This window comes from Sus scrofa, chromosome 15, assembly GCF_000003025.6.
Source record: "Sus scrofa isolate TJ Tabasco breed Duroc chromosome 15, Sscrofa11.1, whole genome shotgun sequence".
Taxonomy (NCBI): Eukaryota; Metazoa; Chordata; class Mammalia; order Artiodactyla; family Suidae; genus Sus; species Sus scrofa.
The window spans coordinates 40,125,298-40,269,476 of NC_010457.5; positions in this window are offsets into that span (position 1 = coordinate 40,125,298).

The following is a 144,179-nucleotide window of genomic DNA, read 5'->3' on the forward strand; positions in this document are numbered from 1 at the left end:
CTGAGGAGATGTTCATTTGTGCTGGATATTAGATTCCAGTTATAAGTGACATCATGTGGTATTTGTCTTTGTCTTTCTGGCTCATTTCACTCAGGATGAGATTCTCTAGTTCCATCCATGTTGCTTCAAATGGCATTATGTCATTATTTTTTATGGCTGAGTAGTATTCCATTGTGTATATATACCACATCTTCCGAATCCAATCATCTGTTGATGGATATTTGGGTTGTTTCCATGTCCTGGCTATTGTGAATAGTGCTGCAATGAACATGCAGGTGCATGTGTCTCTTGTAAGTAGAGTTTTGTGCGGATAGATGCCCAAGAGTGGGATTGTGGGGTCATATGGAAGTTCTATGTATAGATTTCTAAGGTATCTCCAAACTGTTCTCCATAGTGGCTGTACTAGTTTACATTCCCACCAGCAGTGCAAGAGGGTTCTCTTTTCTCCACAACCCCTCCAGCACTAAAACAAGAGTCTCTGACACTGACAGAGAACATTTTCCTCAGAGTATCAGGTTGTGAGAAAAAAGGCACTTCAAAATTTTAAGAAATAAATATTTCATAGTATTTTTGCCTTTTTTGCTTGGATTTAATGATGACTCATTTTATGGATATAAATGTTTCCATCATATTTCTCATAATTTTCTTAAAGATATAATACATGTGCTTCCCCCCCACAATTTTGTATATAAATAACTATTATTTTGTACCTCTGAAACTAATAATGTAAAATATGCAATAAATTAGATTCATTTTTGTGTTTTGCTTAAAATGAAAGTCCATTTTACATGTAAAAGTAAACCATGCCTTTGTTGTAAAGGCAGAGGAATCTCCCAAGACTAATGCTATCTTTAAAATTATGACAAAAGGAAGGACAAATATGCCTTTAGCATCAGTAGTGAGTACCCAGAAAGACAAACATTAGAGAGAAAAATAATTTCTAAAGATTTACAGATTATTATTACTTTGAGAGATTTAGAACTGAATAGCCGTACACATTTTTCCTTGAATGTCGCAGATACAGAGTTTAATCACTGTCTCTATATGATTTGAAGAGTTATTTGAGTTTTATTTTACAATGGCTGCAAAAAGGTCAGAACAAATCCGACTGAGTTTGATAAATATGTGAAATGAAAAACATTAATCCAGTGCTGCTGTGGGCCATAGAAGTGCTTAAATGGAGCAGTGCAGAGAAAGAAGACCAAAAATCAGATAAGCAGAAAGCTCTAATTAAAGATGTAAAGCAAGAGGACATAGGTCATGGCACTGGGGCAGCATATTAGTATCTCCAGGAACAAAGCCAGGGTCAAGGGATAGGAAGGAAGGTGAGTCACTGGTGTCCCACAGGCTACTCTAATTAACTAGTCGTCCCAAAATACAGTGGTGAAATAACTCTTATATTAAGCCCACCGATTGTGTGGGTCGGGAGTTCAGACTGGGCACAAAACAGATTTGTTTCTGATGCACATGTGTGTTCTGAGAACACAGGACTTTCAGTATGAAAACTAGGTAAACCCCAGGCACACCAGTACCAACTGTGCAGGAGAAGAGCCCATGAGACTGGAAATTTTTCTGTTACCATTATTATAAAATAAAAGCAACCGCAGCTAGAAACTAGGGCAAAGAAGCTCCGCCAGATTACCTGGCTGAATGGAATATTGTTGTCCTTTCCAGTAGCGATGCATTTTAACAGGCTTATAAATACATATGGCTTGCTAAAATTATCTTCCAACAGTTTACTTGTGTTTGATTACCAGGTTATTACATCCTCAATTAAGGAATAACAGTTTCTAAAAATGCTAATATAAATTAGGCATAACACTAAAGCTGGCCTGAGCAAATTGTTTTGTTCAGATATGATAACATAACATTCACCCATGTAAAATACACAATTTAGAAGTTTTAAACATAGTTACAAATGTGTGCAACCATCACCACTACTGTGTAATTCCAGATTATTTTCATCACCCCAAAAGGTAACCTCATACTCCTAATAAGTCACTACTCATTTTTCCTCTACCTCCAATTTCTGGAAACCACTAATCTCCTTTCTGTCATTGTAGATTTTCTTATTTGGGACTCTTAAATTATCTAATATGTGGGCTGTGCATCTGGCTTTTTAAATTAACACGTTTTTACTATCATCTTGTTATGTTGTAGCATGGATTGGTACTTCACTAATTTTTATAACTGTAATCCAACTGAATAGATAGATTTCATTTTGTTTTTCATATAGTTTTATGATTTTTAAAATACATTCTACAAATCTCTATTTTGATTAATTAATTTACATTTAATGTAATTACCAGTAAAGTAGTATCTACACCTTTCATTTTGCTATTTGTATGCTATGTCTTTTTTTGTTCCTCTATCCCTCTGCTATTGTGTTCTTTTATGTTAAATAGATATTTTCTATGGTACACTTTTCCATATTATTATAAAAATTGCATCATTATGTGTGATTACCAATAAATACAGCTTAATAGTTACTGCTTTTTGCAGCTGTATCTTAAATCTGATAGAATGTGTGTGTATGTATATATATACATATGTATATACATACGCACACACATATATATAATGTAAATATATATCTGTACATATGTATATAATGTGTGTGTGTATATACACACACATACATATATTCGGGTTAGCCTTCTTGGAGTTGTTGAATTTTTGGATAGGTAGATTAATGCTTTTCTTCAAATATGGAAAGTTTTTGAATATGATTTATTCAAATATTATTTGTGCCCACTTTCCTCTCCTCTGTTTCTGGGACTTTGATTTTGTGTATGTTGAAACACTTGATTGCTTCCCGGCAGCTCTCTAAGTCTCTGTTCATTACTCCTTTTTGTAATTTCTCAGCCACTTTCCACTAATTGTTTTCAACAAATGCCCTAAGAAGAAGCTCTTTGCAGTGAAGAAGTCTTGGGTAAGGTCAAATAGAGACAAGCCTTGTGTGTGAAGGTGTCCAGGAGCTGTTAGATGATCATAAGTCTCTACACATGGGCCTTTTGAGTAGCTCCCATCCAGGTCTTCCCCACCCCCTCCAGGAGCTGCAAGGCTGCTGGTTTCACAATTACTCTATTTGTGGGGCTGTTGATTTTCAAGTCTGCCACCAAGGTGCTATATAGGAATGGGTCAAATTAAAACACTGCAGTGCTCATGGTGCAGCCACTTTTTTTCTGAATAAATACTACAAGATTATTGAAAGATTTTGGTTAATTTCAGAGCTGTGATAAAGTTGATTCTGAAAATTTTATAGTGGTCTCATTGCTCTTATAGAGGAATAGATTTTGGAAGTCCTTATTCTGCCCTTCCAGCTTGCATCACTGCACTGATCAATTTTAGCTTTTATTTATGTTTTAATGATTTACTTGGCATACAATTTTGCGATGCTTTAGCATTGTCATTAACAATATCAGTGCTCAGTTTCTGATTAAACTTTTAAATGTGATTTTGGTTATTGAAAAGCTATATGAAACAAAGTATCCTATGAAACTTCCTTTATTGAAAACAAAGAACAGTTTTTAGTAACACAGAAGCAAAGTTAACTTCTTTTATAGAGATTTTTATGATTACCATTTCTTTAAAAAAAGGGCATTATAATTCCCCCATTCATCTTTGAAACCAGTGATAACAAAGGACAGTTTACATTTACATAAATGGAAAATATTCACTTTATGCTATTTTTTTTTCAAACAGAAGTCATGTAAACTTTCATTACTGAGTAAGGAGTTTTAACATCGGTAATAACAAGCATATTATGAGCATTGTTGCGCTTGAAGTGTTTTTCATAAAGACAGTCTGGGGATTAAAAATGGAAAGATTAAAGCAGTTTCGGTAATTTAATTTAAATATATTTATGATGGTATTATATCAAACAGATTGTTTACTCAGCACAGTGCTAAAGTTGTTTCTTGTTTGAGAGAAAGAATTTACTCACAGTCCCAAATAAAGTAAAAAATAGAGGAAAAGGAACTCAGAAAAGATCTTAACATCTTGGATGCAATGCAGGGATCAAAATCTAATTTGACTGACCACAATGCCTAATTTTCTGAGACGTTTCTGCTTCTGAGGTGTATTGCTTCATCTCAGGACTAAAAACAAGAGATGGAATTAGCTTGAAGAATTCTCACATTTCAGGAGTTCCTGATGTAGCACAGTGGGTTAAGAATCTGACTGCAGCAGGTCAGGTTTCTGTGGAGACACAGGTTTAATCTTCAGCCTTTTACAGTGGGTTAAAGGATCAGACATAGGTTGCAGCTGCAACTCAGATTCAGTCCTTGGCCTGGGAACTTTCACATGCTGTGGGTGCGGCCATACCAGAAAAAAAAAAAAAAAAAAAAAAAAAAAAAAAAACCTCACATTTCATAAATGCTTTCCAATAGAAGAGTAAAGGGGTGGGAAGTAGTGGAGAAGGCCATACAGTGCAAAGTGCACTGAACTTGAATCAAAAGATCCAAAATATTCTAGAATTTGGCTCCTAGCTCTTCTATGATTATTAATTTGCTTTTAAGAATGACAGGTGTCAATTCTCAAGAAAGGATATCAATAATATAATGGTGAACATGCAAATGAAATGAGAATATATAGCAAAGGTGGAATATTATGTACCTTATTAAAGGTATAACTTAGCTCTCCTTATGTCATCACAATTAGTGTTTTCACAAGGAAGCTTCCATCCATTAACTATGTGTTTGATTTTGTTTCCTCACTCCTCCCAACGCTCAGATGATGATTATGTACTTCAATTTCCACACAAAGGAAATTCTCTTATAAGGGTTTAGCACATTAAAATGAATGTCTTCATGTATCTTAAAGTATTTGCATTGCCACACAAAGCTCAGATCAGAGAGTCTCTTATGTATAGGACAGCTCCTGTAGAATATTTTGGATCCTACTAGGGTAATTGGATGCTTCCTGAGAAAACTTAGGTGATGGATTTGCATTATAAAGAAAACATTCTCTTTCAGTGTCCTTAGCTGCCCTTTTGTGGCTTGGTGGGAAGAAAGAGGGTGTTAGGGAAGATCTCAGTAACTTAACTTGGAACCTGCTGTTATGGACCTGACAGCTGAATAGATGCTATTTCTCTGTGGGAGATTGTTAACCTATTACCAGCAAGTCTGATTTCCACTGAACCTGGTACAATATTAATTGAAAGCCACAGGAGGAAGAGGAGAGGTATGTCCCAGGCCATGCTAGGCTGCCACTGCTACAGTTAATCACCTGCTTCCCAATGTATGTTAGATGTTTCCCCCTCCTGCCTCTTTGAGTTAAACAAAATTGATTTGAACAGGATGTGATTATGGGAAAATACTTTGGAAATGGGAGGTGGTGGACCAAACAAAGTTACCTGTTCATTTTCAAAAAATTAACTTGTAGATAACTTAGATGATACTCTCAATGATTAATCAGAGAATGTCTGAACATCTGAAGACAAAATGCTTGATAAAAATACATTTCATTACTTTAAATTTTAAATTAACATTGTAAAATTTAAAATTTAATTAGAGGCCAATATAAGGCTGTAATTCATTATTTACCTTTGTGAAGAAATGTTTCATAAAGTAAACTTAAATGAGAATTTATTTTGTTTTTAAAACTTTCCAGTGTTCAGTTCTATAAACTTTCACTCTAGATCTGAATTTCTCTTTTTGTCAGGTTTGTTTACTCTATTTCTCTCATTTCTCTCTGCTGCCATTCTTTCGTCTTTTCCAAATATGCCAGGTGGTATGCTAGAAGCTAAGGATGCAATAGTGAGCCATAAAACATGGTCCCCACTCCTGGGAACTTACTGCACAGTGGGGGCCTCAGGCATGAATCAATTGTATGATGAAAAGTGGAATTTTACCTGTGACCACTGAGACCAAAGTTAGTGAGCTTCTCCAAGAGGCTGTTGACATAAGGTACTGACACTGTGAATCAGCCCTCCAACTAATGAGAAAACAGGTATCCTAGACCTTCCTTCCTCACATCCAACAATGTTGCTCTCCATCAGACTGCAAGCTGTGAGAAGATAAGGGATTTTGTACCACACTATCCTAGGTACCACATATAAACACAGAGTCAATTCTTGACACCATTTTCCATTATTTTATTTGGGCTTTTATATTTTAGAGTATTGTTAGAAGAATTTACAAATTTCTTAAATTTTGTATAGTGAGGTTAATAATTAGATGACCCAACTGCTTATTAGAGGAAGGCCTAGTTTTGCTAGTTTAGCAACGATTTCTCAGGTGACTGTATCAATTTATAAAAACACATTCTATGAGTGATTTTTTAATAAACTCTTGGCAGAGTCCCTGACACATGATTTATCCACTGTTCCAAAAGTATGAGAGAAAAGAAAAGATTTTTCTAGACTGAATATGAATTGCATATTGTAAGTTAAAAGTTGGTAAACTCATTATTATTTTTATTATTATATGATTTAGTTAAAATGGTCATTGGGAAGGGCATTCTCTTTAAAAAATGTAGAGGAAAATTAATGTAAAAATGTTCAAATGGACTTTCCACTTTAGAACAGCAGGTTAAATCCAGGTTTGCCACAGATGTGGCATAGGTCAGAGCTTCAGCAAGGATTCTGTCCCCCACCTGGGAACTTCCATATGCTGCGAATGCAGCCAAAAAGAAAAAAAAAAGTTCAAAATGAGAAATGAGCCAAGAGAGAAAATTATAGCAGGTTTTATAATCAAAGTGTACCTACAATCTCTTTGCCTGGAATGCTAATTAAAATTGGTAGCAAGGAAATGAACATGCTTCTGTATATTCACAACTGCTTAAGTGATGTTCAAATTGTGCATATTATCTCTGGCCTCTTGTTGACTGCTCATGTACTTTTTAAAAATTATTGCCGCTTCGTTAGATAGTGCATTTGCAAAACAGGGTATGGTATCAAGTTCCCTTGGTACAATATATTTAGTGACTGTTTAGTAGTATAAGGTGAGTACTTGGAGAGAAACTTGTTTTTATTGAAGAAGAGCATGTAAAAGACATATTTTAAGAAACTTTCTTGTTACTGAGAACCATTCGTGACTCCTAAAGACGTTGTGGCTACACAATTGAGCACCTGCCACACGGTTGAAACACAAGAACACATAATCTACAAGAAAATGTTCATACCCTTTGGTGAGACTATTATCTAATTGTATTTCATAAAATTCTACTTAGTAACAATTTAGCTTTTCACCCATTCTCAATATTCTCCCTGCTATATTTAATTTCAAAATATTTTTGTATTTCAGTCATAACCATTGTAGGTTATACAATGAGAAACTGGACATATTTGGAGAAGGTTATTCTAGTTTAATCCATACAATTTAGTTCTTCTTTTATGTGAGTATTTCTAATCATTTTGATTTCACAGAATCTTTGAAAGTTTTCTGTCCTTTTACTGTGACCATTATCTGGTGGTGGTTTACACAATTCTCCTTAAAAATAATTGATTTATCCTCTCTGTTGTAATGTTTGCTCTTCTGTTCTATACAATAAGAGACTAAACTATATTGAGGCTTTTTTTCTGTTTAGTTTTATTTTTTCCCTTGTAGGTTATGGGAAGAATATGGAGAAAGAATATCTTGCACCTCTAAATGTTTTGTGAAAAATTTGTACTAGGTTAATTCAGACAACTTAGCTCTGATCCATTTATATGCACCTTTTAAAATCTTTTTGTGATTACAGAAATGTTTTAAAAACCAATGAAACTATTAACCTTTCCCCCAGAAAATATACACAAGACAAATCAGATAATTTTTCTGCATTTACAGAGGTCATTGACTTGATCACTTAAGACATTCTATAGAGGTGTGTTTTGTGTATGTGTCTGTGTACCCACACACATGGAGATACATGAATTATTTAAGAAGACATTCAAGGTATACAAGTGTGCTATCTTAAAAAATAGGGTCTCAGTAAATGTAAAAGCAGCAGGAATGTTTCACCATGGACACCTCGAGTTTTTGGAGAACATGACATGGAGGATGGTGACCAGAGGATAGTTAAATGAGGTAGAGGATTTTGGATGATTTACCTAAGAGACCTAGAGATTATTTTTAAAAATCCAGTTTGTGCCTAGATTATGCATTATAGAGGAAATCTATTTATGTCAAGTCCTATACTACTCATTTATGAGTTATTTTAGGGAAATTCCTGAATTCTATTTAGGATAAACATAAGTTGTGAAATTTAGCAGCTGAAATTGCCATATTTGCATATACAGAAATATTTGAATTTTATTTTGAAAGTATATGTCTTAAAAATGAAAATGAGAAGATTTTCTTATGTGCTTACAAAAAAGTCATTTCTTCCAAATCTAGCCAGATTTCTGAATCTCTTGGTGATGGGAATGAATGTTTTTAGTTTTGTATTTCCAAGGTGCCTATCTTTTACAACCCCAAGGTAGCTATTCAGTGGTGGTCTCTGGATCAACATAATCCAGATGTCAATTTTAAATCCTAAACTATTTAGGGAATCATTGTTTGAATGTTGAATGGTTCAGTTACTAGGCAAAGTCCATCAAGATTTGAAAATTAATGATAGTTTGTATTTTAAGTCTCTAGAGGTATATACCACTAGGGCATGAGCTCATTTAGTTATTCTGTATCATTTTTGAGTTCTGTCAGGCAAATCTATATTTAGATTTCATTACTTTAATAACTTCCTTGATCAATAATGGGTGTTTAGAATCCATTCCTAAACAAGGTAGCTCTTGATCAATTGTGATCAATAATTAAAAAAAATATTATGACAGAGGGGAGGTAATATATTTGCATATATCTATTTTATACACTAAATACAATTTTAACTTTTTGTTGGAATTTCAGACCAGAAAGTAGTGAAAATACTATAACAAACCCCTATCCATACATAATCTAGCTTTCACAGCTACTAACAGTTTGCTCTACTGGGTACATTAATTTTTGTTTTTGAGCATTAAACATTCAGAACCACTTGAACACACAAAAATAATTGAATAAAACAAAGTATGCTGCTCAGTGATTCAGCCCACACTGAAACCTGTGTAATCACCACCAGATTGACAACCTACAACATTGTTAACATCCAGAAAACTCTTGCTCCTCCTGGTAATTATACCCTACCTGTCTCCCAAATGCAACCAGTATCCTCAATTTTGTGGTAATCACTTCTTTGTTTTTGTTGATACTTTTATCCCTAAAAAATCCATTCTTAAATAGTAAAGTTTCCTTTTGTCTATTTCTTAAACAGTTGTAAGTGAAATGATGGCATAGGTATTCTTTTGCTTTGTATGGTGTTTGGAATATTCGTCCACATTATTGCATGTAACACTTTTTCATTAATGTTCACGGTGTATAGTAGAATGTACCACAATTTAATTTTCCGCTCCACTGATAATAGGCATTTTGAGTGAGTGCTAGTTTTGGAATATTATAAATAATGCTGCATAAAAATTTTATATGTATCCCATTGTACACATGTAGGCATTCATTCATTTCCCATTTCTGCTGAGTGAAGTTGTAAGGTCAAGAGATTCACAGATCTATATTGAGGAGATACAGTCAACTAAGGCAAGTTAAATCAAGTTTTTGTTAATTATGTTACAAAGTTTATTGATTTCTCTTTTTGTCTATCAGTTACTGAGAGAAATACGAAAAAAATTGATTTTCCCAACATGGTTGCAGAGGGGTCTTTTTTATGTTCTCCTTTCTTTGGTTTTTTTCAATTTGATGCCCTGCTCCTGAATTTTTTTCTGAGTAGTGATTGATGGTTGCTGAAGATGTCCTTGTGAGTAGGGTGTAAACACCCCTGATGGTAGTGGTCAGGGATTCTAAATTCTCACACTGGTCCAGATTTGGCCTTTAGTGGTTGATAATCAGTATTCAGCTGAAAGTATTATTTTTTTTAATTTTTTTTTTTTTGTCTTTTTAGGGCCACACCTACAGCATATGGAGGTTCCCAGGCTAGGGGTCTAATTGAAGCTGTTACTGCTGGCCTACGCCAGAGCCACAGCAACACCAGATCCAAGCCACATCTATGACCTACACCACAGTTCACTGCAACACCAGATCCTTAACCCACTGAGCAAGGTCGGGGATCAAACCCGCAACCTCATGGTTCCTAGTCAAAGTCGTTTCCGGTGCACCATGGCGGGAATTCCTCAGCTGAAATTATAAATTAGTTTATTGGGAGGCCTGGCTTCCTCCCACTTCCTTCTGCTTCCCACAATTGAAGCAGGGCTTGTCTGCTGTTTGTCTTTGGAGATACACATTCCTAAACATCTTTTCTGACCCTCTTTTTTCCTTAGTTTTCCCAAAGGTTATCTCTCCTCACCCCCATCTCTGTCTCTCTCACTGTCTCACACACACTTGATTTTTGTTTTTGAATTTATGTATCCTTATTCTATTTGTGATTTTATTTCTTGTCAAAAAAATTTTTTTAGAATTTACCTTACTTTAAAAATTTGTCAGTTTCCCAATTTTTTATGATTCTTAAATTTCTCTTCATACTTTTCTTCTATAATTAAGATAATTCAGTGTATACAGTCCTTTTAAAGTAAGGATTAAACTCTAATCTGTGGCTTTCAATGCAAAGATTATTTTAGATGTATGAATTTAAGTTCCATTTAGATTAAATTTGTAGATCATCTTAATTTTCATTCATATTAAATTATTATATCAGACATTATATACAAATATGGGACTAATTTTTCTTTGTTTCATGGATATATAAATTCTCATTTTGAACTATGCATCTAATAAGAGAGTTTGCTGTTTGCATTCAAATTCTAGATGATTTTATATTTTTCTTACTCTTGACTATATAATTATGAAAAATTTCAATTAGTATTTCTGTATATAATTTTATTGTCAGTGTATTTTTATATTTGAATTTTTAGTAATTATTTGACATATACAGGATTTTTACTCAATCTTTTTCATAAATCGTGAATTTTATCACTATATATTGTCCTTCTTAGTACACTCAAATAATGAAGACCTCTAAGATTGAAATTTCCTTAGGTCATAGTGAAAATTATATCCAATCTGTTTTGATCTAAAATTTAAGAATACTCTACTGCTAAATGGTTTTAATATTAAATCCCACCATGTCTGATAACAGCACTTCCACTCTTATTTTGAAGATTTTTATTACAATTTTTCAAATATATGTATTTTAAAATTGGGTTTTTTTTACTTAATGGAATAATTGAGTCCATCTTCATTTAGTAAAACAATAGTTGTATTTAACTTTAACATCAATTTTTTTTGCATTTTCTTTAATTTTTCTTTGTGTTCCTTTTCCTTCTGCTGGTATATTTTTTGTTTTTTTAAATTCGTCCAAGTGTATGTAGCATTTTATTTCTTTTAATTAAAAAAAATTTTTTTTCTACTGTACCCCGTGGTGACCCAGTTACACATACATGTATATATTCTTTTTTCTCACATTATCATGCTCCATCATAAGTGACTAGACATAGTTCCCAGTGCTACATAGCAGGATCTCATTGCTAATCCATTCCAAAGGCAATAGTCTGCATCTATTAACCCCAAGCTCCAAATCCATCCCACTCCCTCCTCCTCCATTAATAAGTCCACATATAACAAATGCTGGAGGTGGTATGGAAAAAAGGGAATCCTCCTGCACTGTTGGTGGGAATGTAAGCTGGGACAACCACTGTGGAGAACAGAATGGAGGTTCCTTAGAAAACTATACGTAGGACTACCACATGACCCAGCCATCCCACTCCTGGGCATATATCCAGAAAAAAAAATTCCTTAAAAAAGACATATGCAGCTGCATGTTCATTGCAGCACTATTCACAATAGCCAAGACATGGGAACAACCTAAATGTCCATCAACAGATAATTGGATTAAGAAGATGTGGCAAATATACACAATGGAATACTACTCAGCCATAAAAAAGAACAAAATAATGCCATTTGCAGCCACATGGATGGAACTAGAGACTCATATTAAGTGAAGTAAGCCAGAAAGAGAAAGACACCATATGATATCACTTATATCTGGAATCTAATATATGGCAAAAATGAACCTTTCCACAGAAAAGAAAATCATGGACTTGGAGAATAGACTTGTGGTTACTGATATAATTGAGTGTTTGTGTTTGTTTTTAATTTGGAATGTCTCAAGAATTCTTTCATTCTACCAGTGATCACTTCTCTTTCCTAATACTTATAACCCACAATGTTTCTCTGTTATCTTATAAAATTTTCTAATTCTCTGCTTCTTTCTTTCTATATTCTAAAGATGATGGGACAAGGTTAATCCTGTGACTTATCTATTCTTTCAGGCTCCTCCACTTAAACTAAGACATCTTTACTATTACTTTTGTTTTTTTTTAAATTAAAATATAGTTGATTTACAATACTAGCTTTGGGTGTATAACAGTGATCCACATTTTTAAAGATTATACTCCATTTGTTGTTATAAAGTATTGGCTATATTCCCTATGCTGTATAATATATCCTTGTAGCTTATTTATAATAGTTTGTACTGAATCCTCTACTGTTATCTTGATCCTCCCCTCTTGCCCCTCCTCTCCGGTAACCACTAATTTGTTCTTTGTATCTGTGCATCTATTACTTTTTTTGGGTACATTTAGTAGTTATTTTTTTTCTTTTTTTTTTTTTTTTAGATTTCACATGTAAGTGACAACATGCAGTATTTGTCTTTCTCTGTCTGGCATTTCACTAAGCATAATACCCTCCAGATCCATCCATATAAATGGAAAAATTTCATGCTTTTTATAGCTGAGTAGTACTCCACTGTGTGTGTGTATGTGTGTAATATTATTTATGTATTCATCTGTTGATGAACACTTAGTTTGCTGCCATATCTCGGCTATGGCAAATAATGCTGCTGTGAACATGGGGGGGCGTATATCTTTTCAAATTAATGTTCTCCTTTTCTTAAGAAATATCCCAGGAGTGGAATTGCTGGATCATCTGGTAGTTCCATTTTTAGTTTTTTTTGAGAAACCTCCATATCATTTTCCACAGTGGCTACATCAATTTACATTCCTACCAACAGTGTATAAGGGTTCTCTTTTCTCCATATGCTCACATTTTTTAGTTATTTTAAGTCTTTTTGATGATAGCCATTCTGACAGGTGTGAGGTGATATCTAATTGTAGTTTGGATTTGCATTTCTCTGATTAGCTATTTGAGCATTTTTTCACATTCCTGTTGGCTGTTTGTATGTTTTCTTTGGGAAAAATGTCTATTCAGGTCTTCTGAATGAGGATTTTTTTTTTTTGAGGATTTTATTTTTTTTAATATTGAGTTATAAGAACTGTTTACATATTTTTGATATTAACCCCGTATCAGCCATATCATTTGCAAATATAATCTCCCATTCAGTTAGTTGTCTTTTTGATTAGTCAGCGGTTTCCTTTTTCTATAAAAAAGATTTGAAGTTTAAGTAGAACTTATTTGTTTATTTTCACTTTTGTTTCTTTTGCTTTAGGAAATGGATCCAAAAAGGTATTGCTATAAGTTTATGTCAAAGAGTGTTCTGCCTTTGCTTTCTTCTAGGAAGTTTATAGTTTTTGGTCTTAAATTTTGAACTTTAATCGATATTGAGTTTAGTTTTATAGATGTCTGAGGTAATCTTCTAATTCCTTTATTTTACGTGGTAGCTGTCCAATTTTCTGAGCACCACTTATTAAAAAGAGCTTCTTTTCCTCATTGCATATTTCCATCATTTGTTCTATATTAATTTAACCATAAATGTGTAGGTTTATTTCTGAGCTCACTATACTGATCCATTGGTCTCTATGCCAGTATCACACCATTTTGTTTACTGTAGCTTTGTAGTATAGTCTGAAGTAAAGGAGTGTGATAAGTTCCAGCTCTGCTCTTTTATTTTTTTTCCAAGATTGCTTAGACTAGTCAGGGTCTTTTGGGTTTCCACACACATTTCAAAATTATTTGCTCCAATTCTGTGAAAAATACCATTTTGATAGTAATTACAATGAATTTGTAGATTGCCTTGGGGGTGTGGTCACTTTAACAATATTAATTCTTTCAATCCATGACATTGGTATATCTTTCTATCTGTGCCATCTTCAATTTCTTTCATTAGTGTCTTACAGTTTTCTGAGTACAGTTCTTTTTTGGTAATATGAAAGACCACTTATATGCCTAGTTTTTTCCTGAGATGACTATTACTTTGACTTCTGTTATTAATGAGGTCTTTTTTCCTGTAGTGTATTTCTTCAAAAATTCTTATTTATATTGATGCTGTGCATTGCCATGTATTTTGTATGTATGCACACATCTCAAGGCTTAATGACTTACTAGTATGAGTTCTGACTTTGTTGTATGTTTAGAATTATTTCTGGAATACTTTTCTTACATGTTGTACATAGATTAAACATTTTTTAACTGTGGCATTTCAAAAAGTATCTTTCATTTCACTCTGATAGTTGAATGATATTTTGACCTGAAACTATTCTTATAACCTGTCATCGTTGTAACTCTGAAGTCTATAAATAGAATAGTGTTCTAATATCTTTTGGTTTGCTGGTCATGTGTATGCAATGGTTACTTGGACTCTTTTGTCTTTGTAGTACTTTAATCTGTCATTTCCTTGTTTTGTTTAGTTTTGTAATAACTTATAAATTTAGGATTACAAATCCTGTCCTTTGAGATCCAGAAATTAGTGTGTGTGTCTCTGTGTGTGTGAATGCATGTGTACATGCACCCTTGCATTCCTTCTTAGGTCTCTGTGTTGTTACTCTAGTGGTGTTGAAATTGTGTCTGATCTTTCAAACCTTTTTAAAAATTTAGATTCTGCCTTCTCTATGCATTTTGCTTGTTCTTATCTAAGCTGTTATGTCCATTTGAGACTGTTACTCTTATAGAATTCCTCATTGTTTTCCATTTCCCCATTGAGTGGCTGGAATTCTGTGAGAAGTTGGGGGGGGGTAGCAGTAATTTCTTCTGTCCTTGATTAGGGATCATCTAGCAGCAAGTTCTCAGTTCCCCATTCAGGTACCAGGTTGAAATGCTATGGTCTCTTCATCTGCAAGCTTTAGCTATTCTCTAAGCCACAGAACCTAGCAAGTCCTCCAGGGATCAGCTGCACAGTCAGAATCAGTTTTCACTTCAAGAGGGAGAAAAGGAAGTGAGAGGCAAAGCAGAGCTCTTACAAATTCTTCAATTTTATTTAAATTAAAGTTCAGTTTGAAAAAAAACTGTGATTTATGTACAACTTCTTAGGCATCTGTTGAGTAAAATGAAATATTTCTGTAATCTACTTAGTACATTATATTTATCAATATATTATACTTATTACTTGGTAGAAACACTGTTAAGTTCATTCTCATTTTATGTTCTTAAATATTTATAGGATGTACTGTTCCTATACCAATCTATGATTATATATAAAAGGAAATTGCTTAATATTAGTCATTTAATACAATTTAGACCTACAGATGAAGTAAATACAAAAATACCATATTAGATTGGAAAATTATCTGTTATTATGCTACAGTTAGAGAATTAAAATAAGAACTAAGCTTAGGATTTCTGTGTTATAATGACATATTTTAGTCTTCATACTTTAGTCTCTCTCTATTACAGAGACATAGTTTTGAATTATTCTGTACTCTTGCATTATATTATATAGTGAGGAACTTATTTAATAAGACACAATAACAATCAAATATATTGCTAGACAAATAATTGAAAAATGTTTCATTTATTGGTATCATTTGTATAGATTAAAAATAAGGTTTATATAGACAAAATTTTGAATTAATAATCCTATTTTACTTCTGTGTCTTTTGGTGAGAATGATTCTTAGATTTCTTCTAGGAATTTTTTAAAGCATAAGTTCTATTTGCAAATAAAAAATATAGGAATTCCCGCTGTGATGCAGTAGGACTGGGAGCACTGGGTTGCAGGTTTGAGCCCCTGCCTGGCACAGTGGGTTAAGAATCTGGCATTGCTGCAACTGTGGCTTAGGTCACAACTGCAGTTCAGATCTGATCCCCGCCCTGGGAACTCTACATACCGCAGGGCAGCCAAAAATGGAAAAAAAAAAAAAAAAAAAGACAAGACATTATGTAGATGTTAGTTTAACACTAATTCATAATACAACCTTGTAAAAATACTGTAAGGGGAATCATAAAAACTAGTGTTGATAATCTTCAGGAAAATCATATTTTAAATGCTAATTACATGACAAAATTTATAAAAAGGCATTCTCATGAGAAATATATAGATACTTGTGTGGTTCTTAAGTAAATTCTGATGTAATATCTTATTTTTTGGCTAAAAACAGCTTTCTATGGTAAATACCTTTGCAATTGATGGTTTGTCAGGTTTATATTAAATTATTTCATTATTTTCATCACTTATATTGACTATTTCTTAAATGAATTCCATTTTACCAAAAAAATTACCACCTATGTGCAATGGATAATTTCCCAAATTGCTTCCCATGCATACTTAATAGATGATACATTTAACAAAAACAAACTACCTTGGGAAGATAGTAAAGGGAAAGTATTAGTATTATAAAATAGAAAGGAAAATCCTGTTTTTTATAATTCAGAGATCTCTTGTATTGATTTACCAAACACTTGTATAGTGTCTTAACAATAATATTACTATCATTATTTGTTTTTTCAGGGCTGCACCTGGGGCATATGGAGGTTTCCAGGCTAGGGGTCAGTCAGAGTGTAGCTGCTGGCCTACACCACAGCCACATCAATGAGGATCCAAGCCACATCTGCAATCTACACCACAGCTCACAGCAATGATGCTGGATCCTTAACCCACTAAGCAAGGGATCAAACTCGCAACCTCATGCTTCCTAGTTGGATTCATTTCTGTCGCACTATGACAGGAACTCCAAACAATATTAGTGAAATATTTAGGATAACCCTTTAAAGCCATTACTCTAATTTGCTCAGAGAGGAAGTTGAGGCAAAACTAAGACAAACTTGACAGAAACTCTACAGGCGGCAAGTTGCAGAAATGGTCCCCCAGGTTCTCCAAGGCCATGCTCTGTGCCTTTTACCACAGTGCCTCCCTTATCAGGTAACTAGCTCTTGATTTACTGGTTGTGGGAGTGAATGCATGTTGTTTAACTGCTCTGTGCTGTGGCCACCTCAACTATAAAAGAGAGGTGATTTCTCATGAAGTGTTTCCCATGAAATGAAATGATAGATGTAAGTCACTTAGCGGGGTACTTTCCTTTCTTCCTTATTATCAATTAATTAATTTTGTTCAATTGCAAGTTAAAAAGAAATAAAATCTTTGAAAATATTTAAGTAGATTTGGCCATGGGAATAGTTTTAAATACTAAAGGTCTGAAGGTATTTTGGAAAAATAGACCAACTGTATCATATAAATGGCATTCCATTTTCTACTCATTTTTGAATATTAGGCTTTCCCAAAACAGTCAAGAATAAATCCTGGAAACTCTACTAGTCCATCTTAATGGCCTTCATTAAATCTATTGTTGGATTTTTCTTTTTTAAATATATGGGTCAATATCAATTTCAATATTCAGACAAGAGATGCATTTAAAAGCTTTTGAGCTATTTCTAACAAACCCCCTCTCCTATCGTGTCACTGTATAGTGCTGAATGGAAGGCTTTGTAATTGTGTTCATTCCATTAGCCCCTTTAATTCTGCTGCTAGTAGTTAAAGTAAGTAGTGAAAAAATGTAAGAGATGCTCTGATCTCCAGTTATGAACTAGAGGGAATTCCAAACTGAGATTTAAAACTATGTATTTTATCAAGCTTTTGTCCCATGAAAAATCCTCAATTACGTTAAGAGCTTGCCTTTCCACACATTTACATTTACAGGGCTTTCTTCTGGTACAAAATTTGAGCTTCTATAGTGCCAAGATGATTTAAGCAATTATTTATGATGGCATTACCTCATACTCATTTTCTCCTCAGCAAAGTTGCATCTACGTCAAGACCATGTGTGCGAGCCATTGAACTTACTCCTGTTTCTTTGTGATAATCAATAAAATGCATTCCCTTGAGATCATACTTATTTTTCTCCTTGGATTGGATGAAATATTCTTTTACCCTGCAGATAGCAAAAGACAAAACAAAACAAAAACAAAAGAAAAGCCAAATTGCATTCCAGGATTCTGTTTCCATGTTACAAGGTTTTACATTACTGGATCAAGATAAATCAGCTAACGGTAATTAAAGACATAAATCTTCAGAAAATAGGTTAATCAGTGAGTTTTGACAATGGGGTATTCATAACTCAGTATGAATTCTACCAATATGGGAATACTGCAAAATACCCTACCTAGCACTTCCATTTCAACACTGAGTTATTATTTACTCATAAGCTATTTTTGTAGGAAGTTGCTAATCTCCCATTTTGTGGTTCATCTACTCAGAGGCCACCACATTGATTTTGTGTGTGTGTGAGGGAGTGACATGAATATCATGTGAAGCAAAAGTTGAAACTCTCAATTCTACTATATGTAAGAAATTCTATGGCTTTTGGATAATAAATTCTAGTACGGCTAAAATTCTTTTCTTTGTAGTACATTTCCTTTAGAAGTCACAAATGATGAGAACAATTTAATAACAATGAATAGTTCAATACTCTGCTTAGAATATTTTATTGGAATATTGTGGTTGAGCATCAAGCTTCAAGTATTCATGTTCATTACTAGCAAGAGTAGACATGTTAATATTGTTCACTGTGGCTTTCAGTACAGTTATCAGTGAGTGAAATATCCTTACTCTTTTAAAAAAGCAACTTTTTGAAATCCCTAGTCTAGGTGGTTTAGCTTCCTACCTTTTCTTCTTTTCTCATATTAAAGTTTATCACAAGCTTTGGAGGATGGTAAAACATTGCAGGAGAAATAAAACCAGAAATCTAAAAGTTTTATGGAAGTTCTAAACTTGCTAGGAATATGATATACTGTTAAAGCCTTATAGTTACCAAGCTGACCTGTATACTTGTAACATCTCCATCCCCTTGAACTGTTGAGTCACATTCTCAAAAGGAAAACTGATTAGATGTCTAAGCTCCCTGAAGAAACCTAGGAAGAGACTGTAAATTTATACAGGGTTATAAAAACAGTAGAATTGTGTAGCTAAAAGTCATTCCAGAGGCTATGAAGTTGAATTGTTACCTGATATACTTCATTATAATGTATAATATTTAGAATACCTAGGCATTAAATGGAGTTGAATCACTATAAAATAATTAACTCAAAAAGGTAAATACTTATTTACTCAGCATTTCTATTTAGAAGTCAAAGTGAAAAGAAACGCAGAGATTAAGATCTGAAATGTAGAGTTCACTATTGTGGCTCAATGGGTTAAGAACCTGACATAATATCTGTGAGGATGTGGGTTCCATCAATCCCTGTCCTTCCTAAGGTTAAGGATCCAGCAATGCCACAAGCTGCAGTGAAGTTTGCAGATTCAGCTCACTCAGATATAGTGTTGCTGTGGTGTAATAACCATAGCACCGGCAGCTCGGATTCGACCCCTAGCTGGGGAACTTCCTTATGCCACAGGTGCAGCCTTAAAATAAAGAGAAAAAAAAAAGATGTGACAAATACAAGTTATATTCCATTTTTTTCTGTCTACTTTGGAATAATATTTAAAGATCACTTAGTGTAATCTAGTAATATCATCACAGAGATTCTCTTAAAATCTCTCCAGTGAAGATTGTTGAATGAATATGCACATAATATGTTAAAAAACACAAGGTAGAATTTTCTAGATTGCTCTTCTTCATTGATCAAATGTACTAAAAAAGCTGTATAACTTTGCACTCATTATTCTTGTCTAGGTACAAAATACACCGATTTGTCAATACTTCCAAATGTAGACCACGTAGTCATCTATATAGAATACCAGAAAGTGATAGCTGGGTCAACTTTTTTTTTTTTCCTCTAATAGTTACTAAATGGCTTCCACACAATGAATCTTATCCATGTATAAGATTTTCCACTTCTGAAATATTCTTTGTTTTTTCTCTTTCATTTTCTTGCTCTCATAATCTCTAGAAGAAATAAAATAGGATGCTGTTTTCTAATTGTCTACAAGATAGGCTTTGGTAATAAGATGGCTTTTAAGTCCTATTTGACATCAGGAAGATACTCATGATTTAAGAAGAGGATGAAGAACTCTTTGCCTAATAGGCTGGTCATTTTACATCTTTGGTTACCTCTGCATCCTTCTTTCTCCCCTCCTCCCATTGGCACTGCAGCCCCTCTTTCCAGACTGTTGTACTAACATTTTCCTGGAAGTTGTAGCCTCAGAAGTAAGAACTGCTGGAAAACAAGGATCCAGATCCATGTTCCTGAGGTAGTGTGTGCCATCGAATATACATAAAATAGCAGACTCAGACATCCAAAGTGAAGTTCCTGTAGAACTTTATATATATATATGTATGTATTTGTACTCCAACTCTAACTCTATGCATTCTAACATACTATTTGCCCTCTCCTTCCTGTTAAAAGGTGATTTCCACACATCCGGAGTTTTCCTATCACTTTGGCATTTTTATCACATTGCATATGTGCTTGACCAAGCAGGATAATCATGGCTTGAATAATCTTTATTAGCAATATTGATGAGTGCATGAGTAAACAAATCAATAAATGAATAGCTGTTCTATTTTGCTTTTAGGAAGATCAGGCATTAATGCATATATGTGGATAGGACTTCCAGTGATAAAGTTTATAGCTGCTCCTTTAAACAACTTTCCCAGTGAGAAAGACAGGAATTTAGGGTCTGCAAGCTTGCTAAAACAATAAGGACATTAAGCGGATGTGCCTCCAGGAAACCATTCTGTCTGATTGACATATTGGTTCTTCAGGGTTAGCCTAAAAGCAGTCTCTTGATTTGTTGTAGACTGTGATTATCAGAAATGTTAAATGTTTTGTGGGTCTTCCCTCTGATGTGATAACAAGTCTTGAGTTCTTGAGTTCCCCCGCACCCTCCCCCCAAAAAATCAATGATTCTTAAGTAAATTGTGAGCAAGGTTAAGGTGACTTATTTTCTGCTCCCATCACCTCTCTTGCCTCACCTAATATGTTGCCCTTAAAGAAACCAGTGCCTTCCCTAATACTACAGATCTCATCCAACTAGTACTGAATAACCAACCTAATTTTCTCTTTGTTATCTGGGCATACTCAGCTCCGGCTTTAGCATACTGCTTTTCTTAGTTACTACTAATGAGACTACATTTAGTCTGAACAAAACTAAAATTAAAGATGATCAGTCTTGCCAGTTTAATTGGTGGTGGAGCAAAGGTTAAAGAGTAATGATCACTAATATGTGAGAATTGCAATGTGTTAAAAACACACAACAAAATATTATTTTTCAGATAATATAAGTATATTCAGTGTTCATTAGCTGTTTGTCTTGGTCACCTTCTTCTCCACCAGTTATTTTCCTGGAAAATATCTACTCCCTTTCAATTAAAAGTACTACAAATCTTCAAGATAAAGGTGTTGTAGATATCCTATCTCTATTCTTTCCTGAGAATGTATCTAAAATAATGAGCTAATTAATCTTCTACAACCCTGCTTCCTACATATATACAATCTCATGATCTAGTTCATTAGTAGTAATAACACAAATGCCTTGCTGTACATTGCTTCCTTTTGCCTTTAGAAAGGGTGATCAACAAATTGACCTGCCTTACAAACATGTACACAGACACACACTTACACTTGCAAAAACACACATTTTTCAATTTACCCTGTCTTAAATGTGGACTGCATGCTACTGTCCTTGGAACTTTTTTAAATCTCTTAAAATTCTGGCTAGACTTTGCATCAACAAAGGAATTCACTTGTTTTTGTGGCTATGTAGATTTTCTTTTTGCTCTTGGGTGAATGTGAATTGTTAGAAATGTACTGGTTAAAAACTTCTCATTCAAGGGAGTTACTGTCTTGGCTCAGCGGAAACAAATCTGACTAACATCTATGAGGACACAGGTTCAATCCATGGCCTTGCTCAGTGGGTTAAGGCCTGGCATTGCCATGAGCTGTGGTGTAGGTTGCAGACATGGCTTGGATCTGGTGTTGCTGTGGATGTGGTATAGGCTGGCAGCTAGAGCTCTGATTCGACTCCTGGCCTGGGAACCTCCATATGCCAAGGGTGCCACCCTAAAAAAAAGAAAAAAAAAAAAAACCTCTCTAAACATCTAAATATAGATGTTTTAGGTGATCTATTTTTGTGTATATATATGTATTCATGTATATATATACATTTACATATCATATATATGTAAAAGTAATTGTTTTTCATGGGGTTGCGCTGTGCTAGATTAAGCATTCTATGCTCTGTATTTCACTGGAAATGTTGTTCAGTCTTCCATGCACTTTGTGTGTTAATATTCTCCAAAGAGCTCAGCTATACTATTCAACTGAAAAATCACTTTGGTCTAGTCAGTTTAGTAGTGAGGATGAGGATAATTTCACTCTGGAGGATTCTTTCCACTTGACTAGTAGACAGGGCCTCAGATGTCAACTCTACCTTAAAGAAAAACATCCTACTCACCTATGCTACCAATTGGACAACTGACAAAATAGTATGGGACTTAACAGCAGAATAATAAGAGATCCCTACCTCTGCTGCAGCAATAATGTGTGTAGTACATGAAAATGAATGATTTATTAGAATGAAGCCCTGAAAAGAGATATGGTCCTATAAGGTTATGTGCAGAGTCAACTGGAACATCCTGATGCCTGGACTCTAAAACCAGGTAGTTTATTCTTCAAGACATTTCCTTTTCATCTTTTTATTATTGTAACATAAAATTTAAGGCCAATTGCTGAGATCAAGAGTGAGGTAGAAAAGTATCAAAACACAAGTATTTATACTCTGATTAAGGATTCATTGCAAAATGCTCAGGAAAGGAGAATTATAGCTAATGTTTTCAAAGATCAATGTCAGCCCATGCAATTCTTTGACTGAATTGGATTTTTGACATCACACTTGAGCCTGTGTGATTTTTTATGTATTTATCTGTGTTCTTGTTTTTTGGTCTGTTTTTCCCCAGAAGAATGTTAGCCCTCAAGGGCAAGAACCAGGCCCTTTTTGTTTACTGCTGTATGAACAGTAACTAAAATAGTACCTGTATTTTGCATGCACTCAAGAAAGACTTGTTGAATGGGTAATTCAGCTGGGTGGGGCATTTGGCCCCCAAGTAGTTTTTGAAACAGAAGGGGTTTTGAGTAGAGAGTCTTCAGAAGGAAGGTGGACAAAAAGCCAGATCTTCCTCCTTCTCCCAGTGCTTTGTCATCTTGTAGAAATGTTGTGACTAGATCTTTGGTAAGACCTGAGGTGACTTCTATCTAGAGTGAAACATTTTCCAAAGACAAAAGTACAATATGATTAAAAAAATTCCTGTCTCTGCCTCATTTTGTGTGTGTGTGTGTGTGCGCACGCGCAGTTGAGGAAATTTGAGTGTAATGTGAAATTCTTATTCTGTTTTTCGTAATGCACACATGTACATTCATGGGGCATATTAATTTAAAGAGGATTTCATGCTTGGAGGAAATACCTGAATTTAGAAGGAGCTGTAACAAAGCTGAGTTCTTGAGGCTTCAGGGTCTCCTTTTATGTCAGATTTTAGGGCAAAGGTTAACATGGTATATTTAAGAAGAAAGGCTAATGCTGAAATTTGCCGCTGTTTTCTAAGACAGTTAAAATTTCGGGAAGGATTAGCAGGAATTTACCAAGTGCCAATTAATGATGTGAGGCAATTTTAAAAGCATTCTCTTAACAATGCTTAATATCAGAACACTTTAACCTTATTTTACATGCTGAGAAAAAGGCAATATTGAAGGGCTATGTTAGATATTTGGCATTTAACAATTTTAAACTAATTAACCTATACATGTCCAGTAGCTATTTACTTACTTTGACTGTGTAGTTTACAACATATTTATATCAAAACACAATTTTATTTACTTTAGTCTAGAAAACTAACATAGTTTTGAGACAGTATTACTGAGAGAAAGGAAAAACCTATTTATAACCTGTTAATCTACACATGAAAATCAGTTTGGCAAAATCAAAACAACTTTATTTTCTAACCAGCACTGGTTATACTGAATGTTTACCAAATGTGTTTGATTTTTAATGAGATTCTTTTGGCCTCACTCTTTATGTGCCAGAGGGTGGAGCTATGCAGCTAGGGTTGAGCAGTGATGATGTCCAAAGAATCATTTAAGCCAATTAAGTCATGCAGAATTTTTGGCCTACATTAGTTGCTAGTGCCTGTCTGGAATCATAGAGTAATTGCACATTTTATTTATTTATTTTTTAATAATTTTTTTTATTTTCCCACTGTACAGCGAGGGGGTCAGGTTATCCTTACATGTATGCATTACAATTACATTTTTTCCCCCACCCTTTCTTCTGTCGCAACATGAGTATCTAGACAAAGTTCTCAATGCTATTCAGCAGGATCTCCTTGTAAATCTATTCTAGGTTGTGTCTGATAACCCCAAGCTCCCGATCCCTCCCACTCCCTCCCTCTCCCATCAGGCAGCCACAAGTCTCTTCTCCAAGTCCATGATTTTCTTTTCTGAGGAGATGTTCATTTGTGCTGGATATTAGATTCCAGTTATAAGTGACATCATGTGGTATTTGTCTTTGTCTTTCTGGCTCATTTCACTCAGGATGAGATTCTCTAGTTCCATCCATGTTGCTGCAAATGGCATTATGTCATTCTTTTTTATGGCTGAGTAGTATTCCATTGTGTATATATACCACTTCTTCCGAATCCAATCATCTGTCAATGGACATTTAGGTTGTTTCCATGTCCTGGCTAATGTGAATAGAGCTGCAATGAACATGCGGGTGCATGTGTCTCTTGTAAGTAGAGTTTTGTCTGGATAGATGCCCAAGAGTGGGATTGTGGGGTCATATGGAAGTTCTATGTATAGATTTCTAAGGTATCTCCAAACTGTTCTCCATAGTGGCTGTACTAGTTTACATTCCCACCAACAGTGCAGGAGGGTTCCCTTTTCTCCACAGCCCCTCCAGCACTTGTTATTTGTGGATTTATTAGTGATGGCCATTCTGACTGGTGTGAGGTGATATCTCATGGTAGTTTTGATTTGCATTTTTCTTATAATCAGTGATGTTGAGCATTTTTTCATGTGTTTGTTGGCCATCTGTATATCTTTGGAGAAATGTCTATTCAGGTCTTTTGCCCATTTTTCCATTGATTGATTGGTTTTTTTGCTGCTGGGTTGTATAAGTTTTAAAATTTGCTTTTTGGGAGTTCCCATTGTGGCTCAGCGGGTTAAATACCTGACATAGTCTCCATGAGGATGTGGGTTTGATTCTTGGCCTCACTCAGGGGGTTATGGATCCAGTGTTGCCACAAGCTATGACATGGGTTACAGAGGCAGCTTGGATCTGGAGTTTCTGTGGCTGTGGCATAGGCCTCAACTGCAGCTCCAACTAGACCCCTAGCCTGGGAACTTTCATATGTTGCAGGTGCAGATATAAAAAAGAAAAATTTTATTTCTCTACTTTTAATTGAAATATAATTGATATAAAATGTTGCTTCAGTGTACAGCTAAGCAATTCAGTTATACATATATATCTATTTTTTTCAGATTCTTTCCCCTTACAGGTTATTACAAAATGCTGAGTGTAGTTCCTTGTACTATACAGTAGGTCTTTGTTGGTTATATATGTTATGTATAGTGGTATGTGCATGTTAACACCCAAATGCTACTTTATCTCCCTCCCCACAAATTTACTTTTCTGTAAGGCATTTGCTTTTAAATATATTTTGAAGTTCTTCTTTTATCCTTCTATAACAACAAAAATATTTAGAAATTGTCTGGCCTAAATCTACATTTAGATTGAATTTGAAATAATCCAGCTGGTGATCTGTATTATTTTGGTAGAGTTTATATCTTTAGCATTATTTAGTATTTACTGGTTGATTCAAAATTTAATCACAATGAAATGGTTAATGTCAGACATAGTTTAAATGTGTTGTATCTCCCCATATCATATTTTTTTTTTTAGCTTTATTACCTCTCCCTCTGTGTTTGGGAAAAATCCCTTCAATTTTCTGGATCTTAATTTCTATAAAAGATGGAGGTTGATTTGGGACGCTGAAAGGTCATAGACATAGGTCTTGCGTATCAGATCCAGGTTTAATCATGTTATAGAGATTTCAATAATTTTTAACCAACACTAAAAAGTCATTAGATATCAGGTCAAAATCCCAATCCCCTGGCTCATCTGGAAAATTGGAAGAGCTCCAAACTTGAAGCCAACATTCTGATTTGGCCATGATTGTCTAGGGCTGATCACTGGCTGCTCTGTACTTGACCCCAGTTCCCATGATGGCTTCTTGCTTCCTCCTTTTGACACTGCAGTTGAACAATATCTCTATTTGTCATTATGCTTACAAATTTTTTAAAAATATGTAATATTCTTCTGTATAAGCATTTCTAACAAAAGTAAATTTATAAAAATTAAACTAAGAGGATGAGTGTTTCAGGCAAACGGAGAACATATTATTTAGTGGAACTGAAAAATATTTGTATGTATTTAACATTCAAACCAACTGTATCTATGTTAAAAGACTGCAGTTTAAGGTCCTGTTTTTAAATGGTGATAACTACATGAAGAAATGATGTGTTAGGAAAAACAAGGAACTGAAAGGGAAAGACTCAGATTTTAAGAGGGTTTATTTTTTTAGTATAATTATATCATGAATGACAACAGTTGTCATATGTCAATCCTTTTTTAAAGTGGTAAGTTTAGAGGTGCTCTTATTAAATAAAGAGAAAGAGTACCTAAAAAATATAACAAACATTGGCAAATATAAGGCTAACTGAAATAATTGTTGCCCAGAAGATTAAAATATAAAATATGGGTGAGCACACCCAGTTCCTATTAAGTAAAAAAAAAAAAAAAAAAAAAGTCGTCACTGATTTCTGTTGTTTTCACCTGCTACTATTATATATTTGTGATGTGTTATCAGTGGGATTATGATGTGACTTAGAGCTTGTAGACATGAAGTTCATGACTGGGACAGAGTCACGAAATAATTTTGTGAGTGAGTGTGTTTATATATGTGCATACATGTGGGATTATTCTGGAAAAGTTTAATATAAAATTGCCAAGGTAAATGATTAAAGGCAATATTTCAAAAATGGTCAGTTAATTTTGGACCTCATATAACTCTGAAATCCTATTTAGAAATATTTGGCAGTGACACAGTATTTACCCTCATTCAGTTCATCCTTTCACCTTGATTTGTTTTAACTAAGAATTTCAAATGGAACTCCTGCTGTATAGGAGGATTACTATAGGAGACATAGTCATTTGCATATGTCTCTGTCTTCAACCATTGTCTACTGAACTGATTGGTCACTTGATACTGAACAGATTCTTCAATGTGTAACTTGCAATGAGTTTGTACCATCTTAGGTAAAAATTCATCTTAGTTCAGGAGTAAAGATGAGATCAATGGGAGTGTCTCTTTGCTATTATTATTCATCATCTAAATCCCTTATAGAATAAAGACAGTAATGGTACATGATTCGCTTACTCAATCTCTTGTGAAATTAGGTCTTTCAGAAACCTCTGTCAGGGATTGATCTGGCTTATACTGCTTGTCAGAAATCACTTTCTGGATCTTAACAGGATTATCTAAATGACCATGAACAGGTTAAAAAAAAAGACAGTTTCAGACTTAAACAAGTGACCATGACCTCATGGTTTTTAATCATACACTGTGGTTAAGTGAGTCAAGAGCTAGAACTAGAAGGTATTTTATCATGGTGCAATCCAGTTCCAAACATTAAAGTCATCAATATTGAAATGTCTGCCTTTTACAGAAAACTTTGTGGTAGCTATTCTAACTATAAAAGCTGTGATGTAAAAATTCTGTGTATGGAAGTACCTTAGTTTGATAGAAGTGTGTTTTCCAGTCAGAACTTGAATGAAATTAAATATTGCTGCTAGTAAGAGATTGAAAGACAAGTTCCACACATTGCAAAAGCACAGAACAATGCAAAGCATAAGACCTGAGCTTGATAATGGATGCAGCAGAAAGGGCTCCAGGTTTACTTGACAAATATAATAATGACAGAAGGAAATTCTATGTTTTGTTTTTTTTTTTTGAGATTTGATTTCAAATTTAAAATATATTTACCAGTAACATACTTGTTTTGTTTCAATATAATTACAGCATACTTTATTACATACAAAGTTTTGATATATTTTGGTTGACTTTAACAACCAATCTATTTCACTCATTGTATTATATGGCCCTCGCCTCTCCCTTTGCCCCTAGATCTAAAGTTAAATCAGTGGATTACTCCCAAGCTAATAATCAGAAGGATTTGGAGAGATTGTATTAACACACCCCGAACATAATGATGCATATCTTAGGCTTAATGTTACCTAGAAATGGGCTTTTACAGTTCTATTAGAAATGAAGTAATTTTGTTTTGCTATACATAAATATATCACTAGTCTTTTATGCTTCGTCAAAGTGAGATAGACACCATATTATATGCCATACTAACACTATAGTATAAGAAAAATGTACATAAAAAACAAGGCTCTTTTCAAAAAAAAAATCCTAAAATAAGGCATTGACTTTCCACTAAAATTTTTATTTACTCATTCTGAATGCCTTTACTCACTTGGGAAGAGACCAAGTAGTAACAAAAAAATAGAGGTTATGAAATTGTACTTCTTACAATTATTTTAAGGAGTTTGACACAATATTTACCATATGAAGAAATAATTTAATATTCACTTAGACATTTCTAAATGTATGGAACATATTTGCATATGACATTCATTTAATTAAAATATTTATAGTTTCCTTGAATGACTTTGTATAACCTGACTTCAGTAGATAATTGCCAATTCTGTGCATCCGTTTATAAAACTGCCTCCTAAATGTAATTAATTAGTAAGCTTTGAAAAAACTACGTCTCAAGGATATTTTTTAAAAAGGCAAAGTTAATGATTTCAAATCTTAATTTCTATTAAATCAAACTATTCCCACTCGGTGAAAAGAGAATTAGCTTGCTTGAAAATTTGAAGCAACACAAAATATAGTTAGATAGTAAACTTCACCACTGACCTTTATGCTGAATGATATATTGCAGCATTTAGGGTCATGATCCCTTACTTCATTCTTAGATAAGATGTCCATTGCTCTTGTATCTGCAACGATCTATTTAGAGGCAGAAGCTATCCAAATACAGTTCTGCAGAAATAGAAATGTACAATGTCATGGTTTTTGGCAGTGAACTGATGATGCACTGCACGAGCATATAGACACATCATTCCCATAAAACTAGTAACATTATAGTTCAGGGACTATTTAACCTTTAATACAAATCATTTTTATTGTCCCAATAGAACTCAAAACATTTTATTCTCTATTTCTCTTTGACACTGTGTACCAACTACAGTGTTACTCTGTTGGGGAGAAAGAAAATGCATGCTAAATCTCATCCATGTGAACTATGTCTCAAAAACTTCTTTAGAAATATACACATCTTCACCAAATAGAGCAACAGAAAGATTTAAAATTTGTCATTGATATTCGATTATTTATGAAATTAAAGTATCTGACTTTTCCCTTTCTCTTATTTTCAAGATCAGTTAGAGATTATTATCTTCTCTTTACACACTGTCAGTGATGTAGCTTCAAGTAATCTAAGAACATTCTACAACATTGAATAGGAAATATATGAGGATAAAATTTACTATGTTGCCAGCATACTTATTTTTTTAATATTGTCTATTGTTTACTCCTAGGTTTATCTGGCAGAAATAACTCATCATGAAAAAACTGGAACCAATTTATTTCTAATATTTAAAAATCTTTTGCTGGCATCGACTTCCATGAAAAATATATCTTCTTTGGAAATTTGTTCTCCGTCTTTTCCCAGTTTGCCTTGCCATTATGTTCCTCATTCTTTCCATCTTTACAATTTTCAGTGGGTAGAGCTCAGGGGAAATTGAGAAACAAAAAGATATGCAATATAACAGTATAAAGTGCTTTAAATTCCAGCAGAAAAATAAAAATGATTTGTGTTAAAGGTTAAATAGTCCTTAAACCATGATGTTACAAGTTTTGTAGGAATGATGTGTCTGTATTCTTGTACAATACATCATGAATCTACAGCCAAATACCACTGACATTGTATATTTTTTATCTCTGCAGAACAATATTTGGATACCACTTACCTCTAAGGCAGTTCTTTTGGAAATTATAAATATATTTCTTTCAAAAGAATGATCATCAGAATGAAAGATGAATTGTGGAATCTGAATTCACAGCTGCTTTTTGCAATCTGGAAGGAATGCAGGATTTCTCATTTTAGTTTACTTCACAAAGCTTTGTAGATAGAAGCCTAAAATGATATATTTGAATTTTTTAATATTCTTCTCTTCTCTGGCTGTGTAAATGATTGCAATCAATCAGATTTTCTTTGTTCAAGAAGAACCATGAAATTACAATATGAAATTTTTTCACATGTAATTTTAGTTATACAGGGGCAATGACTGACAGCTTAACAGTGTCTCACTGTGGCAAGGATATGATGTTATTTTTGGATAAATATTTTAATGAAAGAAAAGTTAGCTTACAAAAAGTTGATCTTTAAAATCTTTGAGAATAGTTTTGAAGGACAAAAATGTATAATTTGAAACTATTATTTGATATTTATATGAACTATGTAATTATTTAATGAAACTATTAAGATATACTAAAACCTCCCCAATAACAAAAAGAAATCTGAAGCAAAAATAACCTATTTCATGCTAGTTTGTAATATATAACCAGTTTGGGGAAGTATTTTTGTTTATTCCTAAAGTGCTATATTAGTTACAAAATGGTGTTAAATACTGGCAAAATAATTCTGTTATTAAAAAGAAACGTCATTGGTACAATAGGTTATAACCAAACTCTGATAACATTTTCTGGCATTTAGACAGAAAAGCTGACTATGGTCACTGGGGGTTTGGCAAATATACTGTCTCTGTAAAGTCAACCTAAGCATATACTGGATTTGCTTGAAGATTTAAAAATGAATCCAATCCTAAATTTTAAATGTATAATATTCAATATAATATTCCCCTTAGAATTGTCTATTACACTGAAAACATTTATCCTCATAAAAAATTTAGTACAAAACTCAGTGTGACCAAATATGGATGTTGGATATTTTTCTCCCCTGCTTTTCTCTCTGGATCATAAGTAAATTTTATGTCAAAGATAAACATAAAGTGACATATTGCTTAGGGACATTTACCGAAACAGAATATTTTTGGAGCTTTTTCTGCTATTTGCTAATTAGTTTTCTTACACGTAAAAGTGTCTATTTCACAAGGTTGGAAAGGGTGCTGGCATTTGAATACATTCATTTATCTGAAATATCCTGGTTTGACTCCCAAGGGCCAGATATGTATTATGTGCTGCATGGTAAGTGGGAACCATAGCCCTTGTGCCCTCTGTGGCTTACATATATTTCTGTGTGGAGGGAAGAAAAACAGACAGTAAACCTGAATTATACATAATCAAAAGTGGGCTAAATGTGACATAGGAAATAAAAAGTGAAGAGATGGGGAATAATGGAAGAGACTGAATTTAATGATGTTTTCTCTGAAGAGGTGACTTTTAATGAGAATTGAGTCATGAGAAGAGACCAGCCAAGTAAAGAGAATAGAGAAGAGGGTTCTAGGTAAGAGAGCAAGCAGCATCTGTGTTCCCTGTTGGTCTTCAGGTATCTGGAAGGAAGTCAACCAACCTACAATGTTACATAAGTAAAAGGAGGCTCGTGAGACATGGCCCAGGTCAGACTGAGGGCATTTTAGGTTCAGATATGGAGTTAGGATTTTCTCTCATGTACATTGGGGAGCTATTTAAAGGTTTAAAGTAAATGCTTATATTTGTGTTTTACAGATATATTCTGGTTGTTTAATTGAAATTTAACTTATAATTTATAGACATAAATATATATATATGTATAATTTATGGAGAAGTGAAGGCTTAGAAGCATAAATTCTAATAAATTGGAAACTACAGGTTTGACATAAAAGCTTGATTGTTTTTGTTTGTTTGTTTCTTGTTTTAGAGCTGCACCCACAGCACATGGAAGTTCCTGGGCTAAGGGTCGAATTGGAGCTGTAGGTGCCAGCCTATGCCACAGTCACATCAAGACAGAATCCAGCCCAGTTGGCAAACTACACCACAGCTCATGGCAATGCTGGATCCTTAACGACCGAGCAAGGCCAGAGATCGAACCCACATCCTCATGGATACTAGTTGGGTTTATTACCACTGGGCCACAATGGGAACTCCATTTTTTTGTTTATTTGTTGTTTTTAACATTAAATGTGAGGCACCTCTGAGACAATGAATATCCTTTGGATTTTGGAGTCTAGAGTTTAGAGCAGTATACTTGGACTCATTAAAGTACAGTTGATTTACAGTATCATGTCAATTTCTGCTGCCCAGCATAGTGACCCAGGCATGAAAAAAAAATATATATATATATTCCTTTTTTCATACTACTTTCCTTCATGTTCTATCCAAAGGGATTGGACATAGTTCCCTTTACTGTACAATAGGACTTTATTGCTTCACCATCCCTAAATGGGATAGTTTGCATCTACCAACTGTAATGTTTTAATGATTCTTGGATGATCATCTGCTCCTCTCTAAGGAGAAAGTACGTGGAAAGAAGGGTCTCTATAACCCAGAAAATGTTAAAATGTAGAGCACACATAAGAGGAACAAAACTAGGTTTGGCATATTCTAACTTGAGAGGGACAAAAATAGCCATATGGGTATGTAGGAAGCAATCATATTTCTTACAAGCATTTAAGATGTTCAGGGATAGAAATGAGTTGCCAGATAATCACATAGTGTTTGCTGTAATATTTGTAATATTTGAATGTGACAGAGCAGTGTGGAGCGTAGAGGAAAAACAGAAGAGTACAGTGTCACAGAAGCCAATGGGGGAGGGTTTCAAGAGGCAGTTGAAAGACTCACAAAGTGAGAACTGGAAGCGGTCCTGTGGACTTGGCTACATAGTCATCACTCATGATTTTAGAAGAGCATTTCCATGGAGCATGGGGCCAATAGTGGAAACACACTAAGGAGTTAACAGGAGGTGGGGAGGGGAAACTTGCCCCTGTGTAGGAACAGATGCAACCAACCAGAAACACCAAAATGCTTTAAACAACCCTCCTTGTCTTCTAATTCACCCTTGTGAGTTAAAACCAAAAGGACTTAGATCACTGTGCTTATGTATAGAGTATATATAGGGTAAATCAAAGGAAATGATGGATGACTCAAAGCAGAAGTTATAGTGAGCATATTATTTGGAGGGAAGGTGAATGGATGCACAGTGGTATCAACAGGTAGAAAAAATATAAAAATAGGTTAGCTCCCTTCCCGTCAGTTTTCCATATTTACTCATGAGACCTCCTGACATTATTCTTGATCTTTCAAGACTTCTGTACATGAACATCTCCCAAATCTCTCCTAATTCTTGGCCATCTCAACTCTGATCATTTATATTTATTCTATTTAAGAATATATTCTCATAGCAATGGTGGCAGTAATGATGATTATCAGTTCTAAACTATCTACACTTTATCAACAATAATAAATTTAGTTTATCTAATTTAGTACCCATGCATAATGAATTAAGATCTATCTCAGTTGTGCAAACAAGAAACATGGTATTCCCAAAGTTAAAAAAATTGCATAAGCTCACACAGTTCCTAAACCAAATATTTATTCTTACCTATAAAATTCTTACCTATAATATTTATTCTTACCTAAAAACAATCAAGCTTTTATGTCAATAACTATAAAATATTTATTCTTACCTTACCATATTTATTCTTACCTGGGGTTCACGTCCAGATTCCATGAGTCTTCAAATTTGCATCAACCCTCAAGACTGCATCTTCCTTCATATGCCAGGCTGCAAGTAAAACTGACAAAGATCACACAGCTGACTAGATTAATATGTAATTTGTTCCATATGCTATGGACTACAATGTGTTCTTGGAAATTTCACCTGGGTGCTCTTTTTTCCAGGTCATGTTCTCACTCTCTTCTGCTAGGATTCAAAACATTCTCTTTTTGTCAAGACTTTTGCTCAAATATTCATCATAATCTCCCACCTCAACAGCTGACCTCATCATCTATGTTACAGAGATAGTGGAGGACAGAAGACTTAAAACTTGCTTTGATCACAGTCTGTAGAAAGAAATGTGTTACCTACTTCCATCCTTCTGTTCTCCATCCCAGGCTCAGAAGGCGTGGGCTATTTAGAGTTTAAGACTTTTCCTCTTGAGATTTCTGTTTGAAGTCTACCTCTCTGGATCCATTATTCATTCAGTAGCAACAATTTGTGGCCCTTCTTATATTTTTTTTAATCTTGTGAGATACTCTGACACAAGCATTTTCTGCACACTTCCCAAATGCATTCATTTTTTATGGTGATGAGACTGTGTCTTATATATACACCCATTATACCAATCATTGCATGGCATATGAGATGGTTTGAAAACCTAGTTGAATATCCAAAATAGTAATTTCCTGATACCCTTTCCCAGATGGTCTGATTCTGTAGAATTGCAGCAGGACTCGGAAATCTGTTTTGTAAATATTGCTATGCATTATGATAATTGTTCTGGGTTGGAAACCACTGAGTAGTAGAAAGAACAGGCACTTGAGGGCAGAGAGAAGTAGGTTTAATTTCAGATATGAAACTTCCTAGAGGAATGGCTTTCCACAAAACTCTATTATCTGACCCCAGTAATAAATATTTTTGTCTGTCTTTGAAATATATCCAGACTTCAGCCAGGTCTTACCACGTCATCCAGTAACTCAAGCCATCATCTGTCATAAGGTCTTTAGCAACCCCCTGACTACTCTGTTTGACAGTTGCAAACCATGTTCTATATATTTTCTACCCAGAGCCTGTAGAGATTCCTTTATGGAAAAGTCATAGGATAATGTTCCTATCCTTTAAATTTCCCAGTGGTTTCCTTTGACATGCAGAAGTTGATGCACATTCTTCACAGTGGCTAGTGTGACTTCAGATGATCTGCTTATACAAATGTCTCTTTTCCATTTCCCATTCTCTCTTTGAATTCTTCTTCTGCCTCCCTTTTCCTTGTTCCTTCTATTGCAGACACGTTGGGCCCTTAGCCACTCCTTAAACCCACCAAATAAGGTCAGGCCACAGCATCCTTGGACTGTTACTCTGCCTAGAATGTTTTCCTTTCAGATAATCCAGTGGCTTCTCTTCCCTTCATTAAGATTTCTTATCATATAGCACCTCTTCAGAGAGATCTGTCCAGGCAGTCCTAAATAAAAGAGGGCATGCACATCACACTTGCTCTTACTGATCACTATCTGGCATATTACATATTTTTTTGTTCTTTTTATTGTCTTTTTAAGGCTATACCAGCTGCATATGTAGGTTTCCAGGCTAGGGGTCGAATCAGAGATACAGCTGCTGGCCTACACCACAGCAATGTGAGATCTGAGCCGCGTCTGCCACCTACAACATAGCTCATGGCAATGTCAGATCCTTAACTTACTGAGCAAGGCCAGGGATCAAACTCACATCCTCATGGTTACTAGTGGAGTTTGTTAACCACTGAGCCACAACAGGAACTCCTATTACACATTTATTTAAATGTAACTCTTCCCATCAGTTTCCCTGACTGGATAGACAGAGGGACATGGAGTAAATTCATGAAGCCAGATATTCCTGGGCAAGAGATGCGTGAGTGATTTCCATTGCTTGCTGGGGGACAATCTGGAAAAAAACAATGATAGTCAATGGGGATGACATGGGAGAAAACCATGATGGGATTGTATTATGTCCTGACCAAAGGTCACTCACTACAGCACTGAGACCTTAGCAGCCAAAAAGCCAGAACTGCCCCCTTTACTTAGTGTCCATGGAGGTCATGCCAGGAAAGAGATGCCATCTTCCTGAATCAGCAAGGCACAATGTTTGCTTTTCTCTATCTTTATTTATAAAACATCCAGAGCTTTACTAACATGAGAACAGTTATTACTGGGAGCAGAAGGAAATTGAACCATTTTTCTCCATAATTAAATTATTTCTCTGTATAGTCTAGTTCATTCCACATTGATAAGCACTGTAATTAGCTGGGGCACATTTCCTTGAATGTCACCTGGCCATAGTTAACCTGAAGTATTATTGTGAAAAGTTATGTACTCTTTCTGATTCCATTTCTAGTCTCTAAAACCCTCTGGTCTCTGATATAGCTTGTCTCCCCCTCCCTTTTTAGGGCAGCACCTACAGCATGTGCAAGTTCTCAGGCTAGGGGTCAAACCAGATTATCGGCTGCTGGCCTAGACCACAGCCACAGCAATGCCAGATCTGAGCCATGTCTGTGACCTACACCATGGATCATGGAAATGCTGGATCCTTAACTCAATGAGCGAAGCTGATACTGTCAGTTTCCTGGGTCCCTGTCTCATCGTAACAAAGTATTGGATGGCGGATGTTTTACAAATTTATTAAAGCAAAGTACATTTTTAGAGAGGGAGAGAGGACTCATGTGCAAGCCCATTAAAAAGAGAGGGCCTGACTCACTCTGCGATATCCCACAATGTGACCTGAGTGGAGACCCAATTTGATCTTCTGATTGGTCTTAGGCAGGAAACCTTATTTGCATGGGGAACAGGTTATATGCTGGCCAGGTAAGGAATGGGTGACATTCTTTCTCTAGCAGGAAGTGAGCAGCCTAAGCATCAAGGTGGGGGAAGGGGCATTACATTGTCTCCTTGTAATGAGGCTTTGGGGTTTAATCTCCTTGAAGGGGACTTGAAGCCTCTAGCAAAGCCAGGGATTGAACCCACATCCTCATGGATACTAGTTGGGTTTGTAACTGCTGACCACAATGGAAACTCCTGATACAGCTTGTCTTAAAAGCAGAAAAAGAGTGTTTTTGAACATGGTACCAGTAAGCTCACAACAATAACATGCATTATTTTGATCAGAGAAAAAGGCCATAGTTCATTTTCTCATTAGATTTTGTCAGTTATAGTATAACTGCAAATCTATTATATTTTCCCCCACATAAAAATGGGATCTATTATGGTTATTATTATTATTTTTTACTGTTGAACAGAAAGAGTGTGTTAGAAGTCTTGTTATTAGTTTCCCACTGTAGTTTCTCTTGGTTAATTAGAGTTTGTGTTCGTTTATAAATATTTCATTGGAAATTTAATAAATAAACTTTAAGCCTTGTCACTGAGGTGAATGGTGATTATCTCACTGAAGCCTGGATTTTTATCTGTAACAATGCCTTTGTCTGGTGACACTATTCATAGGAACATAATGAGAGTGAGTTTAGCTTATTCTATTGTCCCTTTGTTGCATTGTCCTGACAGTGTTTCACACACAATTCTTTTTTCTTTTCTTTCACTCTTCACCACTGCTTAAATGACTTGTCCGTTAATTTGCACAGTGATCTATTGTGCACTAAAGTATTGCCACTGTAGCACTACAAAATCCAAAAGTAGGGTTTATTTTTAGTTTCTGTATATCTATGTTTTGTTCTTCTTTGCTTTCAAAATAGAATATTTAGGTGAAGTTCATGGCAACTGGAACTTCCAGGAGTTCAAAAAATACGACATCATAAGTGTACTGAGAGATATTATTACATAGAAATAAATCTTTGAATATTTTAATGTCCCCAAATTCACTCCTGCACTTTAGCACGTATTATATTGCTTATTTTTCAAGTTTTGTTGAAGTAACATACATTTTTTTCCCCTCTCTATTCAGTGCATTATATGTAGCATGCTGTGTGATGAAAGAAATAGCATCTTTGGAGGCAAATGAGTCTGGATTCTTTCTAGCCCTAGCTTAAGCACTCCCTTTCAGTAAGGCTTTATTAATGCCATTTTAACCCAGAGGTTCTCAGCTTTCTTCCTTTAGAAGAGAGGTTGAGAGTTTGAGTGTTCTGTAATTGTATGTAAATTTTTATAGGTGGTCCATTCTTGAGAGTAAAATAACTGAGAATGGAGTGTCGTAAATCAGTTTCTTAAAGGACATTAAGTTATTACTTCATATATTGCCTTTTGTTTATACACCCCTGTGTTCCTCTCTTTTTCAGAATGTGCACACACACACATACGCACACACAAACAGAACTTCGAACTCTTATTCATACTTATGTTAGGAATTAATGTTAAGGAAGTAGACAGTATATACAGTACCTGTACAAACCATGGCTGTTTGCTGAACTGACATAGGATTTAACTTGATATCATTTAAGGAAATAGAGTTTGGAGAGGGAAATATGCCTTTAAAAGAAAGGAAATTCTATTTTCTGTTCTTCTCTAATTTGAAATCATTTGTCCAATAAGACAGTATCCTTTGAAATATTTCTTATTGAATATTTTCAGCAACTTCTCTATTAAAATAATCTCTCAAAATGTAATAGTGGCTTTCTTGATCAAAAGCGGGTTGCAATCATCATGGTAGATTATTAAGTCTGTACCCATTTAATTCCCTTTGACTGTTTTCATTCTAATTTCTAGAATAATCACTCCTATGATAACAGAAACAACAATGTCCTCAAGAGCAGGTCCCTAGTTGCAAGGGATCCTGACAATTCCATTTCTATTACAAAAGAGTTAAGAAAATCTACATCTAATTTATTTTTCAGATAAAAACTTAATTATTGTTAGCATATCAGGAAATTTTGTAATATGATCTTAAGATTACTATAAGGTCATTAAAATTAGGACCAGGTTTATCCAGTTTGATTCAAAATATATTCAAGACACTCTCTCTTCCTACTAAGATGGGGATTGTCAATATTTAATAAACTAAAGCTTTTTATAAAACAATAATAGATTATCCTAAGATTATTTCCTTATAGTTGCATATCAAATAAATAAAATACATTGCAGCAGAAAGCCTGTCCTTTGTAATGACATTCAAGTTCTCTGAGAGTGATAGTAGATGCTTGTCCCTGCTAAATTTGGATTAGGGTTAGCAACACTTCTCTGCTTATTGGGTGACAGTAGAGTCTTAGGACTGAGATACAGTCTTTTAAATTGTCAATAAAATATGAGTTTATGAAAGAAATTCTGTGTTTTCCAAACTTTGTGTCACATTTGGGTGGACCATACATAGACGACATTTGAAGAGTCCTGATAGCCATAAAGAAACAAAATCATTTATTATTAAACACTCCTCTGTTGTATCAACTCTTTCCCACTGGGATTTAATAAGTTATTTTATATTGAATTACTGTGAATTCTTTAAAATGATAAATAAAAATAAAGTTTATTAGAATTCCATTGCAAACCAAAAATTTTTGTATGCCAGCTGATTTTTAAACCACTAGTTCTCATGGTGGTAGCAGGTGAAGGGCAATTTTATTACCTGGGGGATATTTGGTGATGTCTGGAGATATGTTTACTTTCACAACTGGGATGAGGAGCCAGAATCCAGTGGATAAAGGCCAGGGATGTTGCAGAACAGCCTACAATGTACACAGCCCCATGGAACAGAGTATTACCTGGCCCAAAATGTCGTTAGTGCCAAGGAACAGAGACCGTGCTTTAGACAAGTCACAGAAGGTACAAGGTACACAGAAGGAGAGAATGATAGAAATCTGTTGTTTGCCTTGTGAAACTTTTAGAGAAAAGAAATAGCACTCTACCCAACCATTCTGCATTTCTGACATCTGTGTGTTGCATCTGATTGGAGCTTCTCTTTATTCTAAATATCTATTGTGTGTTTCAATGACTACTGGGATAAGAGCCACTTGTTTCTACAGTAATTGTCATAGGATAACTGCCAGATGGTGATACTGACAAGGGCAGCTTAAAAAAAAAAAATAGAAATTCTATAGCGATTTCTTTCCATTTCACTTTCTGTCTTTATTGGCTAAGTTGATCTAATGTGTGAAATATATTCTATCCTTCTTTGAGTAGAAGAAATGATTCACTTATGCAAAAAGCACCCAGATATTGAGCAGACATGATTTGCAAGATTCTTTTAAGATACCTGCTAATTATTTGTCCCTACACTCTCTTTAGTCCTGTTAAAAGAGCGGGGTTTATTCTTTTGCCACCAAATGACAGTTTTGGTGGTAGCTGTAACTCTTCTGTTCACTTTGGGGAGTGCCGTGGTGATTTTAATATAAAGTCAGCAGTTAAAATGCTCATTCTTCTATAATATTCCTAACCATGAACTTGATTTAAATCTCCACAGTGACAGTGGAACTGTCTTCAGGCACATTGCTTGCTGCCTGGGAACAGGAATGGTGTACTTCTCTGCTCTCTCTTAGCTTTCTCCCAGAGGCCTCCAAGTCAGACTACAGAGGGAGTGGCAAGGGGTAGAGTTTTTATTGCTGTGTTTTTTTTAATTGAAGTATAGTTGATTTACAGTATCATGTTAATTTCTGCTGCCCAGCATAGTGACCCAGGCATGAAAAAAAAATATATATATATATACATTCCTTTTCTCATACTACTTTCCTTCATGTTCTATCCAAAGGGATTGGACATAGTTCCCTTTACGGTACAATAGGACTTTATTGCTTCACCATCCCTAAATGGGATAGTTTGCATCTACCAACACAATTCCCCATCCACCCCACTCCCTCTCCCCTCCCCCTTGGCAACCACAAGTCTCTTGTATATGTCTGTGAATCTGTTTCTGTTCTGCAGATAGGTTTGTTTGTATCATATTTTATATTCCACATATGGGTGATATCACATGGTATTTGTCTTTCTGACTTATTTCACTTAGTATGAGAATCTGGTTGCTTCCATGTTACTGAAAATGCTATTATTTTGTTCTTTTTATGGGTGAGTATTATTCCATTGTGTACATGTACCACATTTTTTAATCCATTCCTCTGTTGATGGACATTTAAATTGCTTCCACGTCTTGGCTATTGTGAATAGTGCTGCAGTGAACATAGCGGTGCATGTATCTTTTCGAATTGTAGTTCTGTCCAGCTATTTGCCCAGAAGTGGAATTGCTGGATCATATGATAGTTCTATATTTAGACATATACACATTTTTTCTTGATGGTACTGTTCTAAGATGAATTTGTGCTAAGTCTGGCAGAATGTTACTAGTTACTAAACTAAGCTTTCATGAGAGGGACAGGTGAGCACTTCGAATCTGTAAACTGTGATTGGATAATCTATTTCCTAATCCTCATGTAACTCAGAATTTTACCCCCAAAGTTATACTTTCTCCCTCTCCATTGTGAGCACAAGTATGCATGGAGATAGAATTGAGTAAGCCATGTATTCTCAAAAAGATGATAGTGTTGTGTTGATAACATCCTTTCAGATAGCTGGGGGCCACATTCCCTTCCCTAAAAAAGATTGGTTATTTCACAGTTTAAAATGGTTCAGAAGGGTGGTCTCTGGCCTGATCAGCTCTAAGTTTCCCATTTTGTAGCCCTTTAATTCATTATATTGAAAAATTCTCATAATTGTCACCCCATGATTGTACCTAGTGATGGACTGACTATACTTCTATGGCATCTTCAAAAAACTCCTTGTCATTTTGGGAAAAAAATTGTGTCTTTGGGGATCCCCCCCACACACTTGCACTCTGTTCTGGCAGAGGTTGTGGACACTTTTCCCTTGGGTGCTGCTCCCTTGGTTTTTCAGGGCTCTGCTCCACAGAAAAACTTTTTCCTTGAGTCTCCTTATTACCTAGGCAATACTCTTGAGCACAAGTCACATGGACCCCAGGCTGCACCCCCTCCTCCCATGTAACAGAACATCTGGTCCTATTGATTACCTCACTTATCATTGACCTTGACTAATTCTCCAATGAAAACTAAGTTCACTAGCAAAGAATTTCTGCATCACATCCCTCTTTCCTTTTCAACCTCCTGAGTGAGAATCCAGACAGAAATCTGCCTCCTCTTCCAAACTCGATGGAACACAAGTAGCTAAAGGGTCATCCTAGAGAGTCACTTTTTTCCAGGCTTCAGGAGGAGGGATCGCTTCTAGAATTGTCCACCTTTGGTAGGAAGTGTTGGGACTCTTGGCACAATAGCAATTTTCTCTAAAGGAATCTCTCTGTACCTTCTCTCCAAGTTACTGATAGGCCTGCACATTTTAGGCTCAACTTTTATTTGGTTGACTGACATTTATTGTCAGTTTGAAACTGTGTCAAATCTTCTAAGTTACTAATTTGATTACCAGAGAATTAAAATCATAATTTTTTTCTGACCTCAATTTTCATAATATGTGGAAAAATAAATAAAACCATATCTATCCCATTTTACTCATGTCTTTCTAATAATTAAAAATATAAACAATGTAGAAAAAATTCTGACACTGTTAAAACTTATTCACATTTTAGATTATGTTTTTGTCTCAATAGCAATGTGATGCCTCAAATAAAACAACATGCAGGACAAAAATTTATGTTTTTAACATGCTACAGATGACATAAAGGAGGGGTTTTATGATTTCTGATGATTGTTTACGTAACTTGATATATATGTACCTAAAAATAGAGTGCTATTAACTTGGTTTTTGTGCAATTTTAAATTTTGGTTTGGAATATTAAGTAACTGTTGATAAAATGAAGAAATCCATGAAGGCTATTTCGAACAGAAATATTTTGACAATGTCAAGCTTTCTAGCAATACTGCCCAAACAATACACAGCTTGTTCTGTTCATATTTATCCTGCTGATCTGAAAGATAAAACTGATACTTCACTCCAGGGGCTGCACTAGCTGGAATGAGACATTGTGTTTGTAGGACCTATGATCTTCTTTGCAGAGAAAAGTAATTCATAAAGACAGAAAAGGGCATCACAAAAAAGCATCCACCTCAGAGGCTGCAAAGATAGTGTGAGGATGGTAAGCCAGACTTGAGTAACTGGAACATCAGAACCAAAAATAAAATCTATTCTCCCTAGATTATTCTTGAGAATGTGAATTGGAGAAAATATGTCTGATAAATCTTAGTATGTCTTGAGGGACAGTTTTATAGTTTTATATGTTTATTTTTTTTTAAATTGGCATTTTTTCCTTGTACTGAATGCATATATCTTTACTTTAAAAAATTATTTTACTGTTGCAGCTTATTTTGCATTATTCCTTTAGAGACAATACTTGCAGTGGACTATTACTATTTTTGTTTTGCTTTTTTTTTTTTGGTTTGTTTGTTTGTTTTAGGGCCACACCTGGGGTATATGGAAGTTCCAAGGCTAGGGGGTTCAAATCCGACCCACAGCTGCCAGCCTATTCCACAGGCACTACAATGCAGAATCTGAGCCATGTCTGTAACCTGCTCCACAGCAATGCCGGAACCTTAACCAACTGAGTGAGGCCAGGGATTGAACCTGCATCCTCATGGATACTAGTCAGGTTCATTACCACTGAGCCACAATGAGAATTCCTGTGGTAGACTACTGTGATCTTGTATTTTAGTTTCATCTTTTTCTTAATTCCACAGAGGAGTATTATGATATAGGAAAACTATTTTAGATTTGCCTGTATGTTCACCAGTTTCTTTGTTTACCATTGCTTCTTGTATTTCACCCTCTTTTTGAGATCATTTTCCTTCTCTCTGAAGTTAGGTCTTATGGGCTCTTTCAGTAGACATGTGTTTGTGGTGGTTAAAAAAAAAAAATCAATGTTCATGTGAAAGTTCATTTGTTTCTTTTTCAGTCTGGAACAATTGCTTGGCTGGATAAAAATCCTATTTGATTTCAATATGCATAAATGAGGGTCTATTTGGAGGTATTCTCTTATAGAGGATTTTTTTCTTGCTTTACCTGGGATGATGAAGTTCTGTCACCCCCAAGCCACTCTGGTCTCTTTTGAGAGACCTGGTTATTGTGAGGACTATGGTCAGTTCCTTCCAAAGACGTGAATGTTAATGTAAGTGACCCCTTCCACTTTAGGGAGAGAATTACTGTGGTTTTCCCAAAGAGTATTTTATTTGATCTGGTTTTTGAGATAAATTTAGAAATATTCATTGGTATCCTGTGAAAGATTTTCCAAATGGTAAACCATTGCAAAATGATAACCTTAACTTACTAAAAATAACTGATAATTTTGATAATGTTTTTGCAGATGATCAAAATATCTTCTTTCTTGCCTCCCTGGTGCATATGTTTAAGATGGTGGCTTTGCTAAATGTAGAATGAGCTATTTCCAAATTTTGTGCTTAAAGTGTAATGGACTAATGAATCAAAATGTAAAACAAATGTTACCCTCCTAATTGTTGCTTGGTAATATCATGAATGATTAAGCTAATGTAACAATGCAAAACTGATTTCCAGTGTGGGAAGCAAGGGTGAAATTGATATCTAGTAGGGCAACTATAGGTTTGTTATTTATTAGTGAAATGTATCCTTTTCCCACTCAAAGTTGAATTTTCAAATCACAAGTTCATAATCATTATTTTGCTCAGATTTTAATTATTCCCTCCAGTTTTTTAAAATGTAAATAAACTCTTTTAGATGTTACATAATGTGCCTCTCAGTATATTTTGTTTGTCTAAAATGCAGTGTATGTTTAGATACATATCATCATAACACTGATTTCATGGGTGGATCAGCTGGGCCTGATCTTTTGTGCAGAGCTCCAGGCTCTGCAATTGGTATTGGCCTTCCTGGAGATATTCTTTATTTTCTTTTTCAGTATTGATGGAACACCTCCAGTAAACAATTCTTGCTTAGATGACAAGAATTTCTACCAATTCAGCAAGCCAAACTTGATGTTAGTGGTTCTTTTGGCAAGATTTCCACTGACCCCAGTGATGTTACAAAGAGAAATTTACATTTGTCTAAAATGGTATCATAACATGGGTAAAACTCTGAATATTTAATGTAAAATTAATATTTCTAAGTATGTTTAAAATATGACTCAGAAAGTAAGCTTCTACATAATGCGTATTAATTGTCGTGTCTATATATGTACATATCTATGTCAATATCTTTTTTTCCTTCTTGCTATTTATGATGGCTGTCTTGGTCTGAAATATAAAATATATAAACATCATAAAAGACCTAGCATCATCTTACATCTTAGAAAGAAAGGGAAATCACTTTTCTCTCTCACAGAGAAATCAAAATGATTCAGTTCTACAGCATTTTCAAAAACAATGTTAAAGTATATTGCACATAAACATTCAAGAAAACTTAACACAATCTCTTTAAAATGTTAAAATACTAGTAACCTCCTTGATATACAGTAAGGGAGCTAAATTTTAGGTATCAAGCTGAAATTATTTGGAAAATGCTGAAATAACTTTGTTTTGAGAGATTTATATTTATAAGTTCACCAACAGAGAATTCCTTCAATTTTCAATCACTGTGCTTTGTAAATAAAAAATCACCATAAAGTAAATTTCTTCTAAAATTAAAAAAAGAAGAAAATAAAAAAAAAATAAAAAAAAGAACAATAAAAAAAATAAATAAAAATAAAGCAGAATTATTTTTTTCTCTTTTTAGGGCTGCACCTGCAGCGTGAATCAGAGCTATAGCTGCCAGCCTACACTGCAGCCACAGTAGTGCCAACTCCGATTAGTATCTGCAACCTATGCTGTAGCTTGTGGCAACGCCAGATCCTTAACCCACTGCGTGAGGCCATGGATCAAATCCTTATCCTCATGAATACCAGTTGGATTCTGAGCCACAGAGGGAACTCCTGAAGCAGAATTCTTGAATACAAGTGGAAGTACACACAGGGTCTGTCCTTAGAAACAGTAGAAGGCATGGTTCTATCACATGTGAGTCAGGAAACCTGATTTCCTCATGCTCTGTATTATTCATCAAGGTAGGCAATAAAAGCCTTTTGGGATAGTATGCATTTCTAGTGGAGAAAATATATGCTGTTAAATTTTGTCTTTTTAGGAAAGGAAACATTGAGGTTAGTTCAAATGATATGTTGTCATCCTTGGAGCTCCAGTAGTGAGGTGGGCAAGGCAATGTGTATTTTTCCAGAGTACAGAAAATTTTTTCAATTCTGAAGTATGTTTTTAAATAAATACCAGATGAGTGTGATATACATGTCAGACACTGATAATTTCCATTATCATTAGCAATATTAACATGTCTATACTCCCCCACATGCTAAACATTGTGATAAATGCTTTAAAATACTAGGTCAATTTAATCCACTGTAGGATTTGATGTGAACATCAATAGTTTACGTATGGGGAGGATGAAATGGAAGCAGATAAAACAACTTGTTATCCTGTGGACTCTGCATTCATAGAAAAGGAGACAACATTTTTTTTAAAGGAATGTGTAACAAAAAGGAACTTTGGATTAAAAGGAGTGGAAAATATCAGGACTCAGGATAGATTAAACAATATATTAAATATGTATGAAAAATTTTAAATATATTATCTAAGTATTTTTGGTTCCTAAGTCTATTAAGGTGTCCCAGGGTATGAGTGCCCCAATATATGTTGTGTGTGTGTATGCATACATATATTTTTTCTAAATATATACTACTTCCCATTTCTCCATCACTAGGCATATTTTAAAATTATTTAGAAATACACCCCACCATGTTTTATTACAAAGTAGCAAAGATTTAAATTACATCACTCCATTCCATCATTAAGGAAGCCACAAAGGCCATTTAAACTATACTGTATGTGCATTTACAGTGGAGGGCATTTTGAATGTAAAGCCTTCAAAGTTTAATATATTTAATTTGGCACAGTTGGTCATGTTCTTTGTGAACTGTTAATCTTTCCAACCAATACAGCAAAATGTCAGTGTCTTCATTTGCTGAGTATAATAGGCTTATATCCTGAAACAATAAAGTCATAATAGCTTGTCTGTTGCTAGATGGAACTATACAAATTGAGCCTGAGCACATGGTGGCATGCCCTCCTTTTTCTCAAGGTTCTCTGCACACGCCCTTCCTGTCTTATTAGGGATGTTAGCCGTACTTAAACTTTTTTAAAAAAATTAAAATCAATGTATGGTTTAGACTAATTTTCCATTGCAGTATAATTCACTTTAATTTTCCTTTATCTATATAATTAGCAACTAAAAACATTTATATTTGTAATGCAGAGAGAAAATGAGCCTGGTATTTAATACTACTTTGATTTTTACATTGAAACAAAACTAACCACTGGGAAAGGCTCATGGTTGCAGTGAAAACAGACAGGTGAAGGAAAAATTGTATTTAACAGAGGTTACTGCTTTCTACAAATGGTCATGTTCAACTTTATTCTTCCCTGGGAAGTGAGAGTTTGTTCTATTTGGCTACAGTAGAATGCACATTATTTAAATCAACCCCTCAAACATTAACAGGTCACAGGATACAGAACTTCATTTCTAAATGATATTAATTCCAACTATATTATCAATTCCACTATCTCACTTATTCTGTTTCAAAATTATGTTGTTCTTATTTTCTGTTTTATTAAAAATTTGAGGTATAATTATCCAGATAGGAAAGTGTTACCCGAACAAAAATCATTTGCCAAGTGTTATACATTCTCCTTGAAAAACTTCAGTGATTATGCTGCTTCTCTGCATTTTATTTTGAGCATTTCTGATCTTTTATGCACAATATTTAAAAGGGCTAAATTTAATGTCTGGCAGTTACCAGTTGTTATCTCCAAATAAATATTTGCTGATTAACTGAAGCATGATTCTACAGGTAAGCATCGTTGAGCCAATTTTAGGAAGAATTTCATAAAATGAACCCACTTTATAGTGAACGTATATTATAGGAAATAGAATCTCTATCTCATGTATTTCTTTTTTTTTTTTTTTTTTTTTTTTTGTCTTTTTGTCTTTTGTCTTTTTGTTGTTGTTGCTATTTCTTGGGCCGCTCCCGCGGCATATGGAGGTTCCCAGGCTAGGGGTTGAATCAGAGCTGTAGCCACCGGCCTACGCCAGAGCCACAGCAACGTGGGATCCGAGCAGCGTCTGCAACCTACACCACAGCTCACGGCAACGCCGGATCGTTAACCCACTGAGCAAGGGCAGGGACCGAACCTGCAACCTCATGGTTCCTAGTCGGATTCGTTAACCACTGCGCCACGACGGGAACTCCGTCTCATGTATTTCTAAACTAAGAATGAATTTAGACTGTGCCCCTCTCTTTAGAGACCGAACTCATCCCTTTAAAGCTTTTCAAATCTAAGGACATTGGCACCACACACTGAACTCCTTTAAGTTATTCTAGTTATTTGTTATTTTCTAGTTATTTATCTAGCTATTATTTGTTATCTGAAATACCCGATACTCTTTAGATAATAAATATCCTTGGGACCAAGATGGTGGACAGTGTGAGCTTCTGATGAGGAGTATTGCCCCTTTGAGGTTTAGGTCACCAATTAGAAACACAGGAATAATAATACTGATGACATAACTTTTCCTTATTCCCTATATGATGGAAATAAGTATTAAATTTAAAATGGCAGTGTCTTTCACTATGTACATCACAGCAGATGCTCAGTAAGTGGTAGCTTACATTATAATTACTAATAAGAAAGTGGTTGGTAAAGATATGGTAGCCACATTATTCCTCTACTACTTATTATTTTTCCTTTTTAATTAACTTATCTGCACCTCAAATACTTATTATGTGAAATTGAGATAAAATTTGCCTCATGGTTTTTAGGACAATAGATATAGTGTGAAACATTTAATGACACAGCAAAAACATATGGCTCTCCTTTTCTTACCCACAGAGAACGCAATCTGCAGTTAGTGGAGGTTAATCAGATCATTGGGAGCGTTTTTTAGAAAGAGAACTATGAGCTAGGTAGCAAAGTTCTCGGAAGTACTATACATGTTGTTAATTCATGCCTGGAAGGAATACTACAGTTTAGAACCCAGGGAGCTTCAGGATTTAGTCAGCACGTGACAAGAAGAGCTGGGGGAATATGAAAATAACTGGGTCAAGATGGGCACAACTAGCAGGTTGGATGTGAAGTAGATTATTGATATGGAAATCACTCACCTGTTACACAGGATTAACACACTATCATCTGGAATGGATCTCAGGATGTTGAAAAGAGAAAACCAACAGTAAGGGAAGGAGCCACTGTCATGGTAGAGGGTTGCAGGGAGCCGAGAAAATGCAAGGACTCAAAAAAAAGACCTTGCCTGATGGCAGAAAAACTTAAAGGCAAGTTCCTAGCAAAGGAAGGCAGCTCACCTGAACGGTACATGCCGAAGGTGGGCCCCTGGACAGGATAAAAGCTCACCTGAACAGTGTAAGCCGAAGGTGGGCTTCTGGTCAGGATAAAAAGCCTGCCTGAATGGTGCATGCTGAAGGTGGGCCTCTGGTCAGGATGAAAGCCTGCCTGCATGGTACAAGCCAAGGGCAGGCCTCAGGTTACACAGCTCTCATTTTGATGTTGATGGGAAAGAATTGGGGCTTTCCTGGGAAAACAATTTCCATGTTTGTGCTGGAGAACATGGATTGCTTCTCAGGTGACCTAGTCTTTCCTGTTTTGTTATTCAGTTTTCCTGAGTCTTTCCTGATTATTTACTTATTATTCTTATTTTCCATTCTTATTTTCCTGTGGTGATTTGTGATTTAACAAAATTACAACAATAATATAATAAAAATTTCATTCTGAAGGACTTTTCCCTATTCATATCCAACTTAATTAATATATAGTGTTTATCTACTAACTAGTTATAGTAAACTTTAGAGTTAGGATTTTAATGAGGTTTATAGAAGTTAGACATATATTATTCTTGATCAAAAGAAACTCAGCTGTGAGTTTTGTCCTTGATTTTAGAAGCTTCTAAGCGGTAGCTAATTAAGTTGATTTATATTTCCTTATACTGTTTTCCTGCCATAACGCTTGAAGATATACATTAGTCTAAAAACAAGATTTGTAAATGCCAGATTTTTGTGTCTGTAACCTCTTCAGCTTGTGGAAATTGGCTGGCCATGAGATGGTTTGTGCTGAGTCTCCTCTTTCCCACATGATATGCCACACCTGTTTGTCCTTGAATTGTACTCATTAAATTTAGTTAAGTTGAAGATTTTAAAATGTGATGTATTGCTACTGTACCATATGACCAAAAAACAAAGGCTAATAGTTGACCAATGTACTTTTAACACTATGATGTAATCTGTAGTAAAAAACTGTCTATATAATCAACCACTTATGCTAATAGAATTTGAGCAGTCCAGCGCCCTGAAAGAAGGGACAAAGAGGCTGTCTCTGTTGCAAAAGCAGATGTCTGTCCTTCTCCTTTGGGAAGAAGTGTACACTCCCTGGCTGCCGGAGATGGCCTCCGGCAGAGGGTTAACTCAGGGGCCCATAGGCGTGGACTGAAGTTGGTGTGGTTCTTGCCTAAATCCTCCTCCTAAGGACTGAGGTACTCATCCCCCAGCTGCTGGGAGTGCTGATAGCTAAATACTCCCAGTTAAGTAACTTCTTTAGAATATCGAAAAATAGAGGAGCTACATCCAGGCTACATTTCTTCTCATGGAAGCAGCCTCAACCCAGTCTGTTAGTTGTCAATGGTATAAAGATTCCTTCTCTTGTCCTCAAGTTGGGTCCATTTTGAAGGATCTTCCAAGGGAGTAACTGACGCCTTTATTGTGTCCTTGTTGCAAAGAACACCCCTCTGCTAACCGTATTTCTTCCATTCCGCAACACATCTTTTTCTCTCTTTGTTTGTGGTGAAGACTACATAACATAAAAATTTCCTTTTTAATGCATACAATTCAGTAGCATGAAATACATTCACATCATTATATAAGCACCTCCAATCTCTGGGATTTTTTCATCATCCCAAACTGAAATTCTGTACCCATTAAACATTATCCACCTATCCCCCTCTCACCCCAGTTTCTAGTAAACAGAAGTCTACTTTCCATCTCTATAAACTTTACTAAGTTTATATGCAGAATTATGCAGCATGTGTCTTTTTATGTTTGCTTGTTTCACCCAGCGTAATGTTTTCAAGGTTCATTATGTTGCAGTATGCCTGAGAATTTCCTTCCCTTTTAAGCTTAATGGAAATTCCATTGTATGTATATGCAACATGTTGTAAGCATGTATTTGCTGATGGACACTTGGATTGGTTTTTGGCCATTGTAGAATAATGCCACTATAAACATTGGTTTACACATGCACATTCCCATTTCTAATTGTTTTGGTATATGTACCTAGAAGTGAATTGTTAGATCATATGGTAATTCTACATGTAACATTTTGAGGAACTGCCATAGTGTTTTTCAAAGTGGCTGTGCCAGTTTATATTGCTACCAGTAAGCATAATTATTTTAATTTCTCCATACCCTCATTTACACATTTCTCTGTTAATAATATCCACTCTAATGGATGTGAATTCATATCTCATTGTCATTTTTATTTACATTTCCCTAATAACTTGTGGTGTTGAGCATCATCTCATGTCCTTATTGGCCATCTTCATATCTTCTTTGGAGAAAATTTAGTTAAGGCTTTTCCCCCTTTTAAATTGATTTTGTTGTTGAGTTGTAGCAGTTATTTGTATATTCTGGATATAAATCACTTATCAAATATGTGGTTTTCAAATATTTCTTCTTGTTTTATATGTTGCCCTTTCATGCTCTCCACAGTTTCCTTAATACACAAATTTTTGAATTTTGATGTAGTTCAGTTTGCTTGCTTTCTTTCGTTGCATGTGCTTTTGCTGTCATATTCAATATATCATTGCCACAATCAAAGTCATGAAACTTTTACCTTAAGAATTTTATGGTTTTAGTTTTTACAGTTAGGTTTCTGATCCATTTTGAGTTAATATTTGTACATGGTATAAGATAAGGGTCCAAATTCATTCTTTTGCACATGGATATCAGTTTTCCCAGCACCATTTATTGAAATAATTGTTCTTTCCCCAGTTGAATTATCTTGGCATTCTTGTCACAAATCATCTAACTCTGCCTGCAAGAGTTTCTTTCTGGGTGTGTTATTCTATTTCATTGGTCTGTATGTCTGTCAATATATCAGACCACAGTCTTTTGATTCTGTAATTTTGTAGTGAATTTAGAAATCAGGAGATCTAAGTGCTTCGAATTTGTACCTCTTTATCAAAATTATTTCAGCTATTTGGGGTCCCTTGAAATTCCACATGAATTCCCAAAAGACTTTTATCCTGAGGCTGCAACCCAATGAATTTTCTGCATATCAATTTCCATCTTTTAATATCAATATTTAATGACCAACTAAAATAGCTTAAATTCATATCATTTCACCAAATATTTTTTAAGACTGAAAGCTAACTTTTTTCCTAAGGGCATAAATATAAAAATCCTCTTTTACATAGACCCTACAATCTTGTTAGGAGGTCATAAACATCCAAATATCTCACAATCTCCCTCCTTTTCCTGAACTTTTCTGTAAACACATAACTATTCACATGATGTCTTACAATTTTAAGCCAAATAATATTTTGTATCTTTCTTCTGCTTTTCTTCAACAATTACACTGATTAATAACATACTTTTAATTTATTGTTTCTTTGTTTCAAATTTTATGGTTCTTACATTTATTTATAGTTGAAATTAGTTCATACTCTAACTCCTATTAGAGATTCCTTGATAACTGTATAGCAACTTTTCTCTGGTTTCTTTCCCAGAAATTATTTTCTTCATGTTGTGTAGCCGGAAAGACTGAACTTGAAGTTGTAACCAATGTGTTGTAAAATAGTAACTGTGAAAACTTGGCCCAGTCATTTAATGTATTCAATCTCATTTTCTATATGTATTAAATGGAAATAATAATGCTAATAATCATTATTATGATAATCTCTCACTGACATACTATACAAAAAAAGAATTTTGCCTTGTTTTTGACGTTACACTTGCCCAGCTTTTAATTCTTGATTTTGAATGTTTTCTCTATTTATTTTTATTCAGCATTGATTTCCAATTATTTCTTTACCAAGTTGAAAATAATTTTTAATTCTCATTTGCTTCTCCAAATAACACATTATGCATATACTTAACAGTCTAACTGTCTCTACATGTGACATTGGGTTATAAAACTATCCTAAAATTTTGTTAATTTATCTTAGTTATTCACACTGAGAAATGGATTTTGGAACCTAATGTTAATATTTTTCCCTTTTGTTCCCATTATTGAGATTCAAAAAAATAGTCTGTTTGTCTCACTTCTTTTTATTTCCCTTGGTCTGGCTTCTGTATATATCAGCAGGAAGAGGCAGTGTGATTTAGTCAGAAAAATTACAAGCCTTGAAGTGTAAAGGTCATGGTTGCACAAAAACAAACAAAATATCAAAAAAATTTCAAACAACTACCTGTCTCATCCTAAGGTCCACTATTTCTTTAAGCATTGGCTGGGTCACAGTCAGGCTGGACTGCCCACAGATCTGTGATTATGCCACAAATTTTGTAATTCCGTGCTTTATTAATATTAATTCTCTGGCTGGAAATGCTCCTTTTCCGATCCTATAAAATCCATCACATAAACTGCTGCCACTGTGAAATGTTTCCTTACTGTCTCAAATAAGGAAACCCAGTCTCTTTAAACTCTGCCTATTAATGCTTACTCTTTGTGGCATTTAGCTTGTCCTTCATGCATTGCATCTCTTTATATTCATATTTCATAACTAAGGTAAATTGAAACTCCTTGAGGACAATAATTGATTTTATCTCTATATACCCAAATAACTTGACTGTTCCTTAATAGTAGGAGTTATTAGATGCTTATTAAATTTAATTAAATAATATCCTCTATGATACTCTTTATATATATATATAGTCTAAACAATTTCAGGAGAAGAATATAGAAACTATAACCATAGCAGATACATATGGAAGGTGATTGGAGATCTTTTGAATGTACTCCTATGTCCGAATAGCTTCGTAGCAAGAGGTTTAAGGCACTAGAGGTAATAAGTGTAAAAATTAGTGTAATTGTTAATAAAGCTGTGTGGTGTCATGCCTATTGGCTTTATAGCAAATAAGTAGGAATCAGTGATCTTTTTCAGCCTATTTAAAATTTTAGATTTTAATGCGCTATGAGCTTTACACCTTCCAAAGTCTCTTGCACTGCAATTTTGCAAATATTAATTATTCTGAACTTATTCTTGTACTTTGTATTTTTACAACTGCTATATCCTTCTGATATATTGCTTTGATCTTATTTTTGGTTCAGCAATCCATTTGGTTGAGGTCCTGATCATTCCAGTTAATTTAGTGAACTACAAGATATAAAATTATTGTGAGTAAAATCTCTTCACATTTTCACAGTGGTCGGGGTCAGGGAGAGTTCTTACATGAAATATTTAAGAAACATCTGACTATAACCCAACCAGCATGTGGGGAAATTACATTATTTCTTAGACTATTTTAACATCAAAGGTAGCTCTGAAGTGAAGGAGAGTCATTAAGAGCCAAATTACTGAAAGTATATCTGGTTAGTGCACTTAAACACATTTTAGCAGACTAAAATAATTTAAAATCTGAAGTGTGATCCAGAATCACATATGTCAATTACTATGTTGTCTGTGGTATTAAAAATGCATGCAGCTGGGGGCTTTAATTACATGAGATTTCTGTGACTTAGCAATGCTTTGGCTTTTACTTTTTGAAAAAGTCACCTTTTCAGAAATCCAAGGGAAAATATTTGAAAAATGCATACTGCCTTTTCCAATTACCTAGTATTAAAAGACAGAACAACACTACAGGGTTATAAAAGTGAACTGAAAATGTGGTTTTGTATGAAATCAGATTATTTTTTGCTGACACTGATTGTCTGGGAAAGTGTACACTTTTAAATGGGACTTTTCTTCCTCATATACTTGTGTCCTTAAACAAATATGATCTAATATATTGTGTTTGGCCCCACTATTAAATTTTTCATTAAAATTTTCAAGTACATTTTGGACCTATCTTTCACAAATAGGTAGTATTTCTTTTTCTTTCCCATTAATAAACTCCAACAAAATAAAAACTGATACCATAGACCCACACATACACACACATATATATAAATACTGCAAATTTTTCATCCAGTATTTTCTGTTTGTAGCAAGATATTTTTATTATAAAAACATTTGTCATTAGCTTATATAAAAACACATGAGCTGCCTCTAAATACGTAGCTAATAGATAAAGCATTATAGGGATGTCCCTAATGTGTGGACCTTGAGAAATCGTTAAACTCACCATTTCTTAAGATAAAAATCAGCCCCAATGATGTACATTGTTTTCATATCTTAGGGTACAGATGTTTTAAAACATTTATTTTGTCCTCTGGTCTCAAGTCAGGTTAGGTTTCATACATACAGATAAAGAATATGAGATTTTTGGAAAGCATGTTTTTTGTCAAATCTGTGTTACATGGAAAAGATCTAGTTCCCTTCATTTCTATTGGCTGGAATTTCCTTTTTTGCCTTCCAGAATTTCTGTGCACAATACAGCTCTTCACACCCCCAAGAAAGCCAGCAGCCCAGTGACCCAAACTGTGCTCATGTGGGTTAAAGTCGTTCACAGATTTGACGGTTGGCTCTTTCACAATGACTTTTTTATCCCTAAAAATGAGCCTGGGTTGACTTTTGTTCAGAATCAAAGAAAGTGCTGGAATAAATCTCCTCTTTAAGTGGCAGGAAAAAAAATCAAATGTCTCTCTCATTAAATAAAAAGTCAGTGTGAGTTTGGAACACTTCCTATTATCTACAAAACATTTCTTGTGAGATCCAGAATGAGGGTGTGAAAGAAAAAAAAAAATGACCTAATTTTCTAAAAGAGTTTCTCAAATAATAGGTGTTAGGCAGAGTGGCGCTGAAAAAGCTCTACCAAGTAGACAGGATATTGATAGTTTTTAAGTGATGGGGAAAAGAGGCATTCTTTTATATCTACAAATTCAGTCTTTGACATTGTTTTCATTAGTTTCAGGTCTTTTTCTTATAAAAAGGTGAGAACATGTAGGAGTTTTAATTAGATATTTACCTTATTAAGCATTTAATTAGCACTTTTCCCTCTTAACTGTATGTGGTTGCTAGTCCTTGGGTTATGCAGATGTTTACAGATTTTTTTTTTTTTTGAGGTCTGGGGTATACGAGTCCCCTTAGGCAGTATTGTGATTCTGATGTCTCCTTTTCCTTCCCCCAGAAGAGGTATTTTATTGCTTATGAACAATTCCTTGTTGTCCAGAGAACTTTATTTTTGCTTTTTTTAATTTTATTGGAGTATAGTTGCAATGTTATATTACTTTCAGATGTATAGCAAAGTGAATGAGTTATATATATACACATATCCATTCTTTTTTCCTGTATATTTTATTACTAAGTATTGGGTAGATTTCCCTGAGCTATGCAGTTGGTTCTTATTAATCATTTATTTTATACAGCAGTGTGTATATGTTATTCCCACCCTCCCAATTCCTCCCTCTCCACCATGGCTTCCCCTGTGGTAGCCATAAGATTGCTTTTGAAATTTGTGACTTTGTTTCTGTTTTATAAATAAGTTCTTTGGGATTATTTTTTTTTATCAGATTCCGCAATTAAGTGATAGCATGTGATATTTTTCTTTCTTGGTCTGACTTTGACATTGTAGACCAAAGAGACAACAATTTGGTTATTTTACTCCATTTCCACATCTAGGCTGCAGGAGTTGGCATTATTTGAAATTGTGACATTAATGCCACAAGGGGTTTAGTGCTCTTTCTTCCATCAAATGGTCTACCAAAGAAGAAGGGCACAGTCCCATGGATGTGCCTGGGAAAGTGCACTCAGGCCACAGTAGGCTGGCCCTCTGGTTACTGTGCTGACCAGCGCCAGGGAGTGTATTCTCATCCACGTAAGTATGGTGGATGTATTTCTATAAATCACCATATTCAAGTTTTGCAGCATCCTTGAGAATAGTGAAGACTGGGATAATGAAATCTTTCTTAATTAAAAAAAAAATTAGCTATGCCATTTATGTTTATGTTTGGAGTTTGCAATTGCAGGTAATTTATATAAGTGAGTAATTACTCTAGTTTAGAATCACAGCCTTCAATAGCTAAAAGTTATCAGGGAGCTCATCTTCTTCTAAACCTACTTAGTTGAAGCTAAATCAATTGAGAAGTGTCCCAAGAATATGCAGCATGTTATTGTCTTGGCTAGAGTTGTCTTCAGAACCATTCTAGTATTGTTTCTGCTGTACCAGGTTGTAGCTTTTAAAAAATAAATGTGAGTGTGAGAGGGCATTAATATTTAGGAAAATCCCCAAAATGTCATTAATAAAGGAAAAAAATCACTTTCCTACTCTTAGTTCATATGTAGTTCAGTTAAAATTACATGCATGTTATCTGATTTATGTTCATTGCCTGGACCTCTGTCCTCCCTCTTATCACATGGCATCATGTGGCATGACCCTGACAGGGCATGGGAACAGATGACCCATCTGCATATCTGATAATCATTTATTGGAACTTTGATTCGAAGCCAAGCCCTAAGTCTCCTTGAGACTAACTTACAAAGTGAGGGTAATATCATTTCCTTTCCTGACTCACAGATCTGTAGTATAACCGATTGTATAAATACATGGTTTTGAAAAGGGGTAATTATAGAATACCAAATTACCTAGTATAATAAATCTTCAGCATGATCTCCTCAGCAGCAATATGACACTAGAATCTTAACCCACCTTGTTCTGTATGAGGGCTTCTGATTCCTGTCCCCTGGGGGAAATACCTAAAGCAACTGATTATAGAATCCTGAAGAGAACATTTTCTGATACCCACTTTTATGCAAGCGATCCAGCATTGTTCAAGCATTTTGGAGTTGAAATGTCAACTAACCAGATCATTGAGATTCCCTAAAAATAAATATATTACCATTTGGCAATCACATTTCCATGTTATGGTGACAGATGATTCATGACACTTGAGCTTCTACCCAAGCATTTTAAGGTTGAATGTATCACATCATAAAGGAGTGTTTATTAAACCTGATTTTAGGCCTTTGGTGTGATTTCTGTCACTTAATGATTTCAATATGAAGAGTGTCTCCTTAGAACTGTTAAAACCATCAGACAGTTTAATGGATCTTACTGAAAATATTTGGCCTTTATCATTAGTTCTAGAAAGAAACCTGTATTTGAAGGAATATTTTTCCTTCTCACTAGCCAGGCCCTGTGGTGTTACAGTGCCATTACTTCAAATTTATACAGCACATTTTTGTTTATGTCATGACAACTCTTGTTTGTGGTCTGCCTATATTTCTCCAGGTTGTGATTTCCTTACACATTAATTTGTTATTCATATACACAAACACACAGTTGTTTATATTTACTTATTCCTTAGAAATATCCAGGTGTAGCTACTTTTTTCCTGCCAGGTATTTCTGGCACCCATTTTTTAGAATCGTCCAGGCATTTACTTGATTCGTATGACTGGTGATAAACCAGCCCTTTGGCAGCCGGCACACACATATTTGGCTATGTCGACTGGACATGATTCAGTTATAAGTGCATTCAGGCACACACTCAGCTCTAAATCCTTAAGAGTGTTCTTGATGGAAGGCATGGGCTGTACTACACGGCTCTACAGATGATGCTCCAAATTATTATTTTTAGAGGTATAAATACATGTAATTGCTGTGTGACATTACATCCTATTTCAAAGACTATAAAAAAAAAAAGTAGAGCCCTCAGATCAGAAAATGTGACTTCAATTCCATATGCATCCAGAAGTATTTCTTTGTGTTTTGACTCCAAAATAATAAAACATAACATAAAACATTTACATATTAAAGATACTTGCTAATATTCTGGCACTGTCTGAAAAACTTTGTAAATTATAACTATGATAATGAGAACATTGATGTTTCCACACAGCACTGCATGAGAATTCCATATCTTTATACAGAAGAAACAGATTCAAATTTATGCTGGATACATGCTTCACATTAAGGTTTGAGTATAAGCAAATATAGCTAACAGAATATAAAGGCTGTAATACTGAAACAAAGCTATTTTTAGTCTATAAATATTTTTGGTTAGAAAAGTAATTAAATTACGATTATTTGGAAAAATAGACTAGAAGCTACCACTCTTCTTTTATTTTTATCATATTACTTGGCATTACTTGACATTTTCTTTTTTTTTTTGAGGGCAGCACTTGCAGCATATGGAAGTTCCCAGGCTAGGGGTCAAACCAGAGCTGCAGCTGCAGGCCTATGCCACAGCCATAGCAATGCCAGATCCCAGTGGCATCTGCAACCTACACTGCAGTTCATGGCAATGCTGAATCCTTAGCCCACTGAGCAAGGTCAGGGATCAAACCCATGTCCTCATGGATACTAGTCAGTTTTGTAACTGCTAAGCCACAATGGGAACTCCTTACTCATTAATTTTTTAATTGTCTCCTTTTAGAAAACACTACCATGAGACTTTGGATGTTTTCTCTTCTTTTACATGCTCTATCTGTAATGATCAGGAGAATGTCTGGCATAGAAAGCCAAGTAAATATTAAATAATGAAAAAAAGTAGAATGATTTCACAGTTTTTATTTCTGGTTTATTTTCAAGACTATGTTTTGTCTTTATTTTGCTTTTGAAACTACAATAAACTTCTATCTACTTTTTATGCTATTTGTTATTATAATTTTTACATATATATGTATATGTATAAATAATCTTAAAACACTATATCCATCTTCTTATATTTTGAAGAAATAATGGAGAATTTTAAAAGGCCTCAGAAAGATAAAAGATGTATTCGATTCCCCAAAGAGGAGAAAGTGGGAGATGAAGCGGGCAATGCAAATAGTAAAGGAAACTCAGCAGAATGTGCAACATTTTTATTCCTGGGAATGAGAGCTACAGAAGAAATATTACCTAGTCAGCTGGTAGGTTTTTCTGTTAAAAAACAGAAAATAAAAGATAACATCTGAATAAAATGACAGATTTTACAAAAACAGTTGAAAAGATACTAATATATCTAGTAAATGGAGTGATTTATGAGTTTATCACAAGTCTCTGAACTAGTATTGCCATCTCCCTGGGCTAAAATATTCAGGGTATGACAGCTTTATTCGTACAGTTTAGAGCGAGTATTTTGTATACCCCAAATATACAATGGACACTTAAAGTACGACAAGAAGAAAGTAAACAAGCCAAATGAAATGCTCAAAGGATCTGAAGGGCAGATAGTGGGAGCCTGTGAATGCGAATTCACAGATAAGAGAGGTAGCCAGACTGAGCCTTGTGGTAGTGAAATTGATTGGGAAACCCAAGTGAGAACTCCTCATTAGCCTAATAGTGAGGGTTACTTATAGAAGTGCTTTAGATACATGTGTACACATGTTAGCACACACACAGGATACTTTGTCCTATGGAATGAGAAAGCCTAAAAGAAATCGCACACAATCACACTGGGCACACCCAGCACCCAGGCCTCAGTTTCTAATTCTCCAATAAAGTGAACTGAGGTACCCAGGACAAATGGCTACTTATAAGGCTGGGTAGTAAATATATAGAATGTGTCTGGAGTATCTTGCCATTCCAGAAGGTAAAGAAAGTGCTAAGCACACACAGACACACACACAGATGGGAGTATGTTAGAGAAGGCAACCAGTTCCCAATGGCCAAGGCCAATGCTAGAACACTTTGAGGAACAAAATAAAATAGTACTGGATTATAACCCAAGGTATAAAACAAATATCCACAAGCCCATATGATTATAAGTTAATGATTGAACACATTAATAAATTAGGAGAAGTCGTCTCCCATGCAGGAGAATTCTAAGTAACTGATGCAGTTGTCCGTCCTCCAGGAGAAACACAGCCTCGCACTCCTCAGTGTGGGCTGCACAGAGTAACTTCCTTCAAGGAGGACATTACAAAAATGAGATTTTTAAAGAAAGAGAGCAACTTTACAGTGAAGAAATATGACAAGCACTCCCTCAGCCAGGCGGTAAAGGTCAACATTAACAGTCATAAATCATGTTGCTAGTTTGTACCCTTGGTCTGATGTGATGAATATGGCATTTCGTTTCTGTGATCTTCCTTCCCAAAGCCCATAACCCCACTGCAATCATGACAAAAACAAATTCCAATACAGAGGCATCCCACAAAATACTTGACCATTATTCCCTAAAGCTGTCAAGGTTATCAAAAACAAGGAAACTCTGGAAATTTGTTGTAGCCAAAAGATGATATAAGGAGAGACGACATTTAAATTTAATGTGCTATCTTGGATGGATCTGTTAACAGAAAAAGGACACTAAGTAAAACTAATGAAATCTAAAAAAAAAAAAAACTGGACTATAGTTAAATACACATTAGCATTCATTAATTGCAACAAATGCCCTTACTAATCTAAGAATTTAGGATTAGGAAAAATTAAGTCTAGATTATGTTAATTCTCTGTTTTATCTTTGCAGTATTTCTGTAAATAAAAAAATCTTCTAGGAGTTTCCATCATGTCTCAGTGGAAAGGAATCTGACTTGCATCCATGAGGATGCAGGTTCGATCCCTGGCATCACTCAGTGGGTTAACGGATCTGGCGTTGCTGTGAGCTGTCCTGTAGGCCTCAGATGCAGCTCAGATCTGGCGTTGCTGTGGGTGTGGTGTAGGCTGACAACTATAGCTCCATTTCAACCCCTAGCCTGGGAACCTCCATGTGCTGTGGGTATGGCCCTAAAAAGACTAAATAAATAATAAAAATATAATTGTTCTAAAACATAAGGTTTATTTATAAAAGGTAAATAAATGTTAAAGTTTGTTAGGTAACTAGAATGCTATTGTGAAACTTGTCACTTGTTTTCTAAAACACTGTAATATTAACCTAAAAAAGTATGCTGCATAATTATTTACACTGTGAGACCCATGGTTCTATTTCTGAGTTGATCATGAATTCAAAAATTCTTCTGTACAACCTAATATAGATGCTTTTCTTCTAAATTCCCAGTCATTATTCATACTGCATTTGGAGGGCAGAGGAGGTCAAGTTCAGCTAAACTTGGGTAACTGCTAACCCAACATTTAGGACCCTGTAGGGGCTGGTATGGTTGTGCTGGAATCCTAAATTATGGTTGAGGTAGAACCCTCATTAACTTAGTGGAGTGCTTGTTACAAAGTGGTCCCTCAAGAAATGTTGCTTTAATTTTTACTGGATGGGACTATATCCAATACCAACCGTGGCATGATAATTAATAAATACAAAGGTTTGATTTGAATCAATTGTTGAGTTTGCTTTATATGCTAAATCCAGGGAAGATATGTTTCCCATTTAATGAAATATATAGAGTAGTAAATTTTACTTGATATGTAATAAAGGAGAAAGAAGTGAATACTATGCTATAGTGGTAATACCAACAAGACAAGCATAACAGAAAGATGCCTAAATACAATTGTGACAAGAAAGGTGAGCAAAGGGTAATTTTCACTGAAGTAGGATAGGTGAGGAGGATTTCTGAAAGAGAAGGATGAGATATGGCATTTAAAATGAAACAGTAGGGAGTTCCCATTGTGGCTCAGTGGGTTACAAACCTTACTAGTATCCATAAGGATACGAGTTGACTCCCTGGCCTTGCTCAGTGGATTAAGGATCTGGCATTGCTGTGAGCTGTGGCATAGTTTGCAGACACGGCTTGGATCCTGTATTGCTGTGGCTGTGGAATAGGCTGGCAGCTGTAGCTTCGATTCAGTCCCTAAGCTGGGAGCTTCCATATGCCACAAGTGTGGCCCTAAAAAGAAAAAAGTAAAAAATAGATAAAATGAAACAGTAAAGTGAGTTAAACATCATAGCTGGAAAAATATGCTGTATTGGGCCATGTTGTTTAGATCTGAGATGGTGGGAAAACAGAGTTTAGAAAGAGATACAACAAGTAGTGAAGTTTAGAAATGAGCCAAACTATCTTCAGCTTTGAATTCTCAGTTAATCCATTTGGAATCTACTCCCACATGCAGTGAATCCGTTAAAAACGCTGTGATCTGACTCAAGATTTAGGAAAATATCTCTTAACTTTTTCTGGCTCAAAACTGCAAGCAACTTACCTTCTCTATTTTTTTTTCTAAAATAAGAATAGATACCAATCTGATTGAAATTTCATGAGCATAATATAAGATAAACATGAAATACATGGTGCTTTAAAAAATTGTGTGTTGTCTTTCCACAGAATGAAGTAATATTTAATACTTTAATTTAGAGGTCATGAAAATAGAAAACTCACTCCTTGAGTGGTCAGAACTTTGTCGTACTATAAAAGTTAATTATAATTTTTGTGAATTATACTTTATAATTACTGGGACAAGTGCAGAATTAATATGAATTTAAAATAGAGTAAGATTAAGGGGACATAATTCAGTTCAAAGTGACATCTTGACAAGCTATAAAAATTGCTAGAAATGAATGGTTCTTCATATTAAGAAATATAATAAGGATTGGTTGATTATTTAATAATTTAGATAATTTACATTAGAGTTACTGCCACATGGGAACAGTGTGTTCTTGGTAACTTGTTATACTGTGTGGTTGTGTCACTGACTAAACTCAAACATTATCTAAGGGGAGTTACTCTCTTGTAAGGACATTCTCTACCCTCACTGACTTGGTGGTTGGAGAGTCTAATATTGTATCAGATGGAAAGAGAAGTCTCTAGATTTCATGAGGTTCCTAGGCTTAAGGTACTCGTGCTATGCTAGCCCTTGCTATTATTTTTTTTAATCCTCTGATTTTCTTTAAGATTCAAAGCCTAGAACATTGATTCGATCTCAGATTTGACTTAAAAAGGGGGGGGGATGCATTAAAAGAATCTTTGATGACTTAAAACCATATCACCATATGTTCTGGAAATGATTTAAGGAAGGAAAAGGTATGATTTTTAAGAAAATATTTCTAGTCCCCACTATATTCTGTGTTTCTTCATCTTCATGAAATAATATTTGTGAAGCACTTACTGCCCAAGTTAAATAAAGGAAAGTCATGTTTACCTAGTTTTGGTGTTAGTTTTCATCACATGAAGTTGGAATGACCCTGACTTTGACTCTTCTCAAAAATTACTTAAAGGAACAAAATAAACCATATATATATATATATTTTTTTTTTTTTAAAAAAAGCAAGTTCAAGTTCCTATGCCTGGCCGGATACAATCATTGATAAATATATGTAAGAAAGTATAAAGCAACTTATTTAATGTGCCCAAGAATATAACATAAACCACATTTGTGCTGTTTTCAGGGTGATGGTGGTTAATTAAAAATAACCGCAACAACAAAACCTCAAAGACTATAAGCTTTACTTGATCCTTCCAAGTTGTAAAAATTGTGATTAAATATCAAACGGATTTTCAATGTGTTGTTACCATGGCTCTCTTTTTGATACAGGTGTTACTGAAGTAAATGAAACAATAGAAAATTTTTAATGCATTTATAGGTGGTAGGACGGTTAAGTGTGTAAATGTATTCTGATCATGTAGCAAATACAGAGGCAATTATAAAACATTTATTTATGCAAACAAAGCAAAACAAAGAAATCCTCAAGGAAGACAAGGAAAAGAAAAGACCTGGCAAACTAAAAATTACTACTACTAAATTTACTATTCATTCTGACCTTTACAAATAGTATAGTACTTTTCTTGGAAATCATATATTTTATGATCTGAGCTTAACAGTTTTATGTATAAATGTATAGTTGTGATAATTGTCTGGACTCAAATATGTAAGTATTAATACGCATGTATGTGTACATGCATATATACAAATGTATCACCAGTATCTAATTTGTCTTAGGCATCAGTCATAACAAATACAAAAGTATTTTATCATGTGCATTTTATATTTTAAACATTAAACATCTAAAATATACTATACAATAGGCAATATGTACTGTGTCATATAAAATAGAGAATATGCAATATATAAATGTTTATAATATATGATACAGTGTTACATGTTCTGTATACTGTAATAATATATAATCATATTATTTGGCTATAATAAATCAAAATAAAAGATGGGTAAACAAAATGAAAATCTTACTTTGCTTACATAAAATTTACACTGTTGTTTAGATTAACTTTATTTTTATGATAAATATTCCATTTAAAATATAGGGAGAAAAACTTGAAATAAGACAAGCACGTATGTTTTTATTTGCCTTGTAGACAGCCTATCACAAATTTTGAATTTGTTGAGTGCAAAGAGAAAACGGATCAATTTTTTCAACAACTGTGCTCCTGTATGCTGTTTAGGTCTGCTCCACACTTTTTTTGAAATCTCAAGGGTAGCTTGTAGGCTTCAGTCACTTTCAGTCATTAAAAATCTCTTTCACTTTGGTAATTAAGACAACTGAAGTATCAAAATTAAATACTTTCAGTATTCAATTTAAAACATCAATATCGTATCAGATTATCCTATTTTCTTCTCTCCTCAACTGAGCAGCTTGTAGAAGTTTCCTGGCCAGGGATCAAACCCATGCCACAGTTGCAAGCTGCTGCAGCATACAGGAACTTCCTGTAGTAATTTATTTACTCTTTTCTTTTACTACCTCCATGGCATGCTGGTGGAATGTCTAGGACAGACAATGGGTAAATTGGAATAGAAGAAAGAGGCTAAATGTTTTCTAGTAGAAGCTATCATGATTATGATCACTAACCTCTTTGAAGCATTCACATCCTGTCACCCAGGGTTCACTTCTTTGTTCTTTAATTGAACACTTGCAATGCCCCTGCAGATCCTGCTTAAGGAACCTGGTTGCTGTTTCTTGCTCCATGAGATTGTGTTCTTGGCTGGCTATTTTGAAGACAGACTGTCTTCTTTGGTACCCTTGGACCCCCACATCATTCTTAGCCCAAACAAGTCCATCTTTCTGCTGCCTTTCACAATCTACTTCTTGTCTTCAAAAGTCTACAAGAAAGAAGCAGACATCAGTTTCTAAGACTATATGCCCCTGACAGTATTCTAATAACAAATGCTCAACTCTCAAATCTCTCAAGATATCTGAATATGTTTATGTATCTCAGCTCATATCCAACCAAGGAGTGATTTATCAGTCTATCCTTATAGAAATACCCAATATTTCTGAGTGTTCATCTTGGATATCACCTCCAAAATAATCCATCCCAAATGCACAGTACCTCTATGCTAAAACCTCTTTATTATACCTAACTCCTTTCTCATTTATCCTATGTTAACCTGCAGAAACTCAAGATTTCTAGCCTTTTAAAAAAAAGGGCTGTTTGGAAGATTGGGACTATGCATCATACATCTGTTTTGTTAACTTTCAGGAAAGCCTGGAAGGTATAATTAGCAGCAACTTATCTCCCTCTAGTGCACTTTCTAATGTAGGATGCTTAACCATCTATTTCTTTGCATTTTGGCCCTTTTACCAAATTCTAATGAAATGAGGAAACAAAAACAATTTGAAAAGCTAGACTAACACAGTTATGTTATCAATAAATGGATATCTGTTATGAATCATTTTCTGCAAATAAATCTGTTTTCCACTGAGGCCCAAAAAATCGATCAGAAGTTCAAGAACCTTAAGCAGATACCTCACCAAACAAGATATACACTTGGTAAATAAGTCTATGAAAGGAAGTTCTACATGGAAATTCAAATTAAAACATAGAAGATAACGCTACACATCTAAAAGCATGGCAAACATCCAGAAAACTGACAATACCAAATGCTGGTGAGAATGTGGAGTAACAGGAACACTCATTCATTGACGGTGGGAATGCAAATTGATATGGCTATTTTGGAAGACACTTTGGATGAGGAACCTTTGTATTGTTTTCCACAGCAGCTGCACCAATTCACATTCCCACCAAAGTGTACAAAGATTCTCTTTTCTCCACATCCTTGCCAACACTTGTTATTTGTAGAATTTTAATGATAACTATTCTGGCAGGTGTGAAGTGTTGTCTCACTCTGGTTTTGATTTGCATTTCTCTAGTTATTAGTGATACTGAAAATCCTTTTAAGTGATTGTTGGGCCTCTGTGTATCTTTCTAAAAATGTTCAGGTCTTCTGTCAGTTTTTTAATCAAGTTGTTTGGTGTTTTTTGGTATTAAGTTGTGTGAGCTGTTCACGTATTGTGGACATGTGCCTCTTATCTGTCATATCACTTGCAAACATTTTCCTCCATTCAGTACGTCTTTCCATTTTGTCATTTTTTTTTTTCAGTACAAAAGCTCTTAAGTTTAATTAGGTTCCATTGGTTTACTTTTGTTTTTGTTTCTTTTGTCTTAAGAGACAGAGCCAAAAAAAATATGGGTATAATTTATATCAAAGAACATTTTGCCTCTGTCCTCTTCTAGGAGTTTTACGATATTATGTTTATGTTTTTAATTAATTTGAGTTTATTTTTGTATATGGTGTGAGAAAATGTTTTAATTTCATTCTTTTACATGTAGCTGTCCAGTTTTCCCAGCATCAGTTATTGAAGTAATTGCTTTTATCTATTATATATTCTTGCCTTCTTTGTCGTGGGTTAATTGACCATAAGTGTGTGGTTTCATTTCTGGGCCCTCTATTTGTCTGTCTGTCTGTCTATCTATTGTCTATCTATCGATCGATTTTTGTCTTTTAGGGCTGCACCCACAGCTTATGAGGTTCCCAGGGTAGGGGCTGAATTGGAGGTGCAGCTGCCAGCCTATACCACAGCCACAGCAGTGCTGGATCTAAGCTTCATCTGCAGCCTATACCACAGCTCATGGCAATGCCAGATCCTTAACCCACTGAATGAGGCCAGAGATTGAACCCACATCTTCATGGATACTAGTCAGGTTCATTAACTGCTGAGCTATGATGAGAACCCCTGGGCTGTCTATTATTTTTTATCAATATATGTGTCTGTTTTTGTGCCAATATGATGCTGTTTTGAGTACCACAGCTTTGTGTTACAGTCTGAAGTTAAGAAGATTGAGACCTCTAGTTTTGTTTTTGTTTATTTCTCAGTGTTATTCTGGCAACTTGGAGTCTTTTGTGATTCCACATAACTTTGGTATTATTTGTTCTAGTTCTATAAAAAATGTCGGGCATTTTGATAGGGTTTGCATTAAATTAATAGATTTCTTTGCATAGTACGGACATTTTCACAATATTAATTCTTCTAATCCATATCGTTCCATTTATTTTTCTCATATTCAGTTTCCTTCATCAAGATTTTGCAGTTTTCAGAGTATAGGTCTTTCACCTCCTCGGATAAGTTCATTCCTAAATTTTTTATTTTCTTTTATGCATTTTAAACAAGATTTTTTTTTCCCGCTATAAGCATTAGTATGTTTAGAAGAAAATGAGATGTATTATGTTTACAGATTAATATAATCTACCTAGAGACTGGCAACACTCTAATAATAAACATGGTGATGTTTTGCATTTCTCAAATGCAGTTTTATAGGAATTTAAATTCCTTCGTCAATTATTCAGAAGTTTAGCTTACAACTGAAACACTTTTCATAAAAACTTTATGAAAGTAAAATATCAATAGAAGTGTGGAACAGACCATGGAGGCAAGGATAACTGTTAAAGAGAAATAAGTCCCTCAGAGATAATTTTTCATTTCTCAATCTGCATTCTTGAATTATCGATGATGCATTTTCAAAATTGAGGTATAGTTGACAAACAGTATTGATTTCAGGTGTACAACATAGTGGTTCAACATTTGTGTGCATTATGAGATGATCTTCACAATAATTCTAGCAACCATGTTACCATACAAAGTCATTACAAAATGGTTGACTATATTCCTTATGCTGTCCACTATATGTCCATGAATTATTTATTGCATGACTGGAAGTTTGTGCTTCTTACTCCCTTTCACCTATTTTTCCATTCCCTTCCTCCCTCTGACTACCACTAGTAGTTTTCTTATCTATGAGTCTTTATTTGTTTTTTTGGATTATGTATATGAGTGAAAACATATTGTATTTGTTTTTCTCTGTCTGACTTATTGTGCTTAACATAATTTTCCTCTAGATCATCCCTCTTGTTGCAAATGTCAAGATTTCCTTTTTTTATAGCTGAGAGCTATTACATTTTATGTTTATACCTTATCTTCTTTATTCATCTATAAATAGACACTTAGGTTGCTTCCATATCTCAGTTATTGTACATATTGCTGTGATAAACATAGGAGTGCATCTATCTCTTTGAATTAGTGCTTCCATTTTCTTTACATAGATATCTGAGAATGAAATTCCTGGATTTTACAGTAGTTGTATGTTTTTATTTTTTTGAGGAGCCTCTGTACCATTTTACCAATTTACATTCCCATCAACAGTATACAAGGATTCCTTTTTCATGGAGGAATTTTTTTATCCATATACCAAATGTTGAATGTTTATAAATTATTGGATCAATAAAAACTTAGGACAATGAAATTTGTGCTTTCTGTATTTTGCTGTCATGTATTTGACATGCTTATACCAGTTAAAAAATAAAGACAGATCAAAAGGAAATAATTAAAATATTTACTATGGGGATACTAATCATGACAAAACTGATATGTGTATTTCACCATCAGCCAGACAACTACAGAAAAAAAATATTATCAGAGACAGAGATAACATTTGAACCATGACAATATTTGTACTCAAGGGAAAAAAATGTTCTACAAATTATAATAAACAACTTAAAACTGAATACATCAGGAAAAATTAATTCAATTTTATATATTAATTTTAAAATTATTATACAAAAATAATTCATAAAACTCTTAAACTGAGCACTTTTAATATAAACTTTTCATGGAATATACTCTTTAGGCAAAAACTATAGTAAATCTTAGATTTTGTGCAATGTTTCCTTTTGATTAGAGTTATTCATGTAGTAATTTTGGAGTTTTTTACATGAATTGTAAGACATCTTGGTAAGTATATTAATAATTTGATGCTTTGTGAAGTACACTATACTAGTATCTAGTATTCTTGCTCATAGTGTTTAACCTGAATCTAACTATAGGATAAAAATTCAGAAACATCCAGATTTTGTGATAAACTGCAATATAACTATAACTGTGTATTTTTCAAGTACTTGAATGTTCCAAATAAGCCAACATCAAAGTCATAAGAAAAGAACTGTTAAAGGCTCGAGATAGTTTAAAACTAAAAGAGATTTAGGAGAGACAGTCAACATAGTTTCATGATACTTAATTGAACCTGAGGTTGAGAAATGAAAATCCGTAGAGGACATTTTTGGAAATGTTTCAATATGTATAAATTGTATTACTCATAGATTGTATATTTGATACTGCTGATTAAATGATGTGTGTGGCTTTTATTTTTAATTTAGTTGTGAGGGCCATGTATTTGATCTAATTTTCCTTTTTTTTTCACTTTTCTCTATGAGAATTTGTACAAAATTGATGTTATTTCTTCCTTGAATGTCTAGGAAATTTCTAGATGAAAACAAACAATTTTTTTCTATGAAGGTGTTTAGTAATTACATTTCTTTAACAAATAACAAAATATGCAAATTTTTTATTTAGAATTCTATTAGTGTTTTATATATGTGTATACACACACACATTCTTTTTCTCACATTATCCTCCACCATGCTCCATCACAAATGACTACAGTTCACAGTACTACATAGCATGATCTCATTGCTTATCCATTCTAAATTTAATACTTTTCCTCTGTTAACCCCAGATTCCCATTTGGCAAATTTGGAGGGCAATTATGTCATCAACTTTTGGTTTTTGTCCCATTTTGCCTTCTGTTTCTGTTATTTAAATTACATACATATTAGGATTTTTGTGTGTGTTCCACTAATCTTTTGAGCTCATATCCACATTTCTACTCTTTATTTTCCCTCTGTGCCTCAGATTTGTATTCCATTTGATAATCTGTGTTTTTCTGTCCAATCTGTTGCTACATCCATCCTTTGAGTATTTAATTTCAGTTATAATGCACATTTGTTCTAGAAGATCATTTAATTGTTTCCCATAAATTAAAATTCTACAGGGAATTTTTTATTCTTTCATCAATTCACTTCATATCTTTTTTCTCTTTTTTTTTTTTTCTTTTTGTAAAAAATTCATCAGAGTCGTTTGCTTTCTTTCCTGTCTGGGTCACCTGTTTGTTCACTTCTGTTGTCTGGAGTTTCTTTGGTTTATAGTTATGTCTGTGTTGCTTGTTTTGTATGTTTTTAATGTTTGCTGAATTCTGTCTATAAACGGTCTTGAGAAGTTTCATATTATCTTAACTTGCATAGGAGGGGGTTTGTATTTTTTCCTATTAATATATAGAGAGTAATGTGTATTGCCTTAATCCAGTTTGGGACTGAGCCATGTCAAGGCTGGATTTTCAGTGTTCATAAGTCTAAATTTACCTGTGATTTACTCATGTTTCCAGAATTTATCCCTCAAGAAAATTCAGTAGATAGCCTGCTTGGACTTTGGATCCCTCTGCTTTCCAAGAGTATTGCCATATTCTCTTGGTTAGAGCCGGTCATATCATTCCCACACTCAAGGAGCGGGGATTAAACATCATACATGCCCGTAGGACCACCGGGCCACTTTAGGACCAAGGTGCTCACAGCACTGATGTGACACATCTAAATGTGTAGTTTTGAAAATGAACTTAGGCCACTAAGGAAAAAAACGGTTATCAAATTGGAGAGAAGTAATTTAATTATATCATATATGTATTATAAATATATCCAAATTCTTACAAAAATATATTTAAATTTTTTTTTTTTTTTTTGGTCTTTTTGCCTTTTCTAGGGCATGTGGAGGTTCCCAGGCTAGGGGTCTAATCAGAGCTGTGGCCACCGGCCTATAACAGAGCCACAGCGGCTCGGATTCCGCGTTGCTGTGGCTCTGGTGCAGGCCGGTGGCTACAGCGTCTGAGATCTACACCACAGCTCACAGCAATGCAGAATCCTTAACCCACTGAACAAAGCCAGGGATCAAACCCGCAACCTCATGGTTCCTAGTCAGATTCGTTAACCACTGCACCACGATGGGAACTCCTATTTTAAAATTTTTGAGTAGTATATGTGTGAAAATGTTTCAGAGGAAATAAACTTTAGAGTTCTATTTTCTCCAAGGAATTTCACTTTTTAACTTGAACATTTACTCTTTCTATGTTTATTTCTTTGTAAAGAAGAAGAAAACATACTGTATATTTAAAACTTGATTATTTACGCAAGATTGCATTTGTCCTCCATGCTGTATGTAACTGGCACTTGTAATGCTTGTTAAAATTTGTAAAGAAAAATCTTAATTCTGAGAGAATACTTGGACTCAACAGCTACAATGCCTTTCAGTCCGCCATTTAAAATACTAAACATCAGGATTTGTGTTTCATTTGACAGCTATCTCATTTTTTCGATTCCTTTTTACTGCAGTAGTGATACTTCTCAACCCTGAGGACATTTATACTCCATCACAAGAAACTGAGTGGAACATTCCATACTCTTACTCCTTTAGCATGTTTGAACTCATTTTGACCTGGTTGTAAAGTTTGAAATTTGAATTTGCTTCTCTTCATGATATTAGGAAGTTTAAAGTATAAAATTACATGAATCTGTGGATTATTTGCATAACTCATGAAATATATCTGAAAGATTAATTTCCAAAACTTTCATCTATAATCTGTGAAATATATATTTTTCATAAACAATAATCAAAATAAATAAAAATCAGGTCCTTACAGTCATTTAAATCGGTGAGGTTACTGATCATTTAATATTGAATTTCTAATGTGAGCACACTTAGTGAACACTTATTCAGAGGAAAGCAGAGTATAGTGTGTAAAAATTAACAGGAGATAGGCTTTACCCTGTCCATATTTGGGTTTTAATTTTTTATAGTGAACAATCTTCCTTTAAAACAGTGTAAAATAATATCTCTTTCCTTATATGTGATTACTAGGGTTAAACACTGAATTCCCTATATAAAATTAGTAATAAATATCGAGTATATCCATATCTTGCCTACTTGCAGGACCAGTCCAAATTGAAATGGCTGATAGTTTCCTCTTTAATTGAGCATTTGTTGTACACACCTTAATTAGAATTTGATCGGATTACTGAGGTTATTATGAATTGCAACTTTTATTTAATACGTAAACTGAATACTGAAATAATTGTTAATTGACAACTATTTTATAATAGTTTATTTAAAATATCTGCTTTCTGGAATTTGGGGACTATATTAAGGGAGAAATAAGAAAAAGTTAAAAGAAAATACATAATAAAATTAAAATTCACTCCCCTGAACCCCTGAATCCTGCCTCAGAATGCCTTACCAAAGTGAGAACTCATTTGCATCCCTATCTTTAATCAGATTCCAAACTCGGACATTTCAGGTTGTGTTTTCTTTGCCTACAGTAATCACCCAATTTAGTTAATTCAGATCATTAAAGAATGTTTTTCATCCAAAATTTTATGTTATTTAAAACCAGAGGAATTTCATGTATTGTTGTGACTTTTTTTTCATGATATTGGTTAAATCTCTGAAGTTACTGAATGCATTAAAAACCAAGAATATACTTAGAACTGAATTTTAGAAAGTTCAAGAATGAAAGGTTATAAATAGAGAATATTTGTATTGCCTTTGAATATTAATTTGACTCCTATGAATGAATTTTTTCACAAATTTGTACCTTCCAAATAAGCCTTTAATATTTATTTGAAGCAGGAGTTCCTGTCATGGCTCAGAGCAAACAGCTATGCCTAGTATCCATGAGGATGAAGGTTCAATCCCTGGCCTCACTTAGTGGGTTAAGGATCCGGGCATTGCTGTGGGCTGTGGTGTAGGTCACAGATGCTGCTCAGATTCCACATTGCTGTGGCATAGGCCGGCAGCTGCAGCTCCGATTTAACCCTTAGCCCAAGAACTTCCATATGCTGTAGGTGCAGCCCTAAAAAGACAAAAAAAAAAAAAAAAATTATTTAAAGTAGCTATTAACAACATATAATAATCCCTATGCATACCTTTAATGCGACCTTTGTAATGATAGGAAACATGGGACTTGTAAGACACAATTTTTTAAGTGACAGTCTAAAATACTCAGATTCTTTGTATCCATATTTATATGAAAAAGAAAGACAGAATAACTGTAGGTGGCAGGAACCTGAACTCACATAGATGATGAACTATTTAGAATAGTTCTTGATTGTATAAAAACACTGCTTCCGAAAAGTCTATTACTTCATAGCAACAATTATACCTTTTAAAATCAATGGGAATTTTAGAATGCAGCAAAGGGATTGAATTGAGCCCCAAGTAATTAATTAAAATGACAAATGTATGTAAGTGATGAATATAGACCATTGTAATTAGAGACTCACCAGGTGTAGAAAATATGCTCTACTTTCCATTTTCAAAATTGCTTATAGCCTAATGGTGAGATGATTTTCCAGGGCTCATCTGAAATCCCAGCTCTCTGCAAGACTATGGGTGATCTAGTTAAGAGTTTCCCTTGCAATGGTGCCTATGCATCTAAAGACACAGAGAGGTGATAAAATGAATGTTTAGAATAGTTCAGAGAATGAGGAATCTCTGTAGGAGGTAAAGAGGTGAATGGCCTAATTAACTTGGGGTTGGGAGGAAAAATAATTCATATTTTGCCTTTAGAACAAGGTTAGCTAAAATATTTGTACCTTTTTCTATTTATTATTCTCAAAATGTTGCCAAAAAAGCTACACAAATCCCTTCTCTTTTAAAAACTTGAGATTTGTCCAAATGTGATTAATTTGATAACTTATCCTCCCCAATTTCCAAAATGGAAATCACAGCTGTTACTAATTACAAGCCACCCCCTTCCCCTTCATTAAATAATCCAATAAAATAATTCAAATTTACTAGAAGGTTAAGTTCAGATGCACTGACTTGAATGAACAAAGGACATTTAAAAAACTTAATCCTTAAAAAAAAAGAATTGCATTAATACACTTAACTGATTTGGAAAAATTCTTAAATAATTGATGGAAAGGTATAGAGAACAGAGAAATAGGAAACTAAAATCTTATAAGTCAATAAGGTAAAAATAAAACATTTAAAATTCTGATAACCAATGAATTCCTTTTCTTAAAGCATTACAGAATCAAAATAAATATGGCCTTCTACTCTTGTAAATTGGCTTAAGCAAATCTACTTTCAATATGCATAGTTAATTTTGTACAATCCCTAAATATGTGATCTTTCATTGTTTTCTTCAAAGTTAAAGTTTATCTGTTTTAATTAGATCAAGATGAGAAACTAGTTTTATAAACTAAAAATATTTACTAAAGTTATATTTATACTTCTATAAACTATATAAAAATGATAATGAGAAAAACATGTGCATTTACCAAACTGTATGTCAGTCATAGCAGATCTGGGCTGAGGAAATTTCCAGCACAACCCATTCATCTTTGAAGATGCAGAGCAATCCTTGTTCAGACGTACACGTGCATCTACTAGCCCAGTATGGTCATCCCTCCACTTCTGGGTGGTTCCCTTTTGCTATGGATGTGTATATCCAGTTGTCCGCTTCTTTGAGCAAACATCCACTTTCCTCATCTACTGTTAGTTTGCAAGCTTCTTGTACACAGAGGGCGAGAAGAGATCTAGGAAGCAGGCAGACTGCTCTAGATGGGGAAGTGGCGGGTTTGATAGGAAAGAGAACTAACTTATGAGCATCCCCAAGACAAGTAGGTCTCTGAACTTGCCCACCAGAATGTGAAATGTTTACCCAAGTATAGGTTCAGTCATGTTTACCATCCAGATGATCTTAAGGGCACACTGCTCTCTCAAGGCTGCAGCCATGAAGAGGGCTCCCACTGTGGGGATGTTGGGTGGAATATACACTCCAAGCTCAGGGAGAAAGTGAGGAGCTCTGATTGCCCAGGTCCAGCAAGTAGGTCACCTAATGGTCACATCCTCTCCATGACCTTCTCCCACATCCACCAGCACTAGAGGAGGACTAGGACCAAGCAAATGATGAATTCAACCCACTCTTCCAGGGACATTTTATTATATACATACTTGAAACAAAAAAAAAATTCTCTAAGTGTTAATTAACTTGTTGGCTTCATATAGTCAATAGCTACTATAGCCAGAATTCTAACAAAGGCATGTCTCTTTGCAAAGCATGTGGTGCTTTCCCAGGTGGATGTTCATTCCTAGATATTCTTCTCTTGGTGGTCCTTTGGTAGATGTCTCAGGGCCACTGTACATAGCCACACCAAAAGTACACTAACTGCACTGTTTCTAGGGGTGCCCTTTATTTGTACAGAAATGTGACTGCTTCTAGGACTTGGCTGGTGCAACTGTACCTGTATCTTAAAATGTAATTTCCAATCCTTCACCTTATTTAATTTTGATCCCAGTCACTTTTCTGCTAAAGATTATTTAACATCCAGAATTGAACTCTTGAGGACCTTTTTTTTCAGAGTAACATAATACATATGATTTAATTTAGAATATAGAATACCATGATACATTGAACATTTATATGCATTTTCTTCCACATAAGAAATTTATAAATTCTGTTGATACTATCTTCTATCATTGTGCCTTGTATTTTAAAAAGACTCAAATATTTGGTGGATGAGTAGATAAGTTTTTAGTTTCCATAGAATGAAACTCTTGGCATAGTTTTATTTATTCATGTATTAGTGTATGTGTGTATATCTGCATGTATATGTGTTTATAGGTGTGCATTTATTTATGCACTAAAGTATGTGGTCATAATCTATCTCATTGTTTCATAAATTACAAATAACCGACTGATAAATAAGCTTTTAAATTTTTTTTAAATTTATATTTTGATTGATTGGTTGATTGATTTTGATTTTTAGGTCCGTAATGCAGCATATGGAGGTTCCTAGGCTAGGGGTCCAATTGGAGTTACAGCTGCTGGTCTATGCCACAGCCACAGCAATGCAGGATCTGGGCTGTGTCTGTGACCTACACCACAGTTCATGGCAACGCCAGATCCCTAACCCACTGAGCAAGGCCAGGGATTAAACCCTCAACCTCATGGTTCCCAATTGGATTCACTTCCACAGCCACACAACGGGAACTCCTAGGTAAATAAGCTTTTAAGTGATGGTCTGTCTTAAACTGGGAAATTACAGAATTCTAGATATATAATGTACAGTAAACCCTAACTCATTTTTAGGAGAAATTAAACTTTTTAGGGCAAAGCAAAGGCCAAATTTTCTAAATATAATATTTAATGCAGTGCTAAAATCTTTGTAACAGCCTTGTTTAACAATGGTATCTGTATCTTAGGAGGACCTGACCCCCATTCACCAGGAACATAGTGACAGATAGCGTTTGGTGTCTGCATAAAGGATTCTTGCCATAGCAATTGGTTGCTGGATTAAATATATTCTAGACATATTTAAAATCCAGTTCAAAATTTTATGTTTCTGTAAATTGCTATTATTTTCATAAATATCGTTACAACTTGTATATTTTTCTTTTAGGCTATTGATTAGAGATTGGGAGACAATCTTATTTAAAAAAATATGATCACATGATTTTCTAAAAAAAAAATAAATTCTTTTGTAATAAATTTTTCCAATGATTTCTTTTATTAATAGTTAGCTTTTTTCCTTTGAGAATTATTCTCAGTTTTCCCAACAACAGAGCTTTGAGTTTTTATGTAATTAACACTCTCACCATCTTTCTTGAAGTCTATTGGAATGTTACTGGATTCTTTACTGGTAAAATATGTCATTGTTAAACATTCATAGATAGGATTTCTGCCAATCAGATAACAATAAGGGACTGGATTTAGACATTGGGACCCTATGGTATTATTTTATTGTCTTAACTCTCATTCATTGAAAGGCAGTGAACCAAGAATTCCAGATATATGGCAGAAATGTATAATTGGTTATTGAATGTTCTGGGAAGAAAGCAAAGTAATTAAATTCTTGGTAGCTCACACAAGAGTTAAAAGGCAGGGAGTTCCTGTCATGGCTCAGTGGAAACGAATCTGACTAGTATCCTTGAGGATTTGGGTTTGATCCTTGGCTTCCCTTAGTGGGTCAGGAATCTGGCATTGCTGTGAGTTCTGGTGTAGGTCAAAAACATGGCTTGGATTCTGCATTGCTGTGGCTGTGGTGTAGGCCAGCAGCTGTAGCTCTGATTTGACCCCTAGCCTGGGAACTTCCATATGCCATGAGGGTATGGCCCTAAAAAAGCCAAAAAAAAAAAAAAAAAAAAAAAAGAATCATCAAAAGGCAAAATCTAGAAAGCTATTTTTGTTCCCTTTTAATTATTCTTGATTTTAAATCTTTTAATCCTGAATTAGACTTTCTCTCTTTTGTTTCTTCAATAGTAATAGAAAGCAAACTGCAAACTACAAAACTGGGAAAAATTTGGTATTTGCTTCATATTAATAGGGTACCCAGGGGTTTTAATGACAAATCAAGTCAATTAGGTAAGATATATTTTGTTTTTCTTTTGTTCAAGTATTGGAGTTTAACTGAATGTCAATGTACATAATGATTGAGTTATGATACTCAGATTTAAAATATTTTATTTCCATAGCATTAACAAAAGCCAATACAACTCTTTGTAGAACCCACTCTTCTCTTTTACTTAACTTATGCATTTCTCTAATCTTATTCTATCTTCTGTAAACTTCAGTTTAGGGAGAAAAGAAATGAGCTACTATAAATTAGGCAGTATGGGTGTGATTTTTCACTGCTATCTCAATATATAACTAATGTAAAATAGCAAAGTAGAGAAAAGTTTCATGAGCACGTGATATTTTAGGAGAGCACAATTATGTGCCATCCATCAAAGGTAAGTGTTTCTCTTAAGTAATATTTGCCTTTGCTCTAAGTAAGTATTTTGGGGGTACAGATTAATCTTATCCGAAATATAGGGTAAGATTAACAATTATCCCAAAATATAAAGAGAATGAGTGCTGAATTTTATTCAATCCCAGTTAATTACCAAAAGCACATATTGGCAATTTTTTTTTTTGCCTAAAAATACTCTTTTGCAATTGACAGAAATACCTTTATGTATATTTTACCCCATTTCTGTCACTTTGAGTCTCATTTGCCTCCTTTACCAGTATAGAAGACTGCTTTTTTTTTGGAATATGTGAGTCCATTTAATTTTTAATCAATTCTTACCTACCTAAAGAAGTTTTAAAGTTCATTTGCCATTAGTTTTTAATGTTTTCAGGAAGCAGAGAACTATTTGTTTGTAGTGGCCATAATGCATTTCTTAGAGTTCCAAAGGAAAGAGAGTTTGGACAAAATCAGTCTTTGCAACTACCGCCAAGCCTCAGGGTAGATCCCTGGAGAACATGGCTCAGGTGTTAGTCAGCCTTGAGGCTGCTTTTCATGGAAGAGACAGGTATACACATCCTGGATGACAACTCTTTTCATAATATGAGACCTCTTACCAAGTGCAAGGTAACTACAGGCACGCTTGCCTTAACCAACATCCAAGAAAGAAAAGAATCCGAAGGAGAATGTTTTTGAATGATGCTCCTAAGATGCCAAAGCAGACAGTGGAGCAAGAACAACAGACTTTTCCTGTAATCAAGCTAAATAATCCACCACTGCCTAAACTATTCCTCCATAGTTGTCTTTGTCTATGAACTCCTCCTAAAGTTTGCTGACTTTATCCAAGGGTCCCTAAATTTCATGTAACAGTTTATCTGAGGCAGGAAATTATATTCATCAGAGAATGTGTTGTCATTTGAGCTTATGGTCCTGCACAGACATCGCTCTTTTTCTGCTCTTAGAATACACTCCTTAGTACATGACACTTTGGGAAGTTTAAATCATCTCTTGGTTTTCCAGAGTCAGTAGGTCATGATCTTTTCAAGGATATGGAGCATGACTTATTTATTTTAATAACTCCCAAGCCGGCCATAATTACTGTCATATTGAAAACTTCAAACTCTCAATTAATAACACATTATGTCAGAACCCCTTGCTGTAATTAAAAAAAAAAAAGAAAAAAAAGAAAAGGCTTAGATCACCAATGGAATTAAACTGAATTTAATGGAGGAAGAAAAGTCACAAGTAGGTGTCATAAAAGCAATACATTTCTCAGCTCTTCAAGGCACAAAACCTCTTGAGCCTTTAGCACCTTTTCCCATTTGTCACACGGAGAGGGGATGTGTAGAACAGAAGGAACAGGAACTCTTATGTGGACACACCCCTCTCAGCTAGCTTCATTGAGCCACGCTCCTGTAATCTTTTCACCTCCATCACTTCTTTTTTGTTTTTTTTATAATTTTTTTTTTATTTTATTTTCCCACTGTACAGCAAGGGGGTCAGGTTATCCTTATATGTATACATTACAATTACATTTTTTCCCCCAGCCTTTCTTCTGTTGCAACATGAGTATCTAGACAAAGTTCTCAATGCTATTCAGCAGGATCTCCTTGTAAATCTATTCTAAGTTGTGTCTGATAAGCCCAAGCTCCCGATCCCTCCCACTCCCTCCCCCTCCCATCAGGCAGCCACAAGTCTCACTTCTTAAAAAAAGACATCTCCCTACTTTTCAGACCTGATCGCACTTTCTCTCCTGAGAACTTCTCTCCAATGATGTTAGGTGCCCAGGAGGCAAGGCCTGACTTCTCCTTTTGTGCATCTTCATCTTTTTCTTTAATACTGAGCCATTGAGTACCTTGACCTCATCTTCATTTTAGACTTGTCCTCATTTCATTTTAACCAACTGAGGGCCCTTTCAGTTCTTATTTTGTTGTATCAATGAAATGGGTCCTTTAAGTCTGCTTCTTATAAAACCAGAAGTTGTTTTATCTACAGCATATAGCCGTTATTTATTTTTGAAAATCCCCCTGGTGTTCACCTATTTCATATGTGTATGTACATGATTACTTATTTTATAAAAATGTATTTCTAGTATGTTGAATGTTTTATCAGCAAAAGCCTTCTTTTTTCCAACTTCTCTGATCTTATTGTCCCTTAAATCTCTTCCATATCAGGTGGTTTCTCCTTGAATATCTAAACATTTAGATTTATATTTCCTTCTCGTGTATGCTCTCTGGTACATATATGTTTTTTATTTGTTTTACCTCACATTATATTTTCCTGAAATATACTAACATACGAAAAAGTGCAGAATACATAAAATGCAGCTCAATGGATAATGATAAAGTAAACCTACCATGTGACTTCTACCTAAATCAATACATAAAATATTAACAAACCTCAAATTCCAGTAATTACCCCATCCAAACCTTAACCCCTCCTTCCTCTCCAAAGTTTATCCCTATCTCGATGTATAATATCATTGGTTAGTTTTGTATTTTTTTGAAAATCTTTCCTACAGAGTTATACAATATTTTCTTTTATATACTTTTGTGTCTTGCTTCTTTCACTCAGCACAGTGTTGGTGGAATTTCTTCTTGCTATTGTGTATAACCACAGATTTTGTGTGTGTGGGGGGGTGTTCACCTGTTGTCATATACTGTTCTATTGTAGCAATATCATGATTTCATTGACCATTTTACTGTTTATGGACATTTGAATTTTTTCCAGGTTTGAATATTTCGAACAATACTGCTGAGCATATTTCACCCATGTGTTTTGATGAAAATATGTGTATTTCTCTTACATATGAAAGTGCTGAATCCTGGTTTGTGCTTAGATAACCTTAGTAGATAATGGCACTCAGATTTCTCAAGAGACATTATTGATTTAAACTATGATTTCTACATATTTTCCAAAACTTGGTATTATCAATACATTTAACTTTAGATATTTGTGTCTTGGTGTTTCACTTTGGTTTTAATGTATGCTTCATTGATTTTGAATGAGATTTTTTGAACAAGTTGTTTGTATAAGTTATAGGACATCATTTTACTGAAGAAAGATTATTTTTTCTTGCTCTTATTTTTCCCCACTGTCGATTTTCATTGGGGGTGTTACCACCCACTTATCTTCTCCTTTGTCTCTCTGTCTTACTAGCTTTCCATATCTCTTTGTGTTTCTAACTTACTTTATCAGTGCTGTCATCTCCTTCCACACACTCTCACCCCTTTTAAGCCTATTTATCAAAAATAACACCATTTTTCTCACGATTTCCAAACTATAGTTCTCTAATGTTTATAGCAATATCTTTGAACCAGGAAGCCATTTTGAAATCTTGTGAGTCACCTTTTAATACTTTATCATAATATGATTTAAATTATAATAAATACTCAGTTTCTGAATATTTTAAAAATTTGGTTTTTAAATGTTAAATATTAGTGCTAATTATATTACATATATAAATTGTATATTATATTATTTGAGTTCTACGTTGCACATATATTAACATGTTTTCTTTCACTACTACACAGTCATAAGGCTGCAAGTCATAAATGTGATATTTAATAAAAAATATAGAAAAACTACATCTAGATAAAAAGTATAAAATGTGTGATAACAAGTAGTACCAGATGGTAACAATTCAAATAATTTTAGAGATCTGACAAAATTGATGCTTTTCGTCTTGGCGAGTAGCCAAAAACAAAGGCATGTCAGCATTAAGCAAAAAAAAAAAAAAAAAAAATACACAAAGTATATGTGTAAACAAGCAAATCAATAGCAAGAGAAAGTTGCAGAGTTACAACTCATTCCAACGTTAGAAATGATAAAGAGGCATCATAAAATAGATAGTTATGTGGAGAGAGATAAACTAGATGGCCTGATAAAGGCTTCCTTTAAATCAACAAATTTTAAGATTCTGTGAGAAACAATCCATCAAAAACTCAGGCTCAGGTGGCTTTAATAAAGCTCTTCTCAAGAAATTGAAAATAATGGAGAAGAGTGTGTAATCAAATGACAGAGATGGAGAGCTTTCTTTAGTGAGGTTATCTTCACAAATAGTTAAGGCAAGGAAAAGGGTAATATTGATGATAAAGTAATTTAAAAAGAATAGATGCGGTCTGCATCTAGGAGTTGAATTTTAGATTTCACTTTAGCTTCCTCAAATATTTACTGATTCTTTTCCGACTTGCAGTGGTGTAGGTCCTGGCATGGTAATTTTGCTCTTTCGCCCCCCATGGTTAAGGGAGAACATGATGATAATTCAATAAAGGATTCCATTGAAATATGTTTCTTTAGAACCTCAAGCTGTTTCAAAATGTCTAAAAAAAATTACATGCTCTCATTTTGTGATACATCTTTTGTCTTAAAATACTCTGACGCACTGTGATGAATGCATTGTTGCAAACTTTCCCTTCTCATACTGAAATTGAGATCAATTTTTATGTTTTAAAACCATAATGATCTTTCTTTTTATGCCCAACCATCAAGCAGGACAAGATACAAAGCTATGTAGGCAGCGGTTTTAATTTTTAGTCCATCAGAAATTTTGGTTACCACAGTTTTCTTCTCCACAGAAGTTACCACAATGCAAATTCATGATGTGAGTTTATATTTTTCTTATGGGAATAGAGCATCAATTTAAGAAAAGGAAGAAGTGGAATCTTTAGGGATTATTGTGGATATAATAGATATAGGATGAACATTCCTTTTCCTTGATTTTTCCCTGGCACACACTAGTGAGTACTTAAGGGCCACAGACACAATGAAGAGTTAAGGAAATTTAGGGAGACAGAAGTCCAGTGACACTTGTGCATTCTGTTAGGACTAGTTCCAGGAATATTTTTGGATCTATCTCTCCTGGAGTGGCATATGGTTGTGTTTTTGGAAATACTGATATGTATATTCATTCTATGCTAATGACTAAGATTTTGCAAGAGGAGAAATGCTGATATAACACTTATTTTATAAATTAAAAATTTCCCTATACTTTAGGATTTTTCACTAAACCAGCTCTCACTTCTTCCTATATGTTTTTCCTTGACAAAATAGTCAAAACTATTCAGGTTTTTAAAATGTAGAGATGGAAATGTAAAATGTGAAGTCTGACCTTTCTTTAGAGGAAATAGGGGTTGCTGACAGCCAAGATGCTAATATCTTGAAATGTAAACATCTTAAGAGCAAAATTCTTCTACATGTCAGGCATTTAGTTTTGGTTTGGTTTTTGGTGTCTATACAGATAAATGTTTTTTTTTTTCTTTTTTTTTGTCTTTTCTCTTTTTTAGGGCCACACTTGCAGCATATGGAGGTTCCCTGGCTAGGGGTCTAATCAGAGCTGTTGCCCCTGGCCTATGCCAGAGCCATAGCAACGCCAGATCTGAGCCGCATCTGCAACCTACACCCAGTTCACAGCAGTACCCGATCCTTAACCCAATGAGCAAGGCCAGGGATTGAACCCGCAACCTCATGTTTCCTAGTCGGATTCATTTCCACTGTGCCACAACGGAAACTCCAGATAAGTGCTTTTATGGATGTTAGAAGAAATATGAAAATAAAATTCTATCAAATTGAAAGGCTGTAGAAAAATATTAAAACATTTGATTTTAGGGAGTTCCCGTTGTGGCACAGTGGTTAATGAATCCGACTAGGAATCATGAGGTTGCAGGTTCAATCCTTGGCCTTGCTCGGTGGGTTAAGGATCAGGCATTGCCATAAGCTGTGGTGTAGGTTGCAAACGTGGCTTGGATCTGGCATTACTGTGGCTCTGGTGTAGGCCCGCAGCTACAGCTCAATTCAGCCCCTAGCCTGGGAACCTCCATATGCCATGTGTGCAGCCCTAGAAAAGATGAAACCCCCCCCCCAAAAAAAAAAAAGAAAAAATTTGATTTTTAAGAAGACAAAATTAAAAAGAAAAAAAAACATCTAAAATATGTTTAATTTAGAGGCCTTCTTTCAGAGCACTAGTTTTTTACAGTCATTTGGTCTTTTTCACATATTATGTGGCATTATTTCTGCTTGATTAAAATAACATCAAAATAAAAACAAATACTAATACTGTTTATGAGGGAAAGCTTTTTAAGAGATTGTTTACTTTATGACACAAACTGATATGAATACTGCCTCTTTAATCTTAGTGGCATCCATATAAATGAAGTACAATTATTTTGGCACGGTAATATTGGGTCATAGAAATTTAGAAAGGGTAAATAACTTGTCAAAAGTCATATGGATAGGATACTATGTAGCCTAGACCTGATTTCATACCATGCATACTAAAAATTATGTCATGTTATGTTGTATTCTATTGTGTTTGTTATGTTATGCTACGCATTAATTACACTATAATGAAATGTTATATTAATAAAAATTCCAGAACAAAAAAAATACACATATCTTTAATCTTATTGTATGGTTTTGAACACATGAATAATTTATGGTTTTGCAAAGGGCTTGGTTTGAACAGCTCACAAGAAGGGGATCTGGTGTTGGACTTCTCCACAGATAGCAGAAATCTAGCACTGGTGTCACTTGCAGAGTGCGACAGCCTGCAAAGGCCTACATTCTCCTTCAGAACAGGGGCCATAAAATTTTACTGGGCCCAGCAAGAAATCAAAGATACTCTCATTTAAAGGTTTTCTCTTATAAATTAAAATTTAAATTCCCCACCCACCCTACACACATACATCCTAGGTGAGCAATCCAAATTACTACTAATTACGAATTGGTGTAAACATTTTTAAGCCAAAAATATCTTAAAGATTTTTCATAGGCAGATAACATCTCTGAGCTTAGAACATAAATGCAGAAAGCAGTGTGTAGGACATGGCTTTGAATGTACATTTGCATAAAGGGGATATTTGGGGGCAGTAAGAACCTACCTTGTAGGTACACACAGTCCTGATTACTTTGCTGTTGCACAAACTCTTGCAACAGCAGCTTCTCCATTTATATGTAATTAATTTTATAATTATGCATCTTTACATACTCTAGCCTATTGATCCATTCTGAAATTGCCTTATTTAGTACATTTTTTTTACCTTCTCAGGTTAATTTTAAAAAATATTATTGGAGTTCCCACCACAGCACAGGGGAAACAAATCCGACTAGGAATCATGAAGTTGTGGGTTCAATCCTTGGCCTTGCTCAGTGGGTTGAGGACCTGGTGTTGCCTTGAACTGCGGTGTAGGTCGTAGATGTGGCTCAGATCTGGCATTGCTTGGCTGTGACGTAGGCCCACAGCTGCAACTCTGATTAGACCGCTAGCCTGGGAATCTCCATATGTCTCTGGTACAGCCCTAAAAAAAGAAAAAAGACATAAAAAATATTATTCAGTGGGCTTATTCAATTATTTTCTCTCCTTATGAAGCATTTCCCCCCATCTGTGCAGCTAATAATTAATTGAACTAATTGCTACAGATCAGTCATCTAGGAATAAATGTTTTGCCACTATTATTAAAGTTTGGGAAAATTTCTTAATTATAATCCTCAACTTGGCTGTAGACCAAGGTCTAGCAACCTCACAGTACTTTCTGACTTAGCAGTTTTCAATGCAATATTTCTTTTCCCAAAGAAACCCTAAACAAAAGAGAGTTCATTTAGAATATCAGGAAAAGCTGAGTAGAAAGAGTGAGAGATGAAAAGAGGGGAATTTCAAAGGTTACAAATCTTTAATAGAGACTTTTTGAACTTTATTTTGAGGCCTAGTATTCCAATTAAATAATGAAATACTCTGATTTTGAGATTCTGTTTTATCCTCCAGTTTTTTAATAGAATTTCTCATAGGTCTAGTGGATCATTATATCTACAAATCATAAGTTCTCCTATAAGGGCAACTGATATTCTTTTTTTTTTTTTAATTTTTACATCTGCACCTATGGCATATGGAAATTCCCAGACTAGGAGTCGAATTGGAGCTACAGCTGCCAGCCTGCACCACAGCCACACCAACACTGGATCCAAGCCGCATTTGCAAACTACGCCACAGCTTGTGGCAACGCCAGATCCTTAACCCACTGAGTAAGGCCAGGGATTGAACCTGCATCCTCATGGATACTAGGTCTGATGTCTGATTCTTAACTTGCTGAGCCACAACAGGAACTCCCAATATTCTATGTTGACTTGATGTGGCTGTTTATCAAGGAAAGTCCCAGAGTTGAGATCATAATGAGGCTTTAAATAGAAATTAGATTTTTCTTAAAGAAGTCAAGATTTTGACAAAGACAAACCTATGGCAAATAAGAAAGCAAAATCACTACATTTGGTTAATGGGTATGCTTATGAATGTTGTCTTGGTTTCCCCAGGCAAACATGTTAGGAAGGGGTTGTGATATCAACAACTTGGTAATGCATATCTTTCACACACTGGCAGGACAGATGTTGCCTTTCTGAGGATTCTGTGATTTACCTGGGATAAAGTTTGCCTCCGACCTTGTATGACTGGTCATTGATCTGATGATTTCTAGTCACTAGAACCCAAAGTCCCCTGGGTTCTTGGAAGACTTCCTGGGACACTGTCTGCATTCATTTCCTATGGAAGCCTCCTTTATATGTATCAACAGAAATAAGGAAATCAAGGACAGAACAAAAGTCCTGTAGGTAAAAATCTTTGTACACAGAGACAAATAAAAGTAATAACACTGCAAGTAATAGAAGAACTAATGTGTTGACAGAAAAACAACAGCACACATTCCAACGGTATAGCTTCATAACAAAGGTCTTATGACTTTACATGACAGCCTGTCTAATGGATTGAATGATGTACCTTCAAACCAAAATTACTTTATAGTCATACTTTATATTCCAACTAAAATTACTTTTTATTCATTCATTGGAAATTTTTTTTTTTTTTTTTTTTTTTTGCCTTTTGTCTTTTTAGGGCCATACCCGCGGCATACAGAGGTTCCCAGGCTAGGGATCTAATTGGAGCTGTTGCTGCCACCTATGCCTAAGCCATAGCAACACCAGATCGATCTGTGTCTGTGACCTACACCGCAGCTCGCAGCAACGCCAGATCCTTAACCCAATGAGCAAGGCCAGGGATTGAACCTGCAACCTGATGGTTCCTGGTCAGATTCATTTCCACTGCACCACGATGGAAACTCCCTCTTTTGAACATTTTATATAAAGATCTAGGTTTAATGACCTTTTACAATAATTTATTTAGTTATAAATTCTAGGATAACAAAATCATTTTAGCAACACTGCGCAGTGAAACTGTTCAGAGCCTAGATCACTGTTGAGGTTGTCTCATCAGACGGTAGATCTAAAGGGAAAGAATAGTTTTGGCATAAAGAATCCAGTGAGCATGCCTATTGGTGATCTGAGAGTCTCCTTGATTCTGTCATCTCACTGTCTATAGATCAAAACTCCAGAAAGTTTCATGAAACTACCATTCAATATATGAAATAAAGAGACTCTTCTGAATTTATTTCAGTAAAGTCAGACAATCTCTTTGTGTAAAGCAAGCAGGCCATCTCATGGAGTTTCAGGAATCTCAGACAAAGGAATTGATGGTCTTTCAGAAGGTAAAGTGTGTTGACATTATCTGTAGAGGTGTGAGAGGTTGTTGATAAGTGATTCTAAAGTGTGTTTACAGAATAGCTTTTTTTATTATTCCTGACTGCAGAAATTTTGACACTAGTTGGCTGACAAAAAGTTTTCACTGAGTTGTCAATGATCAAATGAATAGACTTTAAGAGATTTTGGTGGTTACTTGTTATCACAGAGCAACTAATCTTTTCCTAAATATGGGACAACTTATTCCCCCCACTAGCATACTAAGTAAGCATAAGTCCAAAATAGTGATGTAAAACTTCAAGATTGGTGAGAAAAATCCATTTTGATAAATGTTAGGAAAAATGTTGAGTTTGCTTTTATTTATAAGCATCTGTTTAGACAACTTGTCAGTTTGATCAAATTTTAAATAGATGACATGAGATTTGGCATTTTAATAGCGAGCCCACAATTACTCAAAACCAACATGGCTTATTTTGCTATTAGCAATTCTTGTGAAATAACTCTATTTCTTCTTTAATTTTGGAATAATGACTTCATTGTATTTTTTAAAAAGAAACACTTATTTTAAATAATCAAACAATGCTACACAGAAGATAAAACACTGGAAAACTCCACAAATATCAAATAATCATCATTAGAGCTAAAACCATTCCCTACACTAATCCATAAATCCCACAAATGTTAGTTTTGGTTTTGTACTTAATTGCATTCAGTATTTACCACCACAGCTCTAACACAGCTTCCCTTTAACACAGCTTCCCTTTCTGAGTTATTTTGAGCCACCTCTTTGTAAGCTCATTTTATTGTATTTCTTGGAATTCACACATTTAAGGTTGTTAGCTTCTTTTTTGTACTTGATCATCATCATTTCTGAGTGTGATATATTTGAGCTTCATTTTTCTCTCAGTAGTATACATATTTTTAAATGTTTCTTGTCATTCAGTGTTTCTCTGGAAAAGTATTAGGTCACTCTTAATTTTCCCTTTCCATGTCACATTTTTTCCTGCAAGGGTAGCTAAAGATATTCATTCTTCTCAGAGTTTGGTAAGGGAGGCAGAAATGGGTGTGGGCTAGGTCTACTTATTTTAACCCCATTTAAAAATGTCTTAACTGCAGTCTAAAATCTAGAAAGCTAAACATCGCATACTCCAAAATTCCTATCACCCACTTAACAGATATATTCTTCTTAATCTATTTAATGAAGGTGAAGGTTGAGGCCCTGAAATCTGTCTTGAATCATCAACATAAACCTACTTGTTCCCTTCATTTCCAGACCAGAGACTTTAATAAAGCCAGCACCTCTCAAATAAAATTGATTGCTAAAATTCCTTTCCACCTCAAGCGTGTACTTCCCAGAGCCCTTTGTTAAAATGTTTCTCCCCTGGAAATAGAAAAATCTACATCATTTGTGGATGAGTGAACCAAGGCTCTAAAGTCATGTTAATTCTATTAGCCACAGGACACTACCATGCATTCCAGTCACTTACTATTCCAGTGAATGTAGCATGAAGCCAAGTTAGTCTCAAAGAGATCCAGGTGCACCATTGTACCTATTTTATTGGTATGTCTTGAGTATTTACTTGTAGAAAAAATACTAGGCAATTGTAGAAATCATATATTGTCTCCTAGACTCATAGGCTTCTAAATGTCTGGTTTCCTGCCCTGAGGGCATGGATTTGTTTAATTTTATTTTTTACTCTTCTTTTTCCTTCCTCCAACTACAATGAGTCTTTGTCTAAGTCTGTAGGGTGACAGAGTCTGCTGTTCTTCCTCCAAGGATTTAAGGTTTTGTTACTTAGAGGGAAGACACTGGGGGTGGGGTGAGGTTGGGGAGGGGTGGGTCTTTGGGCCATTGTCCCACATCTCCTAAGCTGATCTTTTCTAATGTTAATGGTTCTTTTTTAAAGTATACATTCCAACAGTAAATTATTGATTGCTGCCCTTATATTTGTGCCCAGATCTCTTACTAAGTGGTATTAATAATTTTATAAGATTAGGAGATGACTCGTTTGTGTTTTCCAGGTCAACAATAAAGTCATTAGAAAATAATATTTGGTTTCTTCCTCTCAGTTATTTATTATATCATTTTATTACTTTGGGGAAAAATTATGCAAAACATTACAAACTGAAATCATGAATTATAACTGTGTACGTTTCTCTCACTTTAATAAGAAAATATGTAGTGTTACATTCTTAAGTGGGATTTTGGTTTTATTTTTTATATAAATATTCTATAAAGTTAACAAATTATCTTTTTTCATATCACAGTTAAAAGTTGTTTTTTTTTCTTTGTCTGTTAGGGCTGCACCCATGGCATATGGATGTTCCCATGCTTGAGATCGAATCATAGCTGCTCTGGCTGCTCCACAGCCACAGCAACACAGGATCTGAGCCACATCTGCAATCTACACCACAATTCACAGCAATGCTGGATCCTTAACCCACTGAGCAAAGCCAGGAATTGAACCTGCATCCTCATGGATACTAGTTCTGTTTGTTTCTGCTGAGCCACAAGAACGCCAAAAGTTTTTTTTTAATACTAATGGAAATTAAACATTTTAAGGTTCATTTTCAATAGTTGGAGTCATGAGACTAAGTTTGTTTTTCCTTGCTCTGTTAATAGAAGTAAATAAATTAATTAGATTTTTTAATGCTGAATGATCTTTAGGTCTCTGGAAAAAATCCCAGCTCGTTCATGATCTATATTTTAATACTTTGACAAGGTTGGTTTTTCTAATGTTCAATTTAAGGCTTTTCACATATATGCACAAATAAAGTTAATCTTTAATTTGCATTGTGAGAGCTATCTTTGAAGAATTTGAGGATATAGTTATTCAAATGGGTCAATTTAGTAATAATCTTAGTGATTCTTTCAAAATGGTTTAAATAGAGAATCATGGGTCTTTTGACCTTTTGATATATTTTGATACATGCTATCTATGAAACTGAAGAGATTTTTGTAGGTAACTTTTGAATAATTGTTCCCCAAATGTTTATAAGTGTTTCTTAGATTGGCTTTGTTGTTTCTGTGATCATTTTTCATCCATTCTCCTAGTGGTATAAAGATGATGATTATTTTGAACCCCCTCCCTTTCCATATAGTTATTAGTCTTCCTTCTGACCTTAAGCCAGAAGGTTCACTAGTTTATGACACAAGTTCAGTGAGCAAATAGCTGGACAGAAGACAATTAAATCCAATGGATTATGCTTAGTCTATAGAAGTGAGTATTTGCTCAACATGGTTTCTTCTCTGTATTGATGAAAAAATGAGTCCAGTTTGGCCTGACCACCACAGTTGATCCTTAGAAAGTTTCTGTCTGGCATCATTGCTACCCCTTCCTAACATCATCAACAATGCATATGTGAGGTCTTCTGGTATATCACCTCCAATGGAGTTTGTTCAAATTAGCATTCAGAGTCATGAATAATAACCTTCCCAACATTTACGTATATTGTATTTATCTCAGCTCCACTCCTGCAGACTGATATGCTTCTGACAGGACCTATTTCCCTGATATTGTGCAATCTTTTTTAGTAAGTAGAATTTCCAAGTCAGGGAGTGAAAACATCTTTTTATCTAGTATCACCTGTTTTAAATTCAGAAGAAATTTATTCAAGCTTCTGAAGAGTGTATGGCAGACTACTATAATTTCCAATGATAGTACAGCTATTTGCTATTTTTTTAGTGTGTGGTCACTTTGATGCCAGTTTGAATTTGTGAGTTTAGATGTCTATTGCTGAAACGTATTGCAGTGAAGGCTGGGAAAACTGGTATAATGGAGATGTTAACAAATTCTAGTAGATTCCCAAGAGGGTAACTTAGACAATTAAAAGGTATTTAACCCCACACATAATGTGAAAAAAAGATGGATTTGGTTTTTCTAAAAAGAGTTGAAAAGAAAATATATTCACATATCAGAAACATTTCTGTTTAAAAAAATTATCCTAATTTATATGTTCCATTGTGGCTCAGCAGGTTGCGAACATGACTAGCATCAATGAGGATATGGATTCAATCCCTGGCCTCACTCAATGGGTTAAAGATCCAGCATTGCCACGAGCTGTGTTGTAGGTCGCAGATGTGGCTCAGATCTTGTGTTGCTGTGGCTGTGCTGTAGGCTGGCAGCTGCAATTCTGATTCAACCTCTAGCCTGGGAACTTCCATATGCCACTGTGTGGCCCTAAAGAGAAAAAATAAATAAATATAAAATAAAAATTAAGAAACTATACTTACTTTAGCAAAATTATGACCAAAGAAAGAAAGTGAAAAGGAGGCAGATTAATTTTTGATAAAATAAAAATCTTCTAATAATTATAACTGCCTAATAGTGGGATTGGTTTCATCTTTAATGAAGTGATTAGTCCACTTATAAAACATTTCTAATAGAAATTGGATGACAACCTGCCAGAAGTAATATTCCTATATGAGGAAATATTCTCAATGCCCCTTCAGTAATTTATTGTCCAGGTTTCAACAAGTTATACAATGTTACAGGAAAAAAAATTATCTCCTTTGTTACAAATACTGAGGACCTGTGATCATTCCTTTCCTTTAGTTTTAGTGTTTTACATGTACAAAGACTACTTAAGATGGTACATTTTACTTTATATTCCTGTAGACATATAATTTTATGTTTATGTCTCATCATTTGATTTCTTCTTTTATATTTTTCAACAAAAGGGCTCAAAATTGGTTTCTGATAAATAGGAAACTAAAATATGTGATGAATAAGATGTGCTTCCTTTTCTGGGTTGGAAAAGCAGATCCATGTAAATTAAAAGTCAAATGTAACATTTTTCTTCCCTCAAATTTTAGACTTTCGAATCTTCAATGGGATAGGTTTTGATTCATCTATTATTCATCTACCATATATTAAGCAAATGTCTACTATGAGGCAGGTATTGTTTTAGATGTTGGGGATACAGTGCAACAGGGAACAAAATTCTTCTCTAATGAGCTTTTATTTTTATTGGGAAAGTATGGACCAAGAATTAACTATAAATAAGCCAATACAATTGTTCCCATGATGGTGATAAACATTTAAAAGTACTCTAAATCAGGAGAACAATAGGGCATGTGCTCTTAGGAAGTGCCCTCTGAAAGAGTACAGTTTCAAGCCTCCAATGCATGAGGCAAGGAAGAAAATTATAAGGCTATCTAGGGTAAGAGCTTTTCAGACAGAAATACCAAGTTCAAGATCTTGAAGCCAAAGCATCTTGGGGTATCAAAGAGACAGAAGACAATAAGCAAAGAGGTGAAGGGGAGGAGAAGAGGGTCAGAGATGTATTAGGGGTCAGGTCCTTTAGACACCATAAGCTCTAGTAAGGACTTTACATTTTATTGACTGAAAGACTAGGAGGATATTAACAGTGGGGATGCAATCTTCAACTGTACTAGATTGGATTTAGCTTCACTCTACATTGTCTAAAACAGATTTCATCAAGGAAAATGCTGACTCATAAAAACATTCTAGGATGAGAGCACAATAATCCAGGCCAGAGAAGAAGGTGATTTGTATTAGGCTGCCAATGTTAGAAATCTGAGGAATGGCCAATGCTAGATGTAGTTTTAGGTACATGAGACAAGATTTTCTGGTTTAATGATAATGTCAGGATTATAATTACCCATGGTATTTTTTCCAAACCTATAGAAGGAATATAGTTAAAATGCACTGATTTGGGTGAACTGGAGTAGTAGAATATTTAGAGAGGTTATTATGATGGTTCCATTTTGGGTATAATAAATATGGGTAAAGATCATGACGAAGATCAGGGCTATCTAGCCAGAATATGTGGCTCTGCCATTTGCTAGGTGATGATTTGAGAAAGTTTCTTACTCTCTTTGGTTTCAGTTTCTTCATGTTTAGAAAGGTAAAAATCATGGAAGGTATGCAGTGGTGCTACTGGGAGACTATGCACATAAAAAGACACAAAGTACTTGGTAGAGTGCCCAGTACATAATGAAGATTTTGTATGAGTTGTTATTACATACAAGTGGAAATATTGAATAGACAGCTGGCTATGTAAATCTGAATTCAGGAAATGTTTTAGTCAGAAATACTATTCAGAGAGTGCTGTGGTCTGAATTGTTGTGCCCCCTCCAAATTCGTATGTTGAAACTCCCAAAGGTGATGCTATTGAGAGGTAGGGCCATAAGGATGTACTTGGGTCATGAGGGTAAATTTCTCATGAATGAGATTAACTATTTTATAAAAGAGACCCCTTTGGAGCTCTCTTGCCCCATGCCCCATGTGAGACACAGCAAAAAGGCACCAGCTGTGAACACTGGAGAGTGCCTTCACCCAACCTTACTGACTTCTAGCCTCCAACACTAAGAGAAATAAATTTCTGTTGTTTATAAGCTCTATAGACTGCTGTGTTTTGTTACAGCAGCCTGAATAGACTAGGACAGAAACCATCAGCCACCTACATATTATAAGTCATGGAGTGGGGATGGACTTAGCTGGGAAATAGGTGTAAGAGTGAGGGAAAACAGAACTTAAGGAAAGTCAGGGATATTAAGAGAACCCAAAAGGAGATGGGTAAGAAGCTCCCAATGGAATGGAAGGAGAGCCAAGGGAAAAGCTAGAATAAAGTCCTGGTACATGTGTGAGAAATATGTTTCAAGAGGCAGGAAGTGATCAGCTATAGCACATAATGTTAAGAGTTGAGTAACATGAAGGTGGAGATGACCACTGATTTGGGCAAATTACATGTTACTAGTAGCTCCTAAGAATGATTCCAAGAAGTAATGAGGATAAAACTGATGAGGGTCATTTTAACAGTGAATTGGATGGGAAGTAGAGCTGTGAGTTTGGAGACTTGAGAAAACTGACTCTAGCCAGGAAAAGCAAAACAGGGCAATGTCTGGCCAGCATGCAAATCTGAGACATAAGGCTTCAGTTTTTATTTTTAAGATGGTAGATACCCCCCTCAATAGGTACCCATTTATATATGCGTATAGTATGGGAATGAGTCACAGGCGAGTCAAAAGTTTTTGTTGTAGGAGGCAGAGAACAACTTCAGCAGACAGGGCTTTGAAAAGGGAAAAGGAAGTGGCCTTTGTTAGATGGTTCAACATGTATGACAATAGTAAAAGCAGAGCATACATATTCAGTTGCACATAGGTTAATATCTAAGTGCTGTGGGACGACGTATAGATGCTTCTCTTCTTATTATTTCTCTTAGCAACAGAGTCAAGGTCATCACCTGAGAATGAGAAGGGGTGGGACTGTTTAAGTAGTTTGGGAAGAAAAGAGAAGGTATGGGACAGCCATCTACAAAAGTGGAAGATAGCTTACTAAGAAAACATGTCATTCTACAAAGTGGTTACAATACTCCCTTTCAGGCTGCCTTTGAGTACAGTGCAAGCCGGTCAACTAAGTTGTGTTTCTCCCCGGTGTCCATATTGATAAAAGCATATTGTCCATATTGTCCATATTTGTCCACATTGGTAAAAGCATATTGGTAAAAGCTTTTTAAACACATATGAGGTTTTTCTCAGGGAAAGCAGTGATGGAGGGAGAGTGATAAAAGGGGTAAACTGGGCAGAAATCCTGGGAAGTTGGAGTCATGTCACATTCATTGGTTTCTGATTCATTTTGTTGAACAGTTGTTAAAAGTATTTCAAGCAACTCTTTATTACTGTTAATTCTGCTTGGAGCCAAGCAATAGAAATGGATGAAAGAAGACAGGTTGGTGTTATATTACTGGGAAAAATAAAATTTTGTTATGTAATATAATTGAAAGTAGCATAACATTCTCTCAAAAATATACATCAAATAAAATCAAGAAATACATTGTCTAATTTTGATTTTAAAATTTGTTCAAAGAACAGTAGATATTCGACAACTGATACATGTGAGTAGGTTTTATATATGAATCAGTGTTCAACCCAAATTTATTTTTTTCTAACAAATACATAACCTTAGAAATTTATTTATATGAATCCCTCATATTGTCAATGAAGAGGTTGGGACTAGGTGAAGACTAAGTACCAGAAATTTCTGACAGCATCTTGTTTCAGAAAGACCCATCTTTGGGATGGGAGGATAAAAGTTTGTTAAGTCCTAACAACTCAGGAAAAAAAAAAATTGTCCAATAAACACAATTCAACTTTTTTTCTAAAAATGTCAAAACCCTAGGAGAGACAAGAAAATGTTAAGTGACTAAATTGACAGTCAATGGAAATTTTGCTTACATTTTTAAGGCCCTTACAGAAAGAACACTAATCCCTTAAAAGAATTCTCTATGCCCACTCCCCAGAAACTGGGCCTGAGTAGACTAACCCTGGAATAGGGATACAATGTCATTCCATCTCCCCAATATATCTTTGCTACCTGAACTCACTCTGATGGTCACTCACTGTATAGTCATTCAGAAATAAAGCATTTTTAAATTTAGGAATGCACCATTTGAATTCAAACTATTTTAGTGACTTCAGAGCAATACCTGTTTGACAGATTTCAGTCTTGAAGACAGAAACAATTTCAGTCTATCTACTGACTGTCACGAACAATACTAAAAACCTAGTAGGCTCTCAAAAAAAAAAAAAAAAAGTGACTAGATCCATGTCCATTATCATTACCTTGCCCCTTTTTTTTTAGCAGACATTTTTGTTTCTGAAAATTCTACCTTCCTTTTGATCTTTTAAAATTTTATTTATAAAATATAATGTGTGTCTTGCAAAGCAAACTATATTATACAGGCTGCAAGCAAGTAAGTTTTGGAAACTTTAAGAAGAAAAGCAAGCTGTCAGACATTTTAGTAATTGAATTTCTTTGAGAACTGCCTTGGTTTGTCAGCTTTGACTTTACTGTCAAAAGAAAAGAAAATAACTAGGGAATTCATCTGCGATAAGACCAGGGGTATTTTGATAATGCCAAGGCAAGAACACTAAGTGTTTTCTTGGAACCTCTTCACACTCAGATACTCCCACCTAGTGTATGCCAGTTCATTTTAGCCTTGAGTCTCTATTATCTGATGCTGAGGTCTGAGATTAACTAATGACCTGTCAAATGGCGATACATAAGCCCTTCTTCCGGTATTAGGATGCACACTATCATTGCTTAAAATGCCCAATATACTCTTTGTCAGTACTTCATAAGTGCAATTCATCTTTTACTGCTTCCGTAATTGGATTGCTTGTAAAATGTTTAGTGGTTAATTAGCCTGGAAGGAAGTCCAACTTATGAAAAACCAGGTAGAAAGAAAAATGCCATAAAATTAATGGCTTATTCTTCCATTCTTATTTGATAGAGCAGTGTTAATAGGATCCCTTTGAAAATTTACCTTTGACTACCATTCAGCCTTCTCTATAATCAGCTCTAGAAATTTTCCACTGTGGGTTTTCCCCTTTGGCCTGTGTTTTTCTCTAAAGGACTTGAAAAGAGATTGACAGCTCTCCTAACAACTGCAGATTGTGCTAATACCAAAAAGAAATACAGGTCTTGAGGTTTTTCTGTCCTGAGAGCTGAAATATCAAACATAGACATTTAACCATAAATGACACCAATACTCATTGTTATGTGTGAGTACATTGACCTTGGGTTTCCATTAATCAGAGGAAAAGTTATAGAAAGCCCATAAAACTATAAAATATTATGTAATTATTTTTATAGTCATGAAGATATCAAATTAAGAATTTGAATAGAAAATACCACATTGGCATACAAATGACTCATTTGCTATTCAGTTTTACTACATGGTCTGATAAAAGTACTGGAAATTCCTTAAATTAACAAAAAAATGTTGCATGTATTTTTCACTTTATTCTGAAAGGGAGAAATATTTTTTTGCACTGCACACATTGGCACAATCAATTTATATAATATTTGTTAGCATAAATATAAGAAATTCTTAAGTGATGGTCTGTAGCAGACATAGGCAGTTGTTAACCTCTTCTTCTGATATGAGATTAATTATATGGGAACCGTAGAACTAAATTCAACTTATGGAAATTGTTTCAAATTTTGTTTTCTTTTCTATCATATTTCAATTGGCTATTCCTAGTGGGTAACATGGGGTTAAGGAAAGGCCTCTTCCTGCTCTGGAAAGTATCATACAGCTTTCTTCATTATAACTTAAGCTACCTCAGTCAATGAAGGATCCCTTTATTTTGTTTATAGCCCCAAAATATGGGCTCTAGGGGGTTCAGGTGAATTCAGTTCATGCTTTTGCTTAGTTCATGAGAAGGCAAAACTTTGAAACTGTCTTAGTAAAAACTCATTGTAGAAGCTTCCTTTTATTAAGCTCGTAGAATTCTATATTATATTAATTTAATCTTGTTCCACTACCTGCAATAAAATATATGTATACGCATCAGAACTAAGTACAAGAAGTTTGTAAATTCATTTGTTCTTTATCCAGTGGATGAATTTTTATGTCTTCAATTGGCCAGTTATTGTTTAACATTATGCCACTATTCCATGTTACCTGGCATTAGATAACTCAAATCTCATATAGGGAACACATGTTGGAGAATGCATTAGTGCTATTTAGCACATCTGTATGAAGTAAGTTTTGTGTTTTTATCAATTCCAAGTAGTATATTGCTATTAGTAGTCATCAAACATTGGATATGATGGCTTTATATGACAATAGGATAAAATTCTGACAGGATTTATATCTTTTTTTTTTTGGTCTTTTTAGGGTCACACACTCAGCATATGGAGGTTCCCAGGCTAGAGGTCTAATTGGAGTTGTTGCCACTGCCAGCCACAGCCACAGCCACAGCAATACGGGATCCAAGCCGAGTCTGCAACCTACACCACAGCCTACGCAATGCCAGATCCTTAACCCTCTGAGCAAGGCCAGGGATCGAACCCACAACCTCATGGTTCCTAGTCAGGTTTGTTTCTGCTGTACTACAATGGGAACTCCTATCCTTAAAGTGAAGAAATTTCTGATTAAAGTGCTATTTCAAATCAGAAGAAATAATAGATGACTATGAAGGTACACACACACACACACACACACACACACACATATATATATATATATATATATATATATATATATGCTTTCTAGAGCTACTGTAAATTTTTTAAAGTAAGTAATAAAATGTTGCACCTTACTAATTGGGTTTTAAAATGGAATTTTAAGTGTCCTCTGTTTCACGTAGTGATGCAAGTTGAAAAAAAATAAGAAAATTATTGGGATAATTATCCACACTACATGTGTGTATAATAACAGTGATAGAATAATATTTTCTGGTTATAGTGACAATAAGGCCTTGGTGCTAAATTATTTTTTAATAAATTAGAAAATAAAACCCACCAGTAGAATTACTCAGAGGAATATTTCATTCTCTACATACATGATATTACATTCTACATAATACAAGGAAATCCTACTTTCCCCATAGTTTTGAATCCTTACTTTTTTTTAAAGTTCACATTTTGAGAGAAAAAATAAGTGAGGTCTTATATTATTTTACTCTTTGATGTGGTTCCAGGTCGAATTCTTTGGAGGATTAAAATGGCAGAGCGTTAAGGACTATTTGGCCATAGCTCAGAGAATCAGCAAGGCTAACTGGGTAAATGCTGAGTCTGTTCTTGGACTGTTCAAGATATGGCCCATCAGAGAGCTCAGCTGAGTCTTCTCAAGTTGTTGGAAATGATGGCAATCCCTTAAAGTAGGGACTTTCCTGATACACTAAAAGGCTTGAACCTTTGGGTGGCTTTGAACTCTGGTTCCCTACCTAGTGTCTATTCAGGTTCTTCAAAAAGAGATCTTATGCAGTAACCCTCAGGTGAAGATGCAGCTGTAGAGAACACCTGAGTTGTTCATGGTACCTCTAACTGTGAGAGCACATTTGCTCCTAGACATAGAGTTCAGCCCTTGTATGTATGCTATGTGCCTTTAATCACTTGATGTATTTTTCATTTATATATTTAGCTAATGTATTTTACTATTTGATCTCATTTATAAATACTGAAAAATGAGTACTTAATTCTCAGAATGATGGGAATCACTTAGCTCCTTAAGTTGTGTATACCGAAGTCCTCTCCTAAGACATCCTAGGTGAATTCTTCAACAATGAAATCAGCCCCAGTGAAATATTAGGAATCTGGAAAGCAGCATAGTGCCCTGTGACTCAAAAATTTACCACTGACAGTCTTCAAGAAGAAGACGAGGAGGAAGGAAAAATTCTAAGCACACAATATGCGTGTTTACCTTTAATTTTTATAACAATATTTTGTGTGTATAATATGATTATTCTCATTTAACAAATGATATAAAATGAAGCTTAGAAATTGCCAATTTTTGCTATCAAACAATAATACTAGTATTAAAACCCAACCCTTATCTAACATCAGTTGTCTAGATTTTAGCTAATGGGAAACTATTATCTCCTTAACCTATGAACAGTCCAGTCTCTTAATGAAAACATTCAGCATCTACTTCTGTTATGAGCTGTCCATAACAACGCAAAAACAAGGAAGTCCCATCCAAGGAGGAAAACTTCATTGTAAATGATGGCATTCGACTTTTGTAAATAATATACTTCTCAATCTTCTAATTCCTTCCTGGAAAGTAAACAGCAGAGTCTCCCAAATCAGTGTCCTGGATTTCTTTGTTGCCAGAATGCTCTAATTGGCTTGTTTCAAAATTGAGTGGGCCAGTGAATTAGTAGAAAGAGATAAGATTTTACAGTCAATGTGAAATGGGTTTTAACCTGCACAGGCTCTTATTGGCCTGTGGGAAATTAATTTCTTTGAGATATTTAGACATGTTTAAGATAAAATAATTGTTATCCTTCACTTATAAAGAATAAAAATAATAAACCACACACTAGGTATTCAATAATATTATAGTCATTATTATTATTTACTTTTAATTAAGTAAATCTTTGGAAGATTTTCCTTACTCCACTTTGTATAGAATTTAAGTAGAAGTTGGCAAGAGCTTGAATTATTTTCAAGAGATTTTTAAAAAAATAAATTATATATACATATTTAGGAATAAATATTTGTCATTCTATACAGTTGAAGAAGCCCATAGACACTCGAATATCTGTTAAAAAAATAGATATCCTGATATTTCCTATTATGTTTTGCTCCAGTTCTTCTCAAAGAAATTTTTACATCATAAAAATTAAACCAAGAAGTTCTCCTGTACTACTCACCTCTAAATGTGAATAAAAAACTATAGTAGTCAAATGGCAGCAACTCCACAGAAACTGGAAAACATAAAACTGAGGGCCTTGATGTTTTCCTGTTGGATTTAATGCTATTTTTAATAAAGGGTTTTTAGGGAGGGCCTTTACTTTATAAAATTGTTTTAACTATTTTTAAATTAAAAAATCACAAAATTTAAAAGAAAAGATTAGGGTTTGGGATATAAGTCTGGGTCCTAGATTTGATACATCATTAGCTTTCTTTAATATCTACCTAAAAATTCATGGTATACTATCATGAAAATTCTCCCTCATATGTAGTATCTATTTAGTCCCTCTTCCATTAATTGATAAATATTACCAACAATGATTTTTCTTCCCAAATCTTATCTCTGTTTTCACACTGAAATCCAATCCCACTTTCCCCATCATATTGCTTTTCCTTCAGCCTTCATTTTCTCCTTCCTCACCTGGTCACCTGCTGAAAGTTCCCAATCTTTCTCATCAAAGCTATCATCGAACTAGCCAAGCTTCATTTATCTAGACTTGTACTATTCAATATTTTACTAGGACTCTAACCACACAGCCGTTGAGTGGGACATTTTCAGAAAAGGTGTCTCCCACATAAAAAGAAAAAAAAATGTTTGAGCATTGTCTTTGATAAAGTATCAGAGTTTTCAAGAAGACAAAGAATATGCACATTAAATATGGGTATATGGAACATAAGCAATAGTGGTATTATGCTGTACTATTTAAATTATGAGTGGGTAGAGTTATGGTTTGAGACTGGAGGCTTTATCAGATGTCATTTAGTGCCTCCTATGCCAGACTAAAGACCTCAGGCATTTGCCTGATGGCGGGGGAAAAAAATCAAAGAGTTTACTTCCATGAGTGCTGATCAATGGTTATGCCATAAAAAAATCCCTAATGCCAAGTTGGAGCATAGCTTGAAAAGAAATGAAGTGAAAAGACAGGATGGTTAGTCTACGGCAACTTAATTGAGGGTCCAACAAGGACTGTGTGAGTCGGGGGGAAAGGGAAGTGATATTATAAACAGATTCTTTTTATTTATTTATTTATTGCCTTTTCTAGGGCTGCACCCACAGCATATGGAGGTTCCCAGGCTAGGGGTGGAATTGGACCTGTAGCTGAAGGCTTATTCCAGAGCCACAGCAGTGGCTGTGACCTATACCACAGCTCATGGCAACACCAGATCCTTAACCCATTGAGCAAGGCCAGCTATGGAACCTGCAACCTCATGGTTCCTAGTAGGATTCGTTACCCACTGAGCCACAACGGGAACTCCAATATAAGCAGATTCTTACACAATAAATTTGGTGGAACTTGGATATTGATTAGAAGGAAAGAATGAGTGAGGAGGCAATTTAGATCATTACATTCTATTTATCTTGACTCTGTCTTGAGGATCTAATTGGATGATGGGTCCAACAAATGATAGATGGAATTTAGAGGAAAAAAAAATATTTGGTTTTATAGATAGCAGAAAAGTTTTGTGGGAGCCTCTTTGAACTTCATGTATGATTATCTGTAATACATAATCTGAGTTGGACACACTTTTAAAAGACCTTAAATTGATTCAGAAAATTCTGGCACTCCTCTGGCACCCTATTTGTGGAGAGTATAGATTAGACTTCTAAATCTCTATTGGAAAATGCTTGCAGTACTGTATTAGGTATCCAAAATCCTCATAGCCAGGAGTTTAACTTGAGGTTGTTTTTCTTCATGCAAAGGATAAGACTGATAATCAAGAAAGATAACCCAAGTACAAGACCTCTACCATCCATCACATGTGAAATTAGTGTAAATGCCATCATTTTATCAAGTTGGGTTGTCAAAATGTTTACCTGATTGACTCAAACTTCTGCAGAAGTGCCTTCATTGCACTATTTTTAATGGTAAAGGCTTGGCTTTTATTCAGGATAGATTCAATAAAGGGACACATGAAGAATGTTTCTAGCTTTGCTGATAAGCTGCTATTGAAGACGTTGTCCATTACTCTGTTCTTTGTCATTCATGGGAGTACCCAGGGAGCATATCACTTTAGAATTCAGTACTGGAAAATTTGATTCTCTTACAAAGCAGTTTTGATATTTTGATCAGAGGATGAAAAGTGAGTAACTCAATTTGGTTTTTTTTCCCCTGAATTCTCTGAGTTAGAATTTGTAAACAAAGGTAATAACCACATTTAGTTTAAATTAAACTTAGCAAAAGCCCTTTACATACAAATTTATAGAATTCTCATTAATCACATAATTACTTAAAGGTGATCATGGTTACATTTTTATTTTCTACTATTGTCTACCTCAACCCTCACAAAAGAAGTGACTCAATTTATAGTAAATATATTGAAATCCTTTCCCTTCAGAATTTTGATGTTGGGAAATTTTTGATTTTATTTTTTTTTATTACCATAAACATCTTTTCATTAGGATTCTACTTTGCTTCATCAGTTTTTTTTCTATAATAAATGGAGATAAAATACCATCTTTTAAAACTTCTGAGAAAATTGTATTTTTCTATTGCCTTAAAATACCTATATAGAAGACTATAAAATGTATTTGTTTCACTACCTTTCTTTTTAGATAGTACCCACATTTGTGCTTTCATCTTTGCCATACAGTTTTTTTATTAATATATTTTTTAAATTAAAGCATGATTTATAATTTTGTACCAATTTCTGCTATACAGTAAAGTGACCCAGTCACATATATATATATATATATATATATATTATATATATGCATGTGTGTGTGTATATATGTGTGTGTGTATATATATATTCATATACATATGCATTCTTTTTCTCCTGTTATCTTCCATCATGGTCTATCCCAAAAGATTGGATATAGTTCCCTGTGCTATACAGCAGGACCTCATTGCATATCCATTCTAAATGTAGTAGTTTGCATTTACTAACCCCAAACTCCCAGTCCATCCCACTCCCTCCTTGCCCCTTGGCAACCACAAGTCTGCACCATACATCTAATTCTTTCACTTTGTCTATGACACTCATTTGCCTACAATGAGTAATTAAGCATAGTTGAGATTTGTGGTAGCATCCCTATATGCCTAACTCTTCTGAAGACTTTGGAAGCCTGACTTTTCGACTCTAGGTTATAGAACAATGCTAAGCAAGAATATTTGGGAGTTGGAGTTTGCTCTATAGACTATGGCACTAATAGTCATAGAGGAAGCAATTCCATGATGAATGATCCATTTACAAAAACAGAATGCAAATGTCTGTAAGTTTTAGCAAGCAAGAATGACACATTAGTTTGCTAGGGCTGCCATAAAAAAAAAATCACAGAGTGGGTGCCTTAAAGACATAAATTTATATCCTCATCATTCTGAAAGCTGAAAGTCCAAGATCGGGGTACTCTTAGGGTTGGCTTCTAGTGAGTCTTATCTTCCTGGATTGTAGATGGCAGAGTTCTTATTGTATCCTCACATGGCTTCTCTGTTCATGTACAAAGAATGAGAGGGGTACAGGGGTGGGGGGCAGAGAGAGACAAAGAGAGGTATCAATTTCTGGTTTTTCCCTATAAGAACACCACTCTTATTGAAACAGAGCCCTACACCTCTGATCTCATTTATCCTTAATTACCTCCCTAAAAACCCTAGACTTCAAATAGAGTCACACTGGGGGTATGGCTTTAACATAAAAATTTTGGAGGAACACAATCCAGTCCACAACAAATGGTGAGATGAGGGAAAACCATATAAACACAATCCTATTTTGATGTCTTGAGTTTTGCACTCTACGTTATCTGAGACCTCATTTCTAGCACAGAAAATTTCAGGGAGCAGAAGATAATGCCTCTAAGCAAGCTCAGTAAGCATTGTTTTCTTTTCCCAAGTTTTGAGTTGGGAGTCTTGAACAGTTGGTAATCTATTTGCCTTTTCATTTTGATTCCAAACATCGGGGGGGTGGATGTTGATAAAACCATTTGAGTCAAATTTATACCAAAATTTATGACCGAATTTTCTCTGAAAACACTTATTCTTCCAATGAAACTAAGGCCAATTTCACTCTTATTTTATGTTTTTTCTAACAACTCCATTTACATGTTTCTAGTTTATTCCATATTAATTTCATTAAAATAGTTTTCATCAGGATAAAATACTTTTTTAGAATTTCTGGATTGTTTTTTCAGGGCATATCACTTTTTACAAAGTATAACTCTTGCTATTCAATTTCCTTGGTATGTTATTTCAACCATGTGAAGTTACTGTGCATTGGAATTTCACAATCCAAATTATGTCTGGGTTAAATCCTCTCATTAATTTTTAGTCAATAAAAATTTTAATGTGTGTATTTTCAGCCAGTACTATCGGGCATTAATTTTACAATTTTTGCCAGGTCTAGTTCCTGCCCAATCCCCCAGGTCTGAAATATGCAGATTTCAATGTCATCAAAGAGATATCTTTCAGTTAGTTGTTTTGTTTGCGGAATTTTTTATTTATCCTGAGTTTTCTAGCAGAACAAAAAAGGATGAAAGCTGGTTTTTAACCTTAACACAACCAAAATCATGATTTCAAAAATCAAATTTCTAATTTTCAATGTACCAAAGTAAAAGACAACCACATAAAATGTTCATAATTTAAACAGAAGTGTGTGGCTATTTTACTGTTTATGGGCAAGCTAATTTAATAAGCTTTTGGAAGATAATTTTTGGTGTCTATATAAAATAAAAATGAACAAATGCTATGAACAATTTGATTTAAAGGAATCTCTATAGAGAGAGCAATATATTTTTCAGAGCACGAATGCAGAAAAAAACTTGAATATCCATCATGCTAAGAAATGAAAAATAAATTTGTTTAGCACATACACTGGACTTGAATCCATCCATTAAAAGAACAGGAGAAATACAGATGAGAATTTCCTCATGGGCAGTTGCTGTTTAATGGGTATAAAATTTCAGCTATACAAGACAAAAAATTCTAGAGATCTGCTGTACAACACTGTGCCTTTACTCTTCTGTACACTTAAGCTTTGTTAAGAGGCTAGATCTTTTGTTAAATGCCTTTCCACAAAAAAAATAAATTAAGAGAAATACAGATGAAACATGTCAGAAAGTTAATTTTGATATATTAACTTTGCTTTGGTAGAAATGTGATGGTTATTTTTATATTTCCAATTAAAACTAAAGATTAAGGTATATTTTCAAAGTTTGGGAATGAGAATCATGAGACACCATTAATGGTTTTCAGTAAATGTTTTGGTGCAGATAGTAGCAACGAACTTCTCTGAATTAAATGTGACTTTGCCCCTTATTTTGCGAATGACCTGTAAGAGGACATGACATATTACTTTGTGTGGATCCTTAACATTCAAGGCATGGTTCTCCAAAATGCCTTCTTTCTGCTTCTGCAATTGTTCAGAGACAAATATACAACTAACCTCCACATGAATAAAGATAAACTTGTGATTTTAAACCCCTAAGATTTGGGGATAACTTTTTTTTTTTTTTTTTGCTTACAGCATAATCTAGTTCATTCTGATACTGATCTTAAAATTTTTAAATATACCCTCACCCAGTGGGCTTGTAAAAGATTTGGAGCTATTTTGCAAGTTTTTTCTCTTCTTATTTTCTTAACACTATCTGGTGAATATCTTACTAGCACACAATAATGCATACTTGTCAGTTGGCTTTACTAGACCAATGAAATGGACATTTTAATGTTACTATTGTGGTTCATTTATTCTAGATTTGATATAAATTCTTCTATCAGTCCTTATTTATTAAACTGGCAAGAGTATGATAACAAATATCCTTTGTATCTCTGAAAAATTTATCTTTCAATTTCAAAGTCATTGTTTTGACCCTTCCCTGAAGCATCTATGACTTTGAAATTCAAAAATACTAAAACAATTGGCTTAAACATATAAACACGTTAGAAAACATTATTGACACTCTGTCTCTCTTATTGTGGTTCAGAGGTAATGAACCCAATTAGGATCCATTAGGACAAGGGTTTGATCCCTGGCCTCACTTAGTCCATTAAGGATCTGGCATTGACATGAGCTGTAGTGTAGGTCACATACAGATCCCATGTTGCTGTGGCTGTGGTGTAGGCCAACAGCTGCAGATCCCACAGGTGTGGCCCTAAGAAGAAATGTATGTGTGTGTGTTTGCTTTCATTTTTAGCTTTACATATATATGTTGCCCATAAGCCACTCTACCAAATAATTTTGTAATTCATTTGCACATTGGCTAATTTCATAAGCATTTTGAGCATTCCTGCAAAGCAGGAACTAAGCGAGGTGAGGAGATGTCATGAGAATGGAATGGAACCTATCCTCAGGAGCTTATCCTCTACTGAAAAGAACAAAAGGAACAAATAAATATAATTCAGTGTTTTGTATATTGTAACAGAGGTTTGAATGGAGCCGAGGGATGGCAAGTAGCAACTGAGAACATGAATTCTTGTTTCCTTCACTGTGGTCAGGTCTGTTGGTGGGCCATGGAAAACTCAGTAGCACAAAACCATGGGAACCAGAAAGACATGAAAATGTGATCATTTCTATTGATTCTAATTCAGATGTGGCATTAAACACTAACTACCTAAAATTAGAAGTTGGCAGAGATAGGAATGGATGGCAAATTCAAAAGAGGATTTAGTTTAGTAGCTATGAGAGGCAGTCAAAGAGACATACTCAATCCATTGCAGGGCCTGGGAGAGACAGTTGTCACAGCTGACAGCTAGGAATGATTGGTACTGTCTATACAAAGCAGGTTGTGGGTGTTACTAATGTATTTAAAATCAGGATGATTCTAAATATTGAAGAAATCAGTAGGCTGTAATCTTATAAAAGACACCTTTAAAATCCACAGGTTTCAAGCCAGGCAAAAAATAAAATAAAATAAAAATAAATTAAAAAAACCCACAGTTAACATGGGACAAAAACTGAACAGCAGTGAATACCTCATCCAGCCTTTCTTCTCCCTGCCTGTTATAATTTGGTCCTTTTGCCATCCTCACACCCCAAATGATGCTGCCTTTTGAACCCAATTCTCCAGGGGATTTCATAACAAGGAATCAGTAAGAAAGGATGAAAAGTGCAATGGCTAAGGAACACATTTTTAAAGTAGTGCTATGAACCATTTGTCTTCTCCATGCTATTCAAGAAAGTAAAAACTTGAATTGTTTAAAACTTTTTGTTTGATGAGATGCACATCTCTGATACTATACTTCTCTAATGCTGGAATTCATATATGTGATCTTCAGCACAGTGCTAACTAATGTTTGTTAAATGCCTAGTATGGGCCACTTCTTCATATGCATTTTATTGTGAGGTCATTATGGTAATAACTAACACTTACATAACTACTTGATTGAAGGCACTTGATTCTAAGTACTTTGCATCTACTGCTATAATTCTTTACTCTCTGAGAAAGAGGCCATTATTGTCTCTATACAGAAACTGAATCATTGAAAGGTTAACTTAATTATTAAGGTCATATAATTGGTAAAAAGAGTCAAACCCAGGCATTCTGAACATGGAGGAAAAACCACAAACAACCAGCACACTGCATTGGTTTTTTGTTTTTGTTTTTGTTTTTTTAATTAAAAAAGGTCGTCCCAGACAAATAGTGTTAAATAGTCTGATGTTCAAAGAAACAAACGAAATAAGCACACCCTGAAATACTGATTGAATTCGCCAAGAATAAGGAAATAGTGGGATGTCTTCCTAGTGATATACTGAAATATGGAAGAGGAGATATAAGAACCCGAAGCCATGTTCATGGTCGATTTTGATATCTATTGACTAGGGTAGCCTGATGACAAAAGCTATGTAGATATGGCATTAGTTCCAATTAGTGTCATATAAAGGTACAATTGTACTTGTTACACTGCAGATTTAGATAGTAATCATTTTGTGATAGTCTAATGAGTAATACACATTGCAGTTGTTCTGTTCTGAAATTTTAAATATTCTTCAATAATGAAAGGACAGTTGAACATAAACAAGACTCTTAAAGCTAGAGAACTATAGTATCTCAGTATATATAATAAGGTAAAAGTGAAGAGGGAGATGACCAATCTGTATTTACTGTTTTATCCCTAGCCTACCACAGTGCCAGGTGCATGAAGGCAGTAGTTATAAACAAGGACAGTTCATTGGAAAATGAATAATGTTATAAGAACCACACATTGAAGAAGGACAGTTTTCTTATTAAACAGAAGATTTTTGTGATATCAGTTCCAAAGAGAAGTAGTCAGGTGTGTCAGTGTCACCCTTGACATGCAAATTTGGGGTCATCACAATTACCCCAAGAACCTTGATTACTCTTAGGTTAATTGATCTGAAGTATGAAAAATGTTCATCAAAGATGAATTATTCAATATTGTTAGATTAGGACATGCAGTATTCATTTATTTTCTCATATTCACCTTCACTTTTTTAAGTCATTTAAGAACTAAATTCCATAATGAGTCTGAAAACATTTATTAAACAATATCACATCACTTTGACACTGATTCTTCTGTCTGCCACTTATACATTTAATAAGAATTGCAGTGATTCCATTGCTTCACATGAAAATCCAGGTGACCATGCTATTTATTTTTCTAATGATTTTTATTTTTTCTATTATCGCTGGTTTACAGTGTTCTATCAATTTTCTACTGTACAGCACGTTGACCCAGTCACTCATAATATATATATATTCTTTTTTCTCACATTATCATGCTCCACCATAAGTGACTAGATGCAGTTCCCAGTGTTATACAGCAGGATCTCATTGCTTATCCATTCAAAGGGCAACAGTTTGCATCTGTTAACCCCAAATTCCAAGGCCATCCAACTCCCTCCCCCTCCCCCTTGGCAACCACAAGTCTGTTTTCCATGTCCATGAGTTTCTTTTCTGTTGAAAGCCTCATTTGTGTCATATATTAGATTTCAGATATGTGATATCATACAGTATTTGTCTTTCTCTTCTGACTTACTTCACTCAGTATGAGAGTCTCTAGTTCCATCCATGTTGCTGCAAATGGCATTATTTTGTTCTTTTTATGGCTGAGTAGTATTCCATTGTGTATATATACCACTTTATCCATTCATCTGTCGGACATTTAGGTTGTTTGCATGTCTTGGCTATTGGGAATAGTGCTGCAGTGAACATATGAGTGCATGTGTCTTTTTTAAGGAAAGTTTTGTCTGGATATATGCCCAAGAGTGGGACTGCTGGGTCATATGGTAGTTCTATGGATAGATTTCTAAGGTACCTCCATACTGTTCTCCATAGTGGTTGTACCAGCTTACCTTCCCACCAACAGTGCAGGAGGGTTCCCTTTTCTCCACACCCCCTCCAGCACTTGTTATTTATGGACTTTTTCATGATGGCCATTCTGACTGGGGTGAAGTGGTATCTCATGGTAGTTTTGATTTGCATTTCTCTAATAATCAGTGATGCTGAGCATTTTGTCATGTGCCTGTTGGCTATCTGTATATCTTCCTTGGAAAAATGTCTTTTCAGGTCTTTTGCCCATTTTTCAATTGGGTTATTTGCTTTTTTGCTGTTGAGTTGTATAAGTTGTTTGTATATTTCAGAGATTAAGCCCTTACCAGTTGCATCATTTGAAACTATTTTCTCCCATTCTGTAGGTTGTCTTTTTGGTTTTTTTATAGTTTCCTTTGCTGTGCAAAAGCTTGTCAGTTTGATTAGGTCCCATTGGTTTATTATTTTGCTTTTATTTCTGTTGCTTTGGGAGACTGATCTGAGAAAAACATTGGTAAGACTGATATCAGAGAATGTTTTGCCTATGTTCTCTTCTAGGACTTTGATGGTATCTTGTCTTACATTTAAGTCTATCAGCCATTTTGAGTTTATTTTTGTGCATAGTGTGAGGGTGTGTTCCAGTTTCATTGATTTACATGCAGCTGTCCAGGTTTCCCAGTACCACTTACTGAAAAGACTCTCTTTTTCCCATTTTATATTCCTGCCTCCTTTGTTGAAGATTAATTGACCAAAGGTGTCTGGGTTTATTTCTGGGTTCTCTATTCTGTTCCATTGGTCTGTCTGTCTGTTTTGGTACCACTACCACACTATCTTGATTACTGTGGCTTTGTAATATTGCCTGAAGTCTGGGAGAGTTATGCCTTCTGCTTGGGTTTTGTTCCTCAGGATTGTTTTGGCAATTCTGGGTCTTTTGTGGTTCCATATAAATGTTTGGATTGTTTGTTCCAATTCTGTGAAAAATGTCATGGGTAATTTGATAGGGATTGCACTGAATCTGTAGATTGCTTTGGGTAGTATGGCCATTTTTACATTAATTTTTCCAACCAGGATCATGAAATATCTTTCCATTTCTTTACATCCTCTTTAATTTCCTTGATTAATGCTTTATAGTTCTCAGCATATAAGTCCTTTACCTCCTTGGTCAGGCATATTCCCAGGTATTTGATTTTTGGGGGTGCGATTTTAAAAGGTGTTGTATTTTTTTATTCCTTTTCTAATATTTCATTGTTAGTATACAGAAATGCAACGGATTTCTGGATGCTAATCTTATATCCTGCTACTTTGCTGAATTTGTTGATGAGTTCAAGTAGTTTTGGGGTTGAATCCTCAGGGTTTTCATGGCATCTGCATACAGTGACAATTTTACCTCCTTTCTTCCATTTGGATGTCCTTTATTTATTTCATGTCTGATTGCTGTGGCTAGGACTTCCAATACTATGTTGAACAAGAGTGGTGAGAATGAGCAAACTTGTCTTACTCCAGATTTTAGTGGGAAGGCTTTCAGCTTTTCTCCATTGAGTATTATATTTGCTGTGGGTTTGTTGTAAATGGCTTTTATTACGTTAAGGTATGTTCCCTCTATACCCACTTTGTAGGTGTTTTTATCATGAAGGGATGTTGGACTTTGTCAAATGATTTTTCTGCATCTATTGAGATGATCATATGGTTTTTGACTTTTGTTAATGTGGTGTATAACGTTGATTGATTTGCATATGTTGAACCATCCTTGTGAACCTGGGATGAATCCCACCTGGACATGGTGTATGATCTTTTTTATATGTTGTTGGATTCAGATGGCTAAAATTTTGTTGAGAATTTTTGTGTCTATATTCATCAAAGATATCGGCCAATAGTTTTCTTTTTTGGTGCTATCTTTGTCTGGTTTTGGTATTAGGGTGATAGCAGCATCATAGAATGTCTTTGGGAGTGTTCCTTCTTCTTCAAACTTTTGAAAAATTTTAGGGAGGATGTATATAAGTTCCTCTTTGTATGTTTGGCAGTATTTGCCTGTGAAGCCATCTGGTCCTGGAGTTTTATTTGTAGGAAGTGTTTTTATGACATATTCAACTTCATTTCTAGTGATTGGTCTGTTCAGTTGATCTATTTCTTTTTGAGTCAGTTTTGGCAGGCTGTAAGTCTCTAGAAAGTTGTCCATTTCTTCTAGGTTGTCAATTTTTTTTTCATACAGATGTTCATAGTATTCTCTTATGTTTTTTTGTATTTCTGTAGTATCTGTTGACTTCTCCTTCTCATTTCTTATTTTGTTTGGTTTTTTTTCTCTCTTCTTCTTGGTGATTCTGGCCAGTGGTTTGTCAATTTTGTTTACCTTTTCAAAGAAAGAGCTTTTGGTTTTATTGATTTTTTCTATTGTTTTTTGAATCTCCTTTTTATTGATTTCCTCTTTGATCTTTGTGATTTCCTTCCTTCTGCTGACTTTAGGTTTTAGGTGGTGGGTTAAGTTGTCAATCTGAGATCTTCTTTTTTGAGGAAGGCCTGTATTGATATCTGTATCCCTCTGAGCACTGCTTTTTCAGCATCCCATAGATTTTGAGAGGTTGTGTCTTTATTATCATTTGTCTTGAGGTACTTTTTAATTTCCTTCTTGATTTCCTTATTGCCCCATTGGTTTTTTTAGTAGCATGTTTAGTCTCCATGTAGTTAGTGTTTTCTCATTTCTTTTCCTGTGGTTGATTTCTGCTTTCATCCATTGTGGTCATAGAAGATACTTGAAATAATTTCTATACTCTTAAATTTGTTGAGGTTAGCTTTGTGCCCCAGTATGTGATTAATCCCTGAGAATGCTCCATGTGCACTTGAGAAGAATGTATATTCTGATTTTTTGGATATAATGTCCTGAAAATGGTGATTAAGTCTAACTTTTCAATTGTGTCCTTTAGGATCTCTCTTCCCTTGTTTATTTTCTATCTAGAGGATCTGTCCATTGATGTGAGTGGGGTGTTAAAGTCTCCTACTATTGTTGTATTCCCTTAAGTTTCTCCTTTTGTGTCTGTTAGTAATTGTGATCCTATATTAGGGGCATATATATTGATGATTGTAATCCTCTTCTTGAATGGATCCTTTTACCATTAAATAGTGTCCTTCTTTGTATTGCTTTATGGCCTTCATTTTAAAATCTATTTTGTCTGATTTGAGTATTGCAACCTGCTTTTGTGTCTTGTCCATTGGCTTTAAATATCTTTTCCCATTCTCTCACTATGAATCTATATGTGTCTTTTGCCCTAAGGTGAGTCTCTTGTGGACAGAATATTGTAGGTTTTTCCTTTTTATCCAATCTGCCACTCTGTGTCTTTTGACTGGAGCATTCAGTCCATTGACATTTAAGGTAATTATTAATAGATATGTATTTATTGCCATTTTAAACCTTGTTTTCCAGTTTATTCTATGTTTCTCTTCCTTTTTTTGGTTGGATGATTTCCATTTATTTTATGCTTGAGTACTTTTCTTTTTAGTTTTTTGAATGTAATGTTTGGTTTTGATTTGTGTTTTCCCTGTTTGGTAAGTATGATAACCCCTTCCTATATTTGCTTGCTTTTGCCTGATAGTCATATAGGCTCAAACGCATTTAAAAAAAAAAAAAAAAGACACCTACGTTTTCTTACTTTCCTTCCCCACATTCTATGATTTTGAGGTCTTTTTTTAATATCTTCATGCTTGTCCTTTTCCTGTTCCTTTTGTTTATCATCTCTTTTACAGTAGTTTTTTTTTTTCTTTTGTCTTTTAGATCTATATGTTGGCTTATTTAAGTGATTGCTTTCCATTGTGCTTTCCTCCACCCTATTTCTTCTTATTTCTTTTTTTTTTTTTATTTAGTGAAACCCTTTCAGTATTTATTTTGGAATGGGTTTAGCATTGCTGCACTTTATTAGCTTTTGTTTGTTGGAAAAATTCTTTAGTTATCCTTCTATTTTAAAGGATGTTCTTACTGGATAGAGTATTCTATTTTTTCCTTTCAGAATGTTGAATATATCTTGCCACTCCCTTCTGGACTTTAGTGTTTCTGTAGAGAAATCAGCTGATAGCCTTATGGGAGTTCCCTTATAATTAATGCATTGTTTTTCTCTTTCTGCCTTGACAATCCTCTCTTTAACTTTTGCCATTTTTATTATAATATGTCTGGGTGTGAGCCTATTTGGGGTTCAGCTTATTTGGGGCCCTCTGTGCTTCCTGTATATTGATATCAGTTTCCTTTAGATTTGGATCATTTTCAGACATAATTTCTTCAAATATATTTTCAATCCTCTTTTCTTTTTCTTCTCCTTCTGGAATTCTTATTATTCACAGATTGCCCTGCTTTATATTATCCCATAGATCTCTTTTATTGCTTTCATGTTTTTTTCATTTGGTTTTCTGTCTGCTGTCCTAATTGGGTGATTTCCATTATTCTATCTTCTATGTTACTAATTCATTTCTCTGCATTATTCATTCTACTCTTTAGTGCTTTTAGCTCAGTTTGCATCTCTGCAAATGAATTTTCTAATTTTTCTGTTCCTCCTTATATTTTCTAGTTCCTTTCCAAAGGAATCTACATTACTGTTCATATGCACTCTTAATTCCTTGATATTCGGCCTTAATTCCTTCAGTATTTTCACTATCTGCCTTTTGAACTCATTGTCTGTCAGACTGCAGAGGTTTGTTTCATTGTTTACTGTTTCAGGTGAATTCTCCTGTTCTTTTACCTGGGAATGGTTTCTGAGTTTTTCCATCTTCTTACTTTTTTCTTTTTCTGTGAGTTTAGAGAAGACAAACTGTAGTCTTGAAGGGCTACTTCTATGTAAGAGCACCCCTTTGTATTTTGTGGGGGGTTACTATTTATTTTTGGCCTGAGAGTTTGGATATTTGTTGTCTCTTTCTTCAGTGTGAACAGGCTGTCCCCAGGGTGCTGAATGTGTTTCCAGGGAGAAGGAGGCAATAGGTAGGGCTAGTAGTCAGTGCCTGGTAGCTCAGCTCTTAACAGCAGCAAGAACCTTCAGGAAGGTGGCTCAGGCTACTTCTAGTTGCAGGGCCCTTAGAAGTGGCAATGAGCCTTATGCAGATACATGAGGTTCCCAGCATATTTGGCAGTGGCAGTGGCAGTGGCAGGTTGTATGAGTTCCCAGGGGAGTGAGAGCAACAACAGGTAGTGTTTGATCACAGTTCTCAACTCTGCAATCAGTGATAACTATGGTGGTTTCCCCCTGCCACCTGTAAACCAGGCAAGTAGCACCCCATCACGCTTAGCCCACACAGGAGGTGCTGCACAGTCTGCTGCTAGTTGCAGGACCCTGGGAAATGACAATGATCAAGTGTGTGGGTATTCCCTAGAGCATTTGGCAATGGCAGTAGCAGGGCGGGTATGCTCTCTGGATAGCAAGAGAAATAACATGTGGTGTAGAATCAAAATGCCCTCCTCTGTGGTGCCCTGTGAGGTGTTTGTGGCTCAAAATTGTGCCTGTTCATAGACCCCTAGTTGTGGTGGGCCATGACCACCTCTGGAGTCAGAGATAACTTGGGGTGATTTTCCCTTGCCACCTGTAGACCATGCAAGAAGCACCCCATCCTGCTTAGCCCATGCTTGTGAAGGGACAGTGATCAGGCATCTGGGTGCTTCCAAGAGTATTTGGCAGTGGCAGCAACAGGGCAGATGTTTTCTCAGGGGAGTGGGAACAACAAGATGTGGTGCTTGGTTACAGTGCCCCCCCCTTTTTTTTAACCAACCCCTGAGGTGACTGAGGCTGCAGGTGGAGCCCACTCACAGGCCCCAGTGGTGGCAGGCCATGCCTTCCTCTGGCCTCCAAGAGGACTGCCACAGTCTGTACCTGCCACCTGTAGATCACGCAAGAGGCACCATGTTGCACTTAGCCCCTTGTTGCCCCTAGTCCATACAAGATATGCCCAGCAACCCATAACTCAAACAAGAAGCACCCAGTCTCCCATATCCCAAGCAAGTGGCTTCTCACCACCTGTAGCCAGAGATACCCCCCTTCTGAGAGCCTGCGCACATGTGGGGAGATTCCTATGGTGGTCCACCCATCTTCCTCTTACCCTCCCCAACAATGGCACCTTGCTTCTCCTGAGGGCCCATACCTCCTTCTGGGTTCCCTCTGCCATAGCATTCTACTCCCCAGCCCATAGCACACATCTCTGTAGGCCCTCGGGCTGTCCCCACACAGGAACCCTAGTTCTCTCCCCAGGACTGACCTCCAGAGCCTAAGTCTCAGTGCCCAGCCCCCACCCAAGCATCTCAGGCTGCAGTGTCCAATATGGTAGTGCAGATGTGGCTCACTCTACTTTGTCCTCCTCAGTCCAGCTGCTGTGATTTTCTTGATGACTTTGTGGTCCCTCCGTCTCAGCTGATCTCCCCATCATTTAGTGGCTTCCCAGTATGTGGGTTCCTTTTCTCTTTCACAGCTCCCTCTCAGGAATGCCTGTCATGTCCTGATTCTTTTTCTCTTTTTTTTTTTCTTTTTTCCTTTTGTTCTACCCAGTTATGTCAAGAGTTTCTTGCCCTTTTTGGAGGTTTAAGTTCTTTTGCCAGCATTCATAGATGTTCTGTGCGAATCATATTACATGATCATGTAGATGTGTTTTTTTTTTTTATGTGTTTGTGGGAGAAGGTGAGTGTGATGTCTTACTTCTCCTCCATCTTGATCCTTCCTCCAAACATCCTATTTAAAGTTCAGCTGTTTAGCAGATTGATTTTTGTCTATTGCCTTAATTCCAATTTGCCATATAATTAAACATTGGGTAATTAGAATTTTGATATCTTTAGAAAGTCATTCTGCCTATTATGTATTAAAACAAGAAAAGCATTTTCTGTTTTATTTAATTATTAATAATTTGCTTTTTATTCCTTTAGGTAGAACTGGGCTTGCATTTAGTACCACAATCCTTTGCTCTCAAAAGCTCTTTTAACATTTCTCATATTGTTAGTCTCTTAGAATATGACTCTCTCAGATTTTTGATGGTATGGAGATATATTTATTTTACATTTATTTCTGAAAGATATTTTTAGTAGATATAGAATCCTAAATCAACAAGTACTCGCTAATTTATTTGTTCTTATTTGAGCCACTTAAAAATGACATTACTTTATCTTCTGGCCTCTGTTGTTTCTGAAGTGGGTCATTTATCGTTTATATCACTTATCTGATATATGCAAAGTGTATTCTCTATTTTTAACATTTTAAAAATTAGGTTTTCAGAAGTTTTAATTGAAGTGCTTAGGTATGATTTTATTTGCCTTTTTAAAATTTTCGGGTTCCAATGACCTTCTTAGATTTGAGGCTTGTTGCTTTCCATCAGTTTTAGATAACTTTGCATTATCTATTTTATTTTACATTATTTTATTTTATTATTATTTTGCTTTTTAGGGCTGCTCCTGTACATATGGAAGTTCCTAGCCTAGGGGATGAATTGGAGCACAACTGCTGGCCTATGCCACAGCAATGTGGGATGTGAGTCACATCTGTGACTTATACCACAGTTCACGGCAATGCCAGATCCTTAACCCACTGAGGCCAGGGATCGAACCTGCATCCTCGTTTTTCCTAGTTGGGTTCGTTAACTGCTGAGCCACGAAGAGAACTCTGACATTATCTCTTTAGAAATGTTCTCCATTTTCTCTTTCCTCTTCATCTGGTTCTCCAATAATACATATGTTAATTTCAGTAATCTTTGAAGCTCTGCTCCTTCAACTTGTATGCCTTGTGTGTGCTTTGAGTTTATATATTTTTATTGATAGTTTGCAAGTTAGAAAATGATGAAATCTAGTGAAATCTTTATTGTAGTATTTGCGTTTTTTCTCTTTTATGTATAGTTTTATATAGAACTTTTCCGATGATATTCCCTAGCTTTTTTTTCTAGTTTCTCTAACATGTTTATTCTAATTCCCTTAAAGTCTTTATCTGATAATTCCTACTTCTGGATCATCTGTGGGTTTCTCCAATTGTTTATCATCCCTTTGATTAGGAATCATATTTCTTGCTCCTTCACGTATCATAATCATCAACTGCATTCTTGTCAGTGTATATGTAAAATAACAGTAAGAACAAAAGTAAATATTATTCTCCCAAGAAAGGGGACATGTCTTATTTACACTACATATTTTTTATACCACACAGGTTGCTACTGTAGCATCTAAGTCAATCCATTCAGTAGCTGAGGTATTTTTGGACTTTGTTGAAGCTTTAGTTAGGCTCAATTCACCACTAGATTTTACTATTTGGGGGGCAGGATTTGGACTTTTTCTTCAGCAAGATCTTGGATCTATGTATTGGCAATGACTGAAGATCTATGTTTTATAGGTTAGTCACTGCTTTTTCAAACCACAGTTGACTTCTGTCTGCTTTACAAAACAGTTGCTAACTTTTTAGATAACTAGGTATTTCTCTTTGGTCTTTAACCTGATTTTCTGTTCTGTCCCAACCACTAGGAATGCAGTGCACTTGGTGGAAACCTCTACCTCCCAGCAAGGTGGAGGCCTTGCACATCTGTAGATGATGTGACTCAGCTTTGATACTCAACCCTCACAGTGGATGCTTCAACCCTTTAGGGAGGGGATTACAGCAATCACTTTAAATTCTTCCCTTCCCTCATCTTACTCCTTACATACAGGAAAGGATCTATGAGAAATAATTGCTGGGTTAGGGAACAGACATTCTCTATATTGTGAGTTCAAATTCATCATACAAGCCACATACAGCCATCAAAATTGTGTGTGGGTTCTCCTTATCCCAGTCTATGTCATATTCGTTCATTCTCCCATCATACTACAATGATTGAGGAATCATTGTGTGTCTTGTTTATTTATGGATTTCAATTTATCTAAGTTTCTTAACATCCAAAATCTCTTATGGTTTTAAAAACTATGATCTTACAGCTCATGCCAAATATTCTTGTTGTTAGTTTGGTGGTTAGTTAGTGGTGGTTATATTGGAAGGGTCCATTTTAACTGAAAGCAAAAATTCTCTTTGGTAAAATTATGATTTTCTCTTTGGTGAATTATCCAAGCAGTTTGGAAAAAATGTTATTGCTATTAAAAATAGGTTTAATTTTCCTTCATACAGAATAATATACTATTCTGTAAACATTAGTAGCTGAAAGCACAGCAATGGGTCCAATGCTTTTCTTTTCAAGATGATATAGTATACTGTTAAATTTGACAAATTTAATGCCACCTTTTTCAGTGTTTTAGCCCATTTTGTTTTCTGTAACCCATTTATATATCAAAACAGCTAAAATGTGCTAAATAATGACTGTGAATTTTGCACATCTGATTAATACTGAATATGTAAATCACATTATGGACATGGACTAACATTTGTGAAAGTTGCTACCAGGTGGCAATGCTAACTTGTAAATATCAATAGTAGCTAATTATAGCCCTTCAGTCATAGTGTAGAAAATTAAGACAATATATGCCAGATAAAAATAACCATGTGTTATTAATAAATTGCCTTCTGTTAGAGGAGTGCAAACTTGAAAATGCAAAGGAAGCAAGAATTAAAGTACATTTTTTTATTCTTGATCCCATATTATAAAATTATTTGAGGCAGAAAATGCATGTGGATGATTAGGATGATAGAAATAGAGGGGGATTCAGAGAAAAGTAAATTAGATAGATACAAAGCTAAATCACAAACAAGAAATGAGTTGCTATACTCTTTTCGTAATACTGCAAAAAGTTGAACTCTGAGAGTCTACTTTTTTTTCACCTGTGTCAGCAAGGTTTTTACTTGTAGTCAGAAGGGTGAAAGTTAATGCATTTAGACTCAATCATGATAGGAAAATTATTTTAATTTCTAGAGCTTTAGATATCCCCTGTGATAGGTGATTTTTTTAAAAATTGTCCCTACAAGCCACAAAGTTTTTGCTTAATCTTCCCTTAAGTTACTAAGAACTGGTGTTTGAGCAGTTACTCTTATTAACTATAGTCTTCTCTGTGAGAGGCTTCAATAATTCCTCAAATATCAGGCAATGCCTAGAGTAGGAAGCCCCCTAAGTGTTGGTTCTGTTATCCCAAACCTCACTGACCAAGCTTGGTCTGTCCACAGGAGATGTTTGCCTGAGCTCTTCATTAGATTGTCAGCCTTGTTCTTTTACTTCATACATGCTACCTTCACTGATGCTCTAGAGTGTCTCATCTCTCTGACACAGTGATTAACATGAGCATATACATTATTTCACAAGGGTGGAATGTTCTCCTAACATTTCAGGTGATAAATCCATCCTCCAGTGTGTCCACAAGCAGAAAAATATAACTTTGATTTACATTTTGTCACATTCTGTCATATCAGAAATTCAGTCTCCTCATATCTCTTTGTGGTCTCCTCCCAGATAACTTCATGGTAAGGATTTCTTTTTAATTTATCTTTTGTTTTTCTTTTTAGGGCTGCGTCTGCAACATTTGGAGGTTCCCAGTCTAGGGGTGGAACTGGAGCTGCAGCTGCCGGCCTATGCCACAGCCATAGAAACACCAGATATGAGCCTCATCTGTGACCTACACCACCGCTCATGTCAATGCCAGATCCTTAACCCACTGAGTGAGGCCAGGGATTGAGCCTGCATCCTCATGGATATGAGTCAGATTTGTTTTCTGCTGAGTCATGATGGGAACTCCAAGAATTTTTAAAAATAAATTTTATTGGAACATAGTTGACTTAACAGTACTGTGTAAGTTTCAGGAGTACAGCAAAGTGAATCAGTGAATCAGTGTGTATACACACACACACACACACACACACATATTCTATTTCAGATCTTTTCCTCAAGTAGGCTATCACAGGGTATTGAGTAGATTTCCCTGTGCTATACAGTAGGTCCTTGTTACTTGGTGATTTTGTATGTAGTAGCCTGTATATTTCAATCCCAGCCTCCCAATTTATCCCTCCCCCCAATACCAACATTTAAACATTGATAACCATAAATTTGGTTTTGAAATGTTTGAGTCTATTTCTATTCTGTTAATCACTTTTGCATCACTTTTTAGTTGAGTCCACATATTTGTGATCTCATGATATTGTCTTTCTCTGACTTACTTCATAGTATAATAATCTCTAGATCCATCCATGTTGCTACAAATGGCATTATTTCATTCTTTCTATGGCTAAGTAATACCCCATTGTGTATACATACCACATTTTCATTCATTCCTCTGTCAATGGACATTCAGTTTGCTTCCATGTCTTAGCTATTGTAAATAGAGCTTCTGTGAACATTGGGGTTCATGTATCTCTTTAAATTATGGTTTTCTTTGGGTATATTCCCAGGAATGGGATTACTGAAGCATATGGTAGTTCTATTTTTAGTTTTTTTAAGGACGCTCCACACTATTTTTCATAGTAGTTGTACCAGCTTACATTCCCACATGGTAAGGATTTCTTAACTTCTCTCTTTGTCCTTTCAAACTCTAGGACATCATATTGGTTATGAGAAAGATCATGTGCTGTTCACTAGCCCCTTCTCTCTCTGCCCCTTACCATCCATATAGAGAATCTTCTTAAAGATTCTCTTATCTCCAGCTAAAACTCACAATGTCTCTTACAAACCAACAGATACAATTTGATTCTTCAATCCCTCCAACTCCTTCAGTTAACTAGAAACACTTTGATCAGCTAAAATTTCTCTCTAGAATAATCTGGGATGATAGAACTACATCTTGAAAGTCTCAAACCCAGCTCTCTTGTGGTTTCTTGGAATTGCTTTAAAAGCATTTCTCCTGACAGCAACAGAAGTTCTCACGTTCTCTCTTTCATTTTGAATTTATACATTCAGACCAACATGATTATGCTTTTATGGTACCATCTCCAAATTTTTACAAGGAGGTTCCTAGGGTTAATTGTCAAGATATTTTATACAAAATTTTCTTGCTATTTCAGCTAAGCAACCCATGAAACTATGCTATTATTTTATTATTATAAAGAGCTCTTATAATCACTTCCATTTTCAAGCAACATTCCTCTATAACTTTTTAATTACTGAATTTTATTACATTTATAGTTGTACAATGGTCATCATAATTCAATTTTATAGCATGTCCATCCCAAACCCCCAGCTCATTCCCCCACCTCCCAACCTGTCTCATTTGGAAACCATAAGTTTTTCAAAGTCTGTGAGTCAGTATCTGTTCTGCAAAGAAATTCATTGTCTCCTTTTTTTTAGATTCCACATGTAAGTGATAGCATGATGTTGGTGTCTCACTGTCTGATTGACTTCACTTAGCATGATAATTTCTAGGTCCATCCATGTTGCTGCAAATGCCATTATTTCATTCCTTTTAATGGCTGAGTAATATTCCATTGTGTATATTACCACATCTTCTTGATCCACTCCTCTATCAACGGGCATTTAGGTTGTTTCCATGTCTTGGCTGCTATAAAGAGTGCTGCAATGAACACAGGAATACATGTATCTTTTCAAGTCATGGTTTTCTCTGGATAAATGCCCAGGAGTGGGATTGCTGGATCAAATTGTAGTTCTATTTTTAGTTTTTTTGAGGAATCTCCATACTGTTTTCCACAGTGGTTGCACCAATTTACATTCCCACCAACCATGTAATAAGGTTCTTTTTCTCCACACCATCTCTAGCATTTATTGCTTATAGAATTTTTGATGATGGCCATTGTGGCCAGTGTAAGGTGTTTTAGTAGTTTTGATTTGCATTTATCTAATAATGAGTGATGTTGAATATCTTTTCATGTGTTTTTTGGCCATCTGTATGTCTTCTTTGGAGAATTTTCTTTTTAGATCTTCTGCCCATTTTTTGATGGTGGTGTTTGTTTTTTTAGTATTGAGCTGCAGGAGGTGTTTATAAATTTTGGAGATTAATTGCTTGTCAGTCACTTTATTGGCAAATATTTTCTCTCATCTTGTGTGTTGCCTTTTCATCTTGTTTAGGGTTTCCTTTGCTATGCAGAAACATTTAAGTTTAATTAAGTCCCATTTGTTTATTTTTGTTTTTATTGTCATTACTCTAGGAGGTGGATCTGAGAAGACATTGCTGTGGCTTATGATAGAGAGTATTTGGCCTATGTTTTCCCCACTCTGACTAATTTAAGATAGTATAGGCTTGGATTTCCCATTGTGGTACAGTGGAAATGAATCTAATATCCATGAAGATGTGGGTTCAATCCCTGACCTTGCTTGGTGGGTTGGGGATTCCCTCATTGCTGTTGCTGTGGTGGAGGCCAGCAACTACAGCTCTGATTTGACCTCTAGCCTGGGAACTTCCATATGCTACAAGTGCTGCCATAAAAAGCAAAAAAAAATTAAAAAAATAAATAAAAAAATAAAAAAGAAAAAGAAAAAATAGTATAGGTTAGCTTGGGATACAAAACAAAACAAAAACCCACATTGCTTGTCAATCAATTTTTAAAGAAATTTTCCCATATAAGCATATTAGGCTGAAATACTTTCTACTTCCTCCTTAAGAATTAGCATTAGGCAAGTTCCCATGCAGAGCAGTGGGTTAAGGATCTGCATTGCTGCAGCTGTGCTGCAGGTTGCAATCATGGCATGGGTTTGATCCCTTACCTGAGAAATTTAACATGTCATGGGTGCAGCCAAAAGAAAAGAGTTAACATTAGGACTGACATAAATACTTGAAAAAGCATGGGCTGTTAACATTTGTCATTATCCATCACTTTCAAGCCCCTCATACATACATATAACATGCCTGGGAGTTACCAGCAATGAGTTCATGGGGTTGTTTCTTCTATTGCTTACTATTATACTTAAAAAAGAGCTAAGGCTATAGCTGCTTTTTATTGTGAGAACTTTGTACAAGAAATCAGTATTCTTTATTTCCTCTCTTGCCAACCTTAAGTCCTTAATAGCAAACCATACTCTATCAAGTTTTATTGTGGTAAAATAAGCTTTGTTTCTTTCTTTTTTCCTCTAAAATTTCAAGACAATAAAATGAGTGTAGTGCTATTTTAGCAGTGAAGAAAGAAACATAATGTTGAACTGCACCCTAAAGACATTTCTTTTGTATTATAATGCTTTTTATCCACAGATGTTAGTTGAAAATTGATATAATGATGTTTCTTGTAAGTCTACCAGAAACAAAACAAAACAAAAAACATTTTAAAAGTAGAATAGATGTAATTGTATGTGATAAATGAGCCTGGTGGAATTGTACTAGAAACCCATAGGGAATAATTATCTATCAGTGGCACCTGCAGAGGAATTATAAGCAGCTGCAGAATTTGATTTTTGAACAAAAAAAAATTAGAAAAAATAACTTAAAGACTGGTATTAAGAATTGAGAAGTTAGAGAACAAGACAGAATATAGAATGAGAAGTGGAAAATTTAAGTGGGATTTCAATCCAAATATAAAAAGGTGAAACACAGCTAGATATATCTTTTAATTATTGTGGAGCAATGTACAGGGCCAATTAGGGGAGAGGTAGGAAAAACATTGGGTTTGATGTTCAGACTCATGTTTCTCACATTCAATGTTTAGATTCTAAAGTAGTCTAAATTTAGAAATTGGTTTGCTAGGTAGGGGACTGTAATAAAGAGTATATAAACTCTGAAGACAGACACTTCCCATCCCCGCTGTGTCACCTACAAGCTATGTGGTCTTTGAAAGTTATTTGATGTTTCTGATCATTTGTTTACATAATCATGTTGTGAAGATCAAATGAATTTGCATTTTCTTTATACTCAGGACAGAGCATTGTGAATATTGGGTACTTAGAAAATGTAGATTCTCATTTTAGCTCTTTTTATTATTTCAGTAATTTCACAAAGCTTTAAAAAGTCTTTTCTTGGAGTTCCCCATGTGGCTCAGCGGTAATGAATCTGACTAGTGTCCATGAGGACAGGACACAGGCTCGATCCCTGGCCCCAGTCAACATGTTAAGGATCTGGTCTTGCCATGAGCTTTAGTGAAGGTCCCAGACATGGCTCGGATTCTGCTTTGCTGTGGCTGTGATGTAGGCCAGCAGCTGCAGCTCCAATTCCATGCCTATTCTTGGAACTTCCATAAGCCCTGGTGTACCCTAAAAAGACAAAAAAACAAAAAAGTCTTTTCTTGACTACAGGTAGATAAAGTCAAGTCTTGTTATTCGAGGTATTTCTATAAAGTTGCCATGAACACTGAAGCATTGCTTCTAGTGTCACCAAGAGATATGTTCTTGTGAGCCTCAGGTCATATTTTCATCAACCTCTAAAGATGCCCTTGTTTTATGTGTGTTTCAGCATAGACATCTTATAAAAACATCTTGTTGAGTTGTTAATTCACACCCAGAAGAAGCCTGTCTAACACAAGAACCTTCTCCAGAAGGCACCTCACAGCCTTCTTTCCTTTACTAACACTAGACAGCACTTCCGCAATACATTTGGAGGCCATAGTAAACACAAAATCACCAATAAAAGACACACAAATTTGAAGAATGTGCCCCTAAATATACTACAAAAGGGACGCTTGTTTATAGCATAAGATCTGAAACAAAAGGGCTGAGTGTCCCCTTGCCTGACCTCACTTGGAAACATGATCATTAAGTGACTCAAATGTTTCACTCTCTGGTACCTAACCACAAATAACTACAAATGTGTAAGTACTGATTTTGGATAGACTGTATTTTTTCCCTCAAAGGAGAAAATGACAGAGGAAAGAATTGCAAAGTATTCGGTACCCTAGTATTCATGTATATATTTACACATTTATTTTTATTATCGTTGAAGGCCTCAAAGTGAAAACTCTTCCTGAACAAGGTGGCCCCCATCACATACTTGATGACTATCACTGAAAAGAATGGTGGGGATTTTTGGAAGTGGTGTAAAATTAGTCTGACTCATAGGAAAGTGATTTAACTGAATTATGTGACAATATATACATTTGTATATAAAATTATACATTTTATACTAGCTGTAAAAAATATTAATTACAGCAAAACACTAAAATTGAAAATTAAATTACACTGACAGGAAAATACCAAATCGCTACTGAAAAGCTAGCATGGGGATAAATGTTAAAGTGGAGACAAAAGAATAAATTATTTTTTCCCTGTAGGAATTGGGAACCTGTGCTTGATACATTGAAAGTCCTCAAAGAATTTCATGAAATAGGCATAGGCAGTGATTACGAGATGGGACTGACAGACATGTGAGCGTCTGTAATGACAGGTAAGGGAGGCCCACTGTCTGTCACACAGAGCAGAGCATCTGTTTCCATCAGTGCAGTGCAGCTTATCTGGCTGCCCTTCCTGTCTCCTCCTTGGTGTCAGCATCTAAATGTCGGTTTTCACTCAGAAGCAGCATCCTCTCTACATCATTCTATTCATATGAGAATCAATTTCTAATATCTCCATTTTTAGAAGAGGGGAAGAACACAAAGAACCAGAAAATTTTCTCTTTGTTTTTTATACCACTTGCTGATTATTATCACTAATTGCCCTCAAAACAAGTAGGCCAAATGGATAGTTTTCCTAATTGGTGAACTCTATACATGCACCTCAGCTTCTGCGTGTGTATGTGTAGGTGTGTATTTGTATCTCTGTTGAATCAAAGAATGTGTCCAAAGAAGATACGTGAATGAAGAAAGTGAAAAGATAGCACTTATGAAAGAAGAATCCTAGAAACGGAACTGCCTTTAAGAATTTATGCTTCTTTAGGAATCTGCAAAATATTAACAAGGATAGTATCAGATTTTTTTTTTTTCTTTTCTTTTTTGGCCGCCCTGTGGCATCTAGAGTTCCCAGGCCAGGGATCAGATCCGAGCCACAGCTGAGACCTACAAGGCAGCTGCAGCAATGTTAGATCCCTTAACCACTGCCCTGGGCCAGGGATAAAACCTAAGTCATGGTGCTGCAAAATATACCACTGATCCCTTTCGTGCCACAGCAGAAACTCCCAGTATCAGATGTTTTGAAGAACAAGGATCCAAATTAGTGTGTGGCTTATCTTAAATGCTGGGAGACTGCGGGCAATGTCCACTTCTAACTTATAATAGCAATCCCCCTGTACTAATAATACTATAACCCAACAGGTGGTAAAATAGGCCCAATCAATGACAAAGGCAGAAACTTTAAAATTTGACACATGTGATCTAATTATGGGAGAATGTATATCTGCCTAACCAATTTCTGGTACCAAATTTAGCAGTAAAACAAGACAAATTCTGGAAGTTTCAAACTGATAATTAAGGCATTTAAACACCTGGAATGTTAATAAGCTGTTGGGTCCCAAAGTCAGTCACCAGAAAAATTATTTAAGTTGTAAAACATGTCAAATTATAGGGAACTCACATTTACAAAGGTAAACAACTGGTATCAGCCCTCCATAATTTCTAGTTTCTCCAAATCATTCATTATCTCTTGTCTATCTCTTGTCTTTAATATTTTTGTCTGAAAGCATTTTTACATGCATTCATGTCATTTAATGATTACTGTTGCTATTGATAACTATATATATTACTGCTCTAGCAAAAATTTGTAGTTCCATAATATCATCTCTTAAAAAATAAAGATAGCTTTGTTCAGGTTCATTTTTTTCATGGAACCAATCAACATAGAGTAGCTTTTAGAACTAATGAATCTAAGAAAAATCATAATAAATTCACCATTTGCTCTTTGTCATTACCCCCCAGATATGCTTATGACACTTTTGTGTATGAATTCAGAACTTATCCTATAGATCTATAAAACAGTCACCAATAGTCAATTTCATTGTTTTGCATTATTTGAGAATGGTATAATGAAATAACCGTGTATGCTCCATAGAAATAATAGGTTTCATAGAAACAGTATATATTCCTTTTTGGATGTTTCATACACTTCTTGATGTTGTAACACCTCCCTGCCTTATTCTAAAATTCAGTTTTAATCACATCTTATGTATAGAGAAGTTTATATAGGAAAACAGGCAAATTTTAGTTCTAAGTGCCTTACTACTGCCTTACTTTTGCCTTTTTATCTTAAAAATTAATATAAGAATGTACATTTAAAATATATTATTCTGGCTAAAATGTTCACAGCAAGAAATTATCAGCATTGTACTTCTTGATAACTGATATTATTTTTAAAATATTTTCATTTTGTATTTTCAAGCTTTTCAACAACTTTTTAAGGTAGATGTTTCAGGTAATTTATTTTAGATAATTCATATAAAATTTTAGTAATTTTATTTCATTTTAGAGAAAATTTTACTCATGAATTCATTTTAGATCAAATTATTAATTTCCTTCTAAACTCTACTTTAGCTGCATCCCAGAGAATTTTTTATTTGCTCACTTGAAATGTTTTCTAATTCCTCTTGTGATTTATTCTTTGATGTATATTCCATATGAAGCATGTTTAATTTTTTCCACATCTGGGCATTTCCTGGATTATTTTCTATCGCTGATTCCTAATTCACTTCCCTTGTGGTCAGAGAACACACTATGTATGATTTCATTGCTTTTACATTTATTCACCTCTGTATTATGGCCCGGAAGATGATCTATGAGACCGTTCATGAGCATTTGAAGAGAATGTGTATTCTGTTGTGTTCTACATGAATTAGGGTAGACTTGGGGCCAGCTACAGAGACTGGGGTGGGGTGGGCGGGGTTCACTGAGAGCATGAGAAAACTTTGAGGTGAAAAAAGTTCTACATCTTGATGGTGGTGGATTTTATAATAAATTTTACCTGATAAAGATGATTTTAAAAATGAACCTCCTTTCAGCTACTGCTCTATTTCTTGGTACAACATGACCCTAGACACTTCCAAAGAGTTGCTTACACTTACTGCCATGACTCTCTTTCCTCCTGTCCTTTCTGACATCTTCAGAAATCAGGTTTGTTTGTCCACCCCTAGTCTGCACTATATTTTTGAGTATAGTGGACTTACAATGTTGTATTAGTTTCAGGTCTACACTGTATTGTTTTGAGAGTCGCTGAAGACTTCTGCTTCATATTCTGGTCTGTAGTTACTCATCCATTATCTCTAGGTTTCTTACGCATCCATCTTTCCCTCCACCCTCCTCTCCTCTGAGATGCTGAGGCTGACTTTGACTTTCTCTCTAGCAGGGCTTTCTTATTGTGCCCAACTTGCTGAAGATACAGAGGGGAATCCAAATTGGAGGAAGAGGGTAGGCTGTCTTTGCTGTGTTTCTGCTCCTGTCAGAATCAGTTCAACAGCAATAAATGGTTTACTTGCTCTGGCTCCCAGCTTCTTTTGGCATTACCAGCATTCACACAAAGCAACCAGTCCTTTAAGAAACAAGCCCCAGCATCACAGTCCCCTGGCCTGCTCCCTGCCTTTCACTAACCCCACCTCTTCCCTCCTGTCCCAACAGATCCAGGCAGATCCAGGGGAGCTGCTTCTAGCAGACAGTAAATTGTCTCTCATCTCAGCATCTCGGCTTGCCTCTTTTGACTTTACAGTACTATACAACCAAATGAAGTTCCCTCTGCTTGAAATACTTAGTATGGCTTTTGATTTTCTGACTGATCCAGAATAACATAAAACTTCAATTTAGGGATGAAGCAAGAAAACCTACCTTCAGATTTGGGATTGTGGCATTGGTTTTTTAAGTGCTTGGACACAAATTGAGGGCTGAGATTTTTGAAGCTTGATGAATATGTACCTATTTTGAAAGGAGCATTTCCTAGTAATTATAACAGGCTCTGAAAAAGTTACGAGAAGAAAGTGGTATCTAGGAAAGGTCAGATGGACATAAATTTATTGATGTCATTTAAGTGTGATATTCATTACCTTAATTATTTTTATTAGATAACATTAGGCATGTGTCCATAGATTAATTGATCCACTCTCTGTTGGAAGAGACAAATTTAAATGTTTAGATGGAGAGAAACTAATAGGCAGAAACATGGAATCTAGGATCAGACTGAGGCAAACCTGTCTAGTTTGATCATGGATAAACATTTAATATTATTGGTTTATATTCCTCACTTGTAAAATATATAAATAGCACTGAGTCCTATGCTCCCCTCTAGTTTTGTGGCATCTTATAGTACACAGATTGAGATGTTTAGAGGATGCAGATCACGTGGTAGCCTAAACCAGAAGGAAAAATTTGTGTAGGGGGAGACTATGGTAGGTATATTGGGTAAAAAATGTTTAAGTTTTCCCTGATAACAAACCATTCATATTCTCTGCTAGACATGAAACAAAAAGCAGCATTTTTTTTTTTTTTTTGTCTTTTTGCTATTTCTTGGGCCACCCCTGCAGCATATGGAGGTTCCCAGGCTAGGGGTCGAATCGGAGCCATAGCCACCGGGCCTACGCCAGAGCCACAGCAACGCAGGATCCGAGCTGCATCTGCAACCTACACCACAGCTCACGGCAACGCGGGATCGTTAGCCCACTGAGCAAGGGCAGGGACCGAACCCGCAACCTCATGGTTCCTAGTCGGATTCGTTAACCACTGCGCCACGACGGGAACTCCCCCCCAAAAAAGCAGCATTTTAGAAGATTAAGTCTGAGGCATAAAAAATAGATGACCCAGCTCAAAAACTGAGGACAGGTAAAAATGAAACTTACAAATATTCAGATTTAAAGCAATCAGAACTTGAATATTTTTATGGAAAGTCTAAAGTTATGTGTAATTGCATTTATAGTTGTTTAATTTGCCAGGATATCATATTTTTTTAAACATATAGGGGGTCCTTGCTATCTATTAACAAATAGAATTAGTAACCACATAACAGTGGCTACTCAGAAGACAATACTTATATTCAAATCCCAATTTGATTATTTAGTTTAAAAATACAGAATTTCAGATATCTTGAAAGATCTGAATTCTTAAAAATCATTGCAGATTAGAGGCAGCATAAATTAATCAGTACTGTATTCTATCTGTCAGTTATATTCCAGTCTTGGAGATTTACAAGATACTATATTCTTTAATTCACCATTGCTTTTTGAATCCTAATGAAATCATATTTGGATATTTTTTCAACTATTCCTAATGGTTTCTTAAAATCCTTTGAGGTTAATGAAACTGTATCACCCTATTTAGTCTTCTCTTCCATAATTGAGAAGCTGAATTATACCAGATTATTATTCAGGGTTTATGTCATTTTTCATATTACATTAATAGGTTTCTCTCATTTTCTCTTTTTCTAATGTCCATTATTTCATATAGATACCTCTAAATTATTTATATGTTGTTTTACTATTCCACATTGTTACTTAATCTTTGAATACTATGTTTCAAACAACAACCAACAAAGAAAACCATTACAGATTATGAAATTTATTATCCATGGTCATATCTTGGTCCTTTGAAATCTAGCTCTGCTTGGTTCAAGCCCCTTCTACACTGATGGAAATGTGAAGTACTGGGTAAATTCCTAAAAATCAGCTTGGGAACTATAATATCATGGTCTTTCGCAGACTGTGGTTCTACTTTCTATAATAATTTATTTCACACTCTAAAGCCCCAAACGATAAAACTCAGGCTCATTCAAAATGTATTTCCTTTCCAAAAGAGGAAATGCTTTTTTAAAAGTAAAAATTCTTGCATAAAGCATTTATAAGAATTATTATAGTATAGTCTACTGAAAAAAATTGAGGCGAACAGTTTACATCTAACAATGATAATCTTACTTCCATACTGTTCCCTATAGTGATTCACTTCATGAACTTCTTATCCATCTCCCACTTCACTAGTTCCATTCCATCCTCTCCGTCTCATACTCTCATCCTTTGCTTAATCCAGCCTTGATTGCCCTTAAAACTAAGTTACTTTCTTTACTTTTAGGTAGATCAAGTCGCCATTTTTTTTTTTTTTACAGTACCCATTTTATATTTGAACGTCCAATTCATCAAGATGCTTAAAAGGTTAAGACTATCCATATTCCTTACAAGTCAGCTGTGTTTTAAAACATAAATTCCATTTTTCATTACAAATCCAAATATTTTCTAAATACGTGGTCCTGCTATATGATCCAAATATTGCAATGCTTTCCTGTTATAATCCCTCCTTCCTGAGTCAAGAGAGCTTTTCCCTATTCTGGAGCTAGAATAAGTATCCATCAGTCTGTAACCATTATCTAGTCTGATTCTCCACCTATATAATAGGTATCTAGAAAGAGAAAATAATCCTCTGCTCAAGAGTATTTCAAATTATTTTGAAGGATGTTTCTTTTTTTAGAACAGAACTTTCAAAAGTTTTATCGAGGTTTCAAGCAGTCTATTGTCATTTATAACTTTTCTTTTTTGGTATTGTCTACCAGGTACTAAATTGATGATGTTTCCTATTTTACAGTGAGATAAAAATTGTAAAGGGCTCCAACAGTTTGAAGAAGTTAGAAAGTTACATCAAAAAAGAAATTGCTTCTGAGCTGAGTAGACACGTTTCCAAAAAAATTGGCAACATGTTCTTTAGGAATGTTCCTGCTTAATCCAGTTGATCAGATGGCTACAACTGACTGTGTTGTGTACGGAATAAATACCCACTATAGAAATGGCTGATATCTCTTTCTTGTGTGCTACCATGAAACTGATAGAAAATGTCTCTAGCCTTAGCAAAAAATGTTATCTACTGGTCTATTAAAACAAGTATAACTGCGTACTAATTATACATAAGATAACTAGCTATCTACTTTTTAGGAGTGTGCTCTTGAATATGTGTACTCAAGTAGATGGTATAAAGAATCATTGATGCTCCCACTGACCTATGTTACAAGCTTTCTTTTGAGACAATACATTCAAAACTAAAATTAGTTTTAGTTCCTCAACAATGAACCTGTAATGGAATGCCTTGGTACCTCTCAAAACTTTTACTCAGTAAATATAGGCGTTTTTTAGTTTCTGCTTTTTGGAGGCCATTGGAATGACAAAACAGCTTTTCAGAAATGAGCACAATGAAACATTGGTAAAAATGAAAGCTATGCAAAAATGATTTTAAATCTAGGCTTTTGGGTCACTTCCTGTATTATGCATAAAACTATAAATGCAAGGAATCACAAAACTAGGCAATGAAGATTTTAATTTCAATTGAAATACTTTACACAATGTTATTACACATTGAATTTCTCTACCTGACATACTTAATTCAGCAACACTCCTTTCAAACTGGGCAAGAGTAGATTATTTTTCTGTTAATACAATTAATACTATATTTTATGCATATTTTTCACCACATGCATTATCCTTTCTAATCTACTTCAACTTTCTTTTCAGGATAACACTTGACACATTGCTCAATGCTAAGCTTACAGTAGCAGGCTGGAGCAGTACACTATCAGAGAGTGGAGATCCATTTAAAGTATTCGAAACTGCTTCATGAAGTGGTTTTTGTCCACTGCTGATAACTGAGATTTACTAGCAGAATTTGTCAAACATTTTTCTTCACTAACATGTCTTAGGAATCATTCATGCTATCTGGTGATTTTCAGTATCATTTAGAATGAAGGACACAGCTGCCCTACCAGTGAGTGTGTGTATCAGTCTTGACTGTGGGGGAGGGATAGCTGAATTAAAGACTGTACATGATTCTTTGGTAGCTCTACAAAATCATCCTAAATTTCTTCCCCATAATTGAGTAGCTCTTGAATGGATTTGCTTTCGACTAATAATTCCTTACCAGCATTTTCTGACATTTATTGGACATCTATAATGTGCCAAATACTTGGACAAAAACTTTCATTTAATTCTCATAATAACTCTAGGAGGCAGGTCTTCTTATCCCCATTTACAAATAAATAAACTGAAATACAAAGCAGATGACTCAAGTTGGGTATTGTTAGAGTTGGAGCTCCAAGAAAAGCCTGTTGACATCCAAGTCCATAATCTGAGTTACTATTTACTTCTTTGTCTGGTTTTGCTGAGGCTAGAATTACTTATGTCTTAAAAAAATTTTGAGAATATTCAATGTATGTTTACATTTAAAAATATGACAAGGTAAAAATACTATTACAATGACTGTTGCTGTGCAACTAATCAAAGATCAATTGATTTCATCATTGCAGAGAAGACCTACAAGATATTGTTAATAAGAATATTTTAAAACAGTAATACAAATTGATTTTTTTTAGTCAGAAAAATTTTAATGGTCAAGACTGATTAATGCATAAACTTAGAAACAATTGATTTGTGCAAAGAAACAAAGATAAAATAATGAAATGTGCAAGAAGATTTTACTACCTAGGTAAACTTATTCATATTTAAAGTGGCCTTTATTCCAACATTTGTATTTTGTTTATAATGATTCCATTTATTCATGTTTGTTTCTATATAGTTTTGTAGAATGCGTAGGAGGGTTCCATCAAATAATAATGAAAATAAGCTATTTATAAAATAGTACTGCTGAAGTTGCCCTTGTTTTTCTTTTGTAGGTCATTTCTCTTACTTAAATGAAATGTAATGCTTAAAACCAGCTTATTAAAAGTTTATACTTTCCAAGTATTTTTATCTTAAAATCCTGCAGTCTCATTTTTTTTCATTTAAATTAAATGTTTTACCTCCTATAAAATATCCACTCAAAATTCCTTAGTTATGGAAGAAAGGTTTTTAAAAGTGAAGAATTGAAAATTATATGATTCACTTGATTATATAGAGAAAAAAAAAGGCAATTTAGCTTAAAAGTTAATAAAATCCTCTTTGGAGACCTGGGTTCTCTCATTTTAGATGACTCTACTAATAAAATTTAAAATCTAATTCTTTTTTATTGAAGTATATATTAGATTTCCAATGTTATTTTAGTTTTAAGTATACAACATAGTGATCTGATATTTTATAGATTTTACTACATTTAAAATTGTTGTAAGATACTTGCTATATTCCCTTTGCTGCACATTGCATCCTTGCTTTTGTTTTGTTTTTTTTGTTTTGTCTTTTTAGGCCCACACCTGTGCCATATGGAGGTTCTCAAGCTAGGGATCAAATTGGAGCTGTAGCTGTCGACCTACACCACAGCCAAAGCAACATGGTATCCAACCCACATCTGCAATCTACACCACAGCTCACAGCAACACTGGATCCTTAACCCACTGAGCAGGGCTAGGGATAGGCTGCATCCTTATGGATACTAGTCAGATTTGTTTCTGCTGAACCACAACAGAAACTCCTCTCCTGTTAATTGTTTTATATGTAGTTTATACCCCTTAATCCCCTTTTCCTATCTTGTCCATACCCCTACACCTTTCCTCTCCTCACTGGTAACCACAAGTTTGTTCTTTGCATCTATAAATCTTTTAGTTATATGAAATTCCTTCATCTTCTATATTCCATATATAAGTGCTAACATAGAGTATCTGTCTTCCTCTGTCTGACATTTCACTTAGCATAGTACAGTCCAGGTGCATCTATGTTGTTGCAAATGACAGAAGTCCATTATTTTTTATGGCTGAGCAATATTCCATTGTATACATGTATCACATTTTTTTTATGCATTCATCTGTTGTTAGACACTTGAGTTGCTTCCATATCTTGGCTATTGTGAACATTGGGGTGCATATATCTTTTCGAATTAGTTTTCATTTTCTTCAGATATATACCCAGAAGTGGAAATGATAGATCATATGGCATGCTCAAGTTTTAATTTTTTGAGCAACTCCCTTATTGTTTTCTATAGGGCCTGTACCAATTTACACTCTGAACAGTGAACTAGAATTCCTTTTTTTTTTTTTTTTTTGACATTTAACTGGGTCCAAAATATATTTTTTCTTTTTGAGGGATTTTATGATGAACTAGTGTTGAATTTTGTCAGTGCTTTTCTTGCATCTACTGAGATAATTATCTAGTTTTTACCCTTTTGTTAATGTGGTAGATAACATTGATTTGTAGACATTGAGCCATCCTTACATTCCTGAAATAAATCCCACTTTGATCATGGTTTATCATTCTTTTTTATATATTGTTCAATTCAGTTTGATAATATTCTGATGAGGATTTTTATATCTATATTCATCAAAGATATTGGCCTATTAACTTTGTGTAGTTTATTTGTCTGGTATTAGGGTAATAGCGACCTTGTAGAATTAATTTGGGAATGTTTTCTCTGGAATTTTTTTGGAATAGTTATATAATTAACTACTCATATTAGGTACAGATATGTTTACAAATATGACATCTTTTTCTTGTATTGATTCTATTATTACTACATAATGCCCTTTTTGGTCTTTTACTATAGACTTTGTTTTAAAGTCTACTTTGTCTGATATGAGTATTGCTACCTCAGCTTTCTTCTTGTTTCCATTTACATGTAATAAATTTTTCTATCTCATTTCTAGTCAGTGTGTATCTTCAGATATGAAACAAGTCTCTTGTAAGCAGCATACAACTGATCCTTTATAAATTCACTCTAGAATAATAGGTCTTTCAATTAAATATTTAGTACATGGATATTTAAGAATGATTTTTGATAGGTATATATCCAGTGCCATTTTGCTACTTGTTTCCTGGTTGTGTTTGTACTTCTCTGTTATTCTTCTTTAATACATTCCCCTGTGTGTGATGATTTTCTTTAGTTTTATATTTGTATTTGTACTCCTTTCTCTCTAGTTTATGTTTCTAATACCAGGTTTTGATTTGTGGTTATAATAATGTTCATAAATGCTGAGCTATAACTATATCTACTTGTTTTAAACTGATAGTTATGTTCAGAGTAAAAGTTTTACATTTTTTACTCCCTGCCCAGTTTTGTGCTTTTGATTTCATATTTTATATCTTCATGTTTATCACTTAAATGTTTATTATAGTTAGTTGATTATAGTTGATACCTTTTAACACTTGTACTAGCTTATTTAAGTGGTTGATCCAGAGCCTTTACCCTATATTGGCATTTACCCTATATTGGCAGTGGAATTTTCTGTTCCTATAATTTCTTTTTATATATTTTTTTAAACTTATAATGTCTTGAATGGTAATTTTAGTATTAACTCATTTTTTCTGGTCTGAGAAGTTTTTTATCTCTTTCATTTCTGAGTGATAACTTTTTGAGTACAATACCTTTAAGTTGTATGTTTTATCCTTTCATCCTTTTAAATATATCATTCTACTCTCTTCTGGCTTGCAAAGTTTCTGCAGAAAAATAAGCTAATAGCCTTACAGAGCTTAGTTATGACTCGTTTTTCTTTTGGTGCCTATAAAACATTCTCTTTATCTCCAATCAACTATATGTTTAGATCTCTTTGGGCTCATCTTGTTTGATCCTTGCTATGATTCCTTTTTCTGGGTATCTGTTTCCTTCATATTTGGGAGATTTACAACCCTTTTATATTCTCTGGGGTCCTTATAATGCAAATGTTAGTAGGCTTGATGCCATCCTAAAGGTCCCCTAAACTATTGGGTGATTTCCATTATCTATCTTCCAGATCACTTATGCTTTCCTCTGAATCACCTAATCTGTTGTTACCTCAAGAGCATTGTTCACTTCAGTTACTGTATTCCTCAAAGCTGACTGCTACTTTTTTACATTTTTCTAGTTCTTTGTTAAATCTTTGTTCATCTATTATTTTCCCCACTTCAGTTAGCATTCTTATTAATATTGCTTTAAACTATTTCTATTTCATTAGATGTTTTTTCTTGTTCTTTCATTTGAGAAATTCTTTAATGTTCTCATTTTGTTTAACTTCCTCTGTCTTGATGAAATCAGGTGAATCATTTACCTACTCTGAAGGATTATCTTTGTGTGTGAATTTTCCAATGCAGTTTGCATGTGCCTGGCAACTTTGATGTAAGAGCTGGATCTGAAATGAGCATGGGATGCCTCTTCTTCCATGACATGGTGGTAGCTACTGCCTTGGTGGGGAAAAAGGCATGGAGTTAGAAGAGCTAGAATAAGGTCCAAGCTGGGGTTTCGCTTATGCTTAGTAATCACTGCCCCACCCCCCCCTTAGGTGTGGAGATTCTCCTGGGTGTGATGCTAGTCTTTCCCTTGATTTGGGGCATGGTAAGGCCTGAGGGATTTATCCTATGGATGCTAGGATTTCTCAATATCCCCAAAACAATTCTTGTACTCTATGTTTCCAGGCTAGATATCGAATTGGAGTTGCAGCTGATGTTCTACACCAGATCCTTCATGTATTAGAAGAGTCAATATTGTTAAAATGACCATACTACCAAAGGTAATCTATAGATTCAATTCAATTCCTATCAAAATACCTATGGCATTGTTTTTGTTTCTTCTTTTCCAGAAAACTAGGACAAATAATGCTAAAATGTATAGAACCACAAAATACCTCAAATTTCAGAACAACAATGTTGAAAAAGAAGAGCAGAGCTGGGGTATCATGTTCCCTGATTTCAAACTATACTACAAACTATAGTCACAAACCATATGGCAGAGGCACAAAGACAGACACATAAATCAAAGAAACAGAATAGAGTCCAGAAATAATTCCAAACTTACTCAGACAATTAATCTACAACAAAGGAGGCAAGAATATAAAATTGGAAAAAGATAGCCTCTATGGTAAATTGTATTAGGAAAACTGGACAGCTATATACAATATTATCAAATTGGACTTTTTCACACCATATACAAAAATAAACTCAAAATGGATTAAAGATTTTTTAATTATGAATCATTTTATTACTCAATGAATTTATTACATTTATATTTGTGCAATGATCATCACAATCCAATTTTATAGGATTTCCATCCCACACCCTCAGGACATCCCCTCACCCCCCAGAATGTTTCTTTTGGAAACCATAAGTTTTTCAAGGTCTGTGACTCGGTATCTGATCTGCAAAGTTCATTGTGTCCTTTTTTCAGAATCCACACGTCAGTGATAGCATTTGATGTTGGTGTATCATCATCTAACTGACTTCACTTAGCATGATAATTTCTAGGTCCACACATGTTGCTGAAAATGCCAGTATTTTGTTCCTTTTAATGGCTGAGTACTATTCCAATGTGTATATGTACCACATCTTCTTTATCTACTCCTCTGTCAATGGACATTTATGTTGTTTCATAATTGTTTGTTTCACAATTTCATACATATATGTTATGTATATTTGGCTATTGCAAATGGTGCTGCAATGAACATTGGAGTACATGTGTCTTTGTGAGTCCTAGTTTTCTCTGGATAGAGGCAAAAGAGTAGGATTGCTGGATCAAATGGTAGTTCTATGTTTAGTTTTCTGAGGCATCTCCACACTGTTTTCCACAGTGGTTGGACCAATTTACATTCCCACAAACAGTGTAATAGGGTTCCATTTTCTCCACACCCTCTCCAGCATTCATCATTTGTAGACTTTTTGGTGATGGCCATTCTGGCTGGTGTAAGGTGATTTGCATTTCTCTAATAATGAGTGATGTTGAACATCTTTTCATATGTGTTTTTTGGCCATCTGTATGTCTTCTTTGGAGAATTGTCTGTTTAGATCTTCTGCCCATTTATTGATGGGGTTGTTTGTTTTTTGGGTATGGAGCTACAGAAGTTGTTTATACATTTTGGAGATTAATCCCTTGTCAATTGCCTTATTTCCAAGATTTTTCTCCCATTATGTGAGTTGTATTTTTGTCTTGTTCAGGGTTTCCTTTGCTGTGCATAAACTTTTAAATTTAATTAACTCCCATTTGTTTATTTTTGTTTTTACTGTCATTACTCTAAGAGGTGGATCTGAGATGATGTTGCTGTCATTTATGTCAGTGTTTGGCCTATGTTTTCCTCTAAGAGTTTTATAGTATCTGGTCTTATATCTAGGTCTTTGATCCATTTTGAGTTTATTTTTGTGTCTGGTGTTAGGGAGTGTTCTAATTATACGTGGCTGTCCAGTTTTCTCAGCACCAATTATTGAACAGGCTGTCCTTTCTGCATTGTATATTATTGCCTCCTTTATCATAGATTGGTTGGCTGTAGGTATGTAGGTTTAATTCTGGGCTTTTTATCCTGTTCCACTGATCTATATTTCCATCTTTGTCCCAGTACCATATGGTTTTGATGATTGTACTTTTGTAGTATGGTCTGAAGTCAGGGAGCCTGATTCCTTCAGCTCCATTTTTCTTTTTCAGGATGGCTTTGGCTCTTCTGGGGATTCTGTGCTTCCAAACAAACTTTAAAAATTTTTTTTGAGTTCTATGAAAAATGTCCTTGGTAATTTGACAGAGATTGTATTGAATCTGCAGATTGCCTTAGGTAGTATAGTCATTTTGATAATATTGACTCTTCCAATCCATGAGCATTGTATGACCTTCCATCTGTTTGTGTCATCTTTGATTTTCTTCATCAGTGTCTTATAGTTTTTAGAGTACAGGTCTTTTGTCTCTTTAGGAAGGTCTTTTGTCTCTTTAGGAAGGTTTACTCCTAGGTATTTTATTCTTTTGGATGTGATGGTAAATGGGATTGCTTCCCTAATTTCTCTTTCTGATCTCTCATTGTTAGTATACAGGAATGCAGTCAATTTCTGTGCATTAATTTTTTATCCTGTGACTTTGCCAAATTCATTAATGGGCTCTAACACTTTTCTGGTAGGGTCTTTAGGATTATCTAGGTATAGTATCATGTCATCTGCAAATAGGGATAGCATTACTTCTTCCTTTCCAATTTAGATTCTTTTTATTTCTTTTACTTCTCTGATTGCTGTGTCTAGGTCTTCCAATACTATGTTGAGTAATAATGGTGAAAGTGGACATTCTTGTCTTGCTCCTGATCTCAGCAGGAATTCTTTCAGCTTTTCACCATTGAAAATGATGTTAGCTCTGGGTTCATAATATATGGCCTTTATCACGTTGAGGTAGGTTCCCACTATGCCCACTTTCTGAAGGGTTTTTATCAGAAATGGGTGTTGGATTTTGTCAAGGCTTTTTCTGTGACTATTGAGAGGATCATATAGTTTTTATTCTTCAGTTTGTTAATGTGGTATATAACACTGATTGATTTGTGGATAATGAAGAATCTTTGCATCACTGGAATAAATCCCACTTGATCATGATGTACAATCCTTTTAATATAGCATTGGATTTGGTTTGGTAGTATTTTGTTGAGGATTTTTGCATCTGTTCATCAGTGACATTGTCCTGTAGTTTTCTTTTTTTGTGATATCTTTGTCTGGTTTTGGCATCAGTGTGATGGTGGCCTCATAGAATGAGTTTGGGAGTGTCCCTTCCTCTGCAATTTTTTGAAATAGTTTCAGAAGTAGAGGTGTTAACTCTTTAAATATTTGATAGAATTCACCTGTGAAGCCATCTGTTCTGTACTTTTGTTTGTTGGAAGTTTTTTAATCACATTTTCAATTTCAGTACTTGTGATTGGTCTGTTCATCTTTTCTAGTTCCTCTTGGTTTACTTTTGGAAGATTGTACTTTTCTAAGAATTCATCCATTTCTTCTAGGTTTTCCGTTTTATTGCTGTATAGTTGCATATAGTAGTCTCTTATGATCCTTTGCATTTCTGTAGTGTCCATTGTTACTTCTCCTTTTTCATTTCTCATATTACTGATTTGAGTCCTCTCTCTTTTTTTCTTGATAAGTCTGGCTAAGGGTTTATCAATTTTGTTGATCTTTTCAAAGAATCAGGTTTTTGTTTCATTGATCCTTTCTGTGGTTTTCTTCATTTCTATTTCTTGATTTCTGCTCTGATCTTTATGATTTCTTTCCTTCTACTAACTTTAGGTCTTGTCTCTCGAGCTGCTTTAGATGTAAAGTTAGGTTGTTTATTTGAGCTTTTTCTTGTTTCCTGAGGTGGGCTTGTATTGCTATAAACTTTCCTCTAGAACAGCTTTTGCTGCATCCCATAGGTTTTGGAGTGTCATATCTTTGTTGTCATTTGCTTCTAGATATTTTTAAATTTCTTCTTTGATTCCTTCAGTGAACCTTTGGTTGTTGTTTAGTCTCTATGTGTTTGTGTTTTTTTGTAGTTTTCTTGTTGATTTCCAGTCATATACCATTGAGATCAGAGAAGATGCTTGATATAATTTCAATTTTCCTAAAGCTACTGAGGTTTGATTTGTAGCCCAGGATGTGATCAATCTTAGAGAATGTTCCATGTGCTCTTGAGAAGAATGTGTATTTTGCTGCTTTTGGATGGAATGTCCTATAAATATCTATTATGTCCTTCTAGTCTAATGCTTCATTCAGAGCCTGTGTTTCCTTATTGATTTTTCTGTCTGGATGATCTGTCCATTGCTGTAAGTGGGGTGTTAAAGTCCCCCACTATTATTGTGTTATTGTTGATTTCTCCTTTTAAGGTTGTTAGCAGTTGTCTTATATATTGTGGTAAACCTATGTTGGGTGTGTAGATATTTAAGACTGTTATATCTTCTTCTTGTGTTGATCCTTTCATCATTAGGTAGTGACCTTTATTGTCCCTTAAAATATTCATTTTAAAGTCTATTTTGTATGATATGAGTATTGCTACTCCAGCTTTCTTTTGATTCCCATTTGCTTGGAATATTTTCTTCCCTCCTCTCACTTTCAATTTGTATGTGTCCCTAGAAGTGAAGTGGGTCTCTTGAAGACAGCATATATATGGGTCTTGTTTTGTATCATTTCAGCCAGTCTATGTCTTTTGGTTGGAGCATTTAGTCCATTAACATTTAAGGTAATTATTGATATGCATGTATTATTCCAGTTTTATTAATTACTTTGGATGTGTTTTTGTTGCTTTTTTCTCTCCTTTTCTTGTTCTCTCCTCTTCTGGTTTGATGACTCTCTTTAGTGCTGTATTTGATTTGATTTTTCTTATTGGTTTGTGTATCAATTGTAGATTTTTGGTTTGCAGTTATTCTGAAGTTTTGATATAAGAGTCTATATATATATGAGAGTGTTTTAAGTTGTTGGTCTCTTAATTGCAAGTGCATCTCCAGTGTCCTGCATTTGTGCCCTCCTCTTCTCACGATTTCTGATTTTGGTGGCATAATTGTGTGTGGATGATTTTGTATCTTTACTGTATATATACCTTTATTGGTAAGCCTTGTCATTTGTGGAATTTTTGTTTTTGGTTGCTGCTGTTTCTTTTCTGCCTAGAGAAGTTCCTTTAGTATTTGTTGTAAAGCTGGTTTAGTGTTGCTGAATTCTCTTAGCTTTTGTTTATCTGTGAAGCTTTTGATTTCTCCTCCAAATCTGAATGAGAGCCTTGCTGGGTAAAGTAATCTTGGTTGGAGGTTTTTTCCTTTCATTACATTAAGTATATCATGGCACTCCCTACTGGCCTGCAGAGTTTCTGCTGAAAAATCTGCCGATAACCTTATTGGGGTTCCCTTGTATGTTACTTCCTTCTTTTCTCTAGCTGCTTTCAAGATTTTCTCTTTGTCTTTAATTTTGGTCAGTTTGATTAATATGTGTCTTGGTGTATTCCTCCTTGGGTTTCTTTTATGTGGTACTCACTGTGCTTCCTGGATTTGAGTGAGTGGTTCCTTCCCCATGTTAGGGAAGTTTTCGGCTATGATCTCTTGGACTATTTTTTCTGTCCCCTTTTCTCTCTCTTTTCCTTCTGGCACCCCTATAATACAGATGTTTATGTGTTTAACATTGTCCCAGAGTTCTCTACTTTCTGTTCCACATCAGTGATTTCCATTATTCTGTCCTCCACCTCGCTTATTCGTCCTTCTGCCTCTTGTATTCTTCTATTATCCGCTTCTAGTGAATTTTTATTTCAGTTATTGCAATTTGCATCTCTTCCTGCTTAAGTTTTATATCTTGTATCACTTTGCTCAGTGTTTTCTCTAAGTTATCC